Source organism: Zea mays, chromosome 9, assembly GCF_902167145.1.
Source record: "Zea mays cultivar B73 chromosome 9, Zm-B73-REFERENCE-NAM-5.0, whole genome shotgun sequence".
Classification (NCBI taxonomy): domain Eukaryota; kingdom Viridiplantae; phylum Streptophyta; class Magnoliopsida; order Poales; family Poaceae; genus Zea; species Zea mays.
This window is the reverse complement of record NC_050104.1, coordinates 30,366,757-30,509,886: the sequence shown is the minus strand read 5'-3', so window position 1 is coordinate 30,509,886 and position 143,130 is coordinate 30,366,757. Positions and strand designations below refer to the sequence as shown.

General features: G+C 47.4%; 4 protein-coding genes across 9 annotated transcripts in view; 2 read left to right on the top strand and 2 right to left on the bottom strand.

The window, feature by feature from the left end:
• The window catches only part of LOC100382424 (Peroxisomal acyl-coenzyme A oxidase 1), a 4,814-nt gene extending 34 nt beyond the window's left edge, over positions 1 to 4,780 (top strand). Inside the window, exons 1-15 of one of the 4 annotated variants that reach the window (XM_023300987.2) lie at positions 1 to 47; positions 134 to 311; positions 666 to 774; positions 859 to 920; positions 1,219 to 1,428; positions 1,585 to 1,672; positions 1,760 to 1,922; positions 2,024 to 2,222; positions 2,575 to 2,772; positions 3,192 to 3,323; positions 3,470 to 3,590; positions 3,691 to 3,801; positions 3,872 to 3,947; positions 4,072 to 4,255; positions 4,334 to 4,780. The exon at positions 1 to 47 is cut by the window's left edge and continues 34 nt beyond it. In XM_023300987.2, coding sequence (XP_023156755.1) covers positions 174 to 311; positions 666 to 774; positions 859 to 920; positions 1,219 to 1,428; positions 1,585 to 1,672; positions 1,760 to 1,922; positions 2,024 to 2,222; positions 2,575 to 2,772; positions 3,192 to 3,323; positions 3,470 to 3,590; positions 3,691 to 3,801; positions 3,872 to 3,947; positions 4,072 to 4,255; positions 4,334 to 4,546 — 2,004 coding nt within the window. In that variant the 5' untranslated portion in view covers positions 1 to 47; positions 134 to 173 and the 3' untranslated portion in view covers positions 4,547 to 4,780. Of the gene's footprint in view, positions 312 to 665; positions 775 to 858; positions 921 to 1,218; positions 1,429 to 1,584; positions 1,673 to 1,759; positions 1,923 to 2,023; positions 2,223 to 2,574; positions 2,773 to 3,191; positions 3,324 to 3,469; positions 3,591 to 3,690; positions 3,802 to 3,871; positions 3,948 to 4,071; positions 4,256 to 4,333 lie in introns of all 4 variants that reach the window. The other 3 variants (NM_001363510.1, XM_035962343.1, NM_001175167.2) reach the window with 3 other exon arrangements.
• Positions 4,781 to 45,622: 40,842 nt separating this feature from the next.
• On the bottom strand, positions 45,623 to 46,937 carry LOC118473297 (uncharacterized). The gene is made up of 2 exons (XM_035962509.1): positions 46,818 to 46,937; positions 45,623 to 46,248 (listed from the first exon to the last, which is right to left on the bottom strand). The coding sequence occupies exon 2, from the start codon at positions 46,240 to 46,242 to the stop codon at positions 45,859 to 45,861; it is 384 nt and encodes a 127-aa protein (XP_035818402.1). The 5' UTR covers positions 46,243 to 46,248; positions 46,818 to 46,937; the 3' UTR covers positions 45,623 to 45,858.
• A 23,581-nt stretch (positions 46,938 to 70,518) lies between these two features.
• Positions 70,519 to 115,461, top strand: LOC103638191 (glycine--tRNA ligase, chloroplastic/mitochondrial 2). Of its 2 annotated transcripts, XM_008661180.4 has the most exons (37): positions 70,519 to 70,843; positions 70,927 to 70,977; positions 71,049 to 71,116; positions 71,243 to 71,324; positions 71,433 to 71,496; positions 71,708 to 71,763; positions 71,858 to 71,935; positions 76,124 to 76,198; positions 76,442 to 76,512; positions 76,662 to 76,778; positions 76,871 to 76,972; positions 77,720 to 77,840; positions 77,975 to 78,061; positions 78,191 to 78,277; positions 78,772 to 78,873; positions 79,122 to 79,185; positions 80,082 to 80,137; positions 80,684 to 80,755; positions 81,167 to 81,249; positions 81,345 to 81,393; positions 81,659 to 81,721; positions 109,342 to 109,431; positions 109,522 to 109,608; positions 109,768 to 109,842; positions 109,920 to 109,978; positions 110,180 to 110,273; positions 110,353 to 110,571; positions 110,895 to 110,989; positions 111,235 to 111,325; positions 111,391 to 111,495; positions 111,576 to 111,614; positions 111,916 to 112,005; positions 112,092 to 112,193; positions 112,334 to 112,415; positions 112,494 to 112,579; positions 112,656 to 113,677; positions 113,803 to 115,461. In XM_008661180.4, the coding sequence occupies exons 1-36, from the start codon at positions 70,583 to 70,585 to the stop codon at positions 112,752 to 112,754; spliced, it is 3,222 nt and encodes a 1,073-aa protein (XP_008659402.1). In that variant the 5' UTR covers positions 70,519 to 70,582; the 3' UTR covers positions 112,755 to 113,677; positions 113,803 to 115,461. The 2 variants fall into 2 exon arrangements, with proteins under 2 accessions (XP_008659402.1, XP_008659403.1); XM_008661181.4 differs by lacking the exon at positions 113,803 to 115,461 and having other exon boundaries at positions 111,576 to 111,646; positions 112,656 to 112,948.
• On the bottom strand, positions 112,873 to 134,024 carry LOC100279985 (uncharacterized). Of its 2 annotated transcripts, NM_001367120.1 has the most exons (23): positions 133,420 to 133,908; positions 132,804 to 132,877; positions 132,549 to 132,688; positions 132,360 to 132,446; positions 132,175 to 132,262; positions 131,996 to 132,079; positions 131,384 to 131,461; positions 131,205 to 131,284; positions 130,173 to 130,251; positions 129,575 to 129,883; positions 129,422 to 129,508; positions 121,168 to 121,399; positions 119,902 to 120,108; positions 118,316 to 119,187; positions 117,877 to 118,243; positions 116,890 to 117,142; positions 116,692 to 116,776; positions 116,514 to 116,601; positions 116,172 to 116,250; positions 115,477 to 115,775; positions 114,281 to 115,328; positions 113,811 to 114,200; positions 112,986 to 113,715 (listed from the first exon to the last, which is right to left on the bottom strand). In NM_001367120.1, the coding sequence occupies exons 1-23, from the start codon at positions 133,441 to 133,443 to the stop codon at positions 113,087 to 113,089; spliced, it is 5,679 nt and encodes a 1,892-aa protein (NP_001354049.1). In that variant the 5' UTR covers positions 133,444 to 133,908; the 3' UTR covers positions 112,986 to 113,086. The 2 variants fall into 2 exon arrangements, with proteins under 2 accessions (XP_035818113.1, NP_001354049.1); XM_035962220.1 differs by having other exon boundaries at positions 112,873 to 113,715; positions 117,877 to 119,187; positions 133,420 to 134,024.
• Positions 134,025 to 143,130: the final 9,106 nt, after the last annotated feature.

Sequence of the window (143,130 nt, the reverse complement as noted above, 5' to 3'; positions counted from 1 at the left end):
TTCTTCTCGTCGCCGACCCGCTCTCGGCACCACCGCCCGCCCTATATGTACGTCATCGTCATCACAGGGAGGGACCCCGGGAAGCCGAAGAAGTTAGCTGTGAGGTCTTTAAAGAGGAGTTGTTGCATTGCAGTTGCAGGTTGCACAGCCGCGGAAGCCAGCACCTCAAAGCCATGGCGGAAGTGGACCACCTCGCTGCCGAGAGGGCCACCGCGCGCTTCGACGTCGAGGAGATGAAGGTTGCGTGGGCCGGCTCACGCCACGCCGTCCACGTCGCCGACCGCATGGCGCGCCTCGTCGCATCCGACCCTGTAAGCCGCCCAATCCCACTCGTCCTGGATCTAGCGGGAGCCCTCCCGCCTGCTCCCGCATCTGTTACATTGTGATTCATTCATCTGCTCTGCTGATTTTTTTTAAAAAAAATAAAACTTTAGATGCTTGGTTTTAATCCGTATGGGCGGCACTAGCACGTTCCTTCTCAATAACTGTGGTACATTGATGTTTTATATTTTCCCTTATGTACAAAACGAAATGTTAATATTGGCATGCCCAGCCTTTGCTTTATGTGCCCAGCTCAATACAGCCCATTGATGTGCAGGCATATCAGATATATCGATTGTAATTGCGTTTGAAGTTCACTTATTACCATTCGTGATATGTACCAGGTCTTCCGCAAGGATAACAGGACCATGCTCTCCAGGAAGGAGTTGTTCAAGGACACTCTAAGAAAAGCAGCGCATGCGTGGAAGCGGATTGTCGAGCTACGTCTTACAGGTCCCAAAATCACCCCCATATATTTTCATCCACTGCTACATACATACAGCACTCTTAGCTATGTAATAATGTCTCGATCAACAGAAGAGGAAGCGGATTTGCTGAGACAATATGTTGACCAGCCTGGTTATGTTGATCTGCATTGGGTATGTCGTTTATCCGTTCCTTTTCTCGTTGGTAATAATATCTTCTTACCATACCTCACTTAAGCCTTTGTTGTGTGTGTGTGGTGTTTGCTAAGGTATTCTCAAGTTAGTGCTAAGGTCTGCTCTGTGTACCGTCAATCTTCATATGGTCCTTGGGTTCATGTAAAAACTAGGGCCTTACCTTTGATAGTAGTCAGTCATAGAAGATTCATACCACGGAAGGAACACCAGATAGTTGCTTTGTACAAGCTTTATCTTCTTTTTGTTAACTTATTACAGACACAATACGATCTTGCAGGGCATGTTCGTTCCAGCTATAAAAGGCCAAGGAACTGAGGAGCAGCAGCACAAGTGGTTACCACTGGCTTACAAGTTCCAAATAATTGGGTGCTATGCTCAGACGGAACTTGGTCATGGCTCAAACGTTCAGGGCCTTGAAACAACTGCTACATTCGATCCGAAGACTGATGAGTTTGTCATCCACAGTCCAACTCTCACGTCCAGCAAAGTAAAGCCCTATGGATCAACTGCCACCTTATTGATTTGTTAAAAACATTTGCTCTTTTCCCTCTTTTTTCAAAATTTTCTTTAGCGGTTTAGCCATTTGTAATGTAAATAGTTAAAGACGCTGCCCCAAAATTCATTACATGTCTCTTGTTGGCAGTGGTGGCCTGGTGGCTTGGGGAAAGCTTCCACCCATGCAGTGGTGTACGCTCGGTTGATAACTGAAGGAAAGGACTATGGCATACATGGTAGTGTTTTGCTTTTGGGAAATGCCTTTCTTGATGCAGTACTGTCTTCCTTTGTGACTTATGGTATTACGCATGTCGGTGTTCCAGGTTTCATTGTGCAACTGCGAAGCTTAGAGGATCACTCCCCACTTCCTGGTGTTACCCTCGGTGATATTGGTGGAAAGTTCGGTAGTGGTGCATATAACAGTATGGATAATGGTGTTCTTCGATTTGACCATGTGCGCATCCCAAGGGATCAAATGTTGATGAGGTTTGTCCATTTGGATCATCATACTCCATTCTGTCACTTTATCCCCCTTTTTTTTGTCTTAGCCTTCCTTAAATTTGACTTGCTATATTCTTGCTTTCTAGGCTTTCACAAGTTACAAGGGAGGGGAAATATGTTCACTCAAATGTTCCAAAGCAGCTGTTGTATGGGACAATGGTTTACGTTCGCCAGTCAATTGTTGCAGATGCTTCTAAGGCTTTGTCCCGTGCTGTTTGCATTGCTGTACGATACAGCGCAGTCAGAAAGCAGTTTGGCTCTCAAGATGGTGGCCCTGAGACTCAGGTGCTTTTTCTGTTAAATATTTGAATAAATTACTTATTGTTAATTAATTGTTCATTTTTTCTGTTAACCGTGAAGAACCTTTGTTAAAAAACTATGCTCAACCATAACTTGAACCGGCCATATAAAGTAACTAATAAATGAGATCTATCCACTAGGTGGCATCAAATACCTATTCGGTTTCATAAATGTCCATACTCTTCAAGTATAAACTTGTTCAAATGTAAGATAAATAGTTTGACTTAGGAAAGAGAAGTGAAGTCTTTTTGGGACGGAGGGAGTACATGTGCATGGATGCATTCTGCAACTTCTAGCTACCAATGAGAGGCAACTAATGTATTGAAACTGATTACAGGTCCTTAATTACAAGACTCAACAGAGCAGACTCTTTCCATTGCTGGCTTCAGCATATGCATTTAGATTTGTGGGTGATTGGCTCAACTGGCTATATACGGATGTAACTCAGAAACTGGAAGCCAAGGACTTCTCGACCCTGCAGGAAGCTCATGCATGCACTGCTGGTTTGAAAGCTGTGACAACATCAGTAACAGCTGTATGTAATCCTTGTGCTGTTCTACTTGTTATTAATAGTTTATACTGGCTGTACCTCACTCTTTTTGGCTCTCTTATACGATTATGATTGAAGTGGAGTTGAGTTAATACCGGTCATTCCAAAGTACTCGCATCGAGTATAAAAGTGGTTTGTAGAAGTTCTGAACTACCAATTTGGCAGATATTGTTGTTTATCACTTCCATCTTTCTTGGGTATTTCAGTTGTAGCTCATAATTCAGGTTTCAAAGGCTGTCACTAGATACGTTTTTCCCCCCTGTTTAACTTGACTGTATTCCTGAAGCTCCATTCCATTTTAAGGTAGTAGGTTCTGGTCTGATGGTCTAGTCACTATATATATAAACAAAGGACACATTTACAATCCATTGTTGTTTAAGGGGAGATTTCTCTCTGTTTTGCAGGATGCAATTGAAGAATGCCGAAAGCTCTGTGGTGGACATGGTTACTTGAACAGCAGTGGGCTTCCTGAGTTGTTTGCGGTCTATGTTCCCGCTTGCACTTACGAAGGAGACAACGTCGTTTTGCTTTTGCAGGTTTATTACCCATATTCCTTAGTCCTGACGATGTCGATCATTTATCATGCTTTTAGCACGTAATGTATTTGACTGAAGCCAATTTTTTTTATTTCATTGTGTGTGTTTTGTTTTTGTTTTTGTCAATGGTGTGGTGATACCTGCAGGTTGCAAGGATTCTAATGAAAACCGTTTCTCAGTTGGCATCCGGGAAACAGCCTGTTGGCACAATGGCCTACATGGGCAAAGTGCAGTATTTGATGCAATGCAAATCTGCTGTCAGTTCAGGTACGTATTTATAGGCTGACACACATTTCTCTCTCAAGTACAAGGAGGCTATATATTAGCCTGTATTTGTAACAGTCCATGTTCTGGCGACTGTTAACAGCTGAAGATTGGCTTAACCCTGATGCCATACAAGAGGCATTTGAAGCAAGAGCGCTCAGAATGGCGGTAAACTGTGCCCAGAACATAAGCCAAGCTGCAAGCCAAGAGGAAGGCTAGTATTTATTTTACACAGATTGGACTACTCTGGGAGACAGGCTCAATGACGATCTCATTCCCTGCAGCTGCAGGTTTCTATGAGCGGTCCCCAGATTTGCTTGAGGCTGCGGTAGCTCACATCCAGCTGATTATCGTGACCAAGTAAGTACCAAGCACGCAACCAACTCGTCTTTTTTTTTTTGTTCCTAGGAGAAAGAAAAATGAAAAAGGAATAACAACGATGATTCATTTGCTAGCTACTCTTGTTGCTTGTGTGTGGTGCTAGGTTCATTGAGAAGGTGCATCAGGAGATTCCTGGACACGGAGTGAAGGAACAGCTCCAGGCCCTCTGCAACGTGTACGCGCTGTACATCCTCCACAAGCACCTGGGCGACTTCTTGGCGACTGGGTGCATCACGCCCAGGCAGGGAGCGCTGGCAAACGAGCAGCTGGGCAAGCTGTACGCGCAGGTATTGATTCTAATTCTAATTCTAATATATAGAAGAAAGGAAGCACGACGATGATGTGAAATAAACTCTTCGTTACAGGTGCGTCCGAACGCTGTGGCGCTGGTGGATGCGTTCAACTACACGGACCACTACCTGGGGTCTGTGCTGGGGCGGTACGACGGCGACGTGTACCCTGCGCTCTACGAGGAGGCGTGGAAGGACCCGCTGAACGAGACGGTGGTGCCGGAGGGGTACCACGAGTACCTCCGCCCACTCATCAAGCAGCAGCAGCTCAAGCTCTCGAGGCTCTGAAGTCTGAATCCTCTCTCTCTCTCTCTCTCTCTCTCTCTCTCTCTGATGTGGAAGCCAGCCAAGATGTGTGTACGTTAGACATGTGTGGTGGGTTTCAGTTGATACACGAGGGAGTGAGTAATAAAGAGCGAGCGAGAGATGAAACAAAGAACTGAATTTGTATCGTACAACAAAGAACTTTGCCGTTTGGTTCACATATTTATAACGTAATGGGTAATTGATAACGTTAAATCATGTTTGTTTTAGTCCAACCGTAATCAGATACCACACTAAAATTTGATACCAGCTTATTCAAATTTGTTACCACCAGTAATCGAGCGTAAACCATTACCATTTATGTTACATTTCTTGAACCAAACAGCATCTTAATTTGTTGTTACTGACCACGTGATTGGTTGTTAGGAACAGCAGATCCTGGTCGAAGCCTAGATGCAGGCTGGGCTTAGCCTGTATGCATTGATGCAAACCAAAATAAATTCTCTTGTTTGGTTGTTTGTCCTCAATTAGCCAGGTTCAGTACAACCCTTGTCTGGTTTGCTGTTTTAGGTAAGTTACATGGATTTAGCTCTAAGTTACACAACTCAACTACATTTCTAAAATTACAATGTTATAAATTACACAAATCCAAATTTATGCAATTATATATTACAATAACTTATCCTTTACATATCCTTTACAAAATTATAAAATACAATTATAATATTGATACTGAGGCACAAGAACACTTTACAAAATTGTAGTTTACAAGTATGCATTAGCAGTTTACCAGCGTCCATTGCAGCCACCCATTCTGTTCTCAGTTCTCAAACACCAAAAACACTTTAAACAAAACAGCTCAGTTCTCGATTCAATTTACAAAAACACCAAAAACACCCGATCAAGTGTACAATCAAAATACTTGTAAACAAAATAGCTCTCTGTTTAGCAAATACTTGTAAACAAAATAGACCAAAAACAACTTGGTTGTTTGATGGCAAAGTAAATATAAAAAATTCATGAAGAGAAGGTACACCACTTCCATTTAAATGTGTCACGAGCTTCGAATCAGGAAGATATGCACTCAGCACGTTAACACGGACGAGTTTCTGACATCAAGAAACTCGAATGGCTGCCTCGAGTGGCTAGGTGAATTATTCAGGAAATCTCCGGTGCACATCTGTCGGGTACCGTAATTAGGGGTACCCCCAATACTCCTTAACATGGCTGGAAAACATCTTCAGAACAAACCGTAAAGACTGATAAGCATGGTTCAAGTCAAGGCCTCGTCTACCAAGGGACGCGATCTCGTCCCGTTCGAGCCCGGCCTCGGGCAAGAACTGCAGTCCCGGACGGATTCACGCCTCGACCGAGGGCCTCCTCAAGCAGTGGGCGCACCCTCGGCTCGCCCGAAGCCAAGCTCGGCCAAACTTTGTCGTGCAGTAACCTCGGCCAAATCGCCTTACCAACCGACCGTATCGCATGCGCATTTAATGCGGGGATCGCCTGACACCCTATCCTGACACGCGCGCCTCAGTCGACAAGGTCGAAGTGACCGCAGTCACTTCGCCCCTTTACTGATCGTTCTGACAGGAAAACAGCACTATTCACCCCGTTCCGACTACTATGCCAACCACCAGGGTAAAACTAACGACAGTAAGTCACGACCTCCCCCGAGTTTAGCCTCGGTCGCAACAGGGAGCTCCGCCTCGCCCGACCTCAGGCCTCGGCCTCAGCCTCGGCCTCGGGAGAAGGTCTCCGCCTTGCCCGACCTCGGGCCTCGGCCTCAGCCTCGGCCTCGGAAGGAGTCACATCCTCGCCCGACCTCAGCCTCGACCTCAGGAGAAGTCTCTGCCTTGCCCGACCTCGGCCTCGGACCGACTACGCCGCTGGGGATACATCATTACCCTACCCCTAGCTAGCTGCCTCAGACTACGAAGGAACAAGACCGGTGTCCCATCTAGATTACCCCGGTAACAGGTAATGATGGTTCCCCGCGTGCGTCCATGACGTCGGTTGTTCTCAACTCTCTACGAAAGCAAAGAAACGTCAGCAGGACCTCGGGCCGCAACGCCAACTGCGCTTCTACAGGGCTCAAGTACTTCTCCGTCGGCCACGTTAGCACATAGCTACACCCCCATTGTACAGCTGGACCATCTCCTTGTATCTATAAAAGGGGATGTCCAGGGCCTTCCAAAAGGAGGCAGGCAGGGTGGGAGAGACGCGGAGGAGGCTAACTCAGACACCTCACCTCAAGGTCGATCCCTCTCCCTCTCTCTCTCGCGACGCTTGTAACCCCTACTACGAGCACCCTGGTGCAAGATAATATAAGCCTCATCCTCCCTCTTGTGTTCCACCTTGCATCAACCCATCTGGGCAGGGACACGCAGCGACAAATTCACTGGTCGGTTGAGTGTCCTCGCGGGTCCGAAACGCTGACAGTTGGCGCGCTAGGTAGGGGCCTGCTGCGTGTTGACAAATACTTTCCCGTTGAGTTCCAGATGGACAATCTTCGGCAGCCTCTTCAGCCCGGGACGGTGCTCCGCTTCGGGAGTCTCGAGTTCATGTCCCACGACGGCAGCTACGACATGGTACTCCTCCCCTCGCAGCACGACAACAACGACGGTCGTCGGCTCGCCCGGCGGAGGCGAACTTGACGACGACTTCCCCCCGTGGCGGAAGAGGAACACCCGGGTTTGCCCTGCCACCCTCCTCGCCGGAGGAGGAGGAGACGGGGCAACCGTGGCCAGGCAGGAGGCAGCACCTCGTCGGCTGTCGGACCAGAGCGAGCCGATGACGCCGGCGCCCCTGTGGGGGACATATCGGGTGTTGTCCTCGCACCTGAGACAACGACAGGTGTCGCTTCCTAGCAATGTGCCAACCCCAAGCGGACTGATGACGCCGGCACCCTTGCGAGGGACTTGTCGGACATTAGTCTCGCACCTGAGATAACGGCGCACTCCATCCCCGACGCAACTTCACCACCATCCATCGACTAGGAGGTACCATCAGTTTTCCATCATGTTCCCTTTAGATTCAGCTTCGATCCACCAAGCGACCCCGCTTCGGTGAGCGCTTTCGCAAGGGCATATCCTGACCTTCCAGGGTACCATATGTGGTCAACTTGGGACCGACTGGCGGCCGTCTCAACCTCTGGACCCGCGGGTTCCGAGGAAGAAGACGACCCCGACTTCAGTTGGGATTTCTCCGGACTCCGTGATCCCAGTGCCATGCGAGACTTCATGTCTGCATGTGACTACTGCCTCTCCGGTTACTCTGACGATGGCCACAGCCTTGACGACGAGGGTTACGACCCAAGTCGCGAGTGTTTCCACATCGATCAGGGGGATCACGACGAAGGCAACCACCTCGGCATGCCAGGAGATGACGACGCCCCTGTGCCTGCGTCTTGCGTTGAGATCCCGCGGGAGCTAGCTGTGGTCCGAGTCCCTGTGAGGGGTCAGGACACACAGCTCGAGCAACTCCGTGAGATGCAGGCCAAGCTCGACGAAGAAACGGGGCAGCTTGTGCAGCTCCGACAAAACATCGAGCAGGAGTGGGCAGGTCGTGCACTCGCCGGAGGAGCGCGTCATCGGGCCCGGGACGTCCAGCGCCGTATCATTGATGATGCCAGGGTAGGGCCGCCCCTGGCCTTCAGCGGGTCCGGCCAGAACCTAGCTGCGGCGATGATGCTACTTCGAACGATGCCGGAGCCATCCACCACCGAGGGGCGACGTATCCAGGGTGAACTCAAGGATCTCCTAGAAAACGCCGTTGTCCGACGAGTCGAGAGCTCTGCCTCCCGAGGGCGAGGAGGCCCCTCGGAGCATCATGCAGCGTCCTCTCGACGCATGTGTGAGGCCTCGGTCCACACCGAGCACACAAGAGACAGGACACCTACGGCTCCGGACCACCTCGGCAGCGAGCAACGCCGCCGCGACCGTCGAGCCCGCCTCGAGGAAAGGGTGCACCGAGGCTACCACCCCAGGCGCGGGGGACGCTACGATAGTGAGGAGGATCGGAGCCCCTCGCCCAAACCACCAGGTCCGTGAGTCTTCAGCCGGGCCATACGACGGGCGTCGTTCCTGGCCCAGTTCCGAGCCCCGACTACCATCACCAAGTACTCAGGGGAGACAAGGCCGGAGTTGTGGCTTGCGGATTACCGGCTGGCATGCCAGTTAGGAGGGACAGACGACGACAACCTCATCATCCACAACCTCCTCCTTTTCCTCTCCGACGCTGCCCGGGCCTGGCTGGAGCATATGCCTCCTGCGCAGATCTTCGGCTAGGACGACTTGGTCAAGGCCTTCGCTGGAAATTTCCAAGGTACGAGCGTGCACCCTGGGAACTCGTGGGATCTCCGGAGCTGCCGCTAGCAGCCAGGGGAATCCCTGCGAGAGTACATCCAGCGGTTTTCAAAGCAGCGCACCGAGTTGCCCAACATCAACGACTCGGACGTCACTGGGGCATTCCTCGCCGGCACCACTTGCCGAGACCTGGTGAGCAAACTGGGACGCAAGACTCCCACCAAGGCGAGCGAATTGATGGACATAGCCACCAAGTTCACCTCTGGTCAGGAGGCGGTCGAAGCCATCTTCCGGAAGGACAAGCAGCCTCAGGGAAGACAGAAGGAAGATGCCCCCGAGGCGTCCGTCTAGCGTGGCACGAAGAAGAAGACCAGGAAGAAGGCACAAGCAAAACGCGACGCCATTGACACGGATCTCATTGCTGCTGTCGAGCACAGGAACCCTCGGAAGCCTCCCGAAGGGGCCAACATGTTCGACAAAATGCTCAAGGAGTCGTGCCCCTATCACAGGGGTCCCGTCAAGCACACCCTTGAAGAGTGCGACATGCTCCTGCGTTACTTCAATAAGGCGGGACCCTCGGCAGAAGGTGGCAAGGACCAAGGCAACAACAACAAGGGGGCGACAAGGAAGAAGAGTTCCCGGAGGTCCACAACTGCTTCATGATCTATGGCGGGCAAGCGGCGAATGCTTCGGCTCGACACCGCAAGCAGGAGCACCGGGAGGTCTGCTCGGTGAAGGTAGCAGCGCCGGTCTACCTAGACTGGTCCGACAAGCCCATCACCTTCGACCAAGGCGACCACCCCGACTGCGTACCAAGCCCAGGAAGGTACCCGCTAGTCGTCGACCCTGTCATCGGCAACGCTAGGCTCTCCAAGGTCCTCATGGACGGAGGCAGCAGCCTCAACATCATCTACGCCGAGACCCTAGGGCTCTTGGGGATCGATCTGTTCGCAATCCGGGCTGGTGCAACACCTTTTCACGGGATTGTCCCCGGCGAGCGTGTCCTGCCCCTTGGGCAACTCGATTTGCCCGTCTGCTTCGGAACTCCCTCCAACTTCTGAAAGGAAACCCTCACTTTCGAGGTATTCGGGTTCCGAGGGACCTATCACGCGGTGCTGGGAAGACCGTGCTACGCCAAGTTCATGGCCGTCCCCAACTACACGTACCTCAAGCTCAAGATGTCAGGCCCCAAGGGAACCATCACCGTCGGATCCACGTACCGCCACGCTTACGAGTGCGACGTGGAATGCGTGGAGTACGCTGAGGCCATCGCCGAGTCCGAGGCCCTCATCGCCGACCTGGATTGCCTCTCCAAAGAGGCGCCTAATGCGAAGCGCCACGCCGGCAACTTCGAACCAGCCGAGGCGGTTAAGTCTGTCCCTCTCGACCCCAGCAACGACGCCAGCAAGAAAGTCAGGATCGGCTCCGAGCTCGACCCCAAATAGGAAGCAGTGCTCGTCGACTTTCTCTGCGCAAACGCCGAAATTTTTGCGTGGAGTCCCTGGGACATGACCGACATACCGAGGGATGTCGCCGAGCACTCACTGGACATCCGAGCCAGTGCCCGACCCATGAAGCAGCCCCTGCGCCGTTTTGATGAAGAAAAGCGCAGGGCCATAGGCGAGGAGGTCCACAAGCTAATGGCTGCAGAGTTTATCAAAGAGGTATTCCATCTAGAATGGTTAGCTAACCCTGTGCTTGTAAAGAAAAAAGGTGGGAAATGGAGGATGTGCGTAGACTACACTGGGTTAAATAAAGCATGTCCAAAGGTTCCCTACCCTCTGCCTCGCATCGATCAAATTGTGGACTCCACTGCTGGATACAAAACCCTATCTTTCCTCGACGCCTATTCAGGCTATCACCAAATCAAGATGAAAGAGTCCGACCAGCTCGCGACTTCTTTTATCACACCTTTTGGCATGTATTGTTATACTACTATACCATTTGGCTTGAGGAATGCAGGTGCAATATACCAAAGGTGCATGAACCACGTGTTCAGAGAGCACATCGGCAGAACGGTCGAGGCTTACGTCGATGACATCGTTGTCAAAATGAGGAAAGCATCCGACCTCCTCTCTGACCTTGATATAACATTCAGGTGTCTAAGAGCGAAGGGCGTAAAACTCAATCCCGAGAAATGTGTCTTCGGAGTCCCCCGAGGCATGCTCCTAGGGTTCATCGTCTCCAAACGAGGCATCGAGGCCAACCCGGAGAAAATCGCGGCCATCACCAACATGGGACCCATCAAAGATTTAAAAGGAGTACAAAGGGTCATGGGATGCCTTGCGGCTCTGAGCCGCTTCATCTCGCGCCTTGGCGAGAAAGGATTGCCCATGTACCACCTCTTAAGGAAGGCCGAGTGCTTCACTTGGACTCCCGAGGCCGAAGAAGCCCTCGAGAACCTTAAAGCACTTCTTACTAATGCGCCCATCTTGGTGCCCCTCGCTGTGGGAGAAGCCCTCTTGATTTACATAGCTGCAACCACTCAGGTGGTCAGCGTCGCGGTCGTAGTCGAGAGACGAGAAGAAGGGCATGCACTGCTCATTCAGAGGCTGGTCTACTTCATCAGCGAGGTGCTATCCGAGACCAAGATCTGCTACCCACAAATCCAGAAGCTACTGTACGCGGTAATCCTAACACGACGAAAGTTGCGACACTACTTCGAGTCTCATCCGGTGACTGTGGTGTCATCCTTCCCCCTGGGAGAGATCATCCAGTGCCGAGAGGCCTCAGGTAGGATAGCAAAATGGGCAGTGGAACTCATGGGTGAAACACTTTCATTCGCCCCTCGGAAGGCCATAAAATCTCAAGTCTTGGCAGACTTCCTGGCTGAATGGGTCGACACCCAATTGCCGACAGCTCCAATCTAGGCCGAACTTTGGACCATGTACTTCGATGGGTCGCTTATGAAAACCCGAGCGGGTGCTGGCTTGCTCTTCATGTCACCCCTCGGGAAACATGTGCGCTACGTTATACGCCTCCATTTTCCGGCGTCAAACAACGTGGCCGAATACGAGGCCTTGGTTAATGGGTTGCGCATCGCCGTCGAGCTAGGGGTTCGGTGCCTCGACGCTCGTGGCAACTCGCAGCTCGTTATTGACCAAGTCATGAAGAACTCCCACTGCCGCGATCGAAAAATGGAGGCCTATTGCGACGAAGTTCGGCGCTTGGAAGATAAGTTCTACGGGCTGGAACTCAACCATGTTGCTCGACGGTACAACGAGACTGCGGATGAGCTAGCTAAAATAGCCTCGGGATGGACGACGGTTCCCCCGAACGTCTTCTCCAGGGACATATATCAACCATCCGTCAAAATCGACGACGCACCCGAACCCGAGGAGACCTCGCCCCAGCCTGAGGTACCCTCGGCCACCGAGGGTGAGGCCCTGCGCGTCGAGGGAGAGCAGAATGGGGTTACGCCAAACCTGAACTGGCAGACCCCGTACCTGGAATATCTCCTCCGAGGAGAGCTGTCCCTCGACTAGGCCGAAGCTCGGCGACTGGCTCGGCGCGCCAAGTCATTCGTTTTACTTGGTGATGAAAAAGAGTTGTACCACCGCAGCCCCTCAGGCATTCTCCAATGGTGCATATCCGTCGCCCAAGGACAAGAGCTGTTACAAGAAATACACTCAGGGGCTTGCAGTCACCATGTAGCACCTCGAGCCCTCGTGGGAAACGCTTTCCAACAAGGTTTCTACTGGCCGACCGTGGTGGCCGACGCCACTAGGATTGTACGCTCCTGTCGAGGGTGTCAATTCTACGCGAGACAGACGTACCTGCCCGCTCAAACCCTACAAACAATACCCATCACCTGGCCGTTTGCCGTGTGGGGCCTAGACCTCGTCGGTCCCTTGCAGAAGGCACTCGGGGGCTTCACGCACCTGCTGGTCGCCATCGACAAATTCTCCAAGTGGATCGAAGTCCGACCCTTAACCAGCTAGGGATGGCAATTTGACCCGTGGATTTGGATATCCATCAGATATCCGATCCGATGAAGCCGGGTATGGATACATGTTTTGACCCGTGGGTCAGATCCGAATCCGATCCGAAGTCGGGCGGGCACGGATTAGGATATTACATTCTACCCGTGGGTTATCCGTTGGATATCCGAAATCGACCTATAGTGTATTTTTGGCCTAGCCCATATTACATAGCAAAGAACATATCCTAACACCATAAACCCCACGCCTAACGCTCTCAATTTCCCATTGTTGGTTGCCCCTTATAGCAGTGCTGGCTTCCTGAGCTGTGCCTCGTGGTCCAAGTCTCATAGACCGTAGCACCACTGACGGTTGGCCCTTCCAAGCTCTAGTGCTCCTAACCGAGGCTCGTAGGTCCATAATAATTCTTTTATTAAGTTTTAATTGTGTATGATGTTGAATTGAGAAGAAATTTGACTAATTATGCTATTGAATTGTTGAATAAATGATTGTGTCTGTCATATCCGACGGATATCCAAAACCCGTCCGAAATCCGATGGGCACGGGCATGGATATAAATTTCTACCCGCGGGTACGGTCGCGGGCGGATATTGGTAGCAACCGCGGATATGGTTGCGGACGGATATTTGCAATATCCGGTCCGAATCTGATCCGTTGCCATCCCTATAACCAGCATCGGGTCCGAGCAGGCGGTGGCGTTCTTCACAAATATCATCCATCGCTTTGGGGGTCCCAAACTCCATTATCACCGACAATGGCACGCAGTTCACTGGTAAAAAGTTCCTAGACTTCTGCGAAGGCCACCACATCCGTGTGGACTGGGCCGCCGTGGCTCACCCAATGACAAATGGGCAGGTGGAGCGCGCCAATGGCATGATTTTGCAGGGACTAAAACCGAGGATCTACAATGACCTCAACAAGTTCGGCAAGCGGTGGATAAAAGAGGTACCCTCGGTAGTTTGGAGTCTAAGGACGACGCCGAGCTGGGCCACGGGCTTCTCGCCGTTTTTCCTAGTCTATGGGGCCGAGGCCATCTTACCCACGGACTTGGAATACGGTTCCCCGAGGACAAAGGCGTACGACGACCAAAACAACCAGACCAGCCGAGAGGATTCATTGGACCAGCTGGAAGAGGCTTAGGACGTAGCCTTACTACACTCGGCGCGGTACCAGCAGTCTCTCCGACGCTACCACGCCCGAAGGGTTCGGCCCCGAGGCTTCCAAGTGGGAGACTTGGTACTTCGGCTGCGACAAGACGCCCGAGGGCGCCACAAGCTTACTCCTCCCTGGGAAGGGTCATTCATCATCGTCAAGATTTTGAAGCCCGGGACATACAAGCTGGCCAACGATCGAGGCGAAGTCTACAGCAACGCTTGGAACATCCAACAGCTATGTCCCTTCTACCCCTAAAATGTTTCAAGTCGTTCATGTATCTCGCTTTCTTTACATGTATAAATAAAGTCTAACCATCAAGGAAGGATCAGCCTTGCCTCGGCAAAGCCAGACCCTCCCTCGGGGGCTAGAAGGGGGGAACCCCCTCTGCGTCAAAATTTTCCTTGGAAAAGTTTTCTACCAAAACGACTTTCGTGCTTTTCGACTATATCGATAACGGAATCCTAAAAACGATGAGAGGAACCTTAAACGACAAGGCCGACCGAGCCGAGGGACTCCTACGCCTCCGGGATACGGATACCTCACTCATCACCTTCCACGAAAAGTAACTCACGCTCGGATAAGCGATTCTGCTACCGAACAAGTCCTAACGCTCGAAACAAGAGGAAAGAAAACGCAGTTTTATACTCTGACGCTAAAAATATTTAGGCCTCGGCGGCCGCAAGAAACATACGCATACTTAAAACAAACTGTTCCTACAGGCTCAGGTATCGGCAGGGGGAGGAGCAGCACCCTCGGTGTCGTTTCCACCCTCGGTAGAATCTGGCTCGGCCTCAGACGGCGACACGGGCGGAAGGATCTCCACCTCAAAGGAGGAAGCCAGCGCCGCGCTTGGGCCCTCGACAACCGCGTCGAGCCTCTGGACCTCGGCTAGGGCAGCCTCCTCTTCGTCGGGTAAGCAGTACCCCTCGCTGACCTGCTCCAGATCCACGTCATAGTGGGAAGCGAGGACGGCGAACCCGCCTAACGCCATGGTGCAGCGCCCCGCGGAGTCTGCTACGCACATGGCCGCCCAAGGCCCGCAGGTGACTCTGGGGGGAGCTACCCGAGGGGACGTCGTCGAGGCCAAAGGCCCGGCAAAAAGACGAGATAGCCTCAGACATGGCCATGCGGTCGGCCTCCTTCTGCTCAGCCGCCTGGGCAAGCGCCTTGTAGTCCTTGACGGACTCATCAAGAGCCGTCTCGAGCCCTGAAGACAGCCGGACAATGTTCTTCAGACACAAGGAGAAGAATGAAGACAAAAACAAAATCACAAAGCAGACAAAACAGACCTTCGGCCCGGGCACGCTGCTGTGAAGCCACGGCTTGGGCGGACTGGGCAGACCCGACGGCCACAGCCAGGCCCTCCGCAAGGGTCCCGGCCCGAGCGGACGCCTCGGCTAGCCGCTCCGTAGCCTCAGCCAGCTGACCCCTAAGGGCCTCAGCCCGGTTCACGGCCTCGGCAGCTTGGCTCCGAGATTGGTCCCGCTCGCCGATGACCTGGCCAAGCTCCAGCTGCTGCCGCTGCATCTCCTCGGCCTGGGAAGCCACCTGCTCCCGGGTCGATGAAGCCTCCGCTCGTGCCGACGCTGCCTCTGTCCACGCCGCCGCTGCCTCTGACTTCAGCTCATCACAGAGCAACTGAAGGTCCGCTACCTCGGTGCTCCATTGGGCAAGGCGCTCATTGGCCTCGGTAAGCGCGACCCACTGGGACCGCAGCGACTCCCAAACGTTGCTTTCGCGACGGATGAACAGCAACTTGGCGGTGCTCACGTCCGCAAGCTCCTGAGGAAGGAAAACAGGATATCACAAAGAATGCCCTGATCACGTAAGGTGTACATCAAAATTCCTACCTGGAAGACCCTAGGGACGTCCCTGGAAAGGATTTCCATGGTCGACCGAAGCGACCTCATCACTGCCTCGGTATATTCATGGAAATTATTCCGAGACTGCTCCTCCAACTCATCGTTGAGGGAGAGGAGGGGCTTCGAGGTGTCGCGGCTCCAGAACAGGAGCGGCTGCCCACACCACTCATTGGGATTGAGCTGCGCGGGGATAAGGCCGCTGCTCCCCAAGACGGGCCATGATTCTGCGCGCCCCTCCACTGAGGCGTCGGGTCCCCCTGCAGTCGATGCATCGGGTACCACCGCAGTCGACGTACCGGGCCTCTCCTCGGCCAAGGTGACAGGCCTCCGCTCACCGACCTCAGCAACAACTGCTGCCCCCTCCTCATGGTCGAGAATAGGGAGATCGGGGATGACCAAGGGCGGAGGCACCTCAACCGTCTCAACGTCGGTGGTGGCGGGCGGCTCCGCGACGACCCCGGCAGGAATCGACGCTGGCGCCGGCAACAAGACAGGCGGATTCAGGGCCGCGGCTACGTCAACGGCTTCCCCCGGCATAATGACCGCTCCAACAGGGGGCTCGACCTAGGAGGCTTGCCCCATGGCAGCCTGTGTCGCCTGGGCCCCCCGCCGGAGGGCGCCTTGTGCGGAGGCCAGCCAACCGGCGTGGCGCGCCGCAGCACCGGTAGCAAAGGCCGGCCTCGTCTTAAGGGCCTTCATGGGGGCCAGACTAGCCGAGCCCTGCCTTCGCTTGCTGAAAGAGAGAGAAGGCAAGTTCAAGACACACAGCGATAAAACTGAAGCAGAGGTATCCTCAGATACTTACTCGCTCCGGGGCAAAGCCAATCGTGCCTGCGGGGAGACCCCTCGGGCCCCGGTCTTCGCAGGCGCTGCCGAAGGTTGCCCCGCAGCTGGCTTCGACGCTGCTTCCACCTCAGATGCCTGAGGCGCCGAGGGGGCGACCTACCCAAGCGTCGTCACGACGACCGAGGGACCAACCTCCTGTACGATCGGCGCGGGCGCTTGCTCTTGGGGGACATGCGGCTCGACCTGACCCCCCGGAGTCACCCCAGTTATCTCGGCCAAGGGGTCAAGTACCCCCTCGGCCCGCCTCCGCTCCTCGGACCGGGACCCTGATGTCCCGGCCCCAAACACTGGCGGTGCCAGCCCACCTGGAGGCTGGCTTGGCGACCCCTGGCCCAGCCTCGGGTCCGGGCTGAGGCCAAGCCGGGCCGCCATGTCGTCATCTTTGTCATCATCATCATCATCGTCGTCGTCGTCAGGCGTGTCCGGCGACGACTCCAACGGGAGCCCGTCCCTTGCTTGCCTCCGACGGAGCTTCTCCAAGGCTTCCCGAGCTCGCATCCTCTCACGAGCTCGGGCCTTTTCCACGTCCTTCTTCTCCTTGTCCTTCTCCGCGGTGAGCCTACGCGCGGTTCGGTCCGCCGCGTCCTCCGGGACCGGTGGAAGGGAGAGTTTAAAACTCCTCAACCCCTGGGGACGAACCAAAATCCCAACAGTAAAAGCTAAAAACGTAAAAAACTCGGCGCAAAGCAGGAGGAGGACCAGACACTTACCAGGGACACATACCCACGGTCGGGACGCATCGGGGGCTGGCTGAGGGCGCCAGCATCCAGCCTCCCTACCGTACCCGCTACCCGCCTGAGGAGGTCATCGGCGGAAAGGGAGGTCGAGGACATCCGCAAACCCTCCGGATCGACCCCCGACTTCATCTCTGAAAGCCGCAACCGCCGCTCTGCCAAGGGGAGCACCCTCCGGCGATGTATAGTGGCGATGATCCCCGCAGCGGTACGGCCCGCGACTTGTAGCTTCTGCAAGGCACGGAGAATAGGTTGGAGCTTCTCCTGGTTCTCGCGTGTGGCCCCCCCAGCGCCAGTTATCACCAGCGGCGGTCACCACTCGTTGAGAAAACGGCGGAAGCATCCCGTCGTCGTTCTGGAGATAAAACCACCGATTCTGCCACCCCTTGTTCAAAGACACAAGGGAGGCGGGGATGTACTGCGCTGCCCGCCCCGACCTCATCTGGAGGGTGCAGCCGCTAGCCCGCACCACCATACAGACCTTCTTCACGTCCGTTGACGCGGCGAAGAACTCCGCGAAGAAGAGATGGGTCCACAGGTCCCAGTGGGGGTCAATCCCCAGAAACCCCTCGCAAACCGCCGAGAAAATGGCCGCTTGCGCTATTGAGTTGGGGTTGAAATTATGCAGCTCCACCCCATAGTAATGCGGGAGCGCCCGCATGAAGCGGCTCGCCGGCATCCCAAACCCTCGCTCATGGAAAGGGGTGAAACAGACCACATACCCCGGCGACGGAGTCGGGTCGGCCTCGCTCCCGGGGGCCATCCACTCAGGGTGCGGCCCACCGGAGAGAGGACGGAGCAAACCATCGGCGACAAGGGCCTCCAGATCCTCCACAGAAACGGTGGAGAAAGGCCACGGGTCGCGCGGCAGAATGACGGTCGCCTTGTCAGCCATCGCCGAGCAGGAGCGGTGGAGGCGGAGGGGATGAGGTGCGCGGTTTTCTCTTCTCTATCTACTCTCTTGAGTTGCGAAAACAAAAGCAGAAGGCAAGCACAGATGGCGGGGTAAAGAACCACCGCCGGCCCCTCTTCCGGGTATATAAAGGACCAGGCGAGATCCACCCAAAACTTTGCTCGAACCCTTCGTGAAATTCAAACTCGAAGGCGAAGCGGGCGCCGTTTCGTCTCTGTCATGATGACCGCCTCAAAAAAGGTGTGCCACGTTGTTTAAATTTATATCCTTTTTCCTTTTTCTCTCTCTCTTGCCACAGGGATCGAGAAATGGGGATATTTCGAAAGGATCCTTCTCAGTGAAGGAAGCGGGCCCCGAGCCCTCCTACTGATCAGGGGTTCGAAGGTTGCGCCCTGCGGGGTTCAGCAACCGCCCTAGAGCACCCGGGCTCCGAGCCCTTTACTGATAAGGGGTTTGAAGGCTGGCCCCTTGGAAGGGTTTGACAGCCGCCCCAGAGCACGCAGAGTCAAGGATGACCCTGGGTACGTCCGTTACATGGCCAAGGCTCGGGCTACGCTCCCGAGGTACCCTAGGACATTTCCGAGACTAGCGGGAACGATTTGTAATGGAATCCCACCAGAGGGAGGCACCGAGCCCTCGGACCCTATCAAATGGGTAACATACCCACGGTCGAGACGCATCGGGGGCTGGCTGAGGGCGCCAGCATCCAGCCTCCCTACCGTACCCGCTACCTGCCTGAGGAGGTCGTCGGCGGAAAGGGAGGTCGAGGACATCCGCAAACCCTCCGGATCAACCCCCGGCTTCATCTCTGAAAGCCGCAACCGCCGCTCTGCTAAGGGGAGCACCCTCCGGCGATGTATAGTGGCGTGTGGCGATGACCCCCGCAGCGGTAAGGCTCGCGACTTGTAGCTTCTGCAAGGCATGGAGAATAGGTTGGAGCTTCTCCTGGTTCTCGCGTGTGGCCCCCCAGCGCCAGTTATCACCGGCGGCGGTCACCACTCATTGAGAAAATGGTGGAAGCATCCCGTCGTCGTTCCGGAGATAAAACCACCGGTTCTGCCACCCCTTGTTTGAAGACACAAGGGAGGCGGGGATGTACTGCGCTGCCCGCCCTGACCTCAGCTGGAGGGTGCAGCCGCCAGCCCGCACCACCATATGGACCTTCTTCACGTCCGTCGATGCGGCGAAGAACTCCGCGGAGAAGAGATGGGTCCACATGTCCCAATGGGGGTCAATCCCCAGAAAACCCTCGCAAACCGCCGCGAAAATGGCCGCTTGCGCTATTTAGTTGGGGTTGAAATTATGCAGCTCCACCCCATAGTAATGCGGGAGCGCCCGCATGAAGCGGCTCGCCGGCGTCCCAAACCCCCGCTCATGGAAAGGGGTGAAACTGACCACATACCCCGGCGACGGAGTCGAGTCGGCCTCGCTCCCGGGGGCCATCCACTCAGGGTGCGGCCCACCGGAGAGAGGAAGGAGCAAACCATCGGCGACAAGGGCCTCCAGATCCTCCACAGAAACGGTGGAGAAAGGCCACGGGTCGTGCGGCAGAATGACGGTCGCCTTGTCAGCCATCGTCGAGCAGGAGCGGTGGAGGCGGAGGGGATGAGGTGCGCGGTTTTCTCTTCTCTGTCTACTCTCTTGAGTTGCGAAAACAAAAGCAGAAGGCAAGCGCAGATGGCAGGGTAAAGAACCACCGCCGGCCCCTCTTCCGGGTATATAAAGGACCAGGCGAGATCCACCCAAAACTTCGCCCGAACCCTTCGTGAAATTCAAACTCGAAGGCGAAGCGGGCGCCGTTTCGTCTCCGTCATGATGACCGCCTCAAAAAAGGTGCGCCACATTGTTTAAATTTATATCCTTTTTCCTTTCTCTCTCTCTCTCTCTCTCTCTCTCTCTCTCTCTTGCCACAGGGATCGAGAAATGGGGATATTTCGAAAGGATCCTTCTCAGTGAAGGAAGCGGGCCCCGAGCCCTCCTACTGATCAGGGGTTCGAAGGTTGCACCCTGCGGGGTTCGGCAACCGCCCTAGAGCACCTGGGCTCCGAGCCCTTTACTGATCAGGGGTTTGAAGGCTGGCCCCTCGGAAGGGTTCGACAGCCGCCCCAGAGCACGCAGAGTCAGGGATGACCCTGGGTACGTCTGTTACATGGCCAAGGCTCGGGCTACGCTCCCGAGGTACCCTAGGACATTTCCGATATTAGCGGGAACGATTTGTAATGGAATCCCACTAGAGGGAGGCACCGAGCCCTCGGACCCTATCAAATGGGACCGGGTCCAGCAAATCACCTGCAGGTACTTTTGGAGCGCGCCTCTGGGCCACTAGCCGACCCTTATCGAACGGGGCTCGGGCGTCCACTCGGATCACCCGATAGCAACTCACTGGAAACACCGTGTTCGGTGCCCTCCGAGGGTAACATGGCGCTTTCCCACCCTTCCTCCTTGCGGAAAGGCGACGAAGGGGCATACAATAAAAGTCGAGAGGGTCCTTGATTGTCCTCTCGCTCCGTGCAGAGGCTCGGAGGCTGCTCTCGCACCAGGCTACGGCGAAATTGTCGACCACGTCGACAAAATAGCTTGAAAACTCGGAGCCTGACCATGCACCCGGGCTGCGGCCAGGCCGCATGAGGGAACAACAAGGCCGACCGAGGCATCACAAAAAGAATTAAGACCTCAGAGGAGTCAAACCACTCCTCTGAGGCCTCGGGGGCTACACCCGACAGGTGTGCTCGCGCGCACCCATCGGAACAAAATATAACCGAGAAAGGCCGGTCCCCTTGCAAAAAATCCAGCAGAACCTCCAAGCGAGTACCTACACTCCCTTCGAGGCTCGGGGGCTACTGTCGGGTACCGTAATTAGGGGTACCCCCAATACTCCTTAACATGGCTGGAAAACATCTTCAGAACAAACCGTAAAGATTGATAGGCACGGTTCAAGTCAAGGCCTTGTCTACCAAGGGACGTGATCTCGTCTCGCCCGAGCCCGGCCTCGGGCAAGAACTGCAGTCCCGGATGGATTCACGCCTCGACCGAGGGCCTCCTCAGGCAGTGGGCGCACCCTCGGCTCGCCCGAAGCCAAGCTCGGGCAAACTTTGTCGTGCAACAACCTCGGCCAAATCGCCTTACCAACCGATCGTATCGCATGCGCATTTAATGCGGGGATCGCCTAACACCCTCATCAAGCAGCAGCAGCTCAAGCTCTCGAGGCTCTGAATCCTCTCTCTCTCATGTGGAAGCCAGCCAAGATGTGTGTACGTTAGACATGTGTGGTGGGTTTCAGTTGATACACGAGGGAGTGAGTAATAAAGAGCAAGCGAGAGATGGAACAAAGAACTGAATTTGTATCGTACAACAAAGAACTTAATTTGCTGTTACTGACCACGTGATTGGTTGTTAGGATCAGCAGATCCTAGTCGAAGCCTAGATGTAGGCTGGGTTTAGCCTGTATGCATTGATGCAAATCAAAATAAATTCTCTTGTTTGGTTGTTTGTCCCCAATTAGCCAGGATCAGTGCAACCCTTGTTTTGTTTGCTGTTTTAGGTAAGTTGCATGGATTTAGCTCTAAGTTACACAACTCAACTACATTTCTAAAATTACAATGCCATAAATTACACAAATCCAAATTTATGCAATTATAAATTACAATAACTTATCCTTTACATATCCTTTACAAAATTATAAAATACAATTATAATATTGATACTGAGGCACAAGAACACTTTACAAAATTGTAGTTTATATATATGCATTAGCAGTTTACCAGCGTCCATTGCAGCCACCCATTCTGTTCTTAGTTCTCAAACACCAAAAACACTTGTAAACAAAACAGCTCAGTTCTCGATTCAATTTACAAAAACACCAAAAACACTCGATCAAGTGTACAATCAAAATACTTGTAAACAAAACAGCTCTCTGTTTAGAAAATACTTGTAAACAAAATAGACCAAAAACAACTTGGTTGTTTGATGGCAAAGTAAATGTAAAAAAATCATGAAGAGAAGGTACACCACTTCCATTTAAATGTGTCACGAGCTTCGAATCAGGAAGATATGCACTCAGCACGTTAACACAGACGAGTTTCTGACATCAAGAAACTCGAATGGCCGCCTCGAGTGGCTAGGTGAACTATTCAGGAAATCTCTGGTGCACATCTGTCGGGTACCGTAATTAGGGGTACCCCCAATACTCCTTAACATGGCTAGAAAACATCTTCAGAACAAACCGTAAAGACTGATAGGTACGGTTCAAGTCAAGGCCTCGTCTACCAAGGGACGCGATCTCGTCTCGCCCGAGCCCGGCCTCGGGCAAGAACTGCAGTCCCGGACGGATTCACGCCTCAACCGAGGGCCTCCTCAGGCAGTGGGCGCACCCTCGGCTCGCCCGAAGCCTAGCTCGGGCAAACTTTGTCATGCAACAACCTCGGCCAAATCGCCTTACCAACCGACCGTATCGCATGCACATTTAATACGGGGATCGCCTAACACCCTATCCTGACACCCGCGCCTCAGTCGGCAAGGTCGAAGTGACCACAGTCACTTCGCCCCTTTACTGATCGTTCTGATAGGAAAACAACACTATTCACCCTGTTCCGACTACTATGCCAACCATTAGGGTAAAACTAACGACAGTAAGTCACGACCTCCCCCGAGTTCAGCCTCGGGCGCAACAGGGAGCTCCGCCTCGCCCAACCTCAGGCCTCGGCCTCAGCCTCGGCCTCAGGAGAAGGTCTCCGCCTCGCTCGACCTCGGGCCTCGGCCTCAACCTCAGCCTCGGGAGGAGTCACATCCTCACCCGACCTCAGCCTCGGCCTCAGGAGAAGTCTCCGCCTCGCCCGACCTCGGCCTCGGACCGACTACGCCGTTGGGATACATCATTACCCTACCCCTAGCTAGCTGCCTCAGGCTACGAAGGAACAAGACCGGTGTCCCATCTAGATTACCCCGGTAACAGGTAATGACGGTTCCCCGCGTGCGTCCATGACGTCGGTTGTTCTCAACTCTCTACGAAAGCAAAGAAACGTCAACAGGACCCTGGGCCGCAACGATAACTGCGCTTCTACAGGGCTCAAGTATTTCTCCGTCGGCCACGTTAGCACATAGCTACAACCCCATTGTACAGCTGGACCATCTCCTTGTATCTATAAAAGGGGATGTCCAGGGCCTTCCAAAAGGAGGCAGGCAGGGTGGGAGAGACGCGGAGGAGGCTAACTTAGACACCTCACCTCAAGGCCGATCCCTCTCCCTCTCTCTCTCGCGACGCTTGTAACCCCTACTACGAGCACCCCGGTGCAAGATAATATAAGCCTCATCCTCCCTCTTGTGTTCCATCTTGCATCAACCCATCTGGGTAGGGACATGCAGCGACAAATTCACTGGTCGGTTGAGGGTCCTCGCGGGTCCAAAACGCCGACAACATCTATAGCAAGGACAAAATAATAAAGGTGTGCCTCCTATCACAACCCGTGGCAGCCGGTGCGATCAAGCCAACGACATGCGTAGAAACAGAGGATTACATATGATCTCAGATACCAGGAGGCGAACTTGCTCCTTACCGGAGTACTCTTTTCTGAACAATTTTATCAATGCTTCTCCTCTTCTGCATGATCTAGCTCTTCTCTTTCCCAAAGGTTAGCTCCACACGGAAGTCTAACACAAATAAATGTATGTGATAGGCTGCAGACTGCAGTATGATCCTAGGGCAATTGTATGGCACCTCCTCATCTAGTTTTGAGTGAAAGGATCACGATGCCCAAGAGGGGGTTGAATTGGGCTTTTCTAAAAATCAACACTAATTAAAACCTAGGCAAGAGCCCAGCTTCACCCCAACAACTAGCACTAAGAGAATAATACTAGAAATACAACAATGCTAGAACAATACTTCAAATACTTGCTAAACAAATACACAATGTTAAATGCTTGAATTAAGTGCGGAATGTAAAGCAAGGTTTAGAAGACTCCTCCAATTTTTCCCGAGGTATCGAAGAGTCGGCACTCTCCACTAGTCCTCGTTGGAGCACCCCGCGCAAGGGTATCGCTCCCTCTTGGTCCTCGCAAGAACCAAGTACTCACTACGAGATGATCCTTTGCCACTCTGGTGCGGTGGATCCCTCACGACCGCTTACAAACTAGAGTCGGGTCACCAACAAGATCTCCACGGTGATCACTGAGTTCCCAACGCCACCAAGCCGTCTAGGTGATGCCGATCACCAAGAGTAACAAGCCGTAGACTTTCGCTTGACCAAGATAAGCCTAATGCAAGTGGTGTGTGCTCTAGGTGGCTCTTGCTAGCGCTAATGAGGAACAAATGCGGGATTAGGATTCTCTAATCTCCTCACTAGGCTTTTGGTGCTTGCAATGCTCTACCAATGTGCTGGAATTAATGTGGGCAGCAAGACGTTGAATATGGTGGGTGGAGGGGGTATAAATAGCCCTCACCCACCAACTAGCTGTTACTAGCAAAGTTCTGCGCATGGGCGCACCGGACAGTTCGGTGCGCCAACGGTGCGCCAACGGTCAACTCCAACGGCTAGTTCTGACAGCTAGTCGTTGGGCATATGGCACACCGGACAGTGAACAGTCACTGTCCGGTGCACTGTCCGGTGCGCCACTAAAATTCCACTCGGGAACCTTGCACTCTCGGGTTTCTGCGTGGGGAAACCCTTCCCTTGGGCCAGCCTGGCCCCACCTGGCAGAGGGTGCACCGGACAGTCCGGTGCACACCGGATAGTCCGATGCCCCAAGGCCAGAAACCATGTTTTCTATTTTGTGCTGGTTTTCAAATCGGTTTTCGTTCTAACTTGAGTGTATGTTCTAGAGTATCACCTAGCACTATATGTGAGTGTGAATATGCAACAACACTACACTAGAACTCTCTTGGTCAAACTACTCATCGACAACCCCTCTTTATAGTATGACTAAAACAGAATAAAAGACATAACTAAATTACGAGTGTCCACAACTCCTTAACACTCGGACTATGTAGTCCTTCACCTTTTGTTTCGTCGTTTTAGCCGTCGCTTCGAGTTCTTATCTCCGGGATTGTTTTCACCGTTGTAGTACTTCTACCTGTAATGCGACCTAACTTACCATTTGTCTCTGCAAAACATACGTTAGTCACATATAACATTACGTTGTCATTAATCACTAAAACCAACCATGGGCCTAGATGCTTTCAATCTCCCCCTTTTTGGTGATTGATGACAACCCTACAAGTTTTGTGAGAGTAGTTTGTTTTGAAATTTCTGTCAATAAAGAAGATGGTTAGTTGTACTCAGTAATCTTTGACAAAAAAGTGTGTAACATAATAACATGAATGAGCGCATACACATTGTAAGTTTCTTGTTCATATATAAAAGTGAAATCAAATCGATGAACAAGAACTAGAAGACTGGTGATAACATATAAGGTGAAAACACAATACACACACAGTCAACATAAGCATCGAGAGTATATATAGAGTTTGTGAGCCAAAAGCATCATACAAAAGTGAAGCTAGTACAGAGAGTAACAAGCACATATATTACATCAAAATGACTCTCTACTAACTCCCTAACTCCCCCTAGCTCTCACAACTCATATCTCTCCCCCTTTAGCGTCAAACACCAAAAGGGAACTCGAACCTACATATCAGAAGAAGGAGGAGGTGGTGGCGGCGCATCCGGTCGCGGTCGAGGCAGTAGAGCGAACGCTAGCTGTGGGTCAGAGTCAGTCTCGGATCTAGGATCTGCTGTAGAAGCTGGAGCTAGTACTGACTCAGACGGAAGCTACGCTGCAGGAGCTGTCGGAGCCGAAGAAGTCACAGACATCGCCACAGCAGCAGTGGTAACAGCAGAAGCTGGTGGCACTGGTGGCTGAGAGCTGACGGAGCCAATGACCGGCAACGTGAAAACCAAGGTGACCGGCCGGAGCGGAGAGGAGGAAGGACCAATTATCGGAAGAGGGGGTCCTGGCTGAATAGCTGGCACAACAGGAGCCTGAAGAGGTGGAGGCGGTGCTGACTAAACTCGGGGAATCACAACACCGGTGTGCTAAAGCATGAGAGTCATGAATTCCTTGTTCTCAGCCCAGTCCTGGAGAAGCTGCTGCTGTAGAGTATCCTGCCTGTCCTGAATTGTCTGAAACATCGAGAGCATTCTCTCGAACATCTGCTGCTGGACCGCTGCCAAGTGAGCCTGCTGTTGAGTGAGAGTCTGGAGGATCGCCGCAAGAGCAAGGTCAATGGCAGGAGGGGCAGCATCACTGGAACTCCCAGGCTCATGATCATGAGTGCGTGGAGGCATAGGAGGCAGAGGCGGAGGTGGAACCCCAAAGTCATCATCATCATCGTGGACTGCTGCATCCTGAGTCTCAAACTAGTGAAAAGTGGTATCCTCGGCCTGAGTATCAATCACTAGAGCAGGTGCCAGCACAGGATCCTCTGGAGCTGGATGGTATGACCCAAAGATGAGGCGAGAGGCCTCAAGAGTACCCTGGAACTGAGGGGGCCAAATCAGCTGAGCAAAGATGTGACACAGATAGTGAGCATAAGGCAGCTGTCGACGAGCACGGAGACCATCCAGTACGGTGTCCTCGATCTCACAAATGAGAAAATCCACGACATCAAACTCTGAGTGAGAAACTAGGGCACCAAGGAGCCAAAGCTGAATATGAGTGGTAGCCTCCCTGTAACCCATCCATTGCAGAAGCATCCGTCTCATGAGCTGATATAGAAACCTTGTCGCTGTGGTGAAGTCTGCCGGAGAACGTCGTGACCCATCTGAGAAGGGCGGTCGGAACAAAGCCGCGACGTGAGCTGTACCAGGAGCAACTCCGACGTGAGGGTGACGAGGAGGGTTAGAGGTGCCATAGTACATGCTGTGAAGATGAGTCGATGACTCGTTGAATCCAAACACCTGACGAATCTGACTGGCATGTATGGTAACATCCTCTCGCTCAAATCGGAATCTCATCCAGTGGTGATCAGGGTCGATCCATATAGTAGCATAGAAAACTCAGACCCATTCCTCAACATATCTGCCGCTGGTAGTCAAAAGAGTGAGAAGTCCAAGCAGATAGGAGAGGCGAACCTCAGAGTCGGCACTGGCGGCTAGCAGGAAGGCAGGGAGATCCAAAAGCCGGTGCGCTCGCAGAGCAATCTGAGCTGACAACTGTGCTCTGTAGAAAGACTCCTGAATCCTGGTGCTGAATGGATCTGCCGCTGCAAGGTCTCTCTGTGCAGGTAACCAAGACTCCACGGGTACGTATCTGAACCGATGTACCCATGCCGCTGTAGCACGCTGAAGATCAAACAACCTAGGATCCGCAGCAAGTGGTCGCACCTCAGTCTCATCACGCTCCTAGAAGCAAGCAGGTGGGATAGGTGGAGCGGAAAGGGGAGCGGAAGGAGCAGTGGAAGCTGGAGTAGTAGAGGTGGTGGGTATGGCTGAGGTGGTGGATGGCGTAGGAGTGAAGGGAGCAGGCGAAGTAGGTGGTGGAGTGGTAGCAGTGGTGGGAGTGGTAGGAGGGGAGGAGCGAGGACGAGAGGCGTGACGACGAACTCGGTAGGCAATCTGATCAGAAGGAATCTGCAAGTGAGCTCCTTGCTCTGCCTGCTCAGCGGCTGCCGCTGCTCGGGCTGCTCTGTCCATATGCCGCTTCTTGCGGCCTTCCTGCTGCTCCAAATACACGATCTTTCCCTTGACCTGCCTAAAGGGGCGAGGAGGGTCCTTTTCATCTCCTCCCCCTGGCACCGACACATTCTTCGTGCGCGACATCCTGACCTGACGACTGCAAATGAGAGGGAGAAGCTAAGCACAAGTCGATAACAGCCGATAAAATATCAAAAGAGTGGATGTCTACCTGGAAAGCTCACACGAGAGGTGAAAATCCAGGCAGGTCAGGAGATGGCTCACGGGCAGGTGAGGTCACTGAAATGACAGAAGAGGTGAGCATGTATTATTCACATAGTCATAAGTATATGAAATGTGAATAAATACATACACATAGAATTATGGCACAGAAAATGAGAGATATGGCGATCGAGAGGTCAAACGACGCGAAAACAGCATTTGAACGAGAAATAATGCCATAGGAGGTTTGGAATTCGAATTGAGGCACGAAATGACGAGGAATGGAGTCGATACTTCACGAATAGGTTTATATGGGTGAATATGAGTGAAGTGTGTGCTTGGTTTGAATTTAGGCAAAGAAAATGGAATTTGGGCACTCAGCTCGGGAACGATTGCTCGAAACGGGGAATTGAGTGAAATTGAAGCCTGATATATCGAATTGGCGTGAAATTTGGCGAATATGTTACTGGAGGTGTTGTGAAGATGCCTGAAAAAATTGGGTTCAATCGGAGAATTTTTGGCTGGTTTGGACATTTCACCGAACACGTGGTATGTGGTGAGTTAGGGTTTTGGTGAAAAGGCTATTTGAGGATTGAAACCCTCCCAAAGGAAGCTAGAAACCTGCAGGGATACTCAAGGGACACATAGGAACACCTCCAACCACATGGATTCACAGAATTTGATAGGAATTTGAATTTGGCACTCAAGGGGTGGAATAGAAGCTCACTGCAATGACAAACAGAGAGAGAAGAGAGAGGAGAGGAGAGGGGTGCTAGGGCAGCTCACCAGAGGAAGAGCAGAGACTGGAGATCGCCGGAGGATCGGTGGTTGCCAGTGAGGGGAGGTCGCCGATGAGGGAGAGTGAAAGGGAAATGTGCCCTTGGGCCATTTCTAAGTATTTTGGTGATTGGGTGCCAACACAAGTGCTTAAATGTGAATTTATGCTTCTGGATGAACAAAGTGCAAATCAAGAGAACAGGTATGTTTCTAAGTCTTAGTACATTGGTTTTGTGTACTAAAATAATTGTCTAAGTGTTAGAAACAGAAAGAAAAAGAAAAGAGAAAGACTTGGCTGTGTGCAGCCAAGACTCAGCTCGGTCTGGAGCACCGGACTGTCCGGTGGCGCACCGGACAGTGTCCGGTGCACCAGGCTGACTCGGCGCGAACTGCTCGCTCTCGGGAAATTGCCGACGGCGTACGGCTATAATTCACCGGACTGTCCGGTGTGCACCGGACTGTCCGGTGAGCCAACGGTCGGCCAGGGCCAACGGTCGGCCGCGCGATCTGCGCGAGACACGTGGCCGAGCCAACGGTCGGAAGTGAGCACCGGACTGTCCGGTGTGCACCGGACTGTCCGGTGCGCCATCAACTCTCAGATCTGCAACGGTCGGCAACGGTCAACTGCGCTGTTTATGGAAATAAATCGGGCACCGGACAGTGTCCGGTGTGCACCGGACTGTCCGGTGCGCCCGACGACAGAAGGCAAGGATGGCCTTCCAGATTTGCTCTCAACGGCTCCTAGCTGCCTTGGGGCTATAAAAGGGACCCCTAGGCGCATGGAGGAAATAACCAAGCAACCTTAGAGCAATCTTGATCATCCACATTCAGTCTTTGCGCATTCGTTTGTCTTTCTAAGTGATTCGAGCTCCGTTCTAGTGAGAACTTTGAGATAGTCTTTTGAGCTCGAGTCTTGGCCGTGTGTGTGCACATTTTGCTGTGGATTTGTGTGTGTTGCTTCCCTCCCTTACTCCGTGCTTCTTTGTGAAACTCAATTGTAAGGGCGAGAGACTCCAAGTTGTGGAGATTCCTCGCAAACGGGAAAAGATCTAAGAAAAGAAGAACACTGTGGTATTCAAGTTGATCATTGGATCACTTGAGAGGAGTTGAGTGCAACTCTCGTCCGTTGGGACGCCACAACGTGGAGTAGGCAAGTTTTGTACTTGGCCGAACCACGGGATAACCACCGTATCATCTCTGTGATTGTTTTCTTGTGGTTATTGTGTTTTGACTCCTCTCTAGCCACTTGGCAATTACTGTGCTAACGCTTAATCAAAGTTTTGTGGCTATAAGCTTAAGTTTTTACAGGATCACCTATTCACCCCCCCCCCCCCCTCTAGGTGCTCTCAATTGGTATCAGAATCGTTCTCTTCAAGAAAGGGACTAATCGCCCGAAGAGATGGATCCTAAGGGAAAGGGGATGGTGGTCGACAACAACGAGAAGGAGTCTATCTTCAACGAGCCAAAGAATGACAAGTCTACCGACTTGGGTTCAAGCCACAAGCGCAAAGATGGGAAGAAGAAGAAGACAAGGCGCATCAAGGAGATCGTCTACTACGACAGCGACGAATCCTCTTCTTCCCAAAAGGACGACGACCACAACGACTACGAGCAAAGGAAACCGGTTAATTCTAACTTTTCCTTTGACTACTCTCGTATTCCGCAAAGTTCAAATTCACATTTGCTTTCCATTCCACTCGGCAAGCCCCCACACTTTGATGGGGAGGACTACGGATTTTGGAGCCACAAAATGCGTAGTCACCTATTCTCTCTCCATCCTAGTATATGGGAGATTGTAGATAGTGGAATGCACTTTAATAGTTCGGATAGTCCTATATTCATTAATGAGCAAATCCATAAGAATGCACAAGCTACTACTGTTCTTCTAGCTTCATTGTGTAGGGATGAATATAACAAAGTGAGTGGCTTGGATAACGCCAAGCAAATCTGGGATACCCTCAAGATCTCTCATGAGGGAAATGACGCTACCTTGCTCACCAAAATGGAGTTGGTGGAAGGCGAGCTTGGACGGTTCGCGATGATAAGGGGCGAGGAGCCAACTCAAACATACAACCGGCTCAAGACCCTTATCAACAAAATAAGGAGCTACGGAAGCACGCGATGGACGGACCACGATGTCGTCCGACTAATGCTAAGGTCCTTTACCGTTCTTGATCCTCATTTGGTGAATAATATTCATGAGAATCCCAGGTACACCAAAATGTCGCCCGAAGAAGTCTTAGGAAAATTCGTCAGCGGGCGAATGATGATCAAGGAGGCAAGGTACGTGGACGACGCCTTGAATGGACCGATCAACGAACCACAACCTTTTGCTCTCAAAGCAACAAGAAGCAAGGAGGCGCTACCTAGCAAGGTGGCACAAATCGAGGCGGTCGGACTTAATGATGAAGAAATGGCTCTCATCATTAAACGCTTCAAGACGGTACTAAAGGGTCACAAGGGGCAGCCAAGCAAGACCAAGACAAAGGGGAAGCGCTCATGCTTCAAGTGCGGTAAGATTGGTCATTTTATCGCTAACTGCCCCGACAATGATAGTGACCAGGAACAGGGAAACAAGAGGGAAAAGAAGAAGAATTACAAGAAGGCAAAGGGCGAGGCGCATCTAGGCAAGGAATGGGACTCGGACTGCTCCTCTTCTGACTCCGACAATGAAGGACTCGCCGCCACCGCCTTCAACAAATCAACCCTCTTCCCAAACGAGCGTCACACATGCCTTATGGCAAGGGAGAAGAAGGTATGTACTCGGAACTCTACCTATGCTTCTTCAAGTGAGGACGAATCTAGTGATGAGGATGAAGTAGATTACTCATGTTTGTTTAAGGGCCTAGATAGAACCAAGGTAGACAAAATTAATGAATTGATTGATGCCCTGAATGAGAAGAACATACTTTTAGAAAAGCAAGAGGATTTGTTGTATGAAGAACATGATAAATTTGTAGAAGCTCAAAGATCTCATGCTCTAGAAGTTAAAAGAAATGAAATGCTTTCTTGTGAATTATCTTCTTGCCATGATACAATTTCTAAATTAAGGAGCATTAATGATGACTTGAATGCTAAGTTAAAGATTGCTAGTAAATCCACCTCTTGTGTAGAAAATGTTGTAGCGTGCACTAGGTGTAAAGATATCAACATTGATGCTTGTAGTGAACACCTAGTTTGCATTTCTAAATTAAATGAAGAGGTAGCTAGTCTTAATGCCCAACTTAATACTAGCAAAAGTGACTTTGAGAAACTAAAATTTGCTAGGGATGCCTACACGATTGGTAGACACCCCTCAATTAAGGATGGGCTTGGCTTCAAGAGGGAAGCCAAGAACTTAACAAGCCATAAGGCTCCCATCTCCGCCAAGGAGAAAGGGAAGGCCCCTATGGCAAGTAGCACTAAAAAGAATCATGCTTTTATATATCATGATAGGAGACAAACTAGAAATGCTTATAGGAGTTATAATGCATATGATGATTTTAACTCTCATGCCATGTTTGCTTCTAGTTCTTCCTTTATGCATGGTAGAAATATGTCTAGGAAAAATGCTATGACTAGAAAGAATATTATTCATGCTCCTAGGAAAGTAGTGAATGAACCTTCTACAATTTATTGTGCTTTAAATGCTTCCTTTGCTATTTGTAGAAAGGATAAGAAAATTGTTGCTAGGAAGTTAGGGGCAAAATGCAAGGGAGACAAAACTTGCATTTGGGTCCCTAAGGATATTTGCACTAACCTTATAGGACCCAACATGAGTTGGGTACCTAAGACCCAAACCTAAATTTGCCTTGCAGGTTTATGCATCCGGGGGTTCAAGCTGGATTATTGACAGCGGATGCACAAACCATATGACGGGGGAGAAGAAGATGTTCACCTCCTACGTCAAGAATAAGGATTCCCAAGATTCAATTGTATTCGGTGATGGGAATCAAGGTAAGGTAAAAGGGTTAGGTAAAATTGCAATTTCAAATGAGCACTCAATTTCTAATGTGTTTTTAGTTGAGTCTCTGGGATATAACTTACTATCTGTTAGTCAATTATGCAACATGGGGTATAACTGTCTATTTACAAATGTAGATGTGCCTGTCTTTAGAAGAAGTGATGGTTCACTAGCTTTTAAGGGTGTATTAGACGGCAAACTTTACTTAGTTGATTTTGGAAAAGAAGAGGCCGGTCTAGATGCATGCTTAATAGCTAAGACTAGCATGGGCTGGCTGTGGCATCGCCGCTTAGCACATGTGGGGATGAAGAACCTTCACAAGCTTCTAAAGGGAGAACACGTGATAGGTTTGACTAACGTGCAATTCGAAAAAGATAGACCTTGTGCAGCTTGTCAAGCAGGCAAACAAGTGGGAGGAGCACATCACAGCAAGAATGTGATGACCACTTCAAGACCCCTGGAGCTGCTGCATATGGACCTCTTCGGACCCGTCGCCTATCTGAGTATAGGAGGAAGTAAGTATGGTCTAGTTATTGTTGATGACTTTTCCCGCTTCACTTGGGTGTTCTTTTTGCAGGATAAGTCTGAAACCCAAGGGACCCTCAAGCGCTTCCTCAGGAGAGCTCAAAATGAGTTTGAGCTCAAAGTGAAGAAGATAAGGAGCGACAACGGGTCCGAGTTCAAGAACCTTCAAGTGGAAGAGTTTCTTGAGGAGGAAGGGATCAAGCACGAGTTCTCTGCTCCCTACACACCACAGCAAAATGGTGTGGTAGAGAGGAAGAACAGGACGCTAATCGATATGGCGAGGACGATGCTTGGAGAATTCAAGATCCCCGAGCAGTTTTGGTCGGAAGCCGTGAACACGGCTTGTCACGCCATCAACAGGGTCTACCTTCACCGCCTCCTCAAGAAGACTTCGTATGAGCTGCTAACCGGTAACAAACCCAATGTATCTTATTTTCGTGTATTTGGGAGCAAGTGCTACATTCTAGTGAAGAAAGGTAGAAATTCTAAGTTTGCTCCCAAAGCAGTAGAAGGGTTTTTGTTAGGTTATGACTCAAATACAAAGGCGTATAGAGTCTTCAACAAATCATCGGGTTTGATTGAAGTCTCTAGCGACGTTGTATTTGATGAGACTAATGGCTCTCCAAGAGAGCAAGTTATTGATCTTGATGATGTAGATGAAGAAGATGTTCCAACGGCCGCTATGCGCACCATGGCGATTGGTGATGTGCGACCACAGGAACACTTGGAGCAAGATCAACCCTCTTCCTCAACTAAGGTGCATCCCCCGACTCAAGACGATGAACAGGTTCATCAACAGGAGGCGTGTGATCAAGGGGGAGCACAAGTTGATCATGTGATGGAGGAAGAAGCGCAACCGGCACCTCCAACCCAAGTTCGAGCGATGATTCAAAGGGATCATCCCGTCGACCAAATTCTGGGTGACATTAGCAAGGGAGTAACTACTCGATCTAGATTAGTTAATTTTTGTGAGCATTACTCCTTTGTCTCTTCTATTGAGCCTTTCAGGGTAGAGGAGGCCTTGCTAGATCCGGACTGGGTGTTGGCCATGCAGGAGGAGCTCAACAACTTCAAGAGGAATGAAGTTTGGACACTGGTGCCTCGTCCGAAGCAAAATGTTGTGGGAACCAAGTGGGTGTTCCGCAACAAACAAGACGAGCACGGGGTGGTGACGAGAAACAAGGCTCGACTTGTGGCAAAAGGTTATGCCCAAGTCGCAGGTTTGGATTTCGAGGAGACTTTTGCTCCTGTTGCTAGGCTAGAATCAATTCGTATCTTGCTAGCATATGCCGCTCATCATTCTTTCAGGCTGTACCAAATGGATGTGAAGAGCGCTTTCCTCAACGGGCCAATCAAGGAGGAGGTGTACGTGGAGCAACCCCCTGGCTTCGAGGATGAACGGTACCCCGACCATGTGTGTAAGCTCTCTAAGGCGCTCTATGGACTTAAGCAAGCCCCAAGAGCATGGTATGAATGCCTTAGAGACTTTCTAATTGTTAATGCTTTCAAGGTTGGGAAAGCCGATCCAACTCTTTTTACAAAGACATGTGATGGTGATTTGTTTGTGTGCCAAATTTATGTCGATGACATAATATTTGGTTCTACTAACCAAAAGTCTTGTGAAGAGTTTAGCAGGGTGATGACGCAGAAATTCGAGATGTCGATGATGGGCGAGTTGAACTACTTCCTTGGGTTCCAAGTGAAGCAACTCAAGGACGGCACCTTCATCTCCCAAACGAAGTACACGCAAGATCTGCTAAAGCGGTTCGGGATGAAGGACGCCAAGCCCGCAAAGACTCCGATGGGAACCGACGGATGGTATCAGGTAAGTCTGTTGATCAAAAAGCATACCGGTCGATGATAGGGTCATTACTTTACTTATGTGCTAGTAGACCGGATATTATGCTTAGCGTATGCATGTGTGCTAGATTTCAATCCGATCCTAAGGAGTGTCACTTAGTGGCGGTGAAGCGAATACTGAGATATTTAGTTGCTACACCTTGCTTCGGGCTCTGGTATCCAAAGGGGTCTACCTTTGACTTGGTTGGATACTCAGATTCCGACTATGCTGGATGTAAGGTCGATAGGAAGAGTACATCGGGGACGTGCCAATTCTTAGGAAGGTCCCTGGTGTCGTGGAACTCTAAGAAACAAACTTCCGTTGCTCTATCCACCGCTGAGGCCGAGTACGTTGCCGCAGGACTGTGTTGCGCGCAACTACTTTGGATGAGGCAAACCCTCCAGGACTTTGGCTACAATCTGAGCAAAGTCCCACTCCTATGTGACAATGAGAGTGCTATCCGCATGGCGGAAAATCCTGTTGAGCACAGCCGCACAAAGCACATAGACATCCGGCATCACTTTTTGAGAGACCACCAGCAAAAGGGGGATATCGAAGTGTTTCATGTTAGCACCGAGAACCAGCTAGCCGATATCTTTACCAAGCCTCTAGATGAGAAGACCTTTTGCAGGCTGCGTAGTGAGCTAAATGTCTTAGATTCGCGGAACTTGGATTGAATTATAGCATACATGTGTTTATGCTTTTGATCATGTTCATTCTGCATTTTGTTGCTTATTGTGGTGCTCAAGTTGTACAAACACTCCCTGGACCTCACAAGTCCGTTGCAAAGTGATGCACATGTTTAGGGGGAGATGTGTTACAACTTGACCCCTTTGAGACTAACCATATGCTTGAGTTTGCTTGTTTTAGTCTCGAAGGAGAATTGAAAGGGAAAAGGTGGACTTGGACCATGAAAGACTTCCACTGCACTCCGATGAGAGGGTAACTTATTCCAAGTCCATCTCATGAACTCTTATTGCCATTTGCTCTTAATTGAAGATTCTGGTGAGGCAATGGGGTTAAAGGGCCAAGATTGATCCCGTTTTGGTGCTTGATGCCAAAGGGGGAGAAAATAAAGGCCAAAGCAATAAATGGATCAGCTACCACTTGAGAAATTTTGAAAATAGTGAAATAGAGCTTTTTGTTTTGTCAAAACTCTCTTATTGTCTCTTTTGTCGAAAGTTGGCTTCTTGTGGGGAGAAGTAGTGAGTAGTGATTATGGGAAAAAGGGGGAGTTTTTGAAATCTTTGATCAATCTCTTTTTGAATGACTTTCTTTATGCTTCAACATGTGTGTTTGACTTAGAGATAGAGATTTGAGTTTGATTTGCAAAAACAAACCAAGTGGTGGCAAAGGATGATCCATATATGCCAAAATTGAATAAAACTCAAATTTGTTTTATTTGAAGTAATATTACACTTGTTCTTGTTGCTTTATGTTGTGTTGGCATAAATCACCAAAAAGGGGGAGATTGAAAGGGAAATGTGCCCTTGGGCCATTTCTAAGTATTTTGGTGATTGGGTGCCAACACAAGTGCTTAAATGTGAATTTATGCTTCTGGATGAACAAAGTGCAAATCAAGAGAACAGGTATGTTTCTAAGTCTTAGTACATTGGTTTTGTGTACTAAAATAATTGTCTAAGTGTTAGAAACAGAAAGAAAAAGAAAAGAGAAAGACTTGGCTGTGTGCAGCCAAGACTCAGCTCGGTCTGGAGCACCGGACTGTCCGGTGGCGCACCGGACAGTGTCCGGTGCACCAGGCTGACTCGGCGCGAACTGCTCGCTCTCGGGAAATTGCCGACGGCGTACGGCTATAATTCACCGGACTGTCCGGTGTGCACCGGACTGTCCGGTGAGCCAACGGTCGGCCAGGGCCAACGGTCGGCCGCGCGATCTGCGCGAGACACGTGGCCGAGCCAACGGTCGGAAGTGAGCACCGGACTGTCCGGTGTGCACCGGACTGTCCGGTGCGCCATCAGCTCTCAGATCTGCAACGGTCGGCAACGGTCAACTGCGCTGTTTATGGAAATAAATCGGGCACCGGACAGTGTCCGGTGTGCACCGGACTGTCCGGTGCGCCCGACGACAGAAGGCAAGGATGGCCTTCCAGATTTGCTCTCAACGGCTCCTAGCTGCCTTGGGGCTATAAAAGGGACCCCTAGGCGCATGGAGGAAATAACCAAGCAACCTTAGAGCAATCTTGATCATCCACATTCAGTCTTTGCGCATTCGTTTGTCTTTCTAAGTGATTCGAGCTCCGTTCTAGTGAGAACTTTGAGATAGTCTTTTGAGCTCGAGTCTTGGCCGTGTGTGTGCACATTTTGCTGTGGATTTGTGTGTGTTGCTTCCCTCCCTTACTCCGTGCTTCTTTGTGAAACTCAATTGTAAGGGCGAGAGACTCCAAGTTGTGGAGATTCCTCGCAAACGGGAAAAGATCTAAGAAAAGAAGAACACTGTGGTATTCAAGTTGATCATTGGATCACTTGAGAGGAGTTGAGTGCAACTCTCGTCCGTTGGGACGCCACAACGTGGAGTAGGCAAGTTTTGTACTTGGCCGAACCACGGGATAACCACCGTGTCATCTCTGTGATTGTTTTCTTGTGGTTATTGTGTTTTGACTCCTCTCTAGCCACTTGGCAATTACTGTGCTAACGCTTAATCAAAGTTTTGTGGCTATAAGCTTAAGTTTTTACAGGATCACCTATTCACCCCCCCCCCCTCTAGGTGCTCTCAGAGAGCAAATCGCTAGAGAAGAGAGGAGCCAGAGAACAGAGAAAGACTGTGGCCTCTGGCTCGGGCTGGAGGCCTTTTTTTAAAACGCAATATGGGCGCACCGGACAGTCTACAGTGCCTGTCCGGTGCACACCAGACAACGCACAGGAGAACGAGATCTTGCGCGCGCGGCCGGTGCACCGGACAGTGCACAGTGCAGTGTCCGGTGCACACCGGACTGTCCGGTGAGCCCAAACAGATGGAAAATTTGAAATTTTTGAATTTTTCTATCTAGTTTTCAACCAAACCAAATCCCAACTTATAATCACACAAAATAACACTTGTTGGGACAGGTATTGGCACCCTCATATATTTTCTCATAATTTTCAAAATATTTTGCCATAGGCTAGATAATTTTTAGAGAAAATTGGCAAATGGTGAAATTTGCATTTTGGCCTTGCACTAGGGGTTTTCATGAGTGATTTGAGTTTTGAATACTACCCCTAAGTGCAGTACCTCATGCATATTTCAAGAACCAACAATTGCATAAAAAGTAAGAATTTAAGTGCTAAAAGCTTAAAACTAAGACTTGTCAAGTTTGATCCGAGTTAAGCTTTTTCAGTCGCTTTGTTGGCAGTTATCTCAACTAGGTTAGACAAGCCCTAGATGCAATACAAGAAATTTAAATATGCAATGCAAGCTTGACAACACCATTTGACATCTTAAATAAAATTTCTGAGATCAAGTATATTTAATTCATTCCTCAACATGCAAAAGCGGGTCTTATCAAGTGGCTTAGTGAAAATATCCGCTAATTGATCTTCTGACCTCACTCCTTCTAAAAGGATGTCTCCTTTAGCAACATGATCTCTAAGGAAGTGATGACGGATATCAATGTGCTTGGTGCGAGAGTGTTGGACAGGATTATTAGCAATTTTAACAGCACTCTCATTGTCACACAACAAAGGTACCTTTTCTAGAACTACGCCATAGTCTAGAAGAGTTTGTTTCATATATAAAATTTGTGTGCAACAAGCACCCGCGGCAATGTATTCCGCTTCGGCGGTTGACAAGGCAACACTATTTTGCTTTTTGGATGTCTGATACTAGTGATCTCCCAAGCAAATGGCACCCCCAGAAGTACTTTTTCTATCAATTTTGCAACCGGCATAATCCGAATCGGAATATCCAATTAAGTCAAAAGTAGCTCCTTTGGGATACCACAGACCAACGCTTGGGGTGTGCCTGAGATACCTAAGAATTCTTTTAACAGCACGAAGATGAGCTTTCTTAGGATTAGATTGAAATCTTGCACACATGCAGACACTAAACATGATATCGGGCCTAGATGCGGTAAGATACAATAAACTACCAATCATAGAACGGTAGAGAGTTTGATTAACCGGGTTACCTCCCTCATCTAGGTCGAGATGTCCATTAGTTGACATAGGTGTCTTAATTGGTTTGCACTTCTCCATGTTGAACCTTTTCAACAAGTCTTTGGTATAATTCTCTTGTGAGAGAAAGTTACCATCTTTCATTTGCTTGACTTGAAAGCCGAGGAAGTACGTTAGCTCACCAATCATTGACATCTCGAACTCCTTCGACATCAACTCACCAAATTCCTTGCAATGATAGTCATTTGTCGAGCCAAATATTATGTCATCAACATATACTTGACAATTGAAAATATCACTGTTATGTTTCTTTGTGAATAGAGTTGTGTCGATGGTCCCGATCTTGAAGCCCTTTTCGATGAGGAAGTCGCGAAGACGCTCATACCAAGCCCTTGGAGTTTGCTTTAGCCCATATAGCGCCTTAGACAACCTGTAAGCATGGTTAGGATATTTAGGGTCTTCAAATCCATGTGGTTGCTTAACATATACAAGTTCATTTATGAAGTCATTTAAAAATGCACTTTTTATATCCATTTGATAAAGTTTTATATCATAGCATGATGCATATGCAAGTAGGATACAGATGGCTTCCAATCGAGCAACCGGTGCAAAGGTCTCTCCAAAATCTAAGCCTTCAACTTGAGATAATCCCTTTGCAACAAGTCTTGCCTTGTTCCTTACAATCACGCCTTGATCATCTTGTTTGTTTCTGAACACTCACTTTGTTCCAATGATTCTTGCATCTTGTGGGGGCTTCTCCATGGTCCAAACTTGGTTACAGGTGAAGTTGTTAAGTTCTTCATGCATGGCGTTCACCCAGTCCGGATCCTGTAGCGCCTCATCTATACATGTAGGCTCAACACAAGAAACAAAAGGAGTGATGTTCAATAAAAGAAGCATGTCTATGTGATCGAGTAATAACCCCTTGTGAAGGACTCCCAAAGATTTGGTTTTGAGGATAAGCTTGAAGTAGTGATGAGTTTCTCCTGTCAACCACTTGGGAAGAAGATCTTGGAGCATCAACATCTTCGGCTTGTACCCTTGCTTGTTCATGAGAGACAAATGTATCTTCATTTGCATGCCTCTCATATTTTTCATCATCTTGTGGTACATTTGATGAAGAAGGCATGTCAATGTTTTGCACCTCTTCTTCATCTTCTTTTGGTTTGATAGCTCCAATTGGCATGTTCTTCATTGCTTCCCTAAGTGGCTCATCACCTACATCATCAAGATTTTCAAGTGCTCCTTGGGAGCCATTAGTCTCATCATATTCCACATCATATGTTTCTTCTACCACGCCAGTGGCATGATTGAATACTCGATATGCTTTAGACTTTAATGAATAACCCAATAAAAAACCAATATCACAACGTCTTTGAAACTTCCCTAGGTGATGGCGTTTCTTGTAAATGTAGCATTTGCATCCAAACACCCGAAAGAAGGAGACGTCTGGCTTTTTCCCATTTAGCAGTTCATAGGGAGTCTTCGCAAGCAGTCGATGAGGAAATAGCCTGTTTGATGCATAACATGCAGTGTTGACAGCTTCAGCCCAGAACCTCTCTGGTGTGTTACACTCATCAATCATTGTTCTTGCAGGTGTGATCAAGGTCCTGTTTTTCCTTTCAACAACTCCATTTTGTTGAGGTGTATATGTTGCAGATACTTCATGCTTGATCCCAATCTCATCACAGTACTCATGAATGTTGGTGTTGTCAAATTCTTTACCATTATCACTTCTAATCTTCTTGATCTTGCAATCAAATTCATTTTGAGCTTTCTTGGCAAACTTCTTGAATATAGATGCAACTTCAGATTTGTCATGGAATCACCAGACAGTAGAGGTTGCCACCAACACTTACATAATTTGTAGGTCCAAATAAATCCATATGAAGTAGTTCCAGTGGCTTTGATGTTGACATGAAAGCTTTTGTAGGATGTGTGTTAGAAACTTGCTTCCCAGCTTGACATGCACTACAAGGCTTGTCCTTTTCAAATACCACATCCTTTAATCCTCTAACCATGTCCTTCTTTAATACCTTCTTGAGTGTGCTCATCCCAACATGTGCAAGCCTCCTATGCCAAAGCCATCCAAGTGATGCTTTGGTAAAGAGGCAAGTTCTCAAGTCTGCATCTTCAGAGGTGAAATCCACTAAGTAGAGATTGTTGTATCTAAATCCTTTGAACACCATTGATTCATCATCCATTTTTGATACAATAACCTCTGTTGGAGTGAATAAGCATTGAAGTCCAAGATCACAGAGCTGACTCACTGATAATAAGTTGAAGCTCAAAGGTGCAACCAAGAGAACATTTGAAATTGATAGATCATTAGAAATTGCCACCTTGCCAAGTCCTTGAACTTTCCCTTTTGAATTGTCCCCAAATGTGATTTTGTCTTGTCCATCAACATTCTCATCAAGTGAGGTGAACATCTGTGGGTTGCCTGTCATATGTTGTGTGCATCCACTGTCAATAACCCAATGGCTCCCACCGGTCTTGTAGTTCACCTACATCCACAGACAAATCAAGCTTGAGTTTTGAGGGCCCTATATTGCATAGGACCGGTGACTCTCTCAATCAAGGACTTTGCAACCCAAATTTGTCTAGGTCTACTCTTGCTTGGTGGACCTAGGAATGTAAATTTGACCTTTCCATTTGCAACTTTTCTTAGAACATAATGAGCATTGAAAGCAAATGGTCTTGAGTGCTTAGGCAAGGGAGTTGGTGGTTTGGCTTTGCAGTTGTGGGCAAAGTGACCTTCTTTTCCACACTCAAAGCATTTGATAGGCTTATGAGTCTGCTTTGGCTTGTATTGAGTAGTTGCTTTATTTTGCACAAAAGCATTGTATCCAATACCACTCTTGCTGTTTTTCATGACAGTGTTCATGAACAATTCATTTTGGAGGTATTGGTCCTTGTTGAACTTTTGCACACTTGTTGCAAGATGTTCATTTTCACTCTTAAGTTTCTTGACCTCATTTTTAAGCCTTTCATTGTCCACTGCCAACTCATTGTTGAAATCATTGTTCTCAATAGCAACCTTTCCTCTAGTAGTTGCATCAGTCAAGTATCTCTTCAATTTTTGGTTGTCTAAAGTCAAGACTTCAACTTTTTCGGCCAATTCATCATGTAGACTAGTTTGCTCTCCTTGACTCAAATCATCACATGAGGTTGCTACATCAATCTTAACAACAGGGTTAATAGCCTCATGTGTATTGCAAGATAAAAGTTCATTTTCAACAAGAAGATTATCATGATCAAATTTAATCTTGGTATAGTCTTCCTTGATTTTCACTAGTCTATCTTTCAACTCCCTATTAGCTTCATTTAACTTGTCACATTTATCCTTAGCAGCTTTTAGGGAGGTTGTGAGCTCATTTACAATGGATGACATAGTTTTGTTCTCTTCTTTCATTTCATCACTAGCTTTCATAACTATGTCATATTTGGCATTCAAAGATTCATTTTTCAACTTATCACATTTAGTTTTGACTTCCTAATGATTTGAGTGTATTCTTTAAGCAAGTCAGCTAGTTCATCATAGGAAGGTGAAGCAAATTCCTCATCACTATCACTATCACTATCATCAGTAATATCAATATCATTTTGTACCTTCCGTTCACCTCTAGCCATGAGGCATAGGTGAGAAGTCGATGATGGCGATGGCGGTGGTGAAGAGAAATCCCTGGCGATGGCGGCAACTTTTTCATCATTCTCTTCTTCACTTGAAGAAGATTCACTTGATGACTCAATGTCAGTGAGCCAATCACCAACAATATATGCCTTTCCATTTTTCTTTTTGTGGAACCTCTTTTGCTTCCCATCCTTCCTCTTGAAGAATCTCTTTTCCTTTTTCTCATCATCGTTGTCATCTTCTTTCTTGCCCTTGAACTTGTTCTTCTTGGGCTTGTTACATTGATGAGCAAGATGACCAAGCTCTCCACAGTTGTAGCAATCCATCTCAGAAATTGTCACACCCGGCTTTAAGGAACAAAGGCAGGTGCATCTCATACATGCGCCAAGAAGACAACATATATAATAACAGAGTGTATAGAGATAAATGTCAGAATAATCAGAGTATTTATTACATAGCGGAAGTCTTATTACAAAATAAAAGAATAAATATAAAACGAACTAAGGATCGTCGTTGGCGCCAATGTCAACTGAGAAACACCAACTAGATCAGATCAAACTCCTCACCTTGTGGCTCCTCCTGAACCACCTGTTCTTCTCCTGTGGGGGTGTGAGACAGCAAGGGTGAGCTCACACATGATCATAGCTCAACAAGTTGTGGGGAACCAGTGGACATGAACTCACAAAGGTGGGAGTTCATGTGATGTGTAAGGCTAATCAATGATAGGGGTTAAAGCTGAGCATTGCTTTTAATTAGTTGGTCAAAATTTTATTAGCAATTACTAAATGTAAGTAAATACCAAACCTTAAGTAAAGTAATAGAACAAAATTAATAATAAACCCATGCAATGCAAATGACAGAATTGAATTTAAGTTCCATAATTTAATCATCAAAGAGTCCTGAGCTGCTCATGACCGTGAGCTCGGCTAGTATACCAGTTTTACACTCTGTAGAGATTGTACTCTTTACCCACAAGTCATGTTACCCATCTGCCAAAGGGGTCGCGACTCCCATACACCTCTACCTAGGAGGCGAGGCAGGGCAACACTACGAGGCCTTTACAAAGTTCCACTAGCTTTCGAAAACCCGCTATAGTTTATGGGAAGAGCACTTGCAAGAATCCCTCGTCTGACCGCCATCGCAGCAAAATCAACCCGAGAACCTCCTTGCATGCAACTCCCCTACTGCCCTTGCCCCTTTCGGGTAAGGTAGTCTTCCACTAGCTTTCCTAATTAGTCAGCCAAGGGCATCCCATTAATCCCTTGTGGTGACATGTGTTACTCAAGTTAAGCTCTATGTTCCAATTAACATTAATGATCTTGACATGAACATAAATAGAATAACAAAAGAATTGGAACACAGATATAATAAATGATTATCCCAAAACCATGTAAAGCAATAGCAAAACTACCCAAGTGATTCAGGGGTAAACAAGGTATTGAGATAAACAATCTAGGGTGACCTATCGGGTCCCATCAAAATTAACCTATGCATGAATGAATGGTATTAAAGAACATTATTGGGTAAAAAGTGGTCAAGGGCACAACTTGCATTCAATGAGCTCCTGCTCAGCTACTTCTATCTGCTGCTCACCAGGATCCTCGGTCACGGGTTCTTCTACTCGCCACAATACAAACAAGCATAGTATATAGAGAAAATTAACATCACATCAAACATGTAAACAAAATACACAGTAATAATCTACACATTAAAATAAAATCCTAGAAACATGAATCATAATTTTTGGAGTTACAGATTTTAAGATATGAATTTACAAAGGTTTTATGTGCTTAAAATAGGATTAAATAAGATATTAATTTTATTACTATTTTCATGACAAAACAGAGATTTCCAGTGGTAGAGAATAATATTACAAAATTTTAGGAACTGGAATGGAGTGATTTGGACTACAAATGACTTTTCTATGCATTTTACAAGTTTTAGCACTAATTTATATATTAAGAATCTATTTAAAATTTAATTTCTCTGATTTTCGAGTTGACTGGACTGGGCGTCAATTACCAGAAAGATCAGGGCTCTTGGCGTAAGATTCCTAAGACACAAAACTACATCTGTATGGACGGCGGGTTGATTTCTCTGCTTCTCGGGGACTCATTACACTAGTAGAGATCTTATCATCGATGACGTTCGTATTGCGTCACTGCATGTGTATATATCGTCACAGAGTAAGGTTTGTGACGAATTTGTGACGAGTTCGATTTGGTCATAGGGGTCGCGTCACATTTGTTGTGTTGTGACGGACTACTCAGTTTCGTCATCGATGTGTATACATTCTGTGACGAAAGGCGCGTTGTCATGGAAGTGAATGCATGCTATGACGATCAGTTGTGGTCATAGAGGAAGACACTTTTCCGTCATAATTCGTCGTCTGCCCGAGCAAACTGACGGCGTTGTTAACGCCGTTTGGTTGCTGTGACGGTACGGTATCGTCACAGATAGAGCCGTGGTTTGGTCATTACCAGCCGTTTGGAAGGTGCTGATGCGTATGACGTCAGCGCTGACGTGGCTAGTGACGTGGCAGCTGACGTCAGCGCTGACGTAACGCTGACGTGGCTAGTACAGTGGCAGCTGACGTGGCATATGTTTTATTATATGCCACCAGTTTGGTCACAGATGTGCAGAGAATAATTTTATTGGAAATTGCAAAATATACTAGAACAGAGGAATGAGCACACAATTCCATATTCCATAGATGAATACAACTAGTATTCCAGTGCGCATACAAACTAAGTGGACAACACTAAACTCAGTTCATAGCATCACCACTTGAGTTCACATTTCAGTTGAGTTTGCACAAACATAACAGCATATAATCAAAAGTTGACACCCACGAGCAACTAGAGTTTTTGGGTACCCTCATGTCAAAGAACAGGCCAAAAACAGCAGCTCTGACTAGCAGCCCTCATGTCGAAGAAGAGTTACCATGCAAGGACAAGAGCTTCTTGATGAGCACATTGGTCTCCTCCATCTCCTTGCTGTTCTTCTCTGTTATCTTCTTGTACTCCTCCAACTCCCTTTGTGTCCTCGCCTGCTGTTCCTCAGCTTCTTCACATTTCTTCCTGAGCTGGTCGAGTTCACCTTGAACAGCAGCCGTCGCTTCAGCTGCAAGTTGTTCCCGAAGCTCACTATGATTTGATGATGAAGCCTTGGAGGTTGCCGATGTTTTGATGCCGACGCTTTTCAGGAATTGGTGTGAGCTGCTCTGGGACAGCACCTTCGACACAAGGTGCACACTGGATGCTGGCATCTCACCTTCAGCAACAGGTTCAGCCCTCAAAGCCTCCATATGAGACTGAAATATCATGGACAGAAACAGTTACATGTTATTGCTAATGAGCAACAGGAAGATGCTGACAATAATGTGAAAACAGTGACTTTCATTGCTAGTGCACGGGTCCTACAAGGCATTAACAAAGACTATGAAAAATAGACTGACAGACTCTAAAAGCTATACATTTGTTGGCAAATTATAGCAGATTATAGCAGTTACAAATTATAGCAGATTTGCTTAAAAGCTATACATTTGATGGCAAATTAAAAGCTATTCATTTGAAATACTCTATAAATAGACTATGAAAAATAATGTGAAAACAGTTACAAATTATGGCAGATTTGCTTAACAAAGACTCTAAAACCTATACATTTCTAGTGCACGGGTCCTACAAAAAATAGACTATGATATTTACTTTCATTTCAGAAATTTGATGGCAGACAAAATAGACTATGATCTGAACTCCCCTGGGATGGGACAAGCGATCTCACTCATCGATCTCACTCCCCTTCGTTCCATCGACCCACAGCCAGCCTCCCTCATATGATCTCATAAAAATTACACTAAATAAAGAAAACAAATGAACTTACAAGTGCTTCTCTTGCCGGTTCACTCAGGCCACGTTTGGAGCTGGTATGACAGGTCTTGAAGGCGTCCACCGCATCTAGTTCTTCAGTCTGGTCTAAGCTGGGTTCTTCTCGGTTTCTCTTCTGCTTCTGTTTCGTGGATAAACAATCACAGCGAAGTTTGCTCAGATCAAATGCAATAGAAGTTGAGTGCACAAGTGCAGGTAGTAGTACAAGGTAATAGTTACTTACATATGCATGTAAGTGTGCCACATAGCAGCGAGAACCCGTAGCCTGATGAAACTTGACTTGACTGCGGTTCTGCTTGTTCTTTGCACTTATTTCCTACAAGAGAATGAACATGTCAGATTAGATCATAGGTTCAATATGCGAAGATCCTTTGCAAACGTATAGTGAAAGAACAATATATGACAAGATACCCATACCATGTTCTTTGGATCAGACCACTTTGCAACTAATGCCCTCCACTGTTCATCAGTCATGTAAGATACAGGAGAAGTTGTGCTAATCTCATTTGCAGGTACACCATTGAAGTATTTCTGCTTGAGCCGATAACGCTGGTTTTTTACCGCAGAGCGTAGCATATCGGTGCAAGCTTCCTTTGTTGCCTTGTCCTCAGTGTTAACGGACAAGCGCCCCTATGCATATGACAATTCCATAGTTAGTCAATTCAGGTTAAGCAGTATACAAGTGAACCATAGAATCAGTAATGCACTTACATTTAGCTGTGACACAAAGCTGTTGTAGTATTTCTGGTCGTCCTTATAATCTTTCCAACGAGTTAGGATAGACATGGTTTCCCGAATAATGATGCCAGCCTCTGATGCAAACTTGGCAGCTTGAACAGGTTCATGTGGCCTTTTTTTGCCTTCCTCAACAGCTATGGGCAGTCTCCTTTGCATAACTTTAGTCATCCTATCCAGTTGTTTTCCCTTGGTTGCTGCCCTGGGTCTCCTTGGTGCTCGCTGTGTAGGAGCTACAAAATATAATTCGCTTTTATTGAATAATGAAATTGTTTTGTTTCATGCAAATCAGCAAAAGAGATGCCTTATTTGACTGAAAAAATAGAACTTGCCTTCAGTTTCTTCATCTCTAGCTACATTGGCTTGAGCATCACCTGTACTGTCATGAGCAGCAGATGCCATGGCTTCCTCTTCAGCTCTGCTGAAATGATCAGCAAGTCCAGGTGTAGTACGGCTGTTGCCTTCAGCATCACCTGTACTGTCATGAGCAGCAGATGCCATGGCTTCCTCTGCAGCTCTGCTGAAATGATCAGCAAGTCCAGGTGTAGTAGGGCTGTTTGGTATGTGATCATTTCCATCTGTTGGTTCCTGTACATTGTGGCCATCTGTCTCTGTAGAGTGAAACCTTTTTGAAGATTGCTCCTCTGGTTGTGCACCTGCCCTCACTCTCTTGCTGAACCTAATGCCTGGAGCCATGTTGGGGTCTATCTTCTTCTTTGAAGCAAGGGTTGTGTTTCTACCTCTTCTAGGATACTGTCCACAAAAAAAAGTCATGTGCATTAAAAAGCAAGACCATATATTAATTAAGAGGTATGAAATAAAGAATATGAATCTAAAGGCATGAGCATATATTAAACACCAGATAAAAAACATTGAAATGCAATGCAACTATTTGGCATCCACTACTTTGAAGATAGAAGGAGCACCTTCATTGCCAGGGGTTTTGGCTGCTCATAATATTCACTGTCATCATCAGTATCTCCTTGATCATCATCGTCAAGGAGATAGAAAGAGACATATGAATCCGAATCTGAACTAGTATTTATCTTGTTTGCTGCATGTTTCCCCTTTGTTGATGCAGATGGTGAGACAGAATTATTTAGAACAGAAGTATATTTGTTCAGACCCAAATCTTGCATCTTCTTTATATTCTCCTCCACTTGTTTATCCCGTCTTCTCTCATAAGCAGTTCGCTCATGTTGAACTACTTGCAAGATAGATAAGAACAAGCATACTGTGTGTATTAGATAATGTAAAGGATTTTACTAAAAGCTAAGAGGTACTACTATTTGCAGGGAAGGATTTGACTAAAAGCAAATAGATAAGATGTGTAGATTCAGTCATTATGAAGCTTGGTTATGATTGTGCAAGTTCATAATTGTGGTTGCACTGTAACTGTAGTGTTTCCCCTGTTTGGTTGTGGAAATCTTTATGCAGGCTTAAACAATGTTCAAAGTACTAGCTAGTACATTGATTAGGCGATGTAGATTTACACAAGCTGATGAACAAAAAAAGTGAAGATATTCTCATCTCTTTCTACCAGCAAGGTTCAAGAAAGCACTAAGCGTTGAGCGAGCGGTATGGTGGTGAAAATGCTTAAGCGTGATTAATCGTGCTTAATCATTTTTGTTAAAAAAAGAAAAAAAATACATGATATTGGGCCACCCTGCAGCAGCCCTTAACCCCCACCTCCTCTCTTCATGAGTCTGCAGCCCACTAGGCCCACCTGCCAGGAGGCTCAACGCAAAACCCCTCTCCCGTGATGACCTCTCCTCCGTGCCGTACGCTCTCCGGCTCCCTCTCCCGAAGCCTCTCCTCCCTCGTGCGATCTTCACCTCTACCGTGAAGCCGCTCCGCCTCTCTCTCACCAATCTGCTGCCTGCAGCCATCGTAGGTCCGTCCGCTCTCTCTCTCTCTCGTTGATCCGTCGATTTGCTGCCTGCTGGATTGACCCCGGAGGTGTTCCTCCTCTTCCTCTCCCTCCTCTACTCCCTTAAACATGCCGAATGGGCACGATTAAGCAGGGCCAGCGCTTAATTGCCCGCTTAGTAGGTAAGCGATGCGTTGACCCTCTGCGCAGCGCTTAACCGCGCCTAATCGCACGCCTAATCGCGCTTTCTTGAACCTTGTCTACCAGTACTAGAAACATAAGTTCTCTACTAAAACATGGATGTGACAGCATATAACACAATGTAAGGAACCAAACACAACTGTATGAGTGCACAATGATTACATAAATCAATATACAATATCTCTGATAACAACGAATGAATAATTAAACTAAATCTAGCGATGCTTAGGGTTTAGGGGTTGGACCTTTCTGACTTCTGTGCCTCCTTTTGTTCACCATCAAGGTCGTCTGCGATGACCCAAATCCAGCGATGTTAGGGTTTAGGGGTTAGCGAGAGCAATGTGGATGGGGCGTGTTAGGTGGAAGGGGCGAGAGAAATGGGGATGGCAATGAGATAGAGCAGGATGCGGCGAGTGAAGTCGGCGCCGACGCAGCTCATCGACGCGATTAGAGGTAAGGGGGCGGCTGTGAGGTACCTGGTCGAGGGGGCAGGTCGTCGACGGCGGATGTGTCCTAGCGGCGGCGGTGAGGTTCCTGGTCGAGGGGGCAGGTCGTCGACAGCCGTCGTGTCCCGGCGGCGGCGATTAGGTTTGGAGAAGTGGGGGAGAAAGAAGAGTGGGGGAGAAATAAGAGTGCGGGAGATAGAGGATGAGAGCGGAGTATGTTTTAGTGACGACGGCGAAAATGTTTTTGGCGCCCAATGTGTTTGGCAATGCGGAGTCTAATGCGTTTAAGTATACTAGCGCTGGGTAAATGTCGAAAACACGTGCATAGCCCAATGGTTTGACTTGCTAACTATAAGGCTAAGCTCCAAGGTTCAAGCGCCTGCAAGGAGACTTTTTTTGTGTTTTGCATACCATTTTATATTAATTCTTTGTTTTTTATTTATCTCTATGTTTTTTTTGCAATTATCTATTCATGGACACATTAGTTGGGTTTATGATCATGTTATAATATTTTGAAATATTTTTGCAATAGTGGTACTATACATCTCTCACTTGCAATAGCATCTCTCACTTAGTAATTAGCCTTATATGAGAGATGTATGCATTTCTTAGGATGTGTGTCACCACTTTGTCCGAATGAGTTGAAACTATTTTGTGAACATTGTACACCAAAATGAATGGTCCATGCAAGTTTTTAGAGTTTTCTAGCTAGGCTATGGTATTGTAACAAATATCTTTACGAAATACAACAAATAATTACAGTAATTAGTAAACTAGGTCTGAACAATGCATAACTGCACACAACATCATATGTTGGTTCAATAATCATGCCATTAAAGTTTAAAATGGTTTGGAGAAAGTGGTAGTATTGATCCATCACAAGCATGAACATCTCTCACTTAGTAATTAGCCTTGTATGAGAGATGTATGCCTTTCTTAGGATGTGTGTCACCACTTTGTCCGAATGAGTTGAAACTATTTTGTGAACATTGTACACCAAAATGAATGGTCCATGCAAGTTTTTAGAGTTTTCTAGCTAGGCTATGGTATTGTAACAAATATCTTTACGAAATACAACAAATAATTACAGTAATTAGTAAACTAGGTCTGAAAAATGCATAACTGCACACAACATCATAGGTTGGTTCAATAAACATGCCATTAAAGTTTAAAATGATTTGGAGAAAGTGGTAGTATAGATCCATCACAAGCATGAACATGTCTCACTTAGTAATTAGCCTTATATGAGGGCTGTATGCATTTTTGTAGGATGTATGTCACCACTTTGTCAGAACGAATTGCATGTTTTTGTCAACATTGTACACCAAAATGAAGTGTACATGCAAGTTTATAGATTTTTCTAGCTACCTAAGGTTTTTTAGCACTTATTCTTTAGTAAAATAACAAATACTTACATTAATAGTTAAACTAGTTCTAAAAATTGCACCGGCACAAAACATCATGGTACACCTCCATTAACACCCCAAAAAAAGGTTGAAATGATTTGGAGAAACGGGTGCTATACATGTAAATAAATAAAAGAAAAATTCGAAAATGATTGAAAAATGTAAACAAAACAAAAAAAAACCTACCTATCCCAAAGCTCGAACACAAGACGCCTGGGTTCACAGCAGCAAGGAGTTACCATTGGACTAGTCACGTTTGTTCGTTAGTAACAGAGCGCAGTTATATTTAAGCATAAACTGTTCTCTGTCCAGGATGTAACCGAGCGCCCAGTTCAGAGTCTGCATTTTCAGATTGTTCAGTTCAGAGTTAACTCTGCTGCCCAGTTCAGATTGGTGCCCAGTTCAGAGTTCAAAGTTCAAGCAATCTGAGAACTCTGCCCAGTTCAAAGTTCAAGCAATCTGCCCAGTTCAGTTCAAGCAATCTGAGAATTTTCAGATGTTCAGTTCAGTTCAAGCAATCAGATTCTCAGATCAAAGTTCAGTTCAAGCAATCTGCCCAGTTCAGTTCAAGCAATCTGAGAACTCTGCCCAGTTCAAAGTTCAAGCAATCTGCCCAGTTCAGTTCAAGCAATCTGAGAATTTTCAGATGTTCAGTTCAGTTCAAGCAATCAGATTCTCAGATCAAAGTTCAGTTCAAGCAATCTGCCCAGTTCAGTTCAAGCAATCTGAGAACTCTGCCCAGTTCAAAGTTCAAAGCAATCAGATTCTAAACTGCCCAGTTCAAAGTTTAGATTCTAAACTGCCCAGATGGTCATTTCATTTTCAGAGATCAGTTCAGACTTCTGCATTTTCAGATTAAAACCCAGCTTAAATTTTGACAATAAATTAAAACTTGCTTAGATCACATGAACTGAAAATTGATTCCCATAAACCCAGCTTAGATCACATGAACTGAAAATTTTCAGATGTTCAGTTCTAAAAATACAGAAAATACAGAATACACATTCAGTTCACCACAAGTTCAGTTCACCCCAAACTCAGTATTTCAGACACACATTCAGTTCTGAAAATACAGAAAATACATTGTATCATCTATCCGTACTAATCTGAACTGAACACTTCATAAATCAACTATCAATACTAGAAATCCTCATCTTCATCTTCTATGGACATGTCATCATTGTTGTCATCGCCACCATCATTAAAATATTGAAACATTGTATCATCTTCCTCCTCATCCTCACTATCTTCAAGAATAATAGCAGCTTCCTTCTTTTTTCTTATTAGTTCCTCTAAATTGCCTTCAATTAGACTGGCTTCTCCACCTTCAACATTGTGCAGAACCTGATTATCATCACCTTCTTGCACTATATGGTCTGTATCAGAACAATAATCATCCTGATGCACATCATTATTGCCCTCATATTTTTCAGCCACATCATAAATATTCCTATGCTCAAATTTCTGCACAACTCGGAAATCTTTACATTGTGGAGTTGTGTCTTGCAGGTAAAATATCTTTTTCGCTTGGTCTGCCAAGATAAAAGGATCGGACTTGTACCAAAATGACTGCACATTGATGGATTTGAAATGGCTGTCATCTCGAATGCCCACAGTCTTTCCTACTTGGTTGTACCAATCGCATCGAAATACAACCACCGACCGACGAACTTGATAATTCGAGTTATATTGTAACTCAATTACCTCTTTAAGGACACCATAAAAATCTATGTTCTCCCCATTATGTTCACCTTCAGTCATTACACCACTATTTTGTGTCTGCATGAACTTCTCACGATCCACTGTGCTAAACCGCACTCCATTAATCTTGCAAGCTGTACTAGTCTTAACTCGCCGAGCTGGGCCACATGACAGTGCCCACAGTCCTTCGCTAACCAATTCTGGATTCTCATTACGCTTCTTCTCAACCTGTTGCAACAAAATTACTCAGCTGAGCAATTACATATGCATACCCAAAAATTTAGTAAACCTATAACATAAAAGTTTAGTGACTTACATGGGACATAAACCACTTTGCAAATCCTTGTTGAACCATTCGATCAACATCATTTGGACGTGCACCTTGCTGCGATAGCTCCTCCCTGTACAGACTGCATGGCATACTTTATTCATAAGCATATTTTCAAATTTAATAAACATAACATAAATTATGTAGCACATACCAAACTAACTTACGTCAAATATTCCTGTACTTCATCAGCATTATGTAGCACATACCAAACTAACTTATTCATGGTAGCATCATCAATGTACTCAGTCTTAGTACCTCCAACAAGAGTAGCACCATGCTTAAAAACAGACATGTCATTAGGCAATGGCATCTCTGTACCACTATCATCATCCTGGTTAAATCTAGTGTCAACATCCTTCATGTACCTAGAACAAAATGTTAAGGTATCACTTGCCATATATGCCTCAGCAATTGATCCTTCCGGCCTAGCCCTGTTCCTTACAAAATTTTTCAAAGTGCCTAGTCGCCTTTCTATTGGGTACATCCATCCATACTGAACAGGTCCTCTAAGCATTGCCTCATCGGGAAGATGGACACTCAAGTGCACCATGACATCAAAGAAGGCAGGTGGAAATATTTTCTCAAGCTTGCATAGGATCAATGGAATATCTCCTTTTAGTCGTTGCACAACATCTATCCGTAGATTTCTACTACATAGTTCCCTGAAGAAGGTCCCCAGCTCTGCAATTGCTTCATATACATCCTTCCTCACCAGTCCTCTAAGGCCAGCGGCTATGATTCTCTGTAGGAGTATGTGGCAAGAATGTGTTTTCAGTTTTCCAACCACCTTTGAACCATCTTCACTTATGTATCTTGCTAGGTTATCCGCAAATCCATCAGGAAACTTGATACCTTTGAGGAACTTGCAAAACTCGACTTTCTGATCCTTCCCCAACACATATGGAGCAGGTGGAGCCCTGCAGGCCGAGTTGCCATCTTGTTGCAAGTGCAGTTCAGGTCTTATGCCCATATCATACAAATCTAGCCTTGCATTATGTGTGTCCTTGGACTTGCCTGGTATACTAAGTAGTGTGCAAAGAATATTTTCACATACATTTTTCTCTATGTGCATCACATCGAGATTATGTGGAAGCATCAAATCTTTCCAATATGGCAATTGCCACAACCCAGATTTCCGGCTATAAATCTTTGGACCGTCACTACTACGCTTCCTTTTATTTCCAGTAATGTCAGCCTGCTTCCCTGGTCTGACATCTTTCACCTGTACTGGGTACTCATGTTGCCAAATGGATTGAATCCATCGGTAGCTAAGGCTAGCCTCAGGTTCCTCGGATCATTTGCAAAACCTGGGTACTTTCGGTCAAAGTCCTTCCACGCTTCCCCATCAGCTGGATGGCTCATCACATTGGCGACTGGCTTCCTCACTTTCTTGTGCCATTGTGTTTCCTCTGAAGTTTGTTTTGAAGCAAAAATTCTTTTCAACCTTGGCAACAGTGGAAAATGCCTCAAAACCTTATGTGGAACCCGCTTCGAACCAGTTTCATCTTTCCATCTAGACTCTGTGCATACTGGGCACTCATTCAATTTAGCATTAACATTCCGAAACAACACACAATTGTTCTTGCACACATGGATGTTTTCGTATCCAAGGCCCAATTCTTTAAGATATTGCATGGCCTCATTATATGATTTTGGCAACTCACTATTAGGGTATCCATCGGACATCAGCTTCATCATTGCTGAAAATGCTGTATTGCTGATTCGATAACGAGACTTCATATACAACATCCTCACCATAAAAGAAAATTTTGAATGGCTAGAACCCGGACTAAGTGCCTTCTTTGCATCTCCAAGAACTCCTGCAAATCTTGGCTCTTCTCCATCAGCCTCTGCCGCTGCAAACAGTTCACCGATCATCTCAGGTACTCCATGATCATCATCGTAAACATCATCGTCCACATCCATATTTATCCCAAAGTCATTATCATATCCTTCGACATCCTCCTCTATACCCTCAACTTCTGTATCTGCCGACTCCCCATGATGAATCCACCTCGTGTATGTAGCTGACATTCCATAAATGTGTATATGAGTTTCTACTTCACTCTGAGGTCGCAACCTTTGATTAAGACAATTCACGCACGGACAACGAATGTCTGTGTCTTCTGGGTATCTTTCAGTAACAAAATTCATGAACTCTTCAACTCCTTTCACATATGCAGGTGTGAATTGTTTCCCATAAACCCATCTTCTATCCATCTATTTTGACAATAAATTAAAACTTGCATTAACTCCATAACTATGATTACATTGAACAAAATTGAAAACCACATCAAACACATGCATATATGAAATAAAATTCAAACGCACATAGAACCTTATTGTCAAAAACACAACACATCAAACCTTGTCTTTTCTCCCCGCCCTGCCGCTGTTCTGTCCACGCCCGCCATAGCTATGCGCAAGACGCCGCTGCTTTGCCGCGCCCGAAGCTTCTCTGCCTCGCTGTTTGCAGACGACGCCGTTCTTCCAACACAGTTGGATCAATGGATCAGGCGACAAGATCGCTCGTTCGCTGCGACGCTACCCAGTTGCCGATCAAGCGGACGACGACAGACGCCGGCGTCGTTGTGTGCCGTAACCTGACGGCCGATCGCACAAGCGCAGATCGCAGCAGGAAAAAACAGAACAGGCGTGATCGCAGAATGGCGGCTGGGAAAACCTGTTAACATAACGACAGATGGGAACACATTAATAAACGGGAAGTTTCTTTATATACACGAACAAGTCCGTAGTCTGGTGGTAGCAACGATTTAACGCAAGCCGCAGGTCCCTGGTTCGAAGCTCCGCGGGCGCACCTTTTTTTTTGCCAAATAACTAACTGCCGCTTCGTACTGGGCCGGGTCCGCGTCGCCAGGTGGGGCTGTGTCCCAAAAAACTGCGGCCCATGTAGGCCAAGGATCCCACGCCGTGTGTACACGTGGGCCGTTTTTTACTAAAACTCATCTGTGACCAATTTATTTCAGCATTACGTCAGCCGATCAAGCCAAATTAATCTGTGACGTTCCTTTCATTTTCGTCTATGACGTTCCTTTCATTTTCGTCTTTAATATTCAAGTCTAATCTTCGTCCCTTGTAATTGTTGACGAAGCTATCAATTTGGTCATAGAAATGTATCAATCTGTGACTGAAGTCACCAGCGTCACTAGAAAATCGTCACTGATGATCACATTCTTACTAGTGTTAGCAAAACCGCTAGGGCGAACCGATATCCTAGGTTTATGGCCGTTGGATGAACATATAACGGCCTAGATTTAATTAATCCTAGATCTAGTTCCTGCCGCACGACGTGAGATCCACGGCGTGGATTTATCCGAGCGAAGGGGTACGCTGGACCTAATCACAGCCGTTCACTACGAATCCAACGGTCAGAGCGCATTCTTCCACCTTGCCGCATTGCCACGGCGGAGAAAAACCCCGCGCGGCGGCGCGAACAGTCTCCCCCCACGGCCGCGCCATTACCAGAGAGGCTCCACTATGGCTCTGGTGCCTAAAACTTCAACCGAGTGGGTCCTACACAATGTGGTGATGAACATGAGTTCGGGCAAGCAACTATTACCGAGAATCGGGCGCGCAGTCGCACTATCCACGACAAGGGGCGGCTCCACCATGAGTCAATGGCTCCGGTGACAAATCCAGGGGTCCCTGGTCGCAAATCCCGCCCATTGAGGTCACCAACGCCTTCCCCGCGGCCCGGTGCAACACTTAAGCCCACGGGTTTGAGCTTCGAGCCACGGCGAGGGTGAAATCCCCGACGGCGGAAACTCCCCACACTGCTCCCTCATGCAACGGCGGTGGCAAAGGTAATGGCGTTCGGATATGGCTTGAATCAAGTTACCAAGGACATGGAAGGGGAGATTTATATCCCAAGCCCGCATAGGCGATCCCATCCCAACGGACTCCGGAGCTGACGCGCGGAGCTCGCGGCATCCGGTTCGGCATGCCGAGACCGCGAGGAAGAAGGGGCTCTGCCAGGTTGGGCCCATCTGTCAGCCGCGCAGTGACCCTGGTGCACGCGATCTTCACGGCTGGGCCGCGCGGAGAGAAGCAAGTTGGGCCAAATTGCTTGTCACGGCCCAATTAGGTTAGAATTCCTTTCTTTTTCTATGATTTTCTTCTCCTCTTATTTTCAATTTCCAATTTTGAATTTCAAGGATGACTTTGAATTTTGTACTAAATTTTAAAGATAGATTCTAATCATACCAGTATGGTTGAGTTTATTTGTTCATAAATTTTGTTTTATATTTTATATTATTTCCTTCTTTCCTTTTTTTATGCCATTTCCAATTGTTCCTAAATTGTGCCTTTGGGATAAATCTGAATTTTCAAATCATTATTATACTTTTATTAGAGACACTATTATTATCATTCAATGCGCAAACAAAAGAAGCCCAGCATGATGCACGAGTTCATATGTTGGTATTTAGTATTTATTTGCAAGAAAACATGTCTTATGAATAACTCACACCACCCAAAGGGTTCCTTTAACATTCTCAATGATATGTGCCATGGGAACTCTATACTAGGGTTTACAAATCCTACCCCCCTGAAAAATAATCTCGACCTCGAGATTTAGGAAGAACGAGGAAAAAGATAGGGAAAATCTATACGAAGCTCTTCTTCTCTTTCCCAGTTGCTTCATCTTTGCCATGATGACTCCATTACACTTTTCACATCTTTATCACCTTGTTTCTTGTAACTCGAGTTAATGTATCAAGAATCTTGATAGGATACTCCGTGTAAGTCAAATCACCGTGAACACTAAGCTCTTCCATTGGTAATTGTTCTTCAGGGACACGGAGACACTTCTTAAGTTGAGACACATGAAATACATTATGCACATCCGATAGACTAGCAGGTAGCTCGAGTTGGTATGCCATCTCCCCAACTCGCCTAAAGATCAAGAATGGTCCAATATAGCGAGGGGACAATTTGCCCTTAACTTTGAATCTCCTCATTCCACGAAGTGGTGACACCTTGAGGTAAACATAATCTCCTTCTTCAAATTCCAGTGGTCTTCTTCTATTATCAGCATAACTCTTTTACCTGGTTTGAGCCACCCTCAAATTCTCTCGAATTATACGAACTTGTTCTTCTGCTTCTTGAATCAGTTCAGACCCAAAGAACTGTCTTTCTCCAGTCTGATCCCAATATAGAGGAGTCCTGCACTTTCTCCCATGTAAAGCTTCAAAAGGTGACATCTTCAGACTGGCCTGATAGCTATTATTATAAGAGAACTCAGCATAAGGTAGACTCTTATCCCAACTTCCTCCATGCTGAAGGGCACAAGCTCTCAACATATCTTCCAATATTTGATTAGTCCTTTCAGTCTGTCCATCAGTCTGAGGGTGATAGGTTGTACTAAAATTCAACTTGGTATTCACGTTCTCATGAAAGCTTCTCCAAAATCTTGAGGTAAACTGTGAACCTCGATCAGACACGATCTTCTTTGGTACTCCATGTAAACACACAATCCGAGCCATATATAACTCTACCAATTGAGAGCCTTTATAAGTAGTCTTTACAGGAATGAAGTGGGCCACTTTAGTCAATCTATCCACAATCACCCATATAGCATCATATCCTTTCTGGGTGCGAGGCAATCCAGTAATAAAATCCATACCAATCTCTTCCCACTTCCACTCGGGTATCTTCAGTGGATGCAGTAGTCCAGCTGGCCTCTGGTGTTTAGCCTTAACTCTTTGACACACATCGCACATAGCCACATGTGCAGCCACATCTCTCTTCAATCCATACCACCAATATTTCTGCTTCAAATCTTGATACATCTTGGTGCTACCAGGATGAATGGAATAATTCGAGTCATGGGCCTCCTTTAAAATAGTCTCACGAAGGCTTTCAATATCAGGAACACATATCCTGTCCTTGAACCATACGGTGCCTTGCTCATCTTCCGTGAATTCTGGACCTCGACCTTCAGTAATAAGATCCTTAATCTCTTGTATCTTAGCATCACCAACTTGTCCTTTGCGGATTTCTTGCTCCAAAGTAGGTTCCACATCAATAGTAACTCCTTCAGTGTGAGCAACTATCCCCAGGTTAATTCTCTTGAAATCCTCAACAATCTCATCAGGTAGCTGGGCAACAATAGCTGAATGAACATGCTCCTTGCGACTCAAGGCATCTGCAACCAAATTTGCCTTGCCCGGGTGATAGTGAATCTCCAAATCATAATCCTTAATAAGCTCCAACCAACGGCGTTGCCTAAGGTTGAGATCCTTCTGAGTGAATATATACTTTAAACTCTTATGATCCGTGTACACTTGGCACTTGGTTCCCATAATGTAACATCTCCAAATCTTAAGCGCATGCACAACGGCTGCCAATTCTAAGTCATGGGTGGGGTAGTTCAATTCATGTCTCCGTAACTGACGAGAAGCATAGGCAATCACATGTCCTTCTTGCATGAGTACACATCCCAAGCCTTGGCCACATGCATCACAATAAATATCAAATCCCTTCTGTAGGTCTGGCATAACCAACACTGGTGGAGACATCAACCTCTTCTTTAATTGATCAAAGCTTTCTTAGCACTTCTCGTCCCACTTAAATTCTCTGTCCTTCTCCAGAAGCGAGGTCATAGGCTTAGCAATCTTAGAAAATCCTTCAATAAATCTCCGATAATATCCTGCTAGTCCCAAGAAACTTCGAATCTCAGTAACTGTAGTGGGTACTCTCCACTCCATTATCTCCTTAACCATAGCAGGATCCACTGATATTCCTCCATTAGAAATAATATGACCAAGAAATGACACCTCGCCAATCCAAAACTCGCACTTGCTAAACTTGGCATAGAGTTGATTATCTCTTAGCTTCTGTAGCACCAATCTCAGATGTTCCTCATGATCGCTATCACTCTTGGAATAGATAAGAATATCGTCGATGAATACTACGACGAATCTGTCCAAATACTCCATAAACACCTTGTTCATCAAGTTCATAAAATAAGATGGTGCATTAGTTAGTCCAAATAACATAACAGTGAACTCATATAATCCATATCGAGTTGAGAATGTTGTCTTGGGAATATCCGATGGTCTAATCCTCATCTGATGGTAACCTGATCGGAGATCAATCTTCGAGAATACCTTTGCACCTCTCATCTGATCGAATAAATCCTCAATATGGGGTAACAGATACTTGTTCTTCACAGTAACATCATTAAGTGATCTATAATCCACACACATCCGTTGTGATCCATCCTTCTTTTGTACAAACAGAACCGGTGCTCCCCAAGGTGAGGAACTTGAACGAATGTACCCAGCCTCTTGTAACTCCGTTAACTGTTTCTTAAGTTCCTTTAACTCTTCTACAGACATCCTGTATGGCCGTTTAGAAATAGGGGCAATTCCAAGTAAGAGATCAATAACAAACTCAACTTCCCTATCTGGTGGCATCCCTGGTAACTCCTCTGGAAAGACATCCGGAAAATCTCTAACCACACGGATGTTGTCACCAACAAACTCCTCAGGTATAAAGAACATTGCACGTTTGGATGAGGTGGTTACTGCAATATTAACTTGAAATCTTTCTCCTTCAGGGCTGGTGAGTTCTACGGTACCTCTACCACATGCTATAATGGCCTTTGCCTTTCTTAACCATGACATACCAAGGATCAGATCTATATTGCTTGCCTCTAATATTATAGCAGTAGCTCCAAATTCTCTTCCCATAATTGTTAATGTCAATCTACGTGTCATTTGATTTGCCTCAATAGGCCCTTTAGGTGTAATTACTATCATTGGTTTTCTCATATTTAACAGTGGTATCTCATTTGTGTTGGCATATCGAGCAGACATAAACGAATGTGTAGCACTAGAATCAAATAATATGGTTGCAGGAATAGCATTAACGTAAAACATACCAAGTACGATGTCAGCACCATCAGGAGTACCATCAACGCTTACTTGATTAACCCTGGCAATAGAGAATCCCTTGCCAGATCCTGGAGTCTGCTGCTTATTCTGAACTGGAGTAGTAGCAATCCTCTATGGGCAAACATTTGCATAATGTCCAATCTTCCCACACTTGTAGCAAGTAGTGCCTGCACTCTGTCCTGAGAATTTCTTCGGGGTACCAGTGGGGGTAGCCTGACGAGGCGGTGGAGTCCTCTGAGGTGATTGTTGAACTAGGCGCTGGCCTCCGCCAGTGCGAACTGGTGTACCCTAGGGTGAACTGTAGCGAGGACGAACACTGCTGCTTCCTTGTCCTTGAGATATGGCTTTCCTCTTCAAATCTCCCAGCTGAACACGCTTGTGTTCAATGGATAGAGCCTTATCGAGCAGCCTCTGAAATGATGGAAATGTATGTGCCACAAGAGCATACTGCAGGGGTCCATTAAGTCCTTCAATAAAATGCTCCTGCTTCCTCTCATCTTCAGCAACTTCATCTGGAGCATATCTGGATAGCTGGATAAACTTGTCGCGGTACTTGCTGACTGACATACTTCCTTGCTTCTGCGATAGAAATTCCTTCTTCTTAATCTTCATCAATCCAGCTGGTATATGATAATTCCGGAACTGTGTACTGAACTCTGCCCAAGTAATGGTATCAGCAGCATCGTGGGCAATAGTATATGAATCCCACCAATCAGCAGCAGGACCTGTCAGACGTTCAGAGGCATATAAAACCTTCTCCCGGTCAGTGCATTGAGCAATGTTCAACATCTTCTCTATGAACTTTAGCCAATCATCTGCGTCCAGTGGATCAGGAGAACTTGCAAACGTCGGTGGCTTATGACTCATGAACTCCCGGTGCTTATCTCAGGGTGGAACTGGTGGTGGTGGTGGAGGCAATGGTACTTGTTGCTGTTGCTATTGTTGTTGTTGAAATTGTTGTTGCAGCTGTTGTTGCGCCCTTCTCTCCTGGCGTATCTCTTCTTGCTCCTGGCGCAGCTCTCGATGTATCTCTTCTCGTTCCTGACGCATCTCCTGGCGTTCTTGCTGCATCTGAGCACGCATATCTGCCATAGTGTCCGCCATTTGTTGCATCATCCTCATCTGAGCTGCAACCAGTGGGTCAACTCCTGCTGGTGGAGGCGGTGGCGGAGGATCCATCTCTGCTAGTTGTGGCTGGGGTTGTCTAAATATCCTCCGAGTGTGTCGATTGGGAGGTAAATCAATTCCACCACCCTTCCTGGTATTGACCATCTGAGTTAGAAATATATGGTAAGAGAGCAAAGATTATAGACAAGGCAGGTAGTTACGAATCATGTTATGTTGAGGAATTTATTAGCTAAGCAGATTAATATTTTACCTACCATGGCTAATTCATTACCTTATGGTGGTACATGCTAAGATGTCCATCTATAATAATTCAATCAATCAAAGAAGCAAATCAGACATTTATCATCAGAACAATCAACCAACATTTTAAATAGAGAAAATAGTTTTAAATTTTGTCTTAGGTTCCCTATCTCTTAGAAGATCTTAAGTGTATGATTCCAAGGTGTGAAATCCATCTTGTCTTAGAGTAGAAAAGGTAAAAATGATCAGAGTAGAACAGCAGAAGGTGAGACAAAATCAAGATGAGATAAGTATAGAATGAATCAGAGTAAGGTAAGTAAGTAAGTAAGGGTCTGTCCATTTCTATCTAGGTTTCGTCCTACAATCAACATTTTCTCTTATACCACTTCTGCCACACCCGGCTTTAAGGAACAAAGGCAGGTGCATCTCATACATGCGCCAAGAAGACAACATATATAATAACAGAGTGTATAGAGATAAATGTCAGAATAATCAGAGTATTTATTACATAGCGGAAGTCTTATTACAAAATAAAAGAATAAATATAAAACGAACTAAGGATCGTCGTTGGCGCCAATGTCAATTGAGAAACACCACCTAGATCAGATCAAACTCCTCACCTTGTGGCTCCTCCTGAACCACATGTTCTTCTCCTGTGGGGGGTGTGAGACAGCAAGGGTGAGCTCACACATGATCATAGCTCAACAAGTTGTGGGGAACCAGTGGACATGAACTCACAAAGGTGGGAGTTCATGTGATGTGTAAGGCTAATCAATGACAGGGGTTAAAGCTGAGCATTGCTTTTAATTAGTTGGTCAAAATTTTATTAGCAATTACTAAATGTAAGTAAATACCAAACCTTAAGTAAAGTAATAGAACAAAATTAATAATAAACCCATGCAATGCAAATGACAAAATTGAATTTAAGTTCCATAATTTAATCATCAGAGAGTCCTGAGCTGCTCATGACCATGAGCTCGGCTAGTATACTAGTTTTACACTCTGCAGAGGTTGTACCCTTTACCCACAAGTCATGTTACCCATCTGCCAAAGGGGTCGCGACTCCCATACACCTCTACCTAGGAGGCGAGGCAGGGCAACACTACGAGGCCTTTACAAAGTTCCACTAGCTTCCGAAAACCCACTACAGTTTATGGGAAGAGCACTTGCAAGAATCCCCCGTCTGACCGCCATCGCAGCAAAATCAACCCGAGAACCTCCTTGCATGCAACTCCCCTACTGCCCTTGCCCATTTCGGGTAAGGTAGTCTTCCACTAGCTTTCCTAATTAGTCAGCCAAGGGTGTCCCATTAATCCCTTGTGGTGGCACGTGTTACTCAAGTTAAGCTCTATGTTCCAATTAACATTAATGATCTTGACATGAACATAAATAGAATAACAAAAGAATTGGAACACATATATAATAAATGATTATCCCAAAACCATGTAAAGCAATAGCAAAACTACCCAAGTGATTCAGGGGTAAACAAGGTATTGAGATAAACAATCTAGGGTGACCTATCGGGTCCCATCAAAATTAACCTATGCATGAATAAATGGTATTAAAGAATATTATTGGGTAAAAAGTGGTCAAGGGCACAACTTGCCTTCAATGAGCTCCTGCTCAGCTACTTCTATCTACTGCTCACCAGGATCCTCGGTCACGGGTTCTTCTACTCGCCACAATACAAACAAGCATAGTATATAGAGAAAATTAACATCACATTAAACACGTAAACAAAATACACAATAATAATCTACACATTAAAATAAAATCCTAGAAACATGAATCATAATTTTTGGAGTTACAGATTTTAAGATATGAATTTACAAAGGTTTTATGTGCTTAAAATAGGATTAAACAAGATATTAATTTTATTACTATTTTCATGACAAAACAGAGATTTCCAGTGGTAGAGAATAATATTACAAAATTTTAGGAACTGGAATGGAGTGATTTGGACTACAAATGACTTTTCTATGCATTTTACAAGTTTTAGCACTAATTTATATATTAAGAATCTATTTAAAATTTAATTTCTCTGATTTTCGAGTTGACTAGACTGGGCGTCAATTACCAGAAAGATCAGGGCTCTTGGCGTAAGATTCCTAAGACACAGAACTACATCTGTATGGACGGCGGGTTGATTTCTCTGCTTCCCGGGGACTCATTAGCAAAACCGCCAGGGCGAACCGGTATCCTAGGTTTATGGCCATTGGATGAACATATAACGGCCTAGATTTAATTAATCCTAGATCTAGTTCCTGCCGCACGATGTGAGATCAATGACGTGGATTTATCCGAGCGAAGGGGTACGCTGGACCTAATCACAGTCGTTCACTACGAATCCAACAGTCAAAGCGCATTCTTCCACCTCGCCGCATTGCCACGGCGGAGAAAAACCCCGCGCGGCAGCGCGAATAGTCTCCCCCACGGCCGTGCCATTACCAGAGAGGCTCCACTATGGCTCTGGTGCCTAAAACTTCAACCGAGTGGGTTCTACACAATGCGGTGATGAACACGAGTTCGGGCAAGCAACTATTACCGAGAATCGGGCGCGCAGTCGCACTATCCACGACGAGGGGCGGCTCCACCATGAGTCAATGGCTCCGGTGACAAATCCAGGGGTCCCTGGTCGCAAATCCCGCCCACTGAGGTCACCAACGCCTTCCCCGCGGCCCGGTGCAACACTTAAGCCCACGGGTTTGAGCTTCGAGCCACGGCGAGGGTGAAATCCCCGACGGTGGAAACTCCCCACACTGCTCCCTCACGCAATGATGGTGGCAAAGGTAATGGCGTTCGGATATGGCTTGAATCAAGTTACTAAGGACACAGAAGGGGAGATTTATATCCCAAGCCCGCACAGGCGATCCCATCCCAACGGACTCCGGAGCTGACGCGCGGAGCTCGCGGCGTCCGGTTCGGCATGCCGAGACCGCGAGGAAGAAGGGGCTCTGCCAGGTTGGGCCCATCTGTCAGCCGCGCAGTGACCCTGGTGCGCGCAATCTTCACGGCTGGGCCGCGCGGAGAGAAGCAAGTTGGGCCAAATTGCTTGTCACGGCCCAATTAGGTTAGAATTCCTTTCTTTTTCTCTGATTTTCTTCTCCTCTTATTTTCAATTTCCAATTTTGAATTTCAAGGATGACTTTGAATTTTGTACTCAATTTTAAAGATAGATTCTAATCATACCAGTATGGTTGAGTTTATTTGTTCATAAATTTTGTTTTATATTTTGTATTATTTCCTTCTTTCCTTTTTTATGCCATTTCCAATTGTTCCTAAATTGTGCCTTTGGGATAAATTTGAATTTTCAAATCATTATTATACTTTTATTAGAGACACTATTATTATCATTCAATGCGCAAACAAAAGAAGTCCAGCATGATGCACAAGTTCATATGTTGGTATTTAGTATTTATTTGCAAGAAAACATGTCTTATGAATAACTCACACCACCCAAAGGGTTCCTTTAACATTCTCAATGATATGTGCCATGGGAACTCTATACTAGGGTTTACAGAAATGGGCTTTCTTTTGCTGGAAAAGAATTTCTTCTTTCTTGAATCAAATTTGATGCCTTCTCTGTTGAGCTTCTTTAACATCTTGGTGGTCTTCCTCACCATCAAGGCAATGTTAGCATCAAGGTCATCATCACTTGAGGATTCTTCCTCAATTTGTACTTTAGCTTTTCCTTTTCTTTCTTGATTTGCTTTGAGAGCCAAATCCTTTCTCTTGGAAGATGACTCATCTTTGTCATTGATGTGCATGTACATCTCATGAGCATTGATCTTTCCCAATATCTGTGTAGGTGTGGTAACTGAAAGATCCATTTGATGTAGCACAGTGACAATGTGTCCATATTTGTCTATTGGGAGGACACTGAGAATCTTCCTCACAACATCCGGTTGTGAGATTTGAGTAAGCCCCAATCCATTTACTTCCTCTACAAGAATATTGAGACGTGAGTACATAGCATTGGCATTTTCATTAGCAATCATTTCAAAAGAATTTAACTTTCTCATAGCAATGTGATATCTCTCCTCACGCTCACTTATAGTTCCTTCATGTAGAGCACAAATGTCCATCCACAAATCATGAGCATTTTTATGATTTCTATCTCTATTGAACACATCTTTGTAAAGGCCTCTAAAAAGGGTGTTTTTGGCCTTAGCATTCCATTTCTCATAATTAAACTCATCACCTACAAGATTTGTGGGATCTCTAGGTGCGGGGAATCCTTGTGTGGCGGCTTTGTAGACACCAATGTCTATAGCCTCTAAATATGCTTCCATATGATTTTTCCAATATGGAAAATCGTCACCATAAAAAACGGGAGGAGGTCCATCCCCACCGGACATCGTTACTCTAGCGGTTAAGCTAATCTAAGAGCAACAAGGCTCTGATACCAATTGAAAGGATCACGATGCCCAAGAGGGGGGGGGTGAATTGGGCTTTTCTAAAAATCAACACTAATTAAAACCTAGGCAAGAGCCCAACTTCACCCCAACAACTAGCACTAAGAGAATAATACTAGAAATACAACAATGCTAGAACAATACTTCAAATACTTGCTAAACAAATACACAATGTAAAATGCTTGAATTAAGTACGGAATGTAAAGCAAGGTTTAGAAGACTCCTCCAATTTTTCGCGAGGTATCGAAGAGTCGGCACTCTCCACTAGTCCTCGTTGGAGCACCCGCGCAAGGGTATCGCTCCCCCTTGGTCCTCGCAAGAACCAAGTGCTCACTACGAGATGATCCTTTGCCACTCCGGCGCGGTGGATCCCTCACGACCGCTTACAAACTTGAGTCGGGTCACCAACAAGATCTCCACGGTGATCACCGAGCTCCCAACGCCACCAAGCCGTCTAGGTGATGCCGATCACCAAGAGTAACAAGCCGTAGACTTTCGCTTGACCAAGAGAAGCCTAATGCAAGTGGTGTGTGCTCTAGGTGGCTCTCGCTAGCGCTAATGAGGAACAAATGCGAGATTAAGATTCTCTAATCTCTTCACTAGGCTTTTGGTGCTTGCAATGCTCTACCAATGTGCTGGAATTAATGTGGGTAGCAAGACGTTGAATATGGTGGGTGGAGGGGGTATAAATAGCCCTCACCCACCAACTAGCCGTTACCAGCAAAGTTCTGCGCATGGGCGCACCGGACAGCCCGGTGCGCCAACGGTCGACTCCAACGGCTAGTTCTGACAGCTAGCCATTGGGCAGATGGCACACCGGACAGTGAACAGTCACTGTCCGGTGCACACCGAACAGTGAACAGTCACTGTCCGGTGCACACCGAACAGCCCGGTGCACTGTCCGGTGCGTTGTCCGGTGCGCCACTAAAATTCCACTCGGGAACCTTGCGCTCTCGGGTTTTTGCGTGGGGAAACCCTTCCCCTGGGCCAGCTTGGCCCCACCTGGCAGAGGGTGCACCGGACAGTCCGGTGCACACCGGACAGTCCGGTGCCCCAAGGCCATAAACCCTATTCTCTGTTTTGTGCTGTTTTCAAATCGGTTTTTGTTCTAACTTGAGTGTATGTTCTAGAGTATCACCTAACACTATATGTGAGTGTGAATATGCAACAACACTACACTAGAACTCTCTTGGTCAAACTACTCATCGACAACCCCTCTTTATAGTACGACTAAAACAAAATAAAAGACCTAACTAAATCATGAGTGTCCACAACTCCTTGACACTCGGACTATGTAGTCCTTCACCTTTTGTTTCATCGTTTTAGCCGTCGCTTCGAGTTCTTATCTCCGGGATTGTTTTCACCGTTGTAGTACTTCTACCTGTAATGCGACCTAACTTACCATTTGTCTCTGCAAAACATACGTTAGTCACATATAACATTATATTGTCATTAATCACTAAAACCAACCAGGGGCCTAGATGCTTTCATCGAGCTCAAAAGTGAAGCTACATGAACCAATCAGAGGATCCCGAGCCTCAAATGTGAGCCAATCGACGCATCCTGCTAGGCAAGAACTGGGCATTCCTAATTCGCTATGGATCTATGAGCCCATTCAGATCCATAACTAGTACCTAGCCCATAACAATGAGCTCTGAAGCAGACAATCACATGTTATAGCCAAATCAGACCACCCAAAACTAAATGCCCCGCCGCCGGATCCCCCTTCCTCCAAACATCACGTCGCGACGTCTCTAACCAGAAAGCGAACCAGGCATGAGGCGGCGGCGCCAGCATGGGCAGATCGGGACGGCCCGAGCCAGTGTTCGGAGCGAGGAGAGGAAACAGGAGAGGGAGAGCTGGAGGGCGAGAGGAGATGGGAAAGGGAGAGAGCTGGAGGGTGAGAGGAGAAGGCAGAGTCTGACCTCAGCAGCGACGACTGCGAGAGGAACCCTAGCGTGAGCTCCAGGTGAGGACAGAGGCTGCTGTGAGAGGACCCTGGCCCTAGCGCGAGCTCCAGGCGAGGCAGCGACAACCTTAGTGTGAGCTCCACGCGAGGATAGAGCTGCGAGAGGACGGAACGAGGGAAGTCTGGCTCTCCAGGAACGGAGATTCTGGACGTATCTGACGGGCCTAGATGAGATGGGTACTTTGCACGAGCGTAGTCTGGCTCGGACATTTGTTCAAGCAACCGAACACACCGGCATGTCTAAAACTTGTATCCAACGTGTCCTGCACGAGCGCACACAGGCAACCAATCAGCCCCTGAATGAATGAAGGAATCCTAGACTGAATTGGTGCAGCAGGCATGGAATCAGCGGCGAATCCAAGGGGTATGCCGGGTATGCACTGGCATACCCTGCAGAACCAGTATAATGTATATAGTATACATGGTATATATATGTACATAATATAGTATTTCATTTGAACAATTTATATCAAAAATTGTTGTCGTATTGTATATGGTTTTATCAAGTTCGAATATTGTTTTACCGAATCATAAAATTGTTTACCGAATTGCATAAGGCATTTTTGTATCGCATACCCTATGGTTAAATCCTAGACCCGCCACTGCATGGAATGCTAGTCACTGCTACTACTGTGCTAGTTTTAGTACTTCATCTATCACTGTATTAGAATGGTTAGCTTAGCTACATTCTATAGAATAGATGATACGTACATAGATTGTAGTAGAGCAAAGTAGATGATGATGCGCTCCAACTAGGAATGGCCATGGAAATTCATGTCGGGTTTTAGCTTTCTATCCTTGTTCCCGTGACGATTTTTTTTACCGCGAACACTTGTGGGGGATATTTTTTCCATCCCCGTTCCTCGCAAGGATAAATCTCTGTCCGGATCCCTCTCCCCTAAACATTGTCTCCTATACACATTATCAGATGTAAAAAAATTAGTATGTGTACATTAAAATAAACATATTTATATAATAAGTAATCTTTTAATAATGTAATTATTTATTTTTATCATTAACTATTATATTATTATACGATGAAAACGTCGTCACATATAAATTTAGCGGGTCCTCGTGGAAAACAGAGATAGAAAATGTTTCTCATCCTATCCTCGTGTACCTGTGGAGAGGAAAAAAATCTCGTTTACATCTCCATGAAAAGAAGAAACTTCTATCCTCATTTTCTATCTCTAGCCAGCAGACCGGTGGTTTCTTTTTCTTTTTCTTATCATTGATGCGCCACAGAGAGTGAAGTTGTAGTACGTCTTCACTGGAGGGAAGACGTATCCAGCCTCCACGTACCATCTTCTTCTTTCCCGCCTCTGCTGCTGCAACAGCCTGTCCGTCTCCTCCTCCCTTATCCTCTTCTACCTCCACCTGGCAGGCACTCCCCACCTTGATGATGGCTCCTCCGCCTCCCCTCCTCTCCCCCACCGCCGCCTCCCGGCACACCCCGCTACTAACGGCGCCCTCCGCTTTGCTTCCTCCAGCCTCCATCCGCTTCTGTGCTCCTCGCCACCGCCCATGCCGACGCCCTCGCCTCCCCCTATCCGCCGCAGACGGCGACGCCTCCACCTCCTCCACCGTGTCCGCTGCCAACCAACGGGGCTCTTCCGCTTCCTCCGTCCTCACCTTCCAGCAGGCCATCCAGCGCCTCCAGGTTCGTTTCGTTCGCAGCACGAATCAAATTTCACGACTAACCACCCACCCCACCCCTCTTCAAATCCGATTGCGATTCCACAGGAGTACTGGGCCTCCGTAGGATGCGCCGTCATGCAGTGTAGCAACACCGAGGTAACCTGCTGCTTTGCTTCTCCCGCCTTGTTTGTTACTTATTACCCGACACTTACTAGCATCAAATCCAGGTTGGAGCGGGCACAATGAATCCTCTCACATTTCTTAGGGTCTTAGGTCCTGAGCCATGGAATGTCGCGTAAGTTTGCCTTCTCATCATTCATCCTAACTGTGAACTATCAAAACATTGACAGAGGCTACTACAGTGCTACCTTTCCTTTTTCTTTTAACTGTTTGTTGTACTGCATGTATTTTGATTCTCAAGTTACGTGGAGCCAAGTATAAGACCAGACGACAGTCGCTATGGGGACAATCCCAATAGGCTTCAGCGCCATACTCAGTTTCAGGTTGACTCAAGTTTTTGCTTCTTTTTTGTCTCGTCTTTCTTTTTTTATTTGATTGGTCAAACCATTACCCGTACCTGATTCCAGGTAGTTAACCATTCCTATCAATAGGTAATTCTGAAGCCTGATCCTGGAAATTCGCAAGATCTCTTTCTGCACAGCCTTTCAGCAATAGGTATTGCTAAATAATACTATCCGCCTTCCCTTCAGTTCTACTAGACGCTTTGCACAACCAAGGAAGACTAATGTGATGAATATTTTTACTTTTTGGTATTAATTAATGGAAGTCCCAATTGGTACATGATGATGTTCTATGTTTCCCTCTTTCACATTTTTTATGAATATATAAATGGAGTCAGTGATTGGTCGAGTTGTTTGTCTCACAGGTATTAACATCCATGAACATGACATCCGCTTCGTTGAAGACAACTGGGAGAGTCCGGTGAACTTTTACCTTCTTTTCGGTGTTCTTTCTTTTTACGCCAGCACATGTTATCTGGCTAAGTAAACTCCAACAAATTTCTTATTCATGACAGGTTCTTGGTGCTTGGGGACTGGGCTGGGAGGTTTGGATGGATGGCATGGAAATCACACAGTTCACATATTTTCAGCAGGTAGAACTAATCAAATAGTGTGTATTACTTCATGACTCTTGCTAAAATCACATTGGGACCACACAGCTGTTTGGTCTGCATATTTCCTCTTGGTGCCAAACGCCCTCTTAGACCATCTCCAGCAGGTCATGTATTTAGCCGTGCAAAGTACTGTTTTGCATTGTTTGCAGAGTGAAGTTTGAAATAGGGAGTGTCTGTTTTCTTTTTGGGTCGCCTTCCTATAATTGTTTGTAATGGATCCGGGCAAGATTATATGTTGGAATGTGAGGGGTTTAAACTCTGCTGATCGTCAAAGCTCAGTTCGGAATCTGGTTTTGTCCTCTAAAGCTAATGTGGTTTGTCTCCAGGAAACTAAAATGGTAGTCATCTCTACAAGAACTATTCTAGCAGCCTTGGGTTCGGACTTCTGCCAGTTCTCCTTTCTACCGTCTAGTGGTGCTAGTGGTGGCATCCTGGTCGCTTGGAAGCGCCACCTTGGTGTGACTGGGTTGACTAGGATTGACAGACACAACATCTCAATTCAATTCTGCAATGAACATAATCGTTGCTGGTGGCTAACTTGTGTTTATGGCCCTCAAAGTAACAGTGATAAGATGTTGTTTCTTTAAGAATTGAGAGACTTTAGGGCTGTTTGTTTTGGACCTTGGTTGATTGCCGGTGATTTCAACCTCATCTACAGGGCTTCAGACAAAAACAACTCAAATATTAACAGAGCTATGATGGGGAGATTTAGGAAGTTGGTTGAGGACTTGAGTCTCAAAGAGGTTCCACTATACGGGCGTAAATATACATGGTCAAATCAGCAAGACAGTCCTGTCCTTGTTAAGCTTGACAGGGCCCTTTGTTCACTGGAGTGGGAAGACATATTTCCCAATGTCCTTCTTCAAAGTGCTGCCTCTGAAGAGCCCCCTGCTGTTTGGCATTAGAGACAACAAAATGGGTAAAAGACGATTCTGTTCTGAAGCCTTTTGGTCCAAACTGGAGGGATTCCATGATGTTGTCCAGGAGGTTTGGGAATCTGTGGCAGCTGTAAATTGCCCTTTCATGACTCTGAATTTGAAGTTAAAAGCTACAACAGGAAGTTGCAATCTTGGATTGGGAAGCATGTGGGATATGTGAGGACTCAGTTGGCTTTGGCAAGGGAAATTTTACATAGGCTAGAAATAACGCAGGATAGTAGATCCTTGTCCTTGGCTGAAATCTGGCTAAGAAATTTGATGAAAAAACACTCCCTGTTTTTATTATCGCTTCAACGGACCATTGCTAGATCGAGATCGAGGATCTCATGGCTTAAAGAGGGGATGCTAACACCAAACTCTTTCATATGCACTCTCGACATCGGAAAAGGAAGAATTTTGTTGCACAACTGATGAACGGAGATCACATTCTCACTAGTCATGATGAAAAAGCGGTTGAGGTGGACAGTTCTATGCCAGGCTAATTGGTGAATGTGGGGATAGGGAGCAGACTATTAATTTGGAGGCGTTGCACATGCCAACTTACAATTTAGCACATCTTGATGAGCCTGTTACAGAAATTGAACTTTGGAATACAATCAGGAGTTTACCTGATGACAAGGCCCCAGGTCCCGATGGTTTCACTAGGCGCTTCTATAAATCTTGTTGGAACATTATCAAGATGGACCTTATGGCAGTCGTTTCTGCGGTTTGGAACAGGAGGTTTGATAACTTTGGCTTGTTGAACTCGTCCTACATTACTTTAATCTCGAAGCATGATGGGGCTGTGCATGTCAAAGATTTTAGGCCAATCAGTTTAGTGCATAGTGCTGCAAAGTTGATTACAAAATTATTGGCCAACCGGTTAAGTCAAAAGTTGAATGATATGGTGTCTCCGATTCAGAGTGCCTTCATTAAGGGACAATTCATTCAAGATAATTTCATGTTGGTCCAACAAACGGCTAGACTTTTCCATCAATAGAAAAGGCCACGTCTTCTCCTAAAGCTTGATATTACTAAGGCTTTTGACTCAGTTTCTTGGCCTTTCCTCATCGAAGTTATGAAGCATCTTGGCTTTGGACAGATTTGGAGGGACATCATTTGTGGGCTTCTTTCCTCCTCTAGCACTCAGGTGCTTCTGAATGGCATTCCAGGAGGACATATTGAGCATCGGAGAGGACTCCGACAAGGGGATCCTCTCTCCCCCATGCTTTTTATCCTAGTAATGGATGTTCTTGGTCTACTGTTTTCTAGAGCTGAACACGCAGGTCTGCTCATGGATCTTTCCCCCAGAAAACCTCTGCATCGGGTATCTATGTATGCAGATGATGTGACACTTTTCTTGCACCCATCTGCTGCGGATATTACTATCACTCTAGATATCTTACATCTTTTTGGTGAAGCTTCAGGTCTCCGCAACAATGAACAAAAGTCTAGTGTTTATCTCATTCAGTGTGGGGATGTGGAGTTGGAAATGATTCAGGATCTCCTCCCATGTGGCATCTCATCTTTTCCTTGTAAATACCTGGGGCTGCCTTTGTCCCTAAAAACCTCACCAAGGATCAGGTGCGGCCTATTGTGGATATAATTGCTGATCAACTCCCAGGTTGGAAAGCAGATCTGATGACAAGAGCAGGCAGAAAAGTGCAAGTTCAGTATGTGCTTACCGGAATGCTTATTTATCTTGCTATGGCGGTAAATATCCCCCCTTGGGCTATCAAGGCTATCAACAAGATTAGAAGTGGTTTCCTATGGAGGGGGCGCAAGGAGGCCAGAGGTGGCCACTGTCTGGTTGCCTGGGACAGAGTCTGTAGACTCCTCCAGCTAGGCGGTCTTGGCATTTCTAGTCTCAAGGAACTTATCTGGGCCCTGCGCATGAGATGGCTTTGGCTCCAAAAGATCGAGCCTAACCGACCTTGGTGCAGCCTACCTAAGTACCTATCCAAGTACCAGACAAAGTAAGGGCTTTCTTCTCGATGGTGTTGACTTCAAAGGTTGGTAATGGGACTAATACTTTGTTCTGGACTGATAAATGGATTTATGGGCAGAAAATTGCAGATCTGGTTCCTAGATTATTTGATGCCATTCCGAAAAGAATCACTAACAGAAGAACGGTTCAGGAGGCGTTGACAGATAGAAGATGGATCTCAAATATTACAGGATCTCTCTTTGTGGGAGTCTTAGTGGATTATCTTCATCTCTGGAATTTGATTTCAGATTTTGAGCTGCTGCCAAATATGGAAGGTAAACATACATTCAGTATTGCTGTAAATGGGGCTTATTCTGCTAAGACTGCATATGATGGGCTGTTCACTGGGTCTGCTCACTTCGGTCACTATGAAAGAGTTTGAAAAACTTGGGCACCCTCTAAATGCCACTTCTTCCTTTGGCTGACGGTGCTAAATATGTGCTGGACAACAGATAGGTTGGCAAAGAGAGGACCCGACCATCCGGAGAGGTGTCCGTTATGCGACCAGGAGTCTGAAACTTTGGATCACATTTTGGTTTCTTGTGTCTTTGCGAGGGAATTTTGGTTCCGGCTGATGCGCCATTTCAGACTACAAAATCTTGCTCCTATTCCTGGTACTGAGCCTTTTATGGGATGGTGGGAGAAGATTGACAAAAGTTCTGGAAATATGGCTATGAGGGGTCTCAACTCTCTTATTGCCTTGGGAGCCTGGATTCTCTGAAATCATGGGAATCGAATTGTCTTTGATGGAATTTCCCCTAGTGTTTCCGCAGCTCTTTGTCAGGCAAGGGAGGAACAACAGTTGTGGGAAATGGCAGGAGCTAAGGGTCTCTCCTTTCTTGCCGCAACCAACAGCGGCCCCTAGTTGCCCGTTGTAGGGTTGTATTTGTTTATTATGGATTATTTTTTTCTTTGTTTTAAACCTCTTTAGGGGAGTTTTTTTGTACTGGGGTCTATTTTGAACCCTCTTTTCCTTCTACTTAATATAACGATGCGCAGTTCTCCTGCGCTTTTGAGAAAAAAAAAGATAGAATGTTTGCTGGAGATAATCTTAGGATGTAGCCAAGGAATGCAAATTAGATAAGTGACAGTTGACGTATAGATTTTGTTTTTTTAAAGAAACGACAACTAGACCGTCCAGGAGGAACTATGCATTTGCACCAAGTATGATAAACTAGATGAGTTTGCATCAGCAAAGTTTTCAGATATTCTATTCCTGCCTAATCCCTGCCCCCCCCCCATCTCAAATCTCAATTGTTGCAGTCAGGAAGCCTTCCATTGCAGCCGGTTTCTGTTGAAATAACATATGGACTTGAACGTATCCTCATGTCACTCCAGGTAGGCCCAGTAATTGTTTTGTAATCCCCTTGTATCAGTTGTACATATACAGTGTGTATTAGCATTCTTTTCGTCCTGGATATAATGGTAAACATAACTCCTCTTGATTTTTTTGATCCTTGACTCCTGTATGTCTATAGCACGGCAGCTGTGATACAAACTTCTCCATTGAGATCATTTCTACCATACTATGCTGGGGCCTTTGAAAAAGCTGACCTTACTTCAATTTAGATGCTGTGACAGGAAGTTGATCACTTCAAGAATATACTATACACCGAAGGAATCACATATGGAGAGCTGTTCCTTGAGAACGAGTATGCTTTTTCTTGACTGTTTTTCGATGCTATGCGGATCTTTTCTTTTTCTTTAGATTTTCCCTCAATTTCCTCCTCTTATATACCATGGATACTGATTCTGTCATGTGCATAAGCTTTGGACCTTATTTCTGGTTTCTTGACATCAGGAAGGAGATGAGTGCATATTATTTAGAACATGCGGATGTCAGTCACATTCAAAAGCACTTTGACAATTTTGAAGAAGAGGCTCGATCTTTATTATCACTGGGGCTGCCAATTCCAGCGTATGCTTGAATGATTTTATACTGTCTCTTTTGGATTGCAGGCTATTAAGTGATAAAATTGACAAGTTGTCCCTTGATTTGCAATGAAATAGGTATGATCAGGTTCTGAAGGCCTCTCATGCTTTCAATATATTAGATTCTAGAGGTTTTGTTGGTGTAACTGAGCGTGCAAGATATTTTGGTCGCATGCGAAGGTGTGTAACTATTTCCCTTGTTTTCTTTCTGTCTTCTCATCTGGTATCTTGGAAACTTTCAAGGCGTGTTTGGAAACAAAGTATTTTTTGGAGTTTTGAGGCAAAACCATGGTATTAGAGAATACCATAGTGTTTTTTGCCAAGAGGTGTTTGGCTGCATTGTAAAAAACTCTGTTTTGAATACCATGGTTTTTTCAGAGTATTTAAAACTCCACTCCAACCCAAAGTTTCTTGTCTATGACTAGCCTTGCACATGTATACTAAATACCATGGTTTGAGATACTTTGTGTCCAAACACACATTGCTAAGAGTAATGTAAAAAAAATACTAAAGTTGTGTCATGACATTTTAAAACCGTATTGTTCTAAAACCATGGTTTTGAAATACTTTACTTCCAAACACGCCCTCAAGTGCCGCTTTGTTCCTAATTCAACTATATAGTTCTATTATAGCAACAGATATCTCCATATCACCATATTTTTGTTTTTCTTGGAGGTTTAGCAATCTGCTTTTATTTGAAGTTCTATATTCCTCACTACCTATATTGTGATTGCTTTCCAACCTCATTTCTGTGGGGTTTAAATTCGTAGTTGATGATTGCTTCATCTAATACTTATTGAACTGATTTGGTGTTTAACCATTCACTATTCTGCTACATTATTTGATGTTTGTTCAATGCTGTTCTTTCATCTAGCTTCTGCATTGAAGTCAGAATAAAATTATGATTTTGCTGACTGCTTTGTGCAGCCTTGCTCGTCAATGTGCTCAGCTTTGGGTGGAAACTCGAGAAAACCTTGGACATCCTTTGGGTGCTTATGAAGAGGATAACCTTATCTATCCTCATGTCTCCAAAAAAACTCATAGAGAGGTATTTCATTTACATTGCTATCCGCTGAGTATTTTTTAAGAAGAAAATCACATAATAATGCACATATGATGTTGCAGACCACACAAAATAAGACACACGTTGTTTGACCTAGAAATTTGGTTTCTGCCGTTTAGGAAGTGCTGGTACAACCACGTGCATTTGTTCTTGAAATAGGAACAGAAGAGTTGCCACCCCGTGACGTCGTAGAAGCAACTGAACAGGTAAACATGCCTTTCCATCCATATCTAAAGAACATGATGACCCTTGCTTTGCAAATATTTCTTCCCTAGCATTTGCTGACTATGTTTCATAGTGGAATGACTTGTGATATCTTGCTTGTTGATCTTCAGCTTGAGAAATCTCTAGTTAATACATTGGAGAAACGTAGATTGACCCATGGGAAAGTGCACACTTACGGGACACCAAGGAGATTGGCGGTATCATCCTGACGATTTTCATCTCACATTTACTTTCCTGACCAGCCTTTATGTATTTTTCTACACCATCATATTTTTCAAGATTCATCAGAAATTGCTGTCACGTTATGTCTAAAATCTTTGTGCAAAATGTCTATTCCTTTTACATTCAAAAAAATGTATTTCTTCTGTGAGTAGAGACCAGGAGCCAATTTGGTGTGTGTTCAGTTAGAAATGAATGCGATAACCTGATGACTAAACCAATTGCATGGTGGTGATTTTTTTACTCATTATAATTTCCTTTGCCTAGTATATTAGGGAGGTTTGTGCATTTTAATCACATGGAAATATCTAAAACTGGTATATATGAACAATATTTTTTTTAAAGTGATTTCTTGGTAGGCACCTTTTAGTTATGTTTGTTTTATGGAAAACCCTTGACATATTAGATCACTACTTTTGACACCTGCACTTGTCCAATCTGAAGCAATAAGAAGTCCATCTTTGATTTACAGATTGTTGTTGAAAATCTTAGTATGAAGCAAACAGAGGTAGAGGTGGAACTACGTGGCCCACCAGTTGCGAAGGCATTTGACGAAGAAGGAAACCCCACTAAGGTTGGCTATCCACAAGAAACTACGCTACACCCTGCTGTTGTGATATTGCTTATTCTTGTGTCTCTTTTGTAGCCTGAAACATGAATATGTGCATGTGGAAAAGAACATTTAGTTTCGTGCTTGATTAGGAGGAAGAGAGTAGCATATTTTACAAAAGTTGAATTTTTACCATTACTGATAAGGACCTTATCCTCTTAGAATAATTTTTAAGGGAATTTTACAGAATATTTTTCTTTGTTCCAATCCAGGCCGCTGAGGGATTTTGTCGAAAGAATAATGTCTCTGTCGATCACCTATATAGAAGAATAGATGGTATACCAAACAAGCTATTCCCTTTTAATTATTTATAATTGCCATTTCCTTTCAGAGTTGCCAATTTCTCTTTCTAGCTTTTGGGTTTACCTTCATGACTGCACCATTTATGTAATTATATTGCTCAATGCTCATTGTGATTGGTTACCAACTTACCTACCTGCAGTCATTTCCACTTCTTGTTAGCGCTTGTTGTGTCTGAATGACCATGTGGAATTGATAACACGGAATTTACTATGGAGATGTGACCTGTGTATATCATTCATCGATATTATATTTAGTTATTTTATAGGATAGACTTAGCTTACATATGAACAAGTGTGTGTTTGAGGGGGGCACACCTAGCGCCAATGCCATTCTTCAGAATATCAAGAATGATGCTAGGCTATGGTGTCTGGCAGGGGCTGCAGGCTTGAGAAAAGTGTGGCCCTAGTCCTTGTGTTCTTAAGATGGTCAGGTCTTTAGTTTGTTTTTTATTTCCTTTGTAATGTAATGATTTGCTATGTCTGCCGCCTTTAACGGCGGTTTGTTTTAGTCCTCTTCGGACCTTTTCTTTCCTTCTTAATATAATAATGCGCAGATCTTCTGCGCGTTCGAGAAAAAAAGGATATACTTAGCTTTAATTCAGTTCTCATCTGCTTATTCTCTATAAACTTATTCAGTGCTAAATAAATAGGGTACTGAATTGATTAGATAAATCCATATTTCACCAAGACAATTGTAGTTTTTTTCCATATATATTATCTGCTTTATCTTATTACCAGATGCCCATGTTGAGGCATCATGCTTAAATTAACACATAATACTGCTTGCCCCTGAGAACCCCCTTTTTTTCTTAATAATCTCTGTTGTTTAAAGAGGCCTAAATTTTATGGAAAAAAAATCACACTTTACAGGTAAAACAGAATATATCTACGCTAGAGTCAGAGAGTCTGCTCGTTTTGCTGATGAGGTTATTTCTTATCCTTCATATTACTTGACAGAAGATTGTATTGGATACCTGAAGTAGGGTCTTAGTTGGTCAACAGAATTTTCATGAGTTAAAAAGTTCTTCCTCGTGTATTCGTGGTGTTTATAAACAATGGACTTTCTGGTGATGGAATGGGAATGATAAATATCTGTTGCATTTTGTCAGCCTTTCTTAGAGCACCTTGCTTGTATTTGGATCAGCACACTAATCTAGTCATTCCATTTTTTAATTATTGGTGACATATGGCTAACTCTAATGCCTAAACAGATTTAATGCTCCATCCTATTTACCATTAGTCAACCTCCACGTTTGTAATAAACTAGGGGCTATGTTTTCTTGTGCGAAGAATTAATAATTCAAGAAGCTATCAATGCTTAGCAATAATTACTTAATTAGTAAGTACTGTGTTCAGAGTCTGTCTTTCCAGTGCCTGGCTCGACATGTGTGCCTTGGCATATTCCTTTCTATTTCCTGCACTGCAGTGTCTCTCTCTGCTTCTGTCCATTAATTGTAGCATGTGAACTGCAGGTCCTAACTGAAGATTTACCTACTATTGTTTCTGGTATTTCATTTCCCAAGTCGATGCGCTGGAACTCCAATGTGTGTGGTACCCTGAATGGCCTTTATGATGCAATGTGCTATTATGTTCAAGGAATCCTAATCATCTACCAAATGATCTAATGCCATTATAGTTTCAAATTAAATCGCTAACTTATTTGTTAAAGTACTTGTTGAATCAACATAATTCCTAACTTACCTTTTACTAGTTCTCTTCTGTTGTTTCACCTAGGTCTGAAAATGATACATAGATAAAAGGGTAATATGCAGAATGAATGTTACTTCATACTTATGTAGCTTTGGTTAATCTTGCATAAATTCTCAACAATGATTACTTCTTTCCTTTTCTTTGGCGAGGACAATAGTTACTTCTTTCATTTGGGCAGTGAACTTTATAGATCCCATTACAAGTTCAATGTGCATGCCACTCACTCTAGATTATTTCACTCGCAGATTGTTTTTAGTCGTCCAATACGCTGGATCCTGGCACTTCATGGCGATTTTGTTGTGCCATTTTATTTTGCTGGCATCTCAAGGTACTACATTCTGTATTAGTTCTCGATCTTATTTTGACATAAATTTTGAGTATTATCGTTTCTATCAATTATCAAAAAAAGGTTTGCATTGGCAGTGGGAATCAGTCATGTGGCCTTCGTAACTCTTCTTTGGCTAATTTTAAGGTACTAATTGGATTGCTTGTTTGTAAATTTCATCTATTTTGCTTCTATTGTTACTTCTATTTGATGGTTGTCTTCAGTAAGAATATTGCTGCATAAACTGAAGTTTTATGATATTATACATTGTATTTCAGCAAACAATACATAAAAGATTCTTTTCTGACATCTTCCCTTTGTCTTGTATTGTATATATATAATAACTAAATCAGCATACTGCCAGCTCATCATATGTACCATGGAAGTAATCCATTTTCTTCTCCAATTTCAGGTGGAAACTGCAGAATCATATTTAGGTACTGTGGAAAAAGCTGGGATCTTGATTAATATGCAGGTGAGATGAGTGCATATTGTTGAAGTGTACAAGTGGATTGCCTACCTTCTCCTAACAGTTTAAAATTTTGGGTTGAACTAGTTAGGGTTTCCACTTGTAACATGGTATCAAAGCTAGAAGTCTTAAGTTCTGACAGAGGCTTTATTTGTGCCTTCGTCTCTTTATTTCAACGTTTGCACATTTTTCACTGGCTACACGTAAGTGAGGGTGTTTAAGTGGATTGCCTACCTTCTCCTAACAGCTTAAGCTTTTGGATTGAACTGATTAGTACGTCCACTCTAACACATATAGGTTGTTGATGGTGGGGGGGTTATGTGGATTGGGCTAGGTCTAGGGGGAGTGCACCAGGATGAATGCACTAGCAGGTTAGATTGGGAAGAAGAACGCGGTTTGTAGGGACTCCGGTGATGGACACTGCGGCTGTGGGCACCAGGGCGAGATGGGGGACTCGCCAGGATGACCCAAGAGTTGTGCCAGCCGACATCAACTTCTTGGATAAAAATCCTAATACAAACTAAGGTCTCCTTTATAACTCAGGTGGCCTAACAACTTATCTGCTAAACTTAAGGGATAACTGAAACAGACTCCAACAAACACAGAGATAAACCAGGGGATAAGCCCTTGCTACGACTCAGGGCTGTGCGCTGGCCTACTGTCGCGCCCCCCTTATTTCTTGTTGTGCTTGCTATACTGACGCCCTACAATGGAGTCTACAACATTTCCTTCCTTCCCAACAAAAAGCTCGTCCTCGAGCTTGAAATTTGGATAGTGTTGCTTGAAGTCTTCAATCTGTTCCCATGACGTATCTGTCTTTGAACGGCCCAACCACTGCACCAATAATTCCCAAACGCCTCTGTTAACTCTTGCACACAGCACATGTTCGGGTGTTGGAATCACTCGGCCATGTAACAAGGGTGGCAGTGAAACTATCTGGTCTGGGGCCGAGCCTTCAAACCTCTTCAAGAGCGATACATGAAATACGCCATGAATCTGAGCATTCCTGGGTAATTGTAGTTTGTATGAAACTATCCCAATCTTTTGCAGAACCTGATAAGGACCAAAGAACTTGGGGACTAGCTTGGTAGGAGCTGCTGATGTAACACCCACCATTGTGCGTAGCTGTAGTCTTAGCCAAACCCAATCACCTACATTAAACTCTACCTCCCTACGACGCTTGTCGTGGTATTGCTTCATGGTCACCTGAGCCTGTATGAGACGATCCTTAATGTCTGCCAAGAAGTCATCTCTATCCTGGAGCTGTTTGTCAACCGCGGCCACATGGGAACCTCCCTGTCAACTCTAAAGGGGGGGGGCATTTGAGGACAGTCTGATAGGACGAGTTATAGCAAAACTCTACCCATGGAAGCCATTTAAGCCATGACTTTGGCCGATCACCCGCAAGACAGCGAAGATACATGGTTATGGTTCTTATTGGACTATTTGTTGAGTGGAGAACCCTAGCTCTTGGGGTACAAATGGAGGGAACCCTAATGGGCCAGCTGACATAAGGCCCAGATACATAAACACTCTAACACCCCCCTGCAGTCGAAACTCTAGCCACTGTAGATGTTGCGACTGGACCGAAACTCCGCAAACACCATCCTCGGAAGCCCCTTGGTGAAGATGTCGACGAACTGGGAGGCGGTCGGGACGTGAAGTACGGGAACATCTCCACAGGCGACCCGCTCGCGGACTAATTGAAGATCGATCTCGACATGTTTCGTGCGCGAGTGCTGGACGGGGTTGGTGGAGAGGTAGAAGGCGCTGACATTGTCGCAGAAGACCAGGGTGCTCGTGGCCAACAGACTGTGGAGCTCTTGGAGTAGCTGACGGAGCCAGGCCGCCTCAGCCACGCCGTTTGCAACGGCACGGTACTCGGCCTCGATGCTGGAGCGGGAGACGATCGGCTGGCGCTTCGACGACCAGGAGACGAGGCTGTCCCCGAGGAACACAGCATAGCCCGAGGTGGACCGGCACGTGTCGGGACAGCCCGCCCAGTCGACATCGGTGTAGACGCGAAGCTCCGTGGTCAATGACCGGCGTAGGAGCCCGAAGCCGAGGGTGCCATGCAAGTACCGCATGATCCGCTTCATCGAGGTGAGGTGCGGCTCCCGAGGGTCGTGCATGTGGAGGCACACCTGCTGGACGGCGTAGGCGATGTCAGGCCTGGTGAAGATGAGGTACTGTAGTGCCTCGGCAATGCTCCGGTAGTCGGTCGGATCGGCGACCGGGGGGCCGGCGGCGGAGACCTTGCCCTGCGTGTTCACCGGGGTCGTGTAGGGCTTGCACTCGGCCATGCCAGCACACTCAAGGAAGTCGACAGTGTATTGCCGCTGGTGAAGGAACATGCCTTGGGGACGACGCTCGACGGAGACCCCCAGGAAGTGGTGGAGCGCCCCCAGGTCCTTCATCGCAAACTCCTGCTGGAGGCAGGAGATGATGCGACGCAGGAGCCCAGGGGAGGAGGCGGTGAGCACAATGTCGTCGACGTAGAGGAGGTATGCAGTGTCCGGGCCACGACAGAGGAGGAACAGGGACGTGTCCGACTTGGCTTCGACGAAGCCTTGCGAACACAAGAAGGTGGCGAAGCGACTGTACCAAGCCCTAGGGCTACTTGAGGTCGTAGAGGGACTTGTTGAGCTTGCAGACCATGTCGGGGTGAGCAGGGTTGACAAACCCAACGGGCTGAGTGCAGTAGACCATCTCCATCAGGGTTCTGTGGAGGAAGGCGTTCATCACGTCGAGCTGGTGGACCGGCCAGTCCCTGGACAGAGCGAGAGTCAGAACAGTCCGGACGGTGGCAGGCTTGACCACCGGACTGAAGGTCTCGTCGTAGTCGACCCCAGGACGCTGGGTGAAGCCCCGGAGCACATAGCGGGCCTTGTACCGCTCCAGGACCCGTCAGCGTTCAGCTTCAGCTTGAAGATCCATTTCCCGGTGACCACATTGGTGCCATGGGGACGAGGCACCAGGTCCCAGGTGTGGTTAGCTTGGAGAGCCTCGTACTCCTATTCCATGGCACGCCGCCACTGCGGGTCGGCAAGCGCACCACAGACAGTCGTGGGCACCGGCGGAAGGGCCGGAGAAGAGGTCGCGGAGAGAATCAAGCGATCAGGGGCCCAGAGGACATCCGCCGCGCGCCGGGTGACCATCGGGTGGATGTGTCGAGGATCCTGGTGGACGACGACGGGGTGATAGGCCGGGGGCTCGGCGCGAGGGCAAACCGGTGCACCATGACGACCGCGGCGCTGGTACGTCTGGATCGGGGTCGGTGTAGCGAGACGACGAGGCCGTACGTGTCGGTGCGGGAGACGCCGAAGCCGGACGGGGCTGGGCAGGAGATGCCGGGGCCGCACGTGACAACGGAGGAGACGCTGAGGCCGCACATGGCTGTGCGAGGGAGGGTGGCGTTGGCGGGGCCGCGCGAGGCGACGCACGGGACGCCGAGGCCGCACAAGGCTGTGCGGGGGAGGGCGTCGCAGGCGGGGTCGCGCAGGGTGGCGCGGTGGATGGACCTACAAGGAAGGGGGCACGACAGTAGGGGCACAAGGTCGAGATCGAGGAACACGTCGAGCTCGGTGAGAGAGGCAGTGGAAGAAGAGGAAAAGGGGAAATCCGACTCGTCGAAAACGATGTGACGAGAGATGAGGACTCTGTGTGAGGTGAGGTCGAGACACCGATACCCCTTATGGTCGGGGGAGTATCCGAGGAAGACATAGCGAGTGCAGCGGGGCACTAATTTATGAGGAGCAGTGGAGACGAGATTAGTGTAGTAAGCGCACCCGAAGACACGAAGATGATCATAGGAGGGGTGGATGTCGAAAAGAGCGAAGTAAGGAGTGGGGTGGGCAACCACCTTGGTGGGAAGACAATTGAGGAGGTAGGTGGCAGTGGTGAGGGCCTCAGCCCAGAAGTGAGTAGGAAGGGAAGCCTGAAAGAGCAGAGAGCGCATGACATCGTTCGCTGTGCAAATCATGCGCTCAGCCCTACCGTTCCGAGGAGACGTGTAGGGGCACGACATACAGAGGTGGACGTCGCGAGAGAGGAAAAAGTCACTGGACACATTGTTATAGAACTCGCGCTCGTTGTCACACTGGACACTCCGGATGGTGCGACCGAACTGAGTGGATACCCAAGCGAAGAAGTGAGACAGGGTGGGATAAGTGTCTGACTTCTGACGTAAAGGAAAAGTCCACAAATAGTGCGAGAAGTCATCGAGAATAAGTAAATAATACTTATAGCCAGAAATGCTGATTACAGGGGATGTCCATATATCACAGTGTATCAGATAAAAAATGCCTACTGCCCTAGAAGAGGAGGTGGGGGAATGGGAGCCTAACATGGCGACCTAACTGACAAGCATGACAGAGGTGCTCAAAAGATCCCCTACAACCAGAAACAGAGGTACTACTGTAGAGCTTGGACATCACATCACACCCAGGGTGGCCGAGACGACGATGCCAAGTCACAGAAGAGGCGGCCGCTGCAAGAACATGCGGGGCAGAGGTCGATGTAGGGGAAGCGGGCAGGCGAAGCGTGTAGAGGGGCCCGGGGCTGTCACACCGAGCGAGAAGGGTCCTGATGGCAAGATCCTTCACAGACAGACCAAACGGGTCAAACTCCATAGAACAAGAGTTGTCAGTAGTGAACTGACGGACGGAAAGAAGATTCTGAATGATGTTGGGGGCGACAAGGACATTGGTTAAACGGAAAGGAGATTTTGAGGTGATGGGTAGGGTAGATCCGTTTCCAACAACGATGGAAGAAGGGAGGGGTGGGGGTGAGGTGGAAGACAGAATACCTGCGTCCGGGGTGGTGTGGTAGGAGGCGCCGGAGTCAGTCACCCAGTCAGAGACCGAGGTGGGCGGGGCCAGCGCCATCGTGGAGGAGCTGGCGAGAGACCGCACCTCCCATCCATTAGTCCAGGGCCCCCACACGGGCTGGGTCGGAGGCCCCGTGAGCGGAAGGAGCCCCTGCTGAGGTTGGGGAGGAGCCGAGGGCGCTGCCGGAGGTGCAGCGGCAAAGAAGACCTGCTGAGAGGTGGTGGGGCGAGGGGCCGAGGCACCCGTGGATGGCTCGGGCCACATGTGAATGGTGCCAGTCCATGGGTTATAGAAGGATGGCCACTGAGAACCAACCAGAGAGCCACCTTAGTCGCTCGACGTGCCACCGTGTCCACTCTTGCGACCGCGGTCGCGACCCCCCCCCCCCCCCCCCCCCCCCCCGGAGTCGGAGGGGGCAGCCCGAGGCGCGCTGTAGAGCGCCGTGGCGGGAGCGATGGTCACAGTGGCAGAGAGGCGAAGCTCCTCGAGAAGCAGATCGTTCTTGGCCTCCGCAAAAGTGGGAAACAGCTTCATGCGGGTAAGGATGGGCGTCACGCGATCGAAGCGAGGGCTCAAGTCGCGTAGGAGGTTGAGCACGATGCTCTCATCAGTGAGGGGGCCCCGAGGGTGCGGAGAGTGTCCGCCATCGTCTTCATCTGACGACAGTACTCGTCCACAGAGAGATCGCCCTGAGCAAGCTGACGGAAAGCGGTCTCTAGGTACAGAATCTGAGTCTGGCAGTTGCCGAGGAACCGAGCCTCAAGAGCACCCCAGATCCGGTGAGCAGTATCGTCCGACACTCGAACGATGTCCTGAAGCTCGGCCGTGAGGGTGCCATGGATCCAAGAAAGCACCACCTCATCCATCAGGAGCCAATCCTTCGTCGGGTCAACGACCGTGGAGAGGACGTGGTCGGCGAGGGCGTAACGGTGGAGGGTCTGCAGGACCTAGTCGCGCCACCGAGGGTACTGAGTGGAGTCTGGCGCGAGAATGTCGGTGATGGTTGCCCGGATGCTGGTGTGGGCCGCCGCCTGAGCGTGAAGAGAGGCGCGAGGAGTTGAGGCTGGGGCGGGCGCGGGCTCGAAGGTGTCGGCGCTGTGACGAGCGGACGTGGAGGAGCCATCCGACACGCCCTTGCCAGCGAGACGGCGGTAGGTCTCGGCGTACTGGCGCTCGATGGCGTCAACAACCGCCTGCTCCTGCGTCGGGAGGGAGCCGCCAGGGGCCAGCCGAGACCCGTCGGGGCCAGACACGGCCGCCAGGGGCGCGGGTGCGGTCGGCACGGGTCTGGCGGGCAGAGGAGCGACCGGCGCGGGTCGGGCGAGCGGAGGGACGGCCGACGCGGCTCGGGCGGGCAGAGGGGCGGCCGGCCACGAAGACGAGCCCCGGCGTCGCGCCGGCAGCGGGAGAGGCGCGCGCAAGGCCAGACACGGCCGCTAGGGGCGCGGCCAGTGTTGCCCGGTAGGAGAGAGGGAGAGGGGGGAAGGGCTCGCCGGAGGAGGAGGGAGGGGCAGCGGCCGGCCAGCCAGCCATGGTGGCGGCGGCGACTGTAGGGAGGGAGAGGGAAGAGAAAACCTAAGGCTGAGATACCATATTGGACTGTGTTGTTGAGTGGAGAACCCTAGCTATAGGGGTACAAATGGAGGGAACCTAATGGGCCAGCTGACATAAGGCCCAGATACATAAACACTAACAATTCTGTTGACCACCTTGGATTGGCCATCGGACTGGGATGGAATGCTGAGCTCATGTGCAACTTGACGCCAGCTAATCGGAATAACTCTGTACAAAACAAGCTAGTAAAGATTGTATCCCGATCACTTACAATAGAGCATGGCAGGCCATGGAGTTTCACAATTTCATCGAAGAAGGCTTTGGCCACTGAGGCTGCTGAGTATGGATGTCCCAGTGCAATGAAGTGGCTGTACTTCGAGAATCGGTCTACCACTGTGAGCACCACCGATTTGCCACCCACTTTTGGAAACCTGTCAATAAAATCCATCGAAATATCAGCCCATACCATAGAAGGGATTGGCAAGGGTTGTAGCAGACCTGCCAGATGAAGATGGTCTGTCTTGTTGCGTTGGCACGGAGAACAGCTGCAACAAACTCCTTCACACGCTGTAAGGCCAACTGACTGTAGAAGGAGGAACGCCAACGACAAACTGTCTTCTGGACTCCTTCATGCCTCGCGTCATGAGCTTGAGACAGCAGTGCCGGCCACAGGGAAGAGGCATCAGGAACAAAAATCTTGCCCTGGAACAGCAGCATGCCATCTGTTTCAGTCCACCCTAGTGGGGCTGTTCCGGCTACCAACTGTGCCTGAAGTGTTGTTGCTTGGGGATCTGAGCTGGACTCAGCATTAAGGGTATCAAACAGGTCAAAAGTTGGAGATGAGATACTGTAAATAGCCCCAGTGTCTTCATCCCGACGAGACAATGCGTCTGCTGCTCTGTTGAGTTTACCCAGCCTATATTCCACCGTGATATCATAACCAAATAGCTTGCTAACTCAAGTGTGCTGCGGAACTGTGGACAATCGTTTATCCAATAGAAACTTCAAACTATAGTGGTCTGTTCTGACAGTGAAAGGCTGGCCCCAGATATATGGCCGCCAGTGACGAACAACCTTCACCAATCCTATCAACTCGCGCTCATATGCTGGTAACTTCTGATGGTGAGGAGAGACTGGTCTGCTGAAATAAGCATGGGCGTTGTCTCCCTGGTGCAAGACAGCTCCAAATCTGGCCCCGGAAGCGTCGCAATCAATGAAGAACTGCTGAGCAAAATCAAGTAACTGAAGGAGGGGTGCTGTGATCAGGGCCTGTTTCAACTGACAAAATGCGTCATTGGCTTCTTTGGTCCATCTGAAAGCCTCCTTTTTGAGCAGCACTGTGAGAGGGGCAGCGACTGCACCATACCCTGCAATGAACTTCCGATAATACCCGGTTAGGCCAAGGAAACCTGAGAGTCTGGATTGTTCTAGGAGGAGGTGGCCATGATTCCACTGCATCAACTTTGGAGGGATCCATGGCAACTCCTGCTGCTGAAATTATGTGGCCGAGATATGCAACTTCAGGTTTGCCAAAAGAACATTTGGAGTGCTTGAGGGCGAGTTGGTTGGCACATAGCAACTGAAACACATGTTTCACATGCTGCAGATGCTCTGTCCATGATGAGCTATAGATTAGAATGTCGTCAAAGAACAGCAGGACAAACCTCCGGATGAAGGGCTTGAGAATATCATTCAACAGTGCCTGGAAGATGGATGGTGCATTAGTCAGGCCAAATGGCATGACCAGGAACTCGAAGTGGCCACAAGTGTTCGAAAAGCTGTCTTGTGTATGTCATCCGGATGCATGCGGACTTGGTGATACCCACTGCGAAGATCCAGCTTGGTGAAGAAGCTTGTGCCGCGGAGTTCATCCAGTAACTCATTCACGACGAGAATGGGAAATTTATCCTTCACTGTCATCGCATTCAGCTCGCAATAATCAATTCAAAATCGCCATGTATTGTCAGCCTTCTTGACTAGCAGAACAGGTGAGGAAAAAGCCGATGTGCTCTGGTGAATGATTCCTTGCTGCAGCATCTGATCACACTGGTGTTCGATTTCATCTTTGAGGAGTTGAGGATATCTGTATGGTCGGACCGCCACTGGGGCAGTTACAGGTAGCAGTCTTATGTGATGATCATGTTAGACTACCCGTCTAGGAGTCTAGGGTTTGGGTTGTAATTACCGTCTCACCCCTCACTGTAATGGGCCTGGCCCAGTTACTACTCTATTAATACTACTCCCCATCCCTGGTTAGGGGTATGGGTTCAGTTTCCAACATGGTATCATCAGTCTAGGTTTAGGTTTAGGTTTTCTGTTTCTCTCCCCTGCGCAGCCGCCAGGGGCTCCTCTCCCCTGCAGCCGCCAGGGGCTCCTCTCCCTCATCTCCCCTGCACTGCCGTCGGCCCCTCCCAGCCGCCGCCGGCCCGGCCTCCCTCCCCAGCCTCCCAGCCGTGCGCGCCTCCCTCCCTCAGGCCGCCGCTGCCGCGCTTGCAAGCGCCCATACGCCCGTGCGCGGGTCCTGGAACGCCGCCGGCTGCTGCGCGTGCGCGGACGACGGCGACCCGCGCGGGTCTGCTACGGCCGGGTAGTACCACGCGCAGGTGAGCCTCCCCTCGCCGCGGGCCGTCGCCGCGCGACCCGTCCGCGCCAACGCCGTGCGCCGCGGCCAAGCCGCCAGGACGCCGCCGCGCCGTTCTCCTGCGCCGCCCCGACGCCCGCCCTCTGCCCCGACGCCCGCCCCCTGCACCGACTGCTCGTTCCCGCCGCCTGGAACTCGTCTCCGGCCCGACGTCCGTGCGGGCCCTCGTCGCTGCAGTGCTGCACCGCCCAGTCGCATCCCCGCCCGGACGCCGCCGCCAAGCCGACTGCGACCGTCCCTGCTGCGCCATCGCCCCGATGGACGCGGACAACGTCACCACCACTGCGGCCATGCTGGCCGCCATGGGCACCACCAGCCCCGCGACGCACCCCCCATTGCCCCTGCTGAAATCAGCAGCGTGCTCATTCATGGAGGGGCCCCCTACATCGCCGGCCTCGGGCCCCTCCACGTCGCTTCCACGCTGCCTCTGTGCCGCGGTTCCCCGCCGGGGTTTCCCGCCTTCGCTTCCCCAACCTGGAGCCACACCGTCGCGCCCTCCGTACTCCCCGCCACCGACTCCCCGCTCGTCGGCACCCTCGCTACGATCCAGGCCGCAGTGACGGCCTCGCGGGAGCGCGAGCGCGCCGCCTCCCTCGCCCTGGAGCGAGAGCGTGCCCTGGGTGCCGCTCTGACCACCCAGATGGCCACCACGCAGCGCCTCCTCGGTCGCCCGCCGGTCGCCCCTGTGGAACCCCCGGAGGACCCCCTCGCCTCCGACCTCGACGCCGACCTCATCGCTGCTCTCCACGCCCAAGCCGCTGGACTGCACAACATCCGGGCCCTCGTGTCCGTGGTGTTGGATCCGGCGTCTTCCCACTACCCCCGTTGGCGAGGACAGGTCCTTCTCACTCTGCGGCGTTTCGTCCTCGACGATCACGTCCTCGTCGACCACGACTCTCCGCCACCTCGCTCCTGGTGCCTCATGGACAGCGTTGTCCTTTTGTGGCTCCACGGCACCATCACCGTTGAGCTCCAGGACATCATCCGCGACCAGGCGGACACTGCGCGCCAGGCGTGGCTCGCTCTCGAGGACCCGTTCCTCGGGAATCGGGATGCTCGGGCGCTCCACCTCGACGCCCAGTTCCACCTATTCTCTCAGGGGGACCTCTCCGTGGGAGAATACTACCGCCAGATGAACGGCCTGGCTGACTCTCTCCGCGATCTCGGCGAGCCAGTTGCCGATCGTACCCTGGTGCTGAACCTCCTGCGTGGCCTCAGCCCCCGCTACGGCCACCTGAAGGCTCTCATCAAGAGGAGCGTGCCCTTCCCCACCTTCCACGCCGTGCGGAACGAGCTTCTCCTCGAGGAGCTCACCATGGCGAATGAGGCACCCACTCCTGCCTCGGCCCTCTACAGCGCTCCTACCAGTGGTCAGCCGCCTTCAGGGGGCCAGGCCACCCGTCCTCCGTCGACTGGGGCTCCCACCCGCCCCCCACCTGCCGTCCCGGCGGCCCCTCGTCTGACTTCCACGACCGACGGGGGTCGTCGCTCCCGCAAGGGCGGCCGTGGGAGCGGCGGCTCCTCTCGTGGTGGTCCCTCCGGCCGGGGTGGCGGCCACGCGTGGCCGTCATTCTACAACCCCTGGACCGGGACCATCGCCATGTGGCCGGGCCAGGCACCGAGTACCCCCCGTCCTCCGGCGCCAGCCCTCCTGACTACACCTCACTACGGCGCACCTCCTTATGGTGTTCCCGTCGTGCCCCAGGCTCCGCCCGCGCTCCTGCCCCCGGGGACCCACACCTCGACGCCTTGGTCCCCGCCGGCCGGTGGTTGGGACAGCGCCTCCCTCGCTGCTGCATTCAGCACCATGGCGATGACCCCACCCTCCTCCGACTGGGTGATCGACTCCGGTGCCTCGTACCACACCACTCCCACGGCAGGCACGCTCTCTCGCTCTCATCCCCCCTCCCCTCACCCATCCTCGATCGTCGTTGGAAACGGTTCCACTCTACCAGTCACCTCAGTAGGTGCCTCGGTTCTCCCTGGGCCGTTTTACCTCAACGATGTTCTCGTAGCTCCCCACATCACTCACAACCTTCTTTCTGTTCGTCGATTCACCACTGACAACTCCTGTTCCATTGAGTTTGACCCCTCTGGTTTTTCTGTGAAGGATCTGGCCACCAGGACCCTTCTCGCCCGCTGTGACAGCTCGGGGCCACTCTACACGCTCCAGCCCTTCACCGCCGGCGTGTCTCCACCTCCTGCCCTGGTCTCCACCACCTCCTCCACCACATGGCATCGACGTCTCGGCCATCCTGGACCCGACGTCATGACCAAGATTACCAGTAGTCTAGATCTTTCATGTAGTAGGGGACATTTTGAGGGTCTCTGTCATGCTTGTCAGTTAGGCCGACATACTCGTCTCCCATTTACTACTTCTTCTTCTCGGGCTGAGCAGGCTTTTGACCTGGTTCACTGTGATCTTTGGACCTCCCCTGTACTCAGTCTTTCTGGCTATAAATACTATTTGGTGATTTTGGATGATTTTTCCCATTTTCTCTGGACCTTCCCGCTTCGTTTGAAGTCGGACACATTCACCACCCTCACACACTTCTTCACCTGGGTATCCACTCAGTTTCGTCGCCCGGTCCGTGCTCTGCAGTGTGACAATGGCCGCGAGTTCGATAACAACGCCTCTCGCTCTTTCTTCCTCACTCATGGCGTCCAGTTGCGTCTCTCATGCCCCTACACTTCTGCACAGAACGGCCGAGCCGAACGCATGATCCGCACCACCACTAATATGCTCCGCTGCCTCCTCTTCCAGGCGTCTCTCCCTGCCAGCTACTGGGCAGAGGCCCTGCACACTGCCACCCACCTCCTGAACCGTCTTCCCTCGAAGGCGGTTCGCCACCCTACCCCTCACTTCGCCCTATACGGCACAACCCCTTCCTATGACCACCTTCGCGTGTTCGGCTGTGCCTGCTACCCTAACACTTCCGCTACCGCTACACATAAGCTTTCTCCTCGCTCCACCCGCTGTCTATTCCTTGGCTACTCCCCTGACCACAAGGGGTACCGGTGTCTGGACCTCACCTCCCACCGCATCATCATCTCTCGTCATGTCATCTTTGACGAAGATGTGTTTCCCCTTGCTGGCTCCACCCCACCCACCGATCTTGACTCCCTCCTCGAGTCCGATCCGATTCCTCCCCCACCTCCGGCTCCCCATCTTGCGCCGTTACCTGCTCCTCGTGCGGCCCCCACGACCTCTTCCGCGCCACGCGCGGCCCCGTCGACCCCGCCTGCGCCACGCGCGGCCCCGTCGACCCCGCCTGCGCCACGCGCGGCCCCGTCGATCCTGCCTGCGCCACGCGCGGCCCCGCCGACCCCGCCTGCGCCACGCGTGGCCTCGTCGATCCTGCCCGCGCCACGCGCGGCCCCGTCGACCCCGCCTGCGCCACGCGCGGCCCCGACTCCGGCTCGATTCGCCAACCCCGCTGATAGTCGCCTAGAGGGGGGGGGTGAATAGGGCGAAACTGAAATTTACAAAATTAATCACAACTACAAGCCGGGTTAGCGTTAGAAATATAATTGAGTCTGCGAGAGAGGGTGGAAAACAAATCGCAAGCAAATAAGAAGTGTGACACGCGGATTTGTTTTACCGAGGTTCGGTTCTCGCAAACCTACTCCCCGTTGAGGAGGCCACAGAGGCCGGGTCTCTTTCAACCCTTCCCTCTCTCAAACGGTCCCTCGGACCGAGTGAGCTTTCTTTTCACAATCACTTGGAACACAAAGTTCCTACAAGGATCACCACAAGATTGGTGTCTCTTGCCTCAATTACAAGTGAGTTTGATCGCAATGAAAGAATCAAGAAAGCACGATTGAAAAAGCCAAGCGACAAGAGCGACAAATAACACACGGATCACTTTCTCTCTCAAGCCACTAATCACTAATGATCTCTTTTCTCAATTGTGAAACTTGGAGAGATGGAGGCTTTGAATGTGTCTTGGAATGGATTGCTAGCTCTTGTATTGAATGTTGAAGGTTGGAATGCTTGGATGTGTTGAATGGAGGTGGTTGGGGTTGTATTCATAGCCACCAACCACTTCCTAGCCGTTGCTCCATTCTGCTGAGCGCGGACGGTCCGCGAGCCAGGTCTGGACGGTCCGCCCCTGTAGATCAACGGCTGAAAATGCAACGGTCAGCAGTAACGGCTATATCAACGGCTATATTGCATTTAATGCGTTGTCAGATGTCAGACAGAGCCAGTCGCGGACGGTCCGGTCGTGCACCCCGGACGGTCCGGTCGTGCACCCCGGACGGTCCGCGAGGCCCCCTATAATTCATTTCTCCGAACCCGTCACCTTCGGGTTTTTCGGTTTCTTACCGACCGGACGGTCCGCGCCTGAGGCAGGACGGTCCGCGCGAGGGCTCGGACGGTCTTTGCTTTTCCTCCGGACAGTCCGTAGTGGAAACTTGTGTTTTTGCATTGGTTCTGTCCGAAGAGTATCCTGGTGTCGCGGACGGTCCGCCGCAGGGGCCCGGACGGTCCGCGCTTGGCCTGTTTTTCTAAAAACCTTCTCCTGTCCGAAATAATCTACGGTATTCCGGGCAGTCGATTTCGTATAGTTGTAGATGAACCTTTGGCACCTGTAGAACGTATAATCTAGAGCAAACTAGTTAGTCCAACAATTTGTGTTGGGCAATTCAACTACCAAAATTATTTAGGAACTAGGTGTAAGCCCAATTCCCTTTCAATCTCCCCCTTTTTGGTGATTGATGCCAACACAAACCAAAGCAAATATAGAAGTGCATAGTTGAGCTAGTTTGCATAATTGTAAGTGCAAAGGTTGCTTGGAATTTGAGCCAATATAAATACTTATAAGATATGCATGAATTGTTTCTTTCTTATATAACATTTTGGACCACGCTTGCACCACATGTTTTGTTTTTGCAAACAATTTTGTAAATCCTTTTCAAAGTTCTTTTTGCAAATAGTCAAAGGTAAATGAATAAGATTTTGCAAAGCATTTTCAAGATTTGAAATTTTCTCCCTTTGTCTCAAATGCTTCTCCTTTGATTAAACAAAACTCCCCCTAAATGGGATCCTCCTCTTAGTGTTCAAGAGGGTTTTGATATAACATCTTTGAAATACTACTTTCTCCCCCTTTTGAACACAATAAGATACCAATTGATAAAATTCTTTTGAAAACTTGAAAACACGAAGTTTTTGAATTTGGTGGTGGTGCGGTCCTTTTGCTTTGGGGCTCTTACTCTCTCCCCCTTTGGCATGAATCGCCAAAAACGGAATCATTAGAGCCCTCGAAGTACTTTCTTCCCCTTTGGTCATAAATGAACGAGTTAAGATTATACCAAAGACGAAGTCCTTTTGCTCTCTCCCCCAAAGATGGAGAGTGGCTTGAAGCGACAGCGAAGGTTGAGTTACGGAGTGGAAGCCTTTGTCTTCGCCGAAGACTCCAATTCTCTTTCAATATACCTATGACTTGGTTTGATATAGACTTGAAAACACATTAGTCATAGCATATAAAAGAGATATGATCAAAGGTATATAAATGAGCTATGCGTGCAATCTAGCAAAAGAAATTGCGTGAATCAAGAATATTGAGCTCATGCCTAAGTTTGGTAAAAGCTTGTTCATCAAGAGGCTTGGTAAAGATATCGGCTAATTGATCTTTAGTGTTAATGTAAGAAATCTCGATATCCCCCTTTTGTTGGTGATCCCTAAGAAAATGATACCGAATGGCTATGTGCTTAGTGCGGCAATGCTCGACGGGATTGTCGGTCATTTTGATTGCACTCTCATTATCACATAGCAGGGGGACTTTGGTTAATTTGTAACCGTAGTCCCGCAGGGTTTGCCTCATCCAAAGCAATTGCGCGCAACAATGGCCTACGGCAATGTACTCGGCTTCGGCGGTGGAAAGAGCGACCGAATTTTGCTTCTTTGAAGCCCAAGACACCAAGGATCTTCCCAAGAACTGGCAAGTCCCCGATGTGCTCTTCCTATTGATTTTGCACCCCGCCCAATCGGCATCCGAATAACCAATTAAATCAAATGTGGATCCCCGAGGGTACCAAAGCCCAAACTTAGGAGTATAAGCCAAATATCTCAAGATTCGTTTTACGGCCGTAAGGTGGGATTCCTTAGGGTCGGATTGGAATCTTGCACACATGCAAACGGAAAGCATAATGTCCGGTCGAGATGCACATAAATAGAGTAATGAACCTATCATTGACCGGTATACCTTTTGATCCACGGACTTACCTCCCGTGTCGAGGTCGAGATGCCCATTGGTTCCCATGGGTGTCTTGATGGGCTTGGCATCCTTCATTCCAAACTTGTTTAGAATGTCTTGAGTATACTTCGTTTGGCTTAGGAAGGTGCCTTCTTGGAGTTGCTTCACTTGAAATCCTAAGAAGTACTTCAACTCTCTCATCATTGACATCTCGAACTTTTGTGTCATGATCCTACTAAACTCTTCACATGTAGATTCGTTAGTAGACCCAAATATAATATCATCAACATAAATTTGGCATACAAACAAATCATTTTCAAGTGTTTTGGTAAAGAGCGTAGGATCGGCCTTTCCGACTTTGAAGCCATTAGCAATAAGAAAATCCCTAAGGCATTCATACCATGCTCTTGGGGCCTGCTTGAGCCCATAAAGCGCCTTAGAGAGCTTATAGACATGGTTAGGATACTCACTGTCTTCAAAGCCGGGAGGTTGCTCAACATAGACCTCTTCCTTGATTGGTCCATTGAGGAAGGCACTTTTCACGTCCATTTGATAAAGCTTAAAGCCATGGTAAGTAGCATAGGCCAATAATATGCGAATTGACTCAAGCCTAGCTACGGATGCATAGGTTTCACCGAAATCCAAACCTTCGACTTGGGAGTATCCCTTGGCCACAAGTCGAGCTTTGTTCCTTGTCACCACACCATGCTCGTCTTGCTTGTTGCGGAAGACCCATTTGGTTCCTACAACATTTTGGTTAGGACGTGGAACTAAATGTCATACCTCATTTCTAGTGAAGTTGTTGAGCTCCTCTTGCATTGCCACCACCCAATCCGAATCTTGAAGTGCTTCCTCTACCTTGTGTGGCTTAATAGAGGAAACAAACGAGTAATGCTCACAAAAATGTGCAACACGAGATCTAGTAGTTACCCCCTTATGAATGTCGCCGAGGATGGTGTCGACGGGGTGATCTCGTTGGATTGCTTGGTGGACTCTTGGGTGTGGCGGCCTTGGTTCTTCATCCTCCTTGTCTTCCTCATTTGCATCTCCCCCTTGATTATTTCCATCATTTTGAGGTGGCTCAATTGATTGATCTTCTTCTTCATCAACTTGAACTTCATCCTCATTTTGAGTCGGTGGAGATGCTTGCATGGAGGAGGATGGTTGATCTTGTGCTTTTGGAGGCTCTTCGGATTCCTTAGGACACACATCCCCAATGGACATGTTCCTTAGCGCGATGCACGGAGCCTCTTCAATACCTATCTCATCAAGATCAACTTGCTCTACTTGAGAGCCGTTAGTTTCATCAAACACAACGTCACATGAGACTTCAACTAGTCCAGTGGACTTGTTAAAGACCCTATATGCCCTTGTGTTTGAGTCATAACCAAGCAAAAAACCTTCTACAGTTTTAGGAGCAAATTTAGATTTTCTACCTCTTTTAACAAGAATAAAGCATTTGCTACCAAAAACTCTAAAATATGAAATGTTGGGCTTTTTACCGGTTAGGAGTTCATATGATGTCTTCTTGAGGATTCGGTGTAGATACAACCGGTTGATGGCGTAGCAAGCTGTGTTGACTGCCTCCGTCCAAAACCGATCCGAAGTCTTGTATTCATCAAGCATGGTTCTAGCCATGTCCAATAGAGTTCGATTCTTCCTTTCCACTACACCATTTTGTTGAGGAGTGTAGGGAGAGGAGAACTCATGCTTGATGCCCTCCTCCTCAAGGAAGCCTTCGATTTGAGAGTTCTTGAACTCCGTCCCGTTGTCGCTTCTAATTTTCTTGATCCTTAAGCCGAACTCATTTTGAGCCCGTCTCAAGAATCCCTTTAAGGTCTCTTGGGTTTGAGATTTTTCCTGTAAGAAGAATACCCAAGTGAAGCGAGAATAATCATCCACTATTACAAGACAATACTTACTCCCGTCGATGCTTATGTAAGCAATCGGGCCGAATAGATCCATGTGGAGTAACTCAAGCGGCCTGTCAGTCGTCATGATGTTCTTGTGTGGATGATGAGCACCAACTTGCTTTCCTGCTTAGCATGCACTACAAATCCTGTCTTTCTCAAAATGAACGTTTGTTAGTCCTAAAATGTGCTCTCCCTTTAGAAGCTTATGAAGATTCTTCATCCCAACATGGGCTAGTCGGCGGTGCCAGAGCCAACCCATGTTAGTCTTAGCAATTAAGCATGTGTCGAGTTCAGCTCTATCAAAATCTACTAAGTATAGCTGACCCTCTAACACACCCTTAAATGCTATTGAATCATCACTTCTTCTAAAGACAGTGACACCTACATCGGTAAAGAGACAGTTGTAGCCCATTTTGCATAATTGAGATACGGAAAGTAAATTGTAATCTAATGAATCTACTAGAAAAACATTGGAAATAGAATGGTCAGGAGATATAGCTATTTTACCAAGACCTTTGACCAAACCTTGATTTCCATCCCCGAATGTGATAGCTCGTTGGGGATCTTGGTTTTTCTCATATGAGGAGAACATCTTTTTCTCCCCTGTCATGTGGTTTGTGCATCCGCTGTCGATGATCCAACTTGAGCCCCCGGATGCATAAACCTACAAAACAAGTTTAGTTCTTGACTTTAGGTACCCAAATGGTTTTGGGTCCTTTGGCATTAGACACAAGAACTCTGGGTACCCAAACACAAGTCTTTGATCCCTTGTGCTTGCCCCCAACATATTTGGCAACTACTTTGCCGGATTTGTTAGTCAACACATAAGATGCATCAAAAGTTTTAAATGAAATGCTATGATCATTTGATGCAATAGGAGTTTTCTTCTTAGGCAACTTAGCACGGATTGGTTGCCTAGAGCTAGATGTCTCACTCTTATACATAAAAGCATGGTTAGAACCAGAGTGAGACTTCCTAGAATGAATTTTCCTAATTTTGTCCTCGGGATAACCGGCAGGGTATAAAATGTAACCCTCGTTATCCTGAGGCATGGGAGCCTTGCCCTTAACAAAGTTAGACAATTTTTTAGGAGGGGCATTAAGTTTAACATTGTCTCCCCTTTGGAAGCCAATGCCATCCTTGATGCCAGGGCGTCTCCCATTATAAAGCATGCTACGAGCAAATTTAAATTTTTCATTTTCTAAGTTATGCTCGGCAATTTTTGCATCTAGTTTTGCTATATGATCATTTTGTTGTTTAATTAAGGTCATATGATCATGAATAGCATCAACATTAATATCTCTACATCTAGTACAAATAGTGACATGCTCAATGGTAGATGTAGATGGTTTGCAAGAATTAAGTTCAACAATCTTAGCATGAAAAATATCATTTTTATCTCTAAGATCGGAAATTGTAACTTTGCAAACATCAAAATCTTTAGCCTTAGCGATTAAATTTTCATTTTCTACTTTAAGGCTAGCAAGAGAAATGTTTAATTCTTCAATCCTAGTAAGCAGATCATCATTATTATCTTTAGGACTAGGAATTGAAACATTACAAACATGTGAATCAACCTTAGCATTTAGACTAACATTTTCATTCCTAAGGTTGTCAATCATCTCACGGCAAGTGCTCAGCTCACTAGATAATTTTTCACATTTCTCAATTTCTAGAGCATAAGCATTTTTAACCTTAACATGTTTCCTGTTTTCTTTAATTAGACAATCCTCTTGGGAATCCAAAAGGTCATCCTTTTCATGAATAGCACTAATTAATTCATTTAATTTTTCTTTTTGTTCCATATTAAGATTGGCAAAAAGGGTACGCAAGTTATCCTCCTCATCACTAGCATTTTCATCACTAGAGGTTTCATATTTAGTGGAGGATCTTGATTTTACCTTCTTCCTTTTGCCGTCCTTTGCCATGAGGCACTTGTGGCCGACGTTGGGGAAGAGAAGTCCCTTGGTGACGGCGATGTTGGCGGCGTCCTCGTCGTCGGAGGAGTCGCTAGAACTTTCGTCGGAGTCCCACTCCCGACAAACATGGGCATCGCCGCCCTTCTTCTTGTAGTACCTCTTCTTCTCCTTTCTTCTCCCCTTCTTGTCGTCGCCTCGGTCACTGTCACTTGATATAGGACATTTAGCAATAAAATGACCGGGCTTACCACATTTGTAGCAAACCTTCTTTGAGCGGGACTTGTAGTCTTTCCCCCTCCTTTGTTTGAGGATTTGGCGGAAGCTCTTGATGACGAGCGCCATCTCCTCATTGTCAAGCTTGGAGGCGTCGATTGGTTGTCTACTTGGTGTAGACTCCTCCTTCTTTTCTTCCGTCGCCTTGAATGCGACGGGTTGAGCTTCGGATGTAGATGGATCATCAAGCTCGTTGATCTTCCTCGAGCCTTCGATTATGCACTCAAAACTTACGAAATGCCCGATTACTTCCTCGGGGGTCATTTTAGTATATCTAGGATTACCACGAATTAATTGAACTTGAGTAGGGTTAAGGAAAATGAGTGATCTTAGAATAACCTTAACCACCTCGTGGTCGTCCCACTTTATGCTCCCGAGGTTGCGCACTTGGTTCACCAAGGTCTTGAGCCGGTTGTACATGTGTTGTGGCTCCTCCCCCTTGCGAAGCCGGAACCGACCGAGCTCCCCCTCGATCGTTTCCCGCTTGGTGATCTTGGTGAGCTCATCTCCCTCGTGCGCGGTTTTGAGCACATCCCAAACCTCCTTGGCGCTCTTCAACCCTTGCACTTTGTTATACTCCTCTCTACTTAAGGAGGCGAGGAGTATCGTTGTCGCTTGAGGGTTGAAGTGCTCGATTTGGGCCACCTCATCCTCATCATAATTCTTATCCCCTACGGATGGTACCTGTGCACCAAACTCAACAACATCCCATATACTTTTGTGGAGTGAGGTTAGATGAAATCGCATTAAATCACTCCACCTAGCATAATCTTCACCATCAAAAGTTGGTGGTTTGCCTAATGGGACGGAAAGTAAAGGTGCATGTTTAGAAATGCGAGGGTAGTGTAGGGGGATCTTACTAAACTTCTTACGCTCTTGGCGTTTAGAAGTTACGGAGGGCGCATCGGAGCCGGAGGTCGATGTTGATGAAGTGTCGGTCTCGTAGTAGACCACTTTCCTCATCCTCTTTTGCTTGTCCCCACTCCGATGCGGCTTGTGAGAAGAAGATTTTTCCTTCTTCTCTTTGTGGTGAGAAGAAGATTTCTTCTCCTTCCCTTTGTTGGAGGAGCTTTTCTTCTTCTCCCTCCTCTTGGTGCGGGACTCTTCCGATGAAGTGCTCCCGTAGCTTGTAGTGGGCTTTTCGCCGGTCTCCATCTCTTTCTTGGCGTGATCTCCCGACATCACTTCGAGCGGTTAGGCTCTAATGAAGCACCGGGCTTTGATACCAATTGATAGTCGCCTAGAGGGGGGGGGGTGAATAGGGCGAAACTGAAATTTACAAAATTAATCACAACTACAAGCCGGATTAGCGTTAGAAATATAATTGAGTCTGCGAGAGAGGGTGGAAAACAAATCGCAAGCAAATAAGAAGTGTGACACGCGGATTTGTTTTACCGAGGTTCGGTTCTCGCAAACCTACTCCCCGTTGAGGAGGCCACAGAGGCCGGGTCTCTTTCAACCCTTCCCTCTCTCAAACGGTCCCTCGGACCGAGTGAGCTTTCTTTTCACAATCACTTGGAACACAAAGTTCCTACAAGGATCACCACAAGATTGGTGTCTCTTGCCTCAATTACAAGTGAGTTTGATCGCAATGAAAGAATCAAGAAAGCACGATTGAAAAAGCCAAGCGACAAGAGCGACAAATAACACACGGATCACTTTCTCTCTCAAGCCACTAATCACTAATGATCTCTTTTCTCAATTGTGAAACTTGGAGAGATGGAGGCTTTGAATGTGTCTTGGAATGGATTGCTAGCTCTTGTATTGAATGTTGAAGGTTGGAATGCTTGGATGTGTTGAATGGAGGTGGTTGGGGTTGTATTCATAGCCACCAACCACTTCCTAGCCGTTGCTCCATTCTGCTGAGCGCGGACGGTCCGCGAGCCAGGTCCGGACGGTCTGCCCCTGTAGATCAACGGCTGAAAATGCAACGGTCAGCAGTAACGGCTATATCAACGGCTATATTGCATTTAATGCGTTGTCAGATGTCAGACAGAGCCAGTCGCGGACGGTCCGGTCGTGCACCCCGGACGGTCCGCGAGGCCCCCTATAATTCATTTCTCCGAACCCGTCACCTTCGGGTTTTTCGGTTTCTTACCGACCGGACGGTCCGCGCCTGAGGCCGGACGGTCCGCGCGAGGGCTCGGACGGTCTTTGCTTTTCCTCCGGACAGTCCGTAGTGGAAACTTGTGTTTTTGCATTGGTTCTGTCCGAAGAGTATCCTGGTGTCGCGGACGGTCCGCCGCAGGGGCCCGGACGGTCCGCGCTTGGCCTGTTTTTCTAAAAACCTTCTCCTGTCCGAAATAATCTACGGTATTCCGGACAGTCGATTTCGTATAGTTGTAGATGAACCTTTGGCACCTGTAGAACGTATAATCTAGAGCAAACTAGTTAGTCCAACAATTTGTGTTGGGCAATTCAACCACCAAAATTATTTAGGAACTAGGTGTAAGCCCAATTCCCTTTCACCCGCCCTCGTCTACCATCGCCGCGGCCATGCCACTACCTCGGCGCCCCCCGACTCGGGCCCGTCAACGAGCGCGGCCCGATTCGCCGACCCCGCCGTCGTCTATCACCGCCGTGAGCCGGCCCCACCAGCCGCTCCCGACGTCCCGGCGGTTCACTCCGAGTCGTCCGTATACCACCCGGTCGCCATCCAACGCGACCCCGGGCACGTCCACCCGATGGTGACTCGGCGCGCTGCTGGCGTTCTCCGCCCCGTCGACCGGCTAATCCTGGCAGCTGCTACGACTAGCACTCCACCCGACGCTTCCCCGGTACCCTCCTCCGTTCGCACTGCCCTCGCCGACCCACATTGGCGTCGTGCTATGGAGGAGGAGTACGCGGCCCTCTTGGCCAACCACACCTGGGACCTAGTGCCTCGTCCACCAGGCACCAACGTGGTCACCGGCAAGTGGCTATTTCGCCACAAGCTGACCTCGGACGGCTCCCTCGACCGCTACAAGGCCCGTTGGGTCCTTTGGGGGCTTCACCCAGCGCCCCGGAGTGGACTACGACGAGACCTTCAGCCCTGTCGTCAAGTTCGCCACTGTTCGCGCCGTCCTCTCCCTCGCCCTCTCCCGCGACTGGGCGATCCATCAGCTCGATGTCAAGAATGCCTTCCTCCATGGCACTCTGACGGAGACTGTCTACTGCAGCCAGCCCACCGGCTTCGTCGACGCTGACCGTCCGGATCTGGTTTGCCGGCTGAACAGGTCCCTGTACGGCCTCAAGCAGGCGCCACGGGCTTGGTACAGTCGCTTTGCCTCCTACCTGGCCTCCATCAGCTTCGTCGAGGCCAAGTCGGACACGTCCCTGTTCATCTACCGGCGCGGCGACGACACCGTCTACCTCCTGCTCTACGTCGACGACATTGTGCTCACGACATCCACCGCCGACCTTCTACACTGCACGATCGTCGCCCTCCAGCGGGAGTTCGCGATGAAGGACCTGGGGCCCCTCCACCACTTCCTCGGCATCACCGCCGAACGTCGGCCTCAGGGTCTCTTCCTCCACCAGCGCCAGTACGCCATCGACATCCTAGAACGGGCTGGCATGTCTGACTGCAAGCCCTGCTCCACGCCTGTCGACACTCAGGCGAAGCTCTCTGAGGACGACGGGCCTCCAGTCGCCGACGCGACGTCATACCGGAGCCTCACCGGCGCGCTCCAGTACCTCACGTTCTCCAGGCCTGACATCGCTTACGATGTCCAGCAGGTGTGCCTGCATATGCACACTCCGCGGGAGCCCCATCTCACTGCGCTCAAGCGGATTCTACGCTACCTCTGCGGCTCCCTCGACTACGGCCTCCTACTCCGCCCATCCCCGACGTCGGAGCTCGTGGTCTACACCGACGCTGACTGGGCTGGCTGTCCCGACACGCGCCGGTCCACCTCCGGCTACGCCGTGTTCCTGGGCGCCAACCTCGTCTCTTGGGCCGCCAAGAGGCAGCCCGTCGTCTCTCGCTCCAGCGCTGAGGCCGAGTACCGTGCCGTGGCCAACGGTGTGGCCGAGGCCTCCTGGCTGCGCCAACTCCTCCACGAGCTCCACAGTCCTCTTCAGCGCGCCACACTCGTCTACTGCGACAACGTCAGTGCGGTCTACCTCTCCACCAACCCCGTGCAGCATCAGCGCACGAAGCACGTAGAGATCGACCTACACTTCGTCCGCGAGCGTGTCGCTGCCGGTGACGTTCGGGTTCTCAGCGTCCCCACCACGCTGCAGTTCGCCGACATCTTCACCAAGGGACTGCCGTCGAGTGTATTTCTAGACTTTCGATCCAGTCTCAACATCTGTACAGGATATAGTTGTGACTGCGGGGGGGTGTTAGACTACCCGTCTAGGAGTCTAGGGTTTGGGTTGTAATTACCGTCTCACCCCTCACTGTAATGGGCCTGGCCCAGTTACTACTCTATTAATACTACTCCCCATCCCTGGTTAGGGGTATGGGTTCAGTTTCCAACAGATCATGTCAGCGTGAGGGTGGCAGTCCCTGTGGTTCCTCAAACAGATCGGAGAACGAGGTCAGAAGCGCCTCCAGACACTCGCGGGTCATGTCCAGGGATGAGCAGCGAGGGGTGGTGCCACCAATGCCAGTCCATCGGACCATTCTGCCTTGCCTCCAGAATATCATGGTATGCTTGTCGAAGTTGCAGACAATGGGCCCCAGTGATCGCAGCCATTGGACCCCTAGCACCAGATCAAGGCCATCCAGGGGCAGGGAGTAGCAGGACGCGGTGAAGTTTTCTTGGCCAATGGTGAGAGTCGCGGTGGTGCGCCCCTTGCTGGATATGCGTTCACCGTTAGCCACCTTAACAGAGAGGTCGGGTAAGGTGGTCACCTGTAAGCCCAGTCGCGAGACAGCAACATCACTCAAGAAGGTGTGGGTGGATCCGGAGTTGACCAGCGCAGTGAGGGTTATGCCATTGATGGAGACCGGAAGCTTGAGTGTTTCGGTGACGTCTATCCCAATCATCGCGTGCAAGGATCTGCTGGAATGCCCTCGTATTCCATCTCGAGCAAGAACACACCACGACCTGTGCACTTGTGGTCCGGAGAGTACTTCTACGTGCAGTGGTAGCATTCACCGCTGGCGCGTTTTGCGGCTACCTCGTCGGGGGTGAGTCGACGGAGGCACAGCCGGCTTGTCGAGTATGATGTCTTGCCGGAGCTAGGTGTGGCGCCCAGGCGTCGCTCATACGCCCTGGCCAAGTGGAGGGCATGCTGAAGGTTGGATGCCCTCTCCAGCTCAACGTCAGTGCGGAGCGGTCCCCTAGACCGGCAGTGAACATGTTGGTCTGTTGCTGCTGGGACACGTCATCGCAGCGGCACAGCAGCCGGAGAAACTCACGCTGGTACTCCTCAACAGTGTCGGTCCTGTAAAGTTCCTTGAGGTCAGCCATGCCATTAGTCCACAGAGGTGGTCCAAATCTCATATGGAGGAATTCTGAAAAACACAACCAGGTAAGAACGCCGCCTATGTCGCGTTCCAGAGTGTAAAACCATTCTGCTGCAACACCTTTGAGGTGCAGAGAGGCCTGCCATACCTTTTCATCTTCCCCATGTACTCATTCCTTGAAAATAGGTGTCGCATTTGTTGAGCCAGGGCAGCGGATCAGACTTGCCATCATACTGGGGAAAGTTGATTCTAGGACGGGGGGTGGGGGGCGTCTTCAAACCGCTCTCGGCCGCTGGAATTTCTGGTGTGGTCCAAGTTTGCACCGCGGCCATGGGGGAACGATCTCGATCCCCCAATCTGGTCGGTGCCCATCTGGATGGACATCGAGGTGTCTTGTGGCCCAGCTGGTGGTGCGCTGACTGGATTGCCCTCCAATCGTGCTAGCCGCTGGTCACGAGAATCCATCCGGGAATTGACCGTGGCGACTACCCAATTTGGCAGAGTCGGTCCGTAGGCTTGCTAACTCTGATCTCCTGCCGCTTGTTGATAAAGTTGCTGATAAACTTCCAGGATGGAAAGCTAATCTTCTCAGCCGGGCTGGTCGTCTTGTCATGGTTAAGACAGTGTTGTCTTCTGTCCCTATCTATCTTATGCTTGCTTTAGAACTACCTAAATGGGTTTTTAAGGCAATCGATAAGAGGAGACGAGGCTTTCTTTGGAAGGGGCAAGGTGATGCAAATGGAGGTAACTGTCTCGTGTCTTGGGAAGCTGTCCAGCGGCCTCTCAAGTATGGTGGTCTGGGTATTCTCAACCTGGAGATGTTTGGATGGGCCCTACGTGCCAGGTGGCTTTGGTTACAAAAGACTGACGCGTCAAGGCCATGGGCTGGTCTCCCTATCCGAGTGCACCGTAATGCAAAGGCCCTCGTTGATGTGGCTATTACCTCAGTGGTAGGCAGTGGTGAATCTGTGAAGTTCTGGTCTGATCGTTGGCTCCTTGGTAAAACTGTGGCTGAACACTGTCCAACCCTTATCCAAGTGATTTCTAGAAGGGCTTTAAAGCGAAGAACAGTAGCTGAGGGGCTCACAAATCGTCAATGGGTGTCAGATATTCGGGGAGGATTGTCTGTAACGGTCCTAGTAGAGTATCTGCAGCTATGGAACTTGGTTGATGGGGTAGTTCTGCAACCTGACATCGCAGACCAACACATCTGGCGCCTCTCTGCTCATGGTACATATTGTAGCAAATCGGCCTATGATGCTCTCTTTGTTGGCTCTATCCCTTTTGGCCCTTGGCGACGTGTCTGGAAGACCTGGGCCCCCTTACGATGCAAATTCTTTGTATGGTTGGCAATCAAAAACAGGGTTTGGACAGCTGATCGACTTGCAAAAAGAGGTCTGCCCCATCCAGTTGCTTGCCCTCTGTGTGATCAGGCCGAGGAAACCATCCAGCATATTCTTGTCTCTTGCGTGTTCGCTCGGCAGATATGGACGTCCATGCTACACAATTTAGGCCTCCTTGCCATTGTGCCTCAGCATGGATGCACTCGTTTCTCAAATTGGTGGTGCCAAAGTATCAAGAAAGTGGAGAAGAGTCTAAGAAAAGGTCTTAATTCCTTGATCATTTTGGTTGCTTGGGAGATTTGGAAGCATCGTAATGCTTGTGTTTTTGAGGGGGTTGTGCCCTGCACCCAGCGAGTTCAGAGTGCTGTGATTGAGGAGGGCAACGTCTGGTGTTTGGCTGGTGCATCAGCTCTGCAGGACCTCCTGCTGCGCAAGCTCCCTAGGGGACCTTAGCAGTTTTCCTGCTGGTAGTCGTTTTTTGGTCGGGTTGTTACCTTGTGTGTGTGTGGTGCGTTGTGTTTTTGCCGGAGGGGTCTCGGCCTAGGGGCCTTTGTAATTAGGGGTTGACAAGTCTTGTCTCTCCTATGTTCTGTTTTTCTTCTTAATATAATGACACGCAGCTCTCCTGCGTTTGTTCAAAAAAAAAGAATGGTAGGATTGTCGTCGACGCCAGACATGGTGGTCGATGTGTCTTTTGGTTCTGGTACCAAATTGATGGGGGTTATGTGGATTGGGCTAGGTCTAGGGGGAGTGCACCAGGATGAATGCACTAGCAGGTTAGATTGGGAAGAAGAACGCATGTTGTAGGGACTCCGGCGATGGACACGCGACTGTGGGCACCAGGGCGAGATGGGAAACTCGCCAGGATGACCCAAGAGCTGTGCCAGCCGGCAGCAACTTCTTAGATAAAAACCCTAATACAAACTAAGGCCTCCTTTATAACTCAGGTGGCCTAACAACTTATCTGCTAAACTTAAGGGATAACTGAAACAGACTCCAACAAACACAGAGATAAACCAGGGGATAAGCCCCTGCTACGACTCAGGGCTGTGCGCTGGCCTACTGCCGCGCCCCCCTTACTTCTTGCTGCACCTGGTATACTGACGCCCTACGAAGGAGTCCACAACAGTTGTTCATACACACTTATGAGATCCACAGACTCATTTTTATTTTTTATTAACAAAGTAATGTTTTAGAAGGGCAGGCCTACACCAGTGGTGAGAGTTGTCTCATTAAATCACCAGGTCGCTGGTTCAAAGCAACCACTCTACATTTGTGGAGGAGTAGGCTTGCCTCGGTTTATCCTTTGTCCAGACCAAACTCATGTAGGAGCCTCCAACACTGGATCTGCCCTAACTAAATAATGTTTGATTTGGAGGTTTCTTAACATCAAATCTCAAGCAATATTTGTCATTAAAATATAGGTTTGAACTTTTGGTCTTGGTCAAATTTAGTATCCTGCATGAAGCAGGAAAAAGGTGGATTTATTCGTAATTTTTCAAGTGCTCCAGCACTCTAGATGTTAATGTAATAATGTTCCATAAAATATTCCACTGCAGGAGCGGAAGGAAAAAGTCTTACATGCCTCTACTGTATTGGCTCAAGGTGTTGGTGGCGATTTCATTGCGCCTGATAGCTTGCTGCAGGAGGTAGATGTCTTCCATTTTTTTATTTTTATCTTAATTTTCATTGGCAGAAAGTGTAATTCATCCTAAGTTATTTCAAACCACATTATGCAGGTTGTCAATCTTGTGGAGGCACCTGTGCCCATCCTTGGTCGATATGATGATTCCTTCTTAGAACTTCCTAAAGATGTACTGATTACGGTATGTACAGCCTTTTATTGTGGATGCCTAGAAGCTAACTTTTCTTCAATTCTTGACAGTTCAATGACTAAACTTATAAGCTGCTAACATGTAATCTTGTTTAGAAAAAATAATCCATTGTAGTGTGCTGCATTTTTTTAATCAGAATTGCAACTACAGGTTATGCAGAAACATCAGAAGTATTTTGCTGTAATCTCCAAGTCCACTGGCGATCTGCTACCTTATTTTATTGCTGTGAGAGATTTTCCTTCATATATTTGACAATTGGGTAATGCCTTTTTATTCTTTTGTTTAACTCACTTTTCTATTAGGTTGCCAATGGTGCAATTAGCAAGGAAGTTGTTCGCAAAGGGAATGAAGCTGTTCTCAGGTTATTCAAATGCCCTATGATGATTTTATAAACAAGTTGTGACATGGATCGCAAAGTCATGTTTGTTGCGTGAACAACAATTTCCTTAGTCAACTAAACAGCATTATGATTTAAGTGCTGTTTCTGTGCCCTCTGAATTTTTTTATTAGGGTATTTTACTACTTTCGTCAGCTTTAGATTCTGATTTGTCGTACAATGCAGGGCAAGGTATGAGGATGCCAAATTCTTTTATAAGATGGATACACAAAAGAAATTTTCTGAATTCCGAGGCCAGCTTAGTGGCATTCTTTTTCATGTAAGTATACTGTCCTGAATTCTTCCGCTTTTTCTTTTGTAATGTTTGTATTCATAATAATTACATCCTAATTGAATAGGAAAAACTTGGGACAATGCTCGATAAAATGACACGTGTCGAGAATACCGTTGCTGAATTGGCCCTTATTCTTGGAATAAATGAGAGAACGGTCCCAATTATCAAAGATGCGGCTGCATTGGCTATGTCAGATCTTGCCACTTCTATTGTCACAGAATTTACTTCACTTGCTGGAATTATGGCACGCCATTATGCTTTGAGAGACAGCATCCCTGAAGAGGTTGTTATGATTTTTCAATATGGCAAATTTGGTACCAACTTGTCTTAGCATTCTTTTTCTTTTTACGAAGGGGCGAAGCCCCCTATTTCATTAAGAAATAGGAAAGTTTGTAACAACCGCCATCACACGGTAAGACCACCAAAAGACCAACCACGGCCAGAACGCTATCTAGACTCTAAACACTATCACTAGATCAGTGAAGAGCCTACGATAACAGGAGAAGTTTTGGCCTACAAAGGACTACATAAGACTTTCTTATTTACAACCAACAAGACAGGACTTGTCTTAGCATTCTGTTGGCTGATTACATATTCATGTCAAAGATTGCAGAAGCACTATTTGAGATAACACTCCCTCGGTCTTCGGGTGATGTGTTTCCAAGAACAGATGCTGGTATAGTTCTTGCGGTTGCTGATAGGTACTTGTGCATGCAAATGTAGCTTACTCAGGTCTTGTTCGGTTATTTCTATCCTATGTGGATTGGGATGGATTAAGAGAGATTTTGACTTGCTATGGATTTAAACCCACTCAATCCCCTCCAATCCACATGGATTGAGTGCTAACCGAACATGCCTCAGTTATAACTTCCGGGTAGTACTGCATTTCATTTGTCCGAGAATTTATTCAAGCTAAGCTGCTACCCTTTTCTCATTTGTTTCACAGATTGGATAGCCTAGTTGGATTGTTTGGAGCTGGATGCCAGCCAAGTTCTACCAATGATCCATTTGGACTTCGAAGGGTCTCTTATGGATTGGTAAGGGAGTTAGATAAAGGCCCAAATATCATCACATGAAACTTTCTCACATGTGTTTTATCTAGGTCCAAATATTAGTTGAGAACAAAAAGAGCTTTGACCTCAGACGAGCTCTCACCTTATTGGCAGGGGTGCAACCCATAGCAATAGAGAGTGATGTTATAGATGAGGTCAGTATGCATTTCAGATAATGTTTATGTACTATGTTTGTTTAGTATAGGGTTCCTGACAGATTTAAAATCCTTTTTAGGCAGTACAGTTCGTCACAAGGAGACTGGAACAGCTTCTGGTACATATTATCTATCTTGATCTTTAATGACAGTTGAGTATACACATATTAGGTTTTTCATTGTGGGTGTTAGCTAGGGATAGAGATACAGTGGTACACACACTGGTATATTTTTCATGGAAACAAAAAAAAATTGTTGGGATGGTTATCATTATTTCTCCAACTGTTATGGGGCAGACCCAGCGCCGGAACGGATACATCTGCATTTCATTTAGAACTCATTTTGCTCCATGTCATCAAACTGGTCGATGGAATCCATTGCCCTTTTGAAAGTGGCATTTCTTCTTGTCATTGCCATCAGGTGGATGAGGGAATTAACTGCGAGATAGTCCGATCAGTGCTTATGGAGCGTGCAAACTGCCCTTATCTAGCAGCACAAACAGCGACCGAAGTAAGATGTTATGTGCCCCACACACCTATCCGTCCCCAAAGATTCTACAAAATACAAATAGTTTTTGTTTGTGCGGACACTTGCAGATGGAAGCATTTTCGAGAACAGAAACATTTCAAAAAATCGTTGAAGCGTATTCAAGGCCAACAAGGATCATCCGTGGAAAAGAAATTGAGTCTGCTTTGGAGGTACTGTTTTAAACATGTACCATCATAATTCATAAACTGTGATTTCAGTTCAAATTATGGTGAAGTTTTTGACTCGCAACTACCCCATCACCAGTCTTGACTATGCGGTATTTCTCTCCTGCCTCTGATTTTATGTGTAGGTTGACCCACACGTATTTGAGAAAGATGAAGAGAAAGTTTTGTGGAGCGCCTACTTGGAGGTTGCTGATAAGATCCATCCTGGTACATGTTTTTCATATCCATTTTTCATTTCAATTTAAATGTTCATTTGTCTGATTCCTCCAACTACCCATTCTGTAGGTGTTGATATTAAGACCTTTGTGGATGCTTCTCTTATCCTGATACAACCCCTAGAAGATTTCTTCAATAGTGTCTTCGTGATGGCGGTGAGTTTTGTGAGGCCCTTGAAAAACTTAACTTGTGCTGATGAGTGAGAGTGATGATGGTGTATATTATGCGCAGGAAGACGAGAGAGTTCGCAACAACCGGCTAACGTTGCTGAGGAAGATTGAGAGTTTGCCCAAGGGGATTGCGGACCTGTCAGTTTTACCTGGGTTTTAAGCTGCCTATTCCAGCCAGGGGGTGTGAGCAATAGCCGTAGCGGAGAGATGATTTTGATTTTACAAGTATTTCTGATTAAAGGAAAAAAAAACGTCGTCGCAGTAGGGCACGGCAATCCCAGTAAACGCTGTACTTGTAATTCTGATTAATACAGTCAACAAACGGAATCATATCTCAAATCTTGTGTCGACAAACAATACAGACCTAAAAAAAGAGAAAAAGGTTACAGCATCCACCTGTAAGTTATCAGGGTTATTGCAAAATCAGTCTACAAAGCTCGTCAAATGTGCCCTCACATACCTACCTAGCTAGATATTAATTGTACATGACAATTAGTGAGTTGTCTCTCCCTTAGGTTCAGATAGATACTTATCTGCGTAGTGTAGAAGCCGCCGCATCCTTAGGACCATGTCACAGTGAAAGGGCAGTGCTGTGCGCCTTTCTGTGTACACCGGGCTTACTGTCAACCAAGACAGAGAGTGAAGCTCCGCGGCCACAGCTTCCAGCACACTATGCATCTCCATCTCACACTCACGACCTGTTGTCTCCTGACTCAAGTTCCTTGCCTGTTTGCTGCCGCCGCCGCCGCCTCGGCTCATCTTCTCTTGAACAGTCCCACTGCTGCCTCCATAGTGATCGATGATGCTGACTGAGAGAACAGAGGGCTGTTCATCCTTGGTGAGTTGTGCAGAGTCCCTCCTAACAGGTGGGACGGCTTTCGAGACGACATAGCCCATCGCTAAAGGAATCGCAGTCCCTTTGCTGTGCAGTAGATGGGCAAGCGGCGGTGACTCCGATGTGAGGCATGTCGGGAGCTGTAATGTTGCAGGAGAGAGGTATCTCATACTTGGCGAAGGAACTAGAAGGTACGAGTGTGACGCTGACATTGACCCAATGGACTTCACTGGAGTGAAACCTTCCAGGTAACTCCAAGGGCCACTGCTGCCTTGACTCCCTTCGCCTGTAAAAAGTGTTCCAAGTTTAATATCTTTTACCATTGATCTCCTTGAAAAACATTGAAATGAATTTTTAATCTGTGTTGGTCTAGGTGCTTACCAGCTGAAGCAGGTCTGCTCAGTAGATCTGCTTGGCATGTGAGATGCAACGAATGATCTTGGGAAACTGCAACCAAACTGATGCTACGAACTAAGTGCAGTGATCCCCTTGAAGTGTCCATTCCACTTTGTTCCACAAGGATCTGTTTTTTGTTGCCAGATTGTCCAAGTGCACCTTTCATGAAGCTTGATTTTGGATGAGGGCTATACAGAGGGTTTGGTGAGGAAGGCATGTTTCTATCTTGAATTAAGGCCATGTCTTGCTGCTGCTGCTGCTGGAGCGTAGGACCATTTGAACTAGGTGGAATACCCTCAGGTATGGATCGCCGTAACTGCACAGGCCACTTCTTCACTTCATTGCCACCATAAGAGTATATTGCCTTCTGCCATTCTGCGGACAAAACATATTAGATCATCGCGTTAGTCTCGAAACAGAAGGTATCTCAGTTCCTGATAAAAACAAGTGAGTACCTTGGATTTCAAGCTCAAGGAAACCTCCGATACGAGTTATTATGACATCTCGTGGTCTCATATTGCTAGCCTCAGGTGAAGACGACATTATTTGACAGCCTTGCTGTAGAATTTGGATGAAAAGGCTTTGGAGAACTTTAGTGTCTTGGCGGCTACTAATACCACCAAAAGGAAATATTAAGCTGTCCAATAATTCTCCTCTAGCATCTGTCCAAATGCACACTAGCCATCGCCAGTCCTCAGTCCAACCATAACAGCAATGAAGACTTGCTGCACTGTCACTCTCAGATACGTCGAGTAGAGGGCTCACTCCACTATCAGAGTTACTTCCTGAAATTGAGCCATATACCCTGCTGCCAGATGCATCTGCTCCAGATTTTGATGGTTCCATTAAAGCATTAAGATCGGCAGACCCAGGGTCTGCTAGTATGAAAAGTGGCTCAAAGGCATATTTCCTATCATCCTGAGCACATAAATCAGGCAGCTTACTTGGGTCCAGAAGTCCTCCCGAACGAGCAGGCTGCCATGAGTTATCCCATGTTGCCGACCTCATGGATGCATCAAAATCGGTTTCTCGAGAGAGAGTTGGCCCAGACATTCGAGGAACTAAACATTCCTTCCAAAGAGTAGGAGCAGGAGATGTAACATGCATCATTGTGGACTGAGATCTACCCAAATAAGTTGGTGACTGGAACATATCGCTTGTGGAGACAGCCCGTGGGATTCGTCGTGCCTTGTTGTACACTGTGAATGCTATGTCCTTCAAAACAGCAAGCTCCTTGTTTGGCTTATCCATTCTCAGTACAGTTTCAATAGTAACAATCTGCAAGACGAGCTTGGGTATACTGAACCCGGATAGCATAACGACATTTGATGCTGATGCTTCATCTACAGAAGCACTGCTGTTTAGGGCTTTGGCAACCTGTGAATATAGTAACTTTCTTTCCCTTTCCGGGGATGAAATAACATACCCAAGAGCAACAGAACATTCTACTAGCGTCTGTAGAATTGCACAAGGTTCTGGAAATGGGCAAACTACATAAATTACCTGCATGGATAAAGGGCTAGTGGTGTTAAAATAGGGTGAATAATTTACCATGTTGTGAATATCATTTATATCCACTACTGTGAATATTAAATGTTAAGTTACATGAATCAGATCAACGGCAAAGGAACAAAAAGGAAAAAGATCTTACTGTGCAAGGTCCACTACTGCTCTCTTTCTGATTTGTAGATATGTTTGAAGTCAGCTTTATATCCTTAAGTATCCTTGAAATAGATGTTACAAAACTTTTCACGCTCCAATGTTTTGAAAAAGCTTGAAGACAGTCACTTGTTGAACTGATGGGACCTAAGTGGCCACAGCGAACCTTCTTCAACTGCTCAGGACAATCAACTAGAACAAGTCCTGAAGGCAAATATTTTCCAGGAGATAGTTCCATTTGTCCTCCATTGTTTTGGGGCGAATGAGTTCCCAGTTTGCAAACTTCATAAACTACAGGAACACAAAATTAATGATGACAAATGCTATTAAAAACACTTTGCATCATAATGAACTGGAACAAAGGTTTGGAGATTAAGAACATGCTGAAGTACATAAATCTGCTGGAGTGGCAAAAGTATTTCTTGCCTACATCAATCGTTCTGTACTGTTGTAAAAAAAAGGGGGGGATACGTGAATCATGTTTATGGTGACATCTGGTTTATGTTTAAAATATAGTGTTATGAGCCATATTAAAAGCATATAAGCTTATGTACTTACGTTCAGCTGCATGTACTATAAATTGGCAATTATTTAGGGATAGACTCAACGCGGGGAATAGATTATATCAGCAATATTATTCATGAGAAATAACTAAAGAAAATACGAAGCAAGAAAAACATCACTTGCCTGTTCCAAGCTGCATGAAAAAATCAGCTACCGCCGAAGTCAACATATCAATATCAGGGCAAAGTGCATAGTAAGTAACCTAAAAGAGAACAGATGACAAAATCAATGAAACGAATATATAGTCACTAACTGTATATGTCGGAGGGGGGGTGCTGCTGCGGCATTTGCGCTATGGTGGCTTTGCTGTTACAAAAAAATATTCACGAACCCGGCTAAAAGCAGTGCTAAAAAGATAGTTTCAAGTAGTTAGACCCTGTTTGGAGAGGAGGAATTCCCCAGAAGCAGCATGAAAGGAAAGGAGCAAAAGAAGGTAGTGACAGAACACTGCCAAACTAATCTTACAGGCTTCGGCAAGGCATAAGGTTCAAAAGGAGCTTTCTCCCATGTTTTAAGACTATTCACCGAGGCCTTCAACCAATCATCCTGGTAACTGCAGTTTTAATGCTTGCATCAGTAACTCATGCAAATACATATGCTTAAGCAGGATAAAACAATTCATGGAAAATAAAAGATACATTACCCGACTAGCATAGAAGGTGAAGGGAGGACAGCAATGGTTGGTCTGACACGGTGATATCCCTTTTGGAACTCTAATTCTGAAATGCCTGCAGTGACACGCAAATCTCCTGTGATACAATCATCGTCTCTTCCTCCCTTTGGCAATATTATTTTTGCAGCAGAATTATCAAGTTCAGAGTGCAGGTCACAGCAGGTATACCTCGATTGCTACTGGTTGGCTGGGGTGGGCTCATTGAATCTCCACCAATGGACAACGAACTTGACGGCTCCAGGATATCACCACTGGAGTACTGAAAAGAGTATGCATCTCCCGTACCTGCAGACTCAGCAGCATTGCCTCGACCCCTGCACCAATCAATTACTGATAACGGGCCATCCATGTTTGCAAAGGCAGCTTTAAGAGCTACTCTTATATCTGACTGCAACAAGCTAATCATGGATGGCTCTGAAACCTGTACAAAGGGGACTGAACATGAATACTGGAATATGGAGAAACAATGTACCACACAAGTACCAGTGATAATAAAAAAAAACTTGACCTGTGGGGGTAGGACAGCCCCCGGGCATCATATATAGAGAAGACCTTCTCACGCAGGTCAAGAAAATCCCCCGAACCTTTGCCCCACTCATACACTGTAGCCCATGTAAGAACACCCATGACCAGGGTCAGGCCTTAGACATGTGCTTTGATGTGGGGCAGCCGAAGGGATTTTTTAAACGGGTACATATTTAGTGCAACCATACAAATTGGCGCAACCATACAACCAAGACACAAACATGGAAGTGGGAAGGCCTTCTTTTTTTCTCGAACTCGCAAGAGGATTGCGTGTTATATTAATAAGAGAAGAAGAAAAGATACAAAGAACTAGGGGGGTGGGGAAAACCCCAGCAACCCCCCTAGGAACTAAACAACATCAGCCTGCGCCAAAACAGACAACACAAGGAGCCCTCTGCCTCCTGCAGCACCCCATGTTTGTGTCTTGGTTGCATGGTTGCACCAATATGTATGATTGCATTAGATATGTTCCCTTTTTTAGACCTAGCCTGAAATTCGCTCCTAGAAGAGCCAAACTTAGAATCTGAAGAGTGCTAGTCACACCACCTAACCAACTCAGCCCTTTCGCAAGTACCAGTGGTAATAAAAAATAAAAAAAATGAAGCAAGCACATCCAGCCTAAGATTTTACCTCTGCAGAAAGTGGATCGACTAAATCAACACCAGCGCAATCCTTTGAATGGCATGTTCCTAATAGGCCACCACAGCCAGCATGAACCATAGAAGGATCACAAGAAAATCCACGTCTCTTTTGCTCATCCAGGGAAAGCCAGAAAAAAGAACCGTCCCCGTCATCCATATCAAGTGACATATCAACAAACGAAGTAGATTGTTGAACAAGCAGAGTCATGGCACAGAGAAGATCTACAACAGGTTGTCTTTGTATAGACAGACTTGGGCTTGCACCAGTTAATGTGTTAGCAGACAAAGACTCAAGAGATTTAGGCCCTTTAGGTGTAACAACAGGCCTCCAAACTCCCACATTGTCCATTAAGGATCTGTCAAACATTTCATGATCAATATCACTAGATAACCTTACAGTCATAATTTCTTTTTTTCTCATGTCATACCTGGGGGTGAGATCTGATTTGTTGCTGACATTTGTCTGTATGAAGCTGGATGTTGCACTGTTAAACTCGGCAGATGCTTTGCTTCTCAGAGACAATAGTGTATGCCTAATTCTGCACATGGCAGCCTGGAACGTGATGCATTCAATTTCAGTTGCCAAAGCAGTCTTCATAGACAGCAGAAAATAGCCAGCATTGAACATGTTGCCACTCTTCTTTTGTGAAACAAGAGAAAAATTAAATGAAGTCACACCAGAAATAGGTGGTGACAATTCTCCCTTAGAGGGCTGTGTATCAGTACTCTTTAAGATCTTATCACTCCCTTTATTCCCACCTTGGACAAGTGTGTACAAGTTTGATGAACTAATATCATGTAAATGATTACCAGATATTAGTTTAGAAGTCTTATCTGGCTTGTCTCCTGTGGATTCAATTTGAGAGCTTTGTGCAACATCATATGAATAAACTCTTGCACTAAAACTAGAACTGCCTGGTTTCTTTGATCTAGGAAAGTATGGATTTGTAAACAATGGTGTTGGGGCCTCAGCAATCAAAATTTCAACAGCTGCATATTCTGGAGCAAATGTGAGCTTTGCTTCAGCTTTGGTAAGATAATCAAATCTTCCAGATGATAAAACTTGCGAGTGGGACTGTGCAGGTGTTGCAGTATCATTATGAGGTTCTTGAACTTTAGCAACAACATCTTGAGCTGGGGCCATAATTTGATGGTCAAATGCATCCAAAGTTGTGAAACCAACAGGAGAAAGTCTTTGTTCAGGGATATCCATTGCTGTTGATGGACTATCTGTGAATGTGACATCTCCACAGTCTGAAGCAGGAATTACTAGAGCATGTGATTCAGCAGTACCTGGAGGCTATATGAAATGGAATTTTCAGTTACATGAATTAATACTACAGGTAAATCACAAAGATGCCACTCTAAACAGCCATGTAATCATAGAGGGATGTATTTCCCCATCATCAAAGGTAGCATGCTAACTCCTTAAATAAAACTTATATGATGACAGTTTCCCCATCATCAAAAGTAGCATGGTAAATCTTCAAATAAATCCAAGGAGCAGATAATTCAATAGTCATTTCACAACTAGTTAAAGTAAAAGTTAAATAGGGGATGAGAATGCACGCTATAAGAAATTTCTTTCACCTTTAGTGACACCACAATTAAATGTTTTTCAATCAATGAGTTTAAATTATGAGCTCTAACAGAGGTCATTGGTTATAACTTAAACACTATAAAAAACAGTAGTGACGTAGTTGGTTAAAATAGAGACAAGGAACCAGTAGTAAATTTCTCTTGTAACATTAGTGTAGCAATGCAGCAATATTAAATGCAACTCAAAGAGTCAATATAGTTTATTCCAGTTAGCAGATTGCGGCTGATGACATATACATGTCAGAATTAAAATGTACTGGATTTTAAATGTCATATTTCTATCATAGGCTCATAGCCATTTAAGTTGAGCTCAGCACTATCAAAGAGTGCCTCAGACTTGATTGAGTCACTGTTTGAATGTTATAGTAATGGCTCCGAAGGTAAATAAAATACTACAAGTATATAGAATACCTACCTCACCAAAATCTAACTCCTCTTGTTGAAAGAAGTCACTAAAATCTCCAAACTCTGACAGAAGTATATTGATGTCCATAACGACACCCTCATCGTCCCAGCCCCAAGAGTGTCCAACCTGACCATTCGGGTCTTGTATGTTTTCACAAACATCTTTGCCAGTATGAGAAGAGACTTCTGTTAATTCAGAACGAGGCCGCTTGGATACCTAATTACACAAAGCATCATGATTATACTGACACCCCTACATTCATGTAAAGAGTATCACAATATTGCTTATAAGGCCGGTTCCTAAAAAAGAAATGGTTAACATCTCAACAGTCTCAAAAGTGCAACGTGTAGATGTGACTGAATCACACAAACAGAAATCTGGCACATGAGCTCCATAAAGGCAAGAAATTACAGACAACTCTGATGGTTTTAGCATTGAAGGAACAAAGACATGGTCAAGGGCCACCGCGTTATCTAAGCAGAGGTAAAGCAGATTTATATTTGCGCACAGTTTAGTCACACAAATTATTAACGTGCAGGAATCTAGCCTAGTTCAGTCAGAATCTGTGTGTACACCATCACCAACCAAGGTGGTCATGACTCTTTCTCAAAATAAATCTATGTGAGAAGTGAAACATGTGCATCCGTGTATCTCCATTTATGATTTATCTATTACTAGCCAGCTTTGTGTCTCGTTTTTAACTACAACCATCACATAGTACTTAAAAGTATCATGTATTTTTGAATCAAAATTATGAATAATTAAGTACATTTTTTCCAGATTGTAAGTTGTTCTGACTTTTCTAGATACATAGTTTTTAATGTGTATCTAGGTGCATAGCAAAAATTATGTATCTAGAAAAGCTAGAACTGCTTACAGTTTGGAATGGAGGGAGTAGGTCAACATACTTTTTCACATTTCTGTATCTCTTTGAGGATGACTAAAATGTCTCAAAGGTATAAATTGTTCTCCACAAATAAAAATAAGAATATAGTCACTTATGTCATACTTAACTTAATTATTGATTGCTTCAAGCGTTATGCATTTACAAGAAGAGAAAGCTGATGGTATATTAAGCCAGTCTGTCCTCCCTTTTGCATTTGTATCTCATTCGAGATGGTTGGTAATCACATGGATAATCTCCCATATATCAAAAGTATATCATAAATATCAATAACTTGTTGAGAGAAAAGAATACCATTTTGTGTTTTAAATACAGGAAAAAGGTCAACTCAGTATACTGAAATATGTGAGTAAAGGAATAGATTACAGTACCATCTTACTACCGAGAGTATCATTGTTGGATGGCATATCAGACTGACGACAGGACATTGAGTCAGCATCAGCTACAATATCACCTTCAGTAGCAACTGCACGCTGACTTCCATCAGAAGTGCTACTCACACTACTAACACTGCTGGCCATGCTGTTGCACTTGTTTTTTTTCCTTCTTAGTCTCAGATAGTTAGAATTGACTCCAAGCCCACAAGAAGATCCAAGGAAAGAGCTGTTAGCAGAGGACACCAATTAGAGTAGGGAAACTATGGACATGACAGAGGTTAATAACCAGCACATATAATACAAAATGGAAACCTCATATAGAACAGTTTACTAATATTTCTTGGGTATGACCGAACACTATTAAATTTTACATGGTACAAATAAATTCGTTTTTCTTTTTGCAGGAATTTTAGTGTGTATGAACCATGGTCCATCAGCAACAAGGATATACAGTTCTAAAGAGCTCTCAGATGTACTTGACAATACTCAGTCTAAATATAATAATTCACAACCTGCTGATGGTTCTAGCTCTTGGGAGACTGAGGCCAAGATGATGATTCACAGAGGTATGGGGTGATTGTCAAGTGTCTCGGAAACAAACAGAAGTATGGGGTGATTGTCAAGTGTCTCGGCTCCCAGAGTCGCCAGACCGCGACTACGTAACTCGTAGTCGCGCTCCAGACCTCACCACGAGGTTATGCCCCTCTGCTGGTGGCTTGAGATTGGTAGGGAGAAGAAGACTAGGGACAAAATTCTTGCTGCTCTTCCAGCCGACTGGTACAGCTTTTATAGCCCAAGGGCCGACCAACATGAAGGAAAACCTCTCCCTGATTCTAGGACTACAATTTTAGTAATAGAAATCCTACTTTCCTTCTTATCCTCACTGCAGAAGGTAACCTCTTTATTCTAGGAAAGGGATATCCTACTTCCCTTCTTAGCCGCTGGCTATTTTCCTACTTAGCCGCTGGCAATCTCTTTATTCTAGAAATATCCTGCTTTCCTTCCTAGCTGCTGGCAGCACCCAGCTCACGCGCGCAATCAGCGCGTTCGGCCGCTCGACGCGTATCACGGGCGCGCCTGTATGTGCGACCGTTCATGACAGATTTTCATACCAATTCGGTTGCCCGTCCATAGTTTAGATTATCAGCAGGGTAAAGGTTAGCAAAGGATCATGGGTAGCTTCTCCAAACATATACAGCAACATGACAAAATAGAAGTACACAAGACCAAAATGCAAGTGCTTTGATTTGTCTTCTAAACAAAAACACCTATGATTATGTTAGAATATAAGTGAATTGCCTACCTCTCTCCATCAGCTTAAGCTTTTGGGTTGAACTAGTTGGTGCATGCAACTTAATATGATATCAAAGCCAGAGGTTTCGAGTTTGAATCCTGGTTAGCACAATTAAAGAAATAATTGTTGCTCACTCTTATTCCACATCTAAGGCCTCAAAGAGTCTCGACGAGAGGGGGAGTGTTAGAATACAAGTGAATTGGCCACCTCTCTCCATCAGCTTACCCTTTTGGGTTGAACTAGTTGGTGCATGCAACTTAATAGATTAAAACTTTCAAACAGTGGGTTGATAGAATACTCATCCAGTCAAACACAAAGTAGCTTAAAGAGGATTTGGAATACGTACAACCAATGATTGTGATGCCCACACAAAGTAGCTTAAAGAAGATTTGGAATATGTACAACCAATGATTGTGATGTGGGCTCCTTGTTTCTTCATCTACTCAAGTGTTGTTGAATGGATTCCCAGGAAGGCGCATTATACATCGGAGAGGACTTCGTCAGGGAGATCCCCTCTCTCCATTGTTGTTTATTCTTGCTACGGATGTCCTTGTGTTTCTGTTCTCCAAGGCAGAGGAGGGATTGCTTCAGCAGTTATCCAGCAGGAAAAAGCTTCATCGGATCTCTATGTATGCTGATGATGTAGCTCTTTTCTTACACCCAAAAGCAGCAGACTTGTCCCTCACACTTGACATTCTTCAGCTATTTGAGGATGCCTCTGGGCGGCATAATAATGCTCAAAAATCTAATGTTTATCCTATCAGATGTTCTGAGGAGGACATGTTGGAAGTTCAGATGCTGCTGCCTTGTGAAATATCTTCCTTTCCATGTCGCTATTTGGGACTTCCTCTATCCTTACACAAGTTATCTAGGCAGCAGTTCCAGGCTTTGGTTGACAGAATTGCTGATCAACTCCCAAATTGGAAGGCAGGCTTGTTAACAAGAGCAGGAAGAAGAGTCCAAGTTCAACACGTCCTCACCAGCATGACTGTTTATTTGGCGATGGCAGTGGACATCCCCCAATGGGGTTTAGATGCCATTGATAGAATTAGAAAAGGATTTCTTTGGAGAGGTCGAAAAGAGGCAAAAGGTGGCCACTGCCTCGTGGCATGGGGGAAGGTTTGCCGCCCCCTTCAGCTTGGTGGGCTGGGCATCTCCAGTTTATCAGAACTATGTTAGGCCCTCCGAATGAGATGGCTTTGGCTGCTCAAAACCGACCGCTCAAGGCCCTGGTTTGGTCTCCCATTCAAGTTCCAAAAAAGGCTCGAGCTTTCTTTGATGAGGTTGTGTTCACTGAAGTTGGGGATGAGACCCATACCAAATTCTGGAAAGACAAGTGGTTACAAGGTAAAAAAATTGCAGATCTTGCTCCAAGACTCTTTGCAGTAATCCTAAAGAGGATTGTTAATAGCAGGACTGTGCAAGAAGCAGTTAAGTTGCACAGTCCCAAAGAGGATTGTTAATAGCAGGACTGTGCTCCACCTGCACCATATTCAGATGTTACAGATGAGGTGGCTGCTCTTCCCGCATCATTTCCGGTCATGACAGATGTGGGTATAGACGTTTCTACATCAGCACAGGAAGAAGGGACAGTAGTAGAGGATGATCCCATTGAGGGCATGTTCGGTTACACCAATCCAGAAGGGGATTGGATGGGTTTAACCGAAGGGATTTAAACCCCTCCAATCCCCTTCTGGATTGGTGTAACCGAACAAGCCCTGAAGGTGAGAGGGAGACACAGAATCTGTTGCCTCATAAGAAAAGAGAGGACTTCTTAAAGAAGATTACACGGCAGTCTTCAAGACTGTTAACGGTTCCAAGCTGTGACTTGGGACTCCCTCCTCCAGCAACAAAATTTTCTGCTCCAAGAACAAGTCGCCGGGTTGCAGGAGTGGGTGTGGAGTTTAATATGCAAGATTTGGGAAGTAAGGCCACCAAGAACGTAATGAGGTCCCTACATATCATCTCAGATAATGAAGGAATCAGCCAGGAAGCACTGCATGAGTATGTCAGCCTTTTCAAGCAACCTCTGTCCCCTTGTCATGTGGAGGCTTTGTCAGCCCTTTTTGGGTGGAGTACCCCAGATGGGATCTGCTAGTCAGGCTTTTCCCCCTCCTCCCCTTGTGGATGCGTTGATGATGTTTGTTTAATGGATCCATCAAAAATTATTTGTGGGAATGTGAGAGGGCTCAACTCGTCCTCTTGGCAAAATGTTGTGAGAGAGCTGGTTTCTTCGTTTTGGGCAGAGGTAGTTTGTATCCAGGAAACCAAAATGGAAGAGATCTCTAGATTCTCTATTCTCTCGTGGTTAGGTGCAGATTTTGCTGATTTTGTGTTTCTCCCTTCAGTTGGAGCCAGTGGTGGTATTGTGGTGGCATGGAAAAGTCATTTGGGTTTCACTGGATCTTCCAGAATTGATAATCGTAGTGTTTCTATCTAATTCCGCAAAGAGAATGGCACCTGCTGGTGGCTAACTTGTGTGTATGGGCCCCAAGATGATCATGAAAAGGTTATGTTCCTTCAAGAGCTGAGGTATATCAGGAATGTCTGCAATGGGCCGTGGCTTGTAGTTTGGGATTTCAATATTATTCTTCAGGCGTATGATAAAAATAATTCAAATCTTAATCGACCTATGATGCATCGATTCAGAAGATTAATTGAAGATGTTGCTCTTAAGGAGATCCCCCTGCATGGAGGCCGCTTTACTTGGTCAAACCAGCGTGAAGCCCCTGTCCTTGTCAAATTGGACAGAGTTTTTTGTTCAGTTGACTGGGAATTGCTCTTTCCTAATGTATTGCTTCAGAGTTCTGCTTCTATTGATTTAGATAATTGTCCCTCTCCCTTGATTTTGAGACTTCATGATAACGTTTCAGGAAAAAGAAGATTCCACTTTGAAGCCTTCTGGATTAAATTTGAAGGGTTTCAAGATGTCGTTCAGACTGCCTGGGATTCAGTTAATGAGGAGATATGCCCTTTTCAAACCTTTGACCTGAAGTTAAAAAAGACAGCTAAAAGTCTTATATCCTGGAGTAATAATCAGGTGGGACACATAAGGTCCCAATTGGCCTTGGCTAAGGAAATTCTTCATAGGCTTGAGATTGCTCAGGATGACAGGATCCTGTCCATGAATGAAATCTGGTTAAAGAATAAGTTAAAAAAGCATACCCTTCTACTATCTTCCTTGAAAAGGACCATGGCCAGGCTGAGATCGAGAATTTCGTGGCTCAAGGATGGAGATGCAAACTCTAAGCTTTTCCATTTGCATGCCAGACACTGAAAAAGGAAGAATGTTGTGACCTCATTGAGGGAAAGGGATGTCACCTTAACTGGGCATGATGAGAAGGCTACAGCAGTTGATCACTTCTTCAATCTGATTGGTACAAATGTGGGCAGAGATAGAATCATTGATTTAGAAGCTCTTAGTATACCTAGTCATGACGTCTCTGAGTTGGATGCACCTTTTTCAGAAAAAGAGGTGTGGAACACTATTTTAAGTCTGCCCCCTGATAAGGCACCTGGTCCCGATGGATTTACTGGAAGATTCTACAGAGTGTTGGCACATAATCAAAAAGGATTTCATGAATGTTGTATCAGCAGTTTGGGGTAGGAGATTCAACAACTTTGGCAAGCTTAATACAGCGTATATTACTTTGACTCCAAAAAAAGGAGGGTGCTGCCCAGGTTAAGGATTTTAGGCCTATAAATCTGGTTCATAGTGTTACTAAACTCATCACTAAAGCCCTTGCCAATCGGCTGGCTACAAGGCTTCATGAGATGGTCTCACCCAACCAAAGTGCTTTCATAAAGGGGGATTTATACGGGATAACTTCATGTTGGTTCAGCAAACCTCATGGTTACAGGATTTATACAGGATAACATCATCAGAAAAAGGCTAGTCTTCTCCTCAAGTTGGACATCACTAAGGCCTTCGACTTGGTCTATTGGCCCTTTCTTATTGATGTCATGAAGCACCTTGGTTTTGGCCAAATTTGGAGGGACATTATATGTGGGCTGCTTTCCTCTTCTTCCACCCATGTGCTTCTCAATGGTTTCCCGGGAAAGTGCATTATTCATCGGAGGGGTCTTAGGCAAGGGGATCCACTATCTCCCATGCTTTTTATTCTCGCCATGGACATCCTAGGTCTTTTATTCTCTAGAGCAGAAGAAGCAGGATTATTACAGCCTCTGTCAAAAAACACAAAGTCTTCACCGGGTCTCTATGGGCATGTTTGTTTCGGTTTCTGGCAGCTTCTGGCCACCAAAAGCTGCTGCGGACTGCCAAACGCTCAGCTTTTCAGCCAGCTTCTATAAAATTCGTTTGAGCAAAAACCATCCAAAATCAACATAAACACATAATCGGTTGAGTCGTTGTAATAGTAGGAATCCGTCACTTTCTAAATCATGAGCCCTATGAACAACTTTATCTTTCTCCACACGTAATCGTAATGATACTCAGATTCTTCCCACAGCCAGATTCTCCCCACAGCCAGATTTTCAGAAAAGCTGGTCAGAAAAAAGCTGAACCAAACAGGCCCTATGTATGCTGATGATGTGGCTTTGTTCCTGCACCCGTTGGCAGATGATGTTTTAGCAGCTTTGGAGATTTTGCATCTTTTTTGTGCCTCCTCAGGCCATCGGAACAATGAAAGTAAGTCCAATGTTTATCCTATCCATTGTTCTGAGGAAGACATTGTGGTTACTCAAAGTCTGTTGCCTTGCGCGCTTTCAGTTTTCCCTTGTCAGTATCTTGGTCTTCCTCTCTCTAGTCAAGCTCACTAAAGACCAAGTCCAACCTTTTGTGGATAAAATTGCGAGGCAACTCCCTGACTGGAAGGCTGATTTAATGACAAGAGCGAGTAGAAGGATTCAGGTTCAGCATGTTCTGACAGACATGATGGTTTACTTAGCAATGGCTATTGATTTTCCTTCCTGGGCCTGGGAACTATTGACAAAATCCGAAAAGGCTTTCTTTGAAGAGGACGCAAAGAGGCTAAGGGAGGGCATTGTCTTGTGTCTTGGGGGAGAGTTTGTCGTCCTCTTAAGCTTGGAGGCCTGGGCATCTCCAGTCTACCCGAGATGTGTTGGGCTCTTCGTATGAGATGGTTATGGCTGCATAAAACTGATCCAACTCGTCCCTGAGCGCAGCTCCTTTTTCATGTGCCTAATAAGGTTCGGGCTTTCTTCTCCACTGTTCTTGTTTCAGAAGTTGGAAATGGCGCCAACACCCTATTCTGGACTGATAAATGGATCTAAGGGCAGAGAATATGTGACATTGCTCCCAGGCTTTTTCAGTGTATTCCCAGGAGGATCACAAAAAGAAGAACTGTTCAGGAGGCTCTCCTAAATAAAAGATGGATCTCTGACATCAAAGGGGCCCTCTCGGTGGGAGTTTTGGTGGATTACCTTTAGCTTTGGAACCTTATCTCTGAAATAGTGTTACAGCCTTCTATTGAAGACAAACATGTTTTCAGTATTGCCCCAGACGGTAACTATTCAGCTAAAGTGGCTCATAAAGGGTTCTTCATGGGATCTGTCTATTTCAGCCACTATCCCGGGGTGTGGAAGACCTGGGCCCCGCCTAAATGCAGATTTTTTTCTTTGGCTCGTTGCGCATAACAGGTGCTGGACACTGACAGGTTGGCCAAAAGAGGGCTTGATCACCCTCTGAAATGCCCCTTGTGTGATCAAGAGAATAAAACCTTAGATCATCTCCTGGTCTCATGTGTTTGCTCAAGGATGTTCTGGTTTCAGTTGCTGAGGACTTTCGACCTTCAAATGCTAGCCCTCAACTTGGTTTGTCCTCCTTCATGAGCTGGTGGGAAGAAGCCTCTTCTTCGGTCAGAGGTCTTGTTAGAAAGGGGCTCAATTCTCTTATTGCTTTGGGGGCCTCCATTATTTGGAACCATCGCAACAAATGTGTCTTCGATAACTGGAACCCTAATGTGTCTTTAGCCATTAGGATGGCTTTGGAAGAAAGATGGATGTGGGAAATGGCTGGGGCTAAAGGCCTTCCCTGCCTGTCTGCCCCTCTCCTTGAGGGCTAGTCTCGGAGGGGGTTTAGACAAGTAGTAGGTTGCTGTTCTCGGATGGATTATTTTGGTTTTCTGGTTTTTCGACCTCCATAAGGAAGCCCGTCTTGTTGTACCTGGCCTTCTTAGACCTTTTTCTCCTTCTTAATATAATGAAACACAGTTCTCCTGCGTTTTTCGAAGAAAAAAAATAGCTAAGAGAGGGTTAAGCCACCCTGAGAAATGCCCTTTATGTGACCAAGAGGCAGAAACTTTGGACCATCTTCTTGTGACTTGTTCTTTTTCAAGAATTTTCGGTTATCAGCTTCTGAGAAAACTTGGGCTGCACGCCCTTGCCTCTCAGTCGACTGTCACCTCCTTCTGGAGTTGGTGGGAAGAGGTTTCAGATGTGGTTTCTGGCCTTACCAAAAAAGGTCTTGACTCCCTTATCATTCTGGGCGCTTGGACAATATGGAATCATCGAAATAAATGTGTCTTCGACGGAAGGACGCCAAGTCTATCGTCAATCTTGGCATCTGCTGATGAGAAGTCGTTGGGAAACAGCTGGGGCAAAAGGCCTATGCTCTCTGGCTGCCCCATTAACTGATTTCTAGGGTGTTTCCTTGTTTATCTTTGATGGATTCTTTTTTGTATGCTAGCTACTGGCCTCCGTAAGGAAGCTGTTTTGTCTCTGGTCTTCTTTAGACCTTTTCCTATATCTTCTTATTATATTATGGGGCGCAGTTCTCCTGCGCTTTTTGAGAAAAAAATGATTGTGAGGCACCAAGTGCAAAATTTTCTTTGTAAGTGCTGATTTTCATGGAGCTCCTCAATTTATAGACAACATGGTGAGTGGACAAACATGTTTACAAATTACAACGAATAATCAATTCTTGGTAGTATTGTTGATACAGCATGCCAAAGAAACAAATAATTTGAGACTGACCTGTTCTGAAAGTAAGAAGACGGAGCAAAATTCCAGAATGGCCATGCCTCCCATGATGAACTTCCCAGCGAGCCCTGTAAACACATTCTGCAAATAACAAAACATAAGCCATGTCCGCTATAATCACTGCAAGAAAAAGTGTAAGACTAGTACCGTTTGCTCGAAAAGCGAACAAATGCTTGATGGACCATAGGTACCAAAACAGCTTCAGGTGGGTAAATAAATGTCCTCTCAAGAATTGGAAGGCCATCAGGTGATTCTACCTTACGCTGTCCATCAGAACCGACCATAGCATCCTTCACTGGATCCAATTCTTTTTTTATATGAATATGCTCAAACTCAGAAACTTTTTTGGCTGAAGCAGCTGGAAAGCCAAGCGCAACTTCAACATAGTAACTTTGGCCTCTCAGCTGGCATACAGTAGGTTGACTAAAACCTGGTAAATTAGGCGTCAATGATTTGCTGCAATTGTTGAAGGAACTTAATGTGAGACAACACTGTCAAAGTGACAATCTGTACATATGGACATCTTTAAAAAAACTGAAATACTGAATACAAAATAATTTTCATAAAAGAACATCTCATGAAACTAATACAAATGCTTGCTTGTAGATTACATTGCAACCATCCAAAAGGCCAAAAGGCACACTGCTCACCAGTGGGGATTAATGATTTTTCTTTTGAGAATACTCGCACACAGATGCAGAATACATTTTTAATGTAACAATAATTTTCACTTCTTTTGAAATACCTTGAATAAACTTGTCGTACAAGATCACTTGGACAACAACCGACAAGCCTACCCAGCATCCCACTAGGAGCAACAACAACTGCAACATTCAATGCAATAATCATGAAATAAACACAAATTACAACTTATATAAATGGTGGAAACAACAGACAAAAGTGAAATTACGCATTAATCAAACAAGTCAAGTGTAGAAAATATAGTAAACAATAGTAAAAATCTTCTTTATTCTTGAGAACTGAGAAGTAATTTAGAAATAAATGGCTTCCTTCAAGACACGACTCCAAACATCACTCACATACTTGTCCTGTTTAAAGAATCAACACTTCCAATAAAGCTAAATCTCTTCTCTCAATGGTACAAACATGAGAGAGACATCCTTGTAAATTGAGCGGTGAAGAACTAATTACTATCCTCATACTTTTCCTTTGTTGTGTGGCTAGGCAAAAGTGTACCTTTTTGTTTATTATTATAGCCTTTCAAGAAGAGATATACCTGCAGACCCTACCATATTGAGTGTTTGCTACATTTTTCAATGCCTAATTCATTTCTTCATTGGTGACTGAAGCCTTGCCGTGGTTGACAAGGCAAGTTAATTTAACATGGTAGTTTTCAGGATATGTTATAATTTTATATTAATATCTGTGCACAAAACCACAAACACACAAAACCACAAACACCAGAATGGAGGGACTACTTCTAAGATATAACAGGTAACTGTTTCTAATTGTAAAGGAGACAAAAACTGGAAAAACACATAATTCTATAATTTCGATGACTCGCCAATTCATCATGAACCATTTTTATGAAATGGGTTTTGAGTTGAGCAATACCGTTTTGGATGGTTCAAGTGTTCCCTAATCCCTAAGACCCTATGTCCCTATCGTAAAAACGAAATTCAACACTTTCTCCGCTTAATCCTCAACATGTAAATCATCAAAAAAAATAAAGGAAGTCTGAAGTCTTTCAAAGCGCTGCAATGGTACAACAAAAGAAGCAAGACCTCAAACATTATTGAGGGATGGAAAACAGTACCTGGAAGACCTTCACCGATGGAGGGAGGAGAATGAGCGAGAACTTTCTCTATGTCATCACTACAAAGGTTCCGAACATACCTTGTAGAATATTATTTAAAACAAGGTCATCACTCATCAGTACATATATATACTGAAGATCAGCAATATATCAAGCATTCGTGAGCATTAAGTACTTACCTAGCAGATATTACAACGTGAACAAATATTGCTTCCTCGGTGGCAGCAAAGACAAACTCGACTGTAGGCTGTGCTCTCCTAAAATAATAATAATGAGAATAAAGAAATCAGGAAAGGTAGAGTCCTTGAATACTACCAGCTGTGGCAATATGCTCCGATACAAGATAAGGTAGCCAAATGATCTCTTCAGTTAAAAGCATCAACAGTTCAACACATCCGCATATCATATAATAAAGGTTAACAAAATGGCACAAAAATCATTGCCAAAACCTATGGTGAAAGGAAAAACAGCAGATAAGTTATATATAGTTACAGTGCAGATTGATGATCCAATTAGGTCTGTTCAAAAAGAGTAGTGTATCAATATATAAGCAAAAGCCTATCTAAGCACAATAGTAGCAGGATCCATTACATATTTCATGTCTCACATAGTATATACTATATATTTTTAAGAGCAAAACTTCTGCTGTCATTTGTGATAAAGTGAGCCAACATATCCTCCAAACCCTCACAAACCAAGCATGGAACTTTAACTGACAGCTTATCGTGCATTGATAAGTGGAAAAAGAACAGAATAAGCAAATAAAAGTGTAAAAAACTTTGCTAACAAACCTAAAGCTGTTTTGATTTCTTGTAGGGGGGTTGTATTTTGTAAAAACATCACCAAACCTTGCATATGAAAGCCCTTTCAGTGATCTGCACCCCAAAAAATACAGGGATATTCATGTCCAACCAGCAAAAAATCTTGGTGATTTCTTTCTGCATCAAATATTAAAGAACTACAAGAATACCTTTCTAAAGAATTTCTTAAAGCCTGTGATAGTGCAGCTGCTACCTCTTCCGAGTTGCCTGGGGCTACCCATAAACCATTTGAAGCAACTACAGAGCAAAATAATAAGCAGTAGAAAGATGCAATACATAAGCACTGGGACATTGGATTAAGACATCACAATAAAAAAAATCAACCAGAATTAACCTCTCAGCTTGTTTACAGCAGGTTGGGCGATTTCAGATACCGATGAGTGGCAGCCAGGAAGAAACAGCCAGAGCTTGATCTTCTCATCTGTAATTATAGCAAAGCCATGTGGTATACATTATCCAAGCCCAAACTTAAGGTGAAAGAAAAATAGATAGACATTTAGAAGCCAATACATATGATCATTACCAGGGTTATGCTCTCCTTGAGATGGATCCCATGGACCAACAAAGGAATTAGTCCAAGTACTTAGAAAACCTTCACTTTGTAAGTGAAGATAAGCCGAAAGCACAATGCTATTAAGAGCATCTTTCTGCTCGACCTTTGAACTGAAATAAGAACGTGTATACACAAAACAAGCAAATGATTCCAAACATAAATAACGAATGCCCAAAGACAACTAAGATAAAGCACAAAAGGCCATCAAAGAAGCATATACAGCACCTTTTCTCAGACGCTGCACTTGCATCGGGTTCGATAGGAAGAAACTGAAACCAAGAAACTGTTTGGAGCTCCCCCTGTTAGGGAAAAATATAACAATGAGAATCTAGATGGTTTGAAGAGGTATGCCAGTCATGATATGAAAGCCTGGGTAGTCAAATTTGCTGAATGGCCCAAACAAAAAAATGAGTTGCAACTTCTGGGTTTGACAATGTAAAATGTGTTGGCCTGAGTTGTAAAAATGCTCTGGTCACAAATTCATGGCATTTCTTTCTCTTCGAGGTCTCGAGATGCTTCTTTAGAGATTGTTTTTTCATCACAGCATATTTGCGGTACTTACAAAGGAACTATTGCTTCGGATAATTGTCATATAATAACAATGACATTAAGAAATGCATTATGTTGCTCAAATTGGAAAGAATATCAACTTGAAATGGCTGAGAACCAGATGATGTGAATCACTTAGCGAGAAGCTACAATCAAATAAAAAACTTAAAGCAAGCATATTCCAAAATGGAACAAATTGCCAAGTTTTGGTGCTGCACAAATGGAGCCACATCAGATAGTGAGAGAATATAACAAAGAGTGGGGAGAGGGGCAGGAGTAAGGTCTGACTTACTATTTTGAAAATGTTCGTCCACATAGTTACTGCCAGGTTCCAAAAAGCGGCACTAAGCGCACGCTTCAGCAAGCTGAAGCGCTAAGAGGACGTGTAACGCTTCGCTTTGGGGCATAAGCGCTCCCAAAGCGGCGCAACCCCTTTGTTGGAGCAGCGGCTGCTGGCTCCCGCTGCCCTCAGGCCGCGCGCGGCGCAGCCTGAGGGGTCGGGCGCCGTTGACGATCCACCGGAGGCGGGAGGAGAGAGAGAAGCACGCACGCAGAACACCGGCCGGTGTGCGGAGGACCGGAGGCGAAGGCGCGAGGTGACTGATGAGAGGCGGGAGGGGAAGACGCTGACGCCGCCTCTACGAGCCCGAGCCTGAGCACCGCCGCCGCGGCTAAGAGCCCGCGCCTGAGCACCGCCGCCGTCGCCTGCGGAAGATGGAGCGCCGGCGCTGCGTGGAAGACGAAGATGGGAGATGCAGTGCCTTCGCTGGGTAAAGAAACGTGTGGGTCTGGTGGAACTTGGGCTTACGCTGAATTAATTAGATGGGGGAGATGGGCCACCAAATAAAAGTTCATACTATCATTTTTCTCTTTTTTTCTAATGTTTTTTTAACACATCGTCACATAATTCAATACCCGTACGTTGTGACAGCGTATAAATTATTTGATAAATATTAATACACAAAATTATATAAAACGAACAACATATAGATTATCAACCCTATATCTCACAAATTAACACTAATGACATGAAATTTATGTGCAATTTAAATAGTAATAAAATACATTGATATGCAAAAATATTATATGTTATTCTATACTTTTATTATTATCATCAAAAGTGGACGTTTACATATCTTAAAAGGTATATAAGATTGTACATGTGCTTTGTCATTGATAAAAAATAAACGATGATAAATATGTAGCGAATATTAATCAACACATTGATTCTATAGAAGGATAGTATTATCATATAAGTCTCGTGAGCATCCAGGTAATGGTATCGTCGAAATTAGGAAACAAAACGATAAAAGAGGAACAACAACAACAACTGGGCACATACTTGAACAACATACCCTAATTAGTCATGCCCATTAGCAATTACCATGTACTTAGCATTGTCGGACTTTTATGAACTTTATGAGGACTCAATAGATAATTTTAAAAACAACGTCTCATCTCTCACCTGGAAAGAGAAAAAAGTTGGATATACTCTAACGCGATCAGAAAAAAATGAGATGTACGATAATGCTCAAGAAATAGATGCTAACCTTAGCTCTTGTCAGAATAATCTTGCCGGAAACAAAAATCAGTAGCACGATTTTTGGCTGCTTCATTCGATAGATCAAGCCAGTGAAGAGCTTTCCTTAATAATGGGAAGTGAAAGGTCGAGCAAAATGTGAGGACAGTAGCAGGAAAAATCAACAAGGTGACTGAGAGAATTATGTTAAAAAGGATGAGGAATGTAACTTATTCTTAAATCAATTCACAATTAAAATAAAGAGAGGCCAGAAATTTGTGTAGCAACCTGATAGATGAATTGGGAAAAACAGTGACACCCTTAAATCAATTCACAAAAGTGTGAAGATAGACATGGTTGACTCACAATTAAAATAAAGGGAGATCATGGATCTGTATAGCAGACTGATAAATGAATTGGGAAAAAATAGTGACACCCTTAAATCGATTCACAAAAGTGTGAAGATAGACAAATGTGACACAACACATTTTCTTCCTAATTCAACAATTTACCGCAACTAAGAATGGCATTATATGGGAGTACTTTACCATAGACACAGAAGTTAAGGATAGAGACACAGAACTGAAACAACACATTGTATAGAAGTATGGACTAATAAGACAAAGGATAGGGCTAAGGGGATTGGATCACCTTGAACAGGTTAATCTTCGTGATCTGACAAGAACTGCAACATGTTGAACATATTAAACTGGTATATAGGACATAGTTTAAACCATCAAATTTTTTGGATAAGTCTACAGTTTTGTCGGGTATCATAATTAGGGGTACCCCCAACACTCCTAAACTCGGCTGGTAATCACCATCAGCACAAACTGCAGAGACTGATGGGCGCAATTCAGGTCAAGGCTTCGTCTACTCAAGGGACGCGATCTCGCCTCGCCCGAGCCCAGCCTCGGGCGGGAACTGTAGTCCCAGGCGAATTCACGCCTCGCCCGAGGGCCTCCTCAAGCAACGGGCGCACCCTCGACTCGCCCGAAGCCCAGCTCGGGCAGGCTTCGTTGTGAAGCAACCTTGGCCAAATCACCTCACCAACCGACCGTATCGCAGGCGCATTCAATGCAAGGATCGTCTGGCACCTTATCCTGACACGCGTGCCTCAGTCGGCAAGGTCGAAGTGACCGCAGTCACTTCGCCCTCCCACTGACTGACTTGACAGGAAAACAGCGTCGCTCGCCCCTCTCCGACTGTTGTGCCACCCGCCAGGGTGAGGCTGACAGCAGCTGAGTCCAGCCTCAGGCGCAACAGGAAGCTCCACCTCGCCCGACCCCAGGGCTCGGCCCCCGCCTCGGCCTCGGAAGGTGGTCTCCGCCTCGCCCGACCCTAGGGCCCAGCCTCAACCTCGACCTCGGAAGGTGGTCTCCGCCTCGCCCGACCCCAGGGCTCGGCCTCAACCTCGACCTCAGGAGGAATCGCGTCCTCGCCCGACCCCGGCCTCGGCCTCAGGAGGAGTCTCCGCCTCGCCCAACCTTGGGCTTGGACCGACCGCACCACGGAGGGTGCATCATTACCCTACCCCTAGCTAGCTTAGGCTACGGGGGAACAAGACCGGCGTCCCATCCAGGCTCGCCCCGGTAACAAGTAATGATGGCTCCCCGCGTGCATCTGTGACGACGGCGGTTCACAGCCCCCTACGGAAGCAAGGAGACGTCAGCAAGGTCCCAGCAGCCCCGACAGCTGTGCTTCTACAGGGCTCAAGCGCTCCTCCGACGGCCACGACACCACGTGCACAGGGCTCTAGCACCTCTCCGACTGCCACGATGGCATGTACACAGGGCTCTGGCACCTCTCTGCCGGACACGTTAGCGCATAGCTACACCCCCGTTGTACACCTAGACCCTCTCCTTGCATCTATAAAAGGAAGGTCCAGGGCCCTCATGCGGGAGGGTCGTCGCGCGGGAGGACGGGTCGACGAACCGGCTCACACACACTCTCTCTCTCCCTCGCGAACGCTTGTAACCCCTACTGCAAGCGCATCCCCCCTTGGCGCAGGATAACACGAGCCGCGGTTTTTCCCTCCTTTGTGTTCCATCTCGCGCCAACCCATCTAGGCTAGGGCACGCAGCGACAATTTTACTCGTCGGTCCAGGGACCCCCGGGGTCGAAACGCCGACAGTTGGCGCGCCAGGTAGGGGCCTGCTGCGTGTTGACGAACAACTTCCCGTTGACCTCCAGATGGGTAGTCTCCAGCAACCTCTTCAGCCCGAGACGCTGCTCCGCTTTGGGAGCCTCGAGTTCATGTCCCTCGACGGCAGCTACGACATGGTACTCCTTCCCCTGCAGCGCGACAGCGACAACGACGGCCGTCAGCTCGCCCGGCGGCAGCGAACTCGACGACGTCTTCCCCATGTGGCAGAAGAGCAGCATCCGGGTTTGTCCTGCCGCCTTCCTCGCCGCAGGAGGAGGAGGCGGGGCAACCGTGGCCAGGCAGGAGGCACCACCTCATCGGCTGTCGAGCGAGTCGACGACGCCGGCACCCCAGCGGGGGACATGTTGGGCGTTGACCTCGCGCCTGAGACGACGACGAGTGACGTTTCCCCGCAACATGCCAGCCCCAAGCGGACAGATGACGCCAGCACACTCGCGGAGGGCTTGCTGGGCGTTAGCCTCATACATGAGATGACGGTGCAGTTTGTCCCCGACGCGACTTCGTCACCGTCCATCGATCGAGAGGACAAGGCTGCCCCCGGCTTCCAGTGGGGTCGGCCAGAACCTGGCTGCAGCGGTGATACTACTCCGAGCGATGCCGGAGCCATCCACCACCGAGGGGCGGCGCATCCAGGGAGAACTCAAGAATCTCCTGGAGGATGCCGCAGTCCGGCGGGTCGAGAGCTCTGCCTCCCGAAGGCAAGGGTACCCCCCGGAGCATCGCGCCGTGACTTCCCGATTCATGCGGGAAGCCTCGGTCCACACCGGGCGCACGCGGGACGCGACGCCTGCAGCCCCAGATCGCCTCGGCAACGAGCACCACCGTCGCGACCGTCGAGCCCGCCTCGACGAGAAGGTGCGCTGAGGCTACCACCCCAGGCGTGGGGACGCTACGACAGTGGGGAGGATCGGAGCCCCTCGCCCGAACCACCTGGTCCGCAAGCCTTCAGCCGGGCCATACGACGGGCGCTGTTTCCGACCCGGTTCCGAGCCCCGACTACCATCACCAAGTACTCGGGGGAAACGAGGCCGGAACTGTGGCTTGCGGACTACCGGCTGGCCTGCCAGCTAGGTGGAACGGACGATGACAACCTCATCATCTGCAACCTCCCCCTGTTCCTCTCCGACGCCGCCCGAGCCTGGCTGGAGCATCTGCCTCCTGCGCAGATCTCCAACTGGGACGACTTGGTCAAAGCCTTCGCTAGAAACTTCTAGGGCACGTACATGCGCCCTAGGAACTCCTGGGATCTCTGAAGCTGCCACCGGCAGCTAGGGGAATCCCTGCAGGAGTACATCCGGCGATTTTCGAAGCAGCGCACCGAGCTGCCCAACATCACCGACTCGGATGTCATCGGGGCGTTCCTCGCCGGCACTACTTGCCGCGACCTGGTGAGCAAACTGGGTCGCAAGACTCCCACCAGGGCGAGCGAGTTGATGGACATCGCCACCAAGTTTGCCTCTGGTCAGGAGGCGGTCGAGGCCATCTTCCAGAAGGACAAGCAGCCTCAGGGACGCCAACAGGAAGACGTCTCCGAGGCGTCCGCCCAGCGCGGCACGAAGAAGAAGGCGAAAAAGAAGTCGCAAGCGAAGCACGACGCCGCCGGCGCAGATCTTGTCGCTGCCGCCGAGCACAGGAACCTTCGGAATCCTCCCGGAAGGGCCAACCTGTTCGACAAGATGCTCAAGGAGTCGTGCCCCTACCACCAGGGTCCCGTCAAGCACACCCTTGAGGAATGTGTTATGCTTCGGCGCTATTTCCATAAGGCCGGGCCCCCGGTAGAAGGTGGCAAAGGCCAGGACAGCGACAAGAAGGAGGGCGATAAGGCAGAGGAGTTCCTCGAGGCCCACGGCTGTTTCATGATCTACGGTGGGCGAGTGGCGAACGCCTCGGCTCGGCACCGTAAGCAGGAGCGTAGGGAGGTCTGCTCGGTAAAGGTGGCGGCGCCAGTCTACCTAGACTAGTCTGACAAGCCCATCACCTTCGACCAAGGCGACCACCCCGACTGCGTGCCGAGCCTAGGAAAGTACCCGCTCGTCGTCGACCCCGTCATCGGCAACACCAGGCTCACCAAGGTCCTCATGGACGGAGGCAGCAGCCTCAACATCATCTACGTCGAGACCCTCGGGCTCTTGGAAATCGATCTGTCCATGATCCGGGCCGGTGCGGCGCCCTTTCACGGGATCATCCCCGGGAAGCGTGTTCTGCCCCTTGAACAACTCGATCTGCCCGTCTGCTTCAGAACTCCCTCCAACTTCCGCAGAGAAACCCTCACGTTCGAGGTGGTCAGGTTCTGAGGATCCTACCACGCGGTGCTGGGGAGACCGTGCTACGTCAAGTTCATGGCCGTCCCCAACTACACCTACCTCAAGCTCAAGATGTCGGGCCCCAACGGGGTCATCACTGTCGGATCCACGTACCGACACGCGTACGAATGCGACGTGGAGTGCGTGGAGTATGCTGAGGCCCTCGCCAAATCTGAGGCCCTCATCGCCGACCTGAAGTGCCTCTCCAAGGAGGTGCCTGATGCGAAGCGCCACACCGGCAACTTCGAGCCAGCAGAGGCGGTTAAGTCCGTCCCTCTTGACCCCAGCAACGACGCCTGCAAGCAAGTCTGGATCGGCTCCGAGCTCGACCCCAAATAGGAAGCAGTGCTCGTCGACTTTCTCCACGCGAACGCCGAGGTGTTTGCGTGGAGTCCCTCGGACATGCCCGGCATACCGAGGGATGTCGTCGAGCACTCACTGGATATCCAAGCCGGTGCCCGACCCGTGAAGCAGCCTCTGTGCCGTTTCGACGAGGAAAAGCGCAGAGCCATAGGCGAGGAGATCCACAAGCTGATGGCTGCAGGGTTCATCAAAGATGTATTCCATCCTGAATGGTTAGCCAACCCTGTGCTTGTGAAAAATAAAGGTGGGAAATGGAGGATGTGTGTAGACTACACCGGTCTAAACAAAGCATGTCCGAAGGTTCCCTACCCTCTGCCTCGCATCGATCAAATTGTGGATTCCACTGCTGGGTGCGAAACCCTGTCATTCCTCGACGCCTATTCAGGGTATCACCAAATCAAGATGAAAGAGTCCGACCAGCTCGTGACTTCTTTCATCACACCTTTTGGCATGTACTGCTATACTACTATGCCATTTGGTTTGAGGAATGCAGGTGCAACATACCAAAGGTGTATGAACCACGTGTTTAGAGAGCACATCGGCCGAACGGACGAGGCTTACGTCGATGACATCATAGTCAAGACCAGGAAAGCCTCCGACCTCCTCTCTGACCTTGAAACGACATTCAAGTGTCTGAGAGCGAAGGGCATGAAACTCAATCCCGAGAAGTGTGTCTTCGGAGTCCCCCGAGGCATGCTCCTGGGGTTCGTCGTCTCCGAGCGGGACATCGAGGCCAACCCGGAGAAAATCGCGGTCATTACCAACATGGGGCCTATCAAAGACTTGAAAGGAGTACAAAGGGTCATGGGATGCCTTGCGGCTCTGAGCCGCTTCATCTCGCGCCTCGGCGAAAGAGGCCTACCCTTGTATCGCCTCTTAAAGAAGACCGAGCGCTTCTCTTGGACCCCTGAGACCGAGGAAGCCCTCGGAAACTTAAAGGCACTCCTTACAAGTGCGCCCACCTTGGTGCCCCCCGCTGCAGGAGAAGCCCTCTTGATCTACGTAGCCGCAACCACTCAGGTGGTCAGCGCCGCGATCGTAGTCAAGAGACGAGAAGAAGGGCATGCACTGCTCGTCCAGAGGCCAGTCTACTTCATCAGTGAAGTGCTATCCGAGACTAAGATCCGCTACCTGCAAATTCAGAAGCTGCTATACGCAGTAATCCTGACGTGGCGAAAGTTGCGACACTACTTCGAGTCTCATCCGGTGACTGTGGTGTCATCCTTCCCCTGGGGGAGATCATCCAGTGCCGAGAGGCCTCGGGTAGGATAGCAAAGTGGGCGGTGGAGATCATGGGCGAGACAATCTCGTTCGCTCCTCGGAAGGCCATCAAGTCCCAAGTCTTGGCGAACTTCGTGGCTGAATGGGCTGACACCCAGCTACCAACAGCTCCAATCCAACCGGAACTATGGACCATGTACTTCGATGGGTCGCTAATGAAAACAGGAGCTGGCGCGGGCTTGCTCTTCATCTCACCCCTCGGGAAGCACCTTCGCTACGTGCTGCGCCTCCATTTCCCGGCGTCAAACAACATGGCTGAGTACGAGGCTCTGGTTAACGGGTTGCGCATCGCCATCGAGCTAGGGGTTCGGCGCCTCGACGCTCGTGGCGACTCGCAGCTTGTCATTGATCAAGTCATGAAGAACTCCCACTGCCGCGACCGGAAGATGGAGGCCTACTGCGACGAAGTTTGGCGCCTAGAAGACAAGTTCTACGGGCTCGAGCTCAACCACATCGCTCAACGGTACAACGAGACTACGGATGAGCTGGCTAAAATAGCCTCGGGGCGGACAACGGTTCCCCCGGACGTCTTCTCCAGAGACATACATCAACCCTCTATCAAGACCGACGACACGCCCGAGCCCGAGGAGGCCTCGGCCCAGCCCGAGGCATCCTCGGCCGTCGAGGGTGAGGCACTGCGCGTCGAGGGAGAGCGGAATGGGGTCACGCCTAATCGAAGCTGGCAGACCCCGTACCTGCAATATCCCCACCGAGGAGAGCTCCCCCTCGATAGAGCCGAAGCTCGGCGACTGGCGCGGCACGCCAAGTCGTTCGTCTTACTAGGTGATGAAAAGGAGCTCTACCACTGCAGCCCCTCGGGCATTCTCCAACGATGCATATCCGTCGCCGAAGGACAGGAGCTATTGCAGGAGATACACTCGGGGGCTTGCGGTCACCACACAGCACCTCGAGCCCTCATTGGGAACGCCTTCTGACAAGGCTTCTACTGGCCAACCGCGGTGGCCGACGCCACTAGGATTGTACGCTCCTGCGAAGGGTGTCAATTCTACGCGAGACAGACGCACCTGCCCGCTCAGGCCCTGTAGACAATACCCATCACCTGGTCGTTTGCTGTGTGGGGTCTGGACCTCGTCGGTCCCTTGCAGAAGGCACCCGGGGGCTTCTCGCACCTGTTGGTCGCCATCGATGAATTCTCCAAGTGGATCGAGGTCCGACCCCTAACCAGCATCAGGTCCGAGCAGGCGGTGGCGTTCTTCACCAACATCATCCATCGCTTTGGGGTCCCGAACTCCATCATCACCGACAATGGCACCCAGTTCACTAGGAAGAAGTTCCTGTACTTCTGCGAGGACCACCGCATCCGTGTGGACTGGGCCACCGTAGCTCACCCCATGACAAATGGGCAGGTGGAGCGTGCCAACGACATGATTCTGCAGGGACTTAAACCGAGGATCTACAACGACCTCAACAAGTTCGGCAAGCGGTGGATGAAGGAACTACCCTCGGTGGTCTGGAGTCTAAGGATGACGCCAAGCCGAGCCACGGGTTTCTCACCGTTCTTTCTAGTCTATGGGGCCGAGGCTATCTTGCCCACAGACTTAGAATATGGTTCCCCGAGGACAAAGGCATACGACGACTAAAGAAACCAGACCAGCCGAGAAGACTCGCTAGACCAGCTGGAGGAGGCTCGGGACGTGGCCTTACTACACTCGGCACGGTATCAGTAGTCTCTGCGACGCTACCACGCCCGAGGGGTTTGGCCCCGAGACTTCCAAGTGGGAGACTTAGTCTTCGGCTGCGGCAGGACGCCCGTGGTCGCCACAAGCTTACTCCTCCTTGGGAAGGGCCTTTCATCATCGTCAAGATTTTGAAGCCCGGAACATTCAAGCTGGCCAACGATCAAGGCGAGGTCTACAACAACGCTTCGAACATCCAACAGCTACGTCGCTTCTACCCTTAAGATGTTTCGAGTCGTTCATATGCCTCGTTTTCTTTACATACACAAATAGAGTCTAACCGTCAAGGAAGGGTCAGCCCTGCCTCGGCGAAGCCCGACCCTCCCTCGGGGGCTAGAAGGGGAGGACCCCCTATGCGTCAAAATTTTCCTCAGAAAAGTTTTCTACCAAAACGACTTTCGTGCTTTCCGACTATATCGATAATAGAATCCCGCAAAACGAATAAGAGTGCACGTAAGCGGCAAGGCCGACCGAGCCGAGGGACTCCTACGCCTCCGGGATACGGATACCTCACTCGTCACCTTCCACGAAAAGTAACTCTTACTCGGATAAGCGATTCTGCTACTGACAAACAAGTCTGGATACTCGAAACGAGAGGAAAAGAAACACAACTTTATAACACGACAACAAAGTGTTTAGGCCTCGGCGGCCGCGAAAGACACATGCATGCTCC

Bases quoted from the DNA above. Each gene is read 5' to 3' on its own strand.
- LOC103638191 (XM_008661180.4), top strand. From the start codon at position 70,583: ATGATGGCTCCTCCGCCTCCCCTCCTCTCCCCCACCGCCGCCTCCCGG. The intron at 76,779-76,870 runs GTATGCTTGAAT...GCAATGAAATAG, and splicing joins CTGGGGCTGCCAATTCCAGC to GTATGATCAGGTTCTGAAGG. The intron at 110,572-110,894 runs GTTGTTATGATT...TTCATGTCAAAG, and splicing joins GAGACAGCATCCCTGAAGAG to ATTGCAGAAGCACTATTTGA.
- LOC100279985 (XM_035962220.1), bottom strand. From the start codon at position 133,443: ATGTGGACGAACATTTTCAAAATA. The intron at 132,080-132,174 runs GTATTCTTGTAG...TTTGGGGTGCAG, and splicing joins TTAAGAAATTCTTTAGAAAG to ATCACTGAAAGGGCTTTCAT. The intron at 114,201-114,280 runs GTACTCACTTGT...TTTTGTCCGCAG, and splicing joins CCTTGAGCTTGAAATCCAAG to AATGGCAGAAGGCAATATAC.
- LOC118473297 (XM_035962509.1), bottom strand. From the start codon at position 46,242: ATGGAGGCTTTGAGGGCTGAACCTGTTGCTGAAGGTGAGATGCCAGCA.